The sequence below is a fragment of the Talpa occidentalis genome, unplaced genomic scaffold, assembly GCF_014898055.3.
Source record: "Talpa occidentalis isolate TD23 unplaced genomic scaffold, MPIMG_talOcc4v2.1 talOcc4.11, whole genome shotgun sequence".
Taxonomy (NCBI): domain Eukaryota; kingdom Metazoa; phylum Chordata; class Mammalia; order Eulipotyphla; family Talpidae; genus Talpa; species Talpa occidentalis.
This window is the reverse complement of record NW_023601104.1, coordinates 94,974,903-95,117,152: the sequence shown is the minus strand read 5'-3', so window position 1 is coordinate 95,117,152 and position 142,250 is coordinate 94,974,903. Positions and strand designations below refer to the sequence as shown.

The window sequence follows — 142,250 nt, the reverse complement described above, 5'->3', positions numbered from 1 at the left end:
TACAGACAGGTTGTGGCTCACCCCAAGTCTGAGTTATCCAGGGTCCCTCCCCAAGTCCAGGGCCTCCTCCATAGCCCGGACTGTCCCAGAGCATCCCGACTTCTCTGGGGACTCTGAACAAGCCCCCTTCTGTCCCTCTTTGCTGAAGGCCAAGTTTACAGGGCTCCCCCAACCCCCAACGCACTGGCACCCACAGGCTCCCTTCTCACCCTCCCGCTGCCATCCCCCACCTGCCACGCCCCCAGGGCAGGCTCTAATTCGTGCCCAACTCTTGTCTTCAAAGACGATTCCGTTCCAAATATTTATGGTGAAACACACCGTCTTCTTCCGCGGGGCCTGGGGTTGACGCGCTTTCCCGGGCAAGCGTGGGTTTCACCATCGAATGGCTCTGAGGGCCTCTGCTGGCACGGGCGCTGACCCACCCACCCGCACAGGCTGCTGAGTCCCGGGCACCCTGGGGTGGGGGCGCAGGTGGCCTTTCCTAAGCTGCGGCACCCAGTGTGCTCCTGCCCTAGCTCTGTCCACTGCTCGGGGTGCCAAGGTCACAGTCACCCCGAGAATACTCTGAGGCACAGCCCTGGGGACCCCTCGGTGTGTTTCCAGCTGTGATCTCAATCGGATCACCCTGTTCCTCGAACTGGAAAGTGGGGACAGTCATAGTGACTTCACAGTTGTACAGGCAGTTTGGGAAGGGCCTGGGCCGGGCTAGCACACAGCAAGTATCAAGAACTGTCAGCTCTCGTCTGTTCATCTGCCCTTCCCCTCCTCCGTCTGCTCCCTCTCGTCTCCTGCCTTCTTTTTTCACTGTTAAGCACAGGATCCTGCAAATAAACACATTCACTGCGTGTCCATCACATTCTACCTCAGGCCCCGCCACCGTCTGCACTCCTCAGAGCACCCTCCGGCGGCCCCCTTAGGGCCCTGTTGGAGCGAGGGGGCTAAAGCTCAGGGCAGTCGACCACCTCGAGTCACACAGCCCCACGGGGGCCCACCTGCTCGGGAGCCCAAGCCGTTGACCAGGGCCCCCTGGCCTCCTGTCCCACGGGCAGCCACGGTCACTCCCATGAGGGGTGGCCCAGTGCCCGAAGGATTGATCCTCCTCCTACCTGAGCTGGGAACCTACTTAAATTGCCAGTTGCCGATGAAGGTTGGGGGGACGCTAAAATCAGAACTGTCAGCACATTCCTGCAGTGGGAGAAGCCAGCCCCCGCGGATGACTTAGCTCAGTGGGGCCCCGCCCTGCACCCCACCCACCCGCTCTGCTCCCGAGGTGGCCGGGCCCACGTCTCAGAGGCCCCTGGCAGAGCCTCCAACCCTGAAGATCCTTCAGGCAACGTGGCTGTGCTCCAAGGACTTGACCGAGTATCGCCCACAGCCTCTGCTCGCGGAGACCAGGGTCTGGGGGCTGGGCAGGACGGGGCAGCAGGAGCTGCGCCAGCAGGACGGGGCTGCAGGAGCCGCGCCAGCAGCCCGGGGCATCAGGCAGGCGAATGGAAAGAAAGTTCTCAGGCCCTGGAGGGCAGGGTTGGGACCTCTCCCTTATCGAGATTTCCAGCACCAAGGGGGTGGTGAGCTCCACAGGGGTGCTGTTCAGACAGGGAGCCTGCCCGCCCTTCCCCCCCAAGGACAGAGCTCCAGAGGGGACATAGGACTTGGGACACAGGCGAGATTCAGGCCAGACAGATCTTGCTTCAGGCCGGGCTCCACCCCAGCAGGTGCTCCCAACAGCCTCCGAGAGTCCAGCGCAGGAAGGGTTCCGTGATGGCCGCCCCGCCCACCCAGCCCAGGCTCGGACTCGGGGTACGGAAAGGAGACCATCCACTCATTCAACATTCCACCCCTGGGGCACTGCTGAGGCCTGGAGACGCTGGAGGACCATCACGCCATCCTTTAACCACCGTAAGTGCTGAGCGCTGCTCCCAGCTCACTTGCCCTCAGTCTAAAATTCACTCAACTTTCGACATCATTGAGCAGCTCGTGCCCAGCAGGTCTCCCTCCCCTGCCTAATTATCCACTCATGCATTTATTCATTCATCCCTTCATTCAACAGACATATTAAATACCCAAATGTTTTAGGCAAAAGTACCTCTTAGGCAGGGATCTCCTTATGAATGAATGAATTCCAAGCTAAGGGCAAATTAGAACTATAGTTTTTCCCTACTGTTATCTCAGTTGATGAAACAGCGGTGCACCGAGGTGGGGGAGTGTTAAACTCGTAAATTTGGGCTCGAAGGGGGCTTGTGTCCCCTTTCTGCTGCACTAGGTGCCTCCTGAGCAGCTGCCCTGCATTTCCACAGTCTCTGCCCAAACCAGGGCCCACGTCAGAAGCGCCATCTGACCTGGCAATGGACTTCACAATCTTCTTTTTTGCCTTTATGAAGACACAGAGAAGGCCATCGCCCTCGAAACGAAGAGGCCTCCCCCAAAGCAAGCAAATGGCTGCACCAAGAGGGAGCAAACAAGATCCTCATATCTTAAAAAAAAAATTGAAATCCTTGTAATAATCCCATTCACCACCTGTACCTGAGTCAGCACGCCCAGTTTTCAAGTCAGAATGCTGTGGCCTGAAGGCCCAAGCGTCCAATTCTATAAATACAGACAAAGCTGCAAAGTCAAAGGGCCAGACCATCCCAATCTGTCACCCTTTCCGCCTTGATAAATTATGTACACCCCTTTGCCTGGATGTGCCCTGGGGCTGAGGTCCTGCCGGCTGCAAGTCAGATCCTCACCTGTCAACCGGGCCCCTCTCCTGCCATCCCCCACCCCACCCGCGCAGCCCGCCCCTCCATACCTGCTGTCCCCTTTGGGCAGGCCAGGTGTGCTCCGTGATGGCTTGCCCCACGGGCCCCCCCATCCTGGAGGCAGACAGTCCTGGCGGTGGGAAGCGGCCACCGGGCCTTGACAGACGGCAGGCACGTCCAAACTGGAAGTGAGCCTGTCTGGGGGCGCTGCGTTTTATCTGAGGTGCAGGGCCCCCTTCCCAGCTTCTCTCCTGACCACACCCCGCACCGCCCCACTCCCTCACCCCTCTTCACCTGCCTAGGGTCCTGGGTGCACCCGGCAGCAGATCAAGCAGAAAGGAACCATGCTGCCTCCCATCTTAGAAGACTTTTCTCTGTGATCTTAAGGTGAAATCAGAGGGTGCACGTCTCCAAGTAGCTCCTTCTAATTCCGAAAGATGGCTGCCAGTCACTTACAAAGAGACGAGCATCTCTAATAAATTTAATCCACGTCTGATTACAGAGGAAGAAGATTCTCTCTCGTTCTCTCTCTCGTTTTCTCTCTCTCTCTCTCTCTCTGCCCCCCCCCCGTCTTACAGCGCTACAATACTGCAATAACTGTTCCATCTGATTTTTAAAAAAATAAAACTTGCTAAAGGTCAATGTATCTCCTGGCCACATAGGCAGCAACATTCAAATTTCCCTGGCCCAAGAATAAAAAGACTCTATCATTAAAAATAAAAGCATAAGGACATCTCTGGAGCCCATGGGGGATTTTAGAAAGAGGAGACATTTCGTTATCAATGTGCAATCACGAGATTTTTAAGCAGTATCTCTAATCTGCTCCCCCCTCTCACCCCCACAGCCCATCCCCCCTCCTCCCCTCACATGCACCCCCCCCTCTTTTCACATCAAGGTCTTTTTATCTTCCAATTTTGCATCTAAAGATGAGGTGAATACCATTAGCTCAATTCAAGCTCAAGTGTAGTCAGATGGGTCTGTGATTTCTGAAAAGCACTCGCTAAGGTCACATTAAAATGTATAAGAGCATTTCGATTCCTGAGAAGGGGGTTTATTATCCACCCATGGTGTAAAAAAGGAATGTCAGTGGCCACAGACTTGGGTGAAAACAAAAGAGATACCAGGATTTCAGGCTTTTGTCAGCAAGCTTCTCTGATTTCCTTCCACAGCTCTCCTGCCCGCCCTGCGGAGCGCTGCAGCCTGCAAACTCAGGCCTCCTGCAAGAAGAAAGAAAGAAAAAACAAGTTGGACTGGCTTCCCTGCCAGTTTCTGCGTAACCCTTTCAGCTAGCGTGAACGATGTCACTTGTTTTCAAATTATAAATGCCTGTTTCCTCGAGAGAGAATTTGGTCTCCCTCTTCTCCACGTTTGTTTCGTTTTTGTTTAGTTTTGTTTTGTTTGGGGAGCTGACCTTCCGGTAGCCAGGACCCAGCGTGCAGTTAGTTAGAGCAGCATGGACTCAGGCCTGGCCCTGGAGAGTGACCGCCCTGGGCACCCATGGTCACTCCACGCAGGCATCTTCCCGGAGCACCACCGGGCTGGGCCTGGCTGAGGGACTCGCAGGTGGCCAGGAAGAGGGTGTGCCGTCACGGGTGGCCCGCACTCGAGCTTGGAGAGCAGGGCAGGCGGGCACACTCACTGTTTGTGAGGAGGTAAACAGAGGGTGAGAGATGGGCCTAAAGACAGAGGTCGGGTCTTGGAGGAGTGCATTTGGGATGAGGCCTGAAAGTGGAGACTTCAGGATGCCGGGGGCCGGAAGTGGAGGGTCACCCTGAGATTCTGGCCCAGCAAACATCCAGGCCTGCTCTTTCCTACCCTCCTGCTTCCATGGGCAGTGAGACCAGAGGCCGCCTCTGGGGAGGAAGACCCGAGACAGGCCTGAGAGAATGTTTTGGTGTGTTGGGAATGCCCTGGATTAAGTATACCTCCATTCAAGTGAAGCCCACATCTATGTTGATATTTGTCGAAACTGAATTTATGGTTGTCAGTTCTGCCAGAATAACGTTAAGGACATTGTTTCAACCCTGAAATTCAGCCAGTGGGTGCCTGTTCCCCATGGCATCTGCTTCCCAGGGCCCCTCTCAGGGGGCACATCCTCTCTCGGCACACATTCCGGTGTTGGGCTTCCTCCAGGGCTCCCTGAATCACACAGTCCTCTGAGGACCTTGTCCCTTCTGGTGGAGAACAGGATGGAGAAACCCAGATCTGGACACTGCTGAGCATGCCCACTGCCAGCATGGCCCGGGCCCCTGGGGACACACACAAACATCGGCATCTGCCGTCCCACCTGCCTCCACTCACTGAGGGCCATGAGCTGGGCCATGAGCTGGGCCAGCATGTCCCTTCCCGTCCAGTCTGTCTCAAGCCAGACTTCCAGCCCAGGCTGCTCGCTGCAGGCCCAGCAGCCCACAACTGACCTAGTCATTTCACCCCCATGTGCTGCTGGGGGTCTGGCTCCCACCCGGAGTATTTGAACCTCAGTCCTCGGGCCTCCCTGGTGGCCGAGGGGTTGAGTCTCAGTGCTGTCACCTCTGGGGCCTGAGTTCCATCCCCAGGGGAGCTGACCCACAGGCACAGTAGACCTCTCCTGCCTCGCCCGCTGCTCCCCTCAGCAGTGTGTTTCAGCAGATCTGCCTGTTCTGCTCCCCACCCTGTCTCTGGTGAATCCTCTCACTCCCCACACCTCTAGCCTACACCCATTTTTCTATACAAAAATAAATAAATAAAATCTTAAAAAAATTCCCAGTCCTCTGGGCCAGACAGCCGCCTCAGACACCCCCGTCTCCTGTGGGTTCAGTCACCCACTATACTAGCTCTTATTGATTTCTGTGCTGGCTGTGGCTCTTTGTTCTCAAATCACCTATCAAATTCTGACTGACTAAAGCACAAAAAGAGCATCTATTAGACGGCTGAGTGACTCGTGGGATGGAAAGGGAAGCTTAAGCATCAAAGTTGGGGTGGAATAGGAGCTAGAGAAATTCTAGAGCTCACCAGCCCAGCTCCAGTGGAGAGCCAGCTCCTGCTTCTGCACCCCTTTTTATGTTCCTCTGCTGGGGTGGTGCACCCCGTCCAATGGGCCGGGCAGGAGGAAGCGGCATCCTGAGGGGTCACTGAAGGAAGCAGGGCAGGGTAACAGGGCGGAGTGGGCGTCTGGCCAGCACACAAGTGGGATCACACAGTTCACGGTGGCCTCTGCTCTGCAAGGCCCCCACTCCTCGGTGGTTGTCAGTCTTCTCTGGCGACCATGGGGTGTCTGGGATGCACCCACATTGCCACACGAGAGGACATTTGTTCACTTCTCGTGCAGAATTGTTTTCCAACTTATGTAAAAGACAACCTGTTTGTTCTTCACCTGCAGATGTGGACATGTGTGCTGTTCTGGTTTCCAGATATTATGGATAAAGCTGGCTTGAACATCCATAGACAAGTGTTTGTATTCATTTCCTTCAAGTGATGCCTCAGACTAGAATCCCATGTTACTTGATAAGATTATACTTAACTTTGTAATAAATTTTTGCACTATATTTCCAGAATGATTATACTGTTTCACATTCTCATCAGCAATGTTTGAGAGTTTCACCTGTTCCACAGACCCACCAATATTTGCTACACATACAGCCATTTTCATTTTAGCCATTCTAGAAGGTATAGAGTAGGATCTCACTGCAGTTCTAGTAATTTCTTACAGCCTCGGGGTATTGACCTAATTGGTCATTCAGTTAGCTCTTTGATATAGTAGCTGTGCAAATGTTTGAACCTATTTATTGGGCTGTTTGTCTGATTATTAAGTTGCAAGACTCTAGATATCAGTTCCTTCCCAGATAGAAGCCAAGCAAATGTTTTCTGCCAGTTGAGACATGCTTCCCACTTTTCCCATGGTGTCTTTGGAAGAACAGAAGTCTTTGATTTTTGTCAAGTCCATTTCACCAAGTTTTATTCTATGGTGTGTGTTGTTGGTGTCTAAGCATCCACTGCCTACTCCAAGATTGGAAATATTCAATATATTTTCCTTTTTTTCTTGGAATATTATGGTGCTGTGAAATAGTCAAGCTTTGTTTCATGTGGATATTCAGTGGTTCCAGAGTAGTTTGCTGAAAAGATTATCACATCCCCATGAAGTTACCTTTGTCCCTTTGTTAACCATAAATTATGGGTATGCCCCACTAATCTCTATGCTTACTCTTACACTGACTTGAATATGACAGTTTTGCATCATAAACATTGAAATTATCTAGTACAGATCCTCCAAATTTTCTCTACCTTTTAAAATTTTTGACCACACTAGATTTTTTGTATTTTCACATAAATTTCACCGTTTGCCAATTTCTCCCAAAAACCTACTGACAGATTGATTAGAATTACATTTAATCGGGGCCTCCCCTGGTGGCGCAGGCAGTTGAGCGCAGCACTGTGAGGTTGTCCAAAGCCTCTGCAGCACGGGTTCAATCCTGGCCGGCTGGCAAGAATCCCACATGGTGCAGCAGACCTCTCCCGTCTTGCCCGCTGCTCCCCTCAGCAGTGTATTTCAGTCAGTCTGCCTGTTCTGTTCCCTGCTCTTTCTCTGGTAAATCCTCTCACCTTCCTGTGCATCTGGCCTGTACCCCAGTTCTTATATGCATGAATAAATAAATCTTTAAAAAAATTACATTTAATCTACAAATTCTACTTACTGTATTACAATAAGAAACATATTAGGTCTTTGTCCCCAGTTCCTGACACAGAGCTCCCAAAACCCTTGGAATTTCCTGAATAATAGGAATGAAGGTATTCATAAGAGCCCCTTTTGATCACATCTGAGTTTGTACTAATGAGGGACCTTAGGGTGGGCCCCCTAGATATCCTCAGAAAGGGGCTCGCCACCAGCAGGAATAAGTGACTCAAGGAATGGAACTCCCAGCCCCACCCACTGATCCCCAGAAAGAGGCAGGCAGGCTGGAGAATGATCTCAACAATATCCTGAGGGGTGGGGCAACTGCGCAGGCAAGGGAGCTCCAAGCACCCACCCTACACCCTGCCCTGTGCACCTCTTCCATATGGCTGTTGGTGAGTTGTGTCCTTTCCAATAAATGGGTAAACTTAAGTGTTTTCCTGAGTCCTGTGAACCATTCTAACAGCCTATCAGACCTGAGGAGAGGTCATGGGAACTTCCAAATTTGTAGTTGGCTGGACAGAAATGTGGGTAACAGGATATTCCATTTATAACTGGAGTCTGACCTGAGAACATTCTGGTGGAACCTAGTCTTAAATACATTTTTTAAAGATTTATTTCATGTATTGATGCATACAAGAGCTGGGGTACAGGCCAGAGGTTCAGGGTGGGTGGCAAGAGGTTTCACCAGAGACAGAGTGGAGAGCAGAATGGGCAGATGGACTAAAACACACTGCTGAAGGGAGCAGCAGGCGAGTCAGGAGAGGTCTGCTGCACCATGTGGGTAGCTCCCTGGCTGGGGATCGAACTCATGCTGTAGTAGCTGCTGATAGCTTCATAGCGCTGAGACTTAACCTCTGTGCCACCAGGACCACCCCTGGTCGAAACTTGTCTTTAACCGAGTTTTAAATAATATTTTTAGTATCATTTTCATTAAGTGTATTCCAATTTCATGCCTCCATTTATTTTTGCTGGTATAAAGAAATTCAGTACAGTTTGCATAATCACTTCATATCAAATAACCTCAAAAGATTATTCATCTTATAATATTTTGTATTTAATATTATGAGTATTCCTCTTATGTTATTTTTGTATAATATTATAATATTATGTGCTTAGGATTTTCTAACCACATAATCATGCCATCTACAAATAAAGATGATTTCTTCATTTTTGAACTTAATGCTTTCTATTTCTTTTTCTTGCTTTATTGCATTGGCTAGAACCGCTCGTCAGTGAAAAGAAGTGGTAAGAATATTCAAACTTGCCTTTGCCTGATCTTGGTGGAAAAACATTTAGTCTCTTTTGTTATTAAGGACGGTGTTAACTGTGTCTTTCACAGATGCCTTTTATTATGTTGAGAAAGTTTCTGTCTATTCCTAGTTTTCCATAGTTTTTAATAATCTATGTATGTCAAATGCTGTAAGATAATTTTAAGCATCTGTTGATAATCTTAACTTTCCTGTTTTTTTCTGATAAGGTTGTAAATTGCACCAATTATTTTTTTTTGAATGTCAAAAACAACCTGGTTTATTGATAATAGCTAGTTGATATTTCTACATCAATATATATTGATAAGAATTTTCTCCTCAATATTCTTGAGGTAAGCCTATCTGTAATGTTCTGTATTTGTACCGTCTTTGTATCATCGAATCACATCAGTTAAGAGGTGCTACCTTTCTCTCAATTTTTTTCTGAAAAAGTTAACACAATACTGTGTTTTTTAATCATTAGATGTTTGACAGAATGACAGCAGTTAAGCTATCTTGACATGAATTTCCAATGTCAGCAGGTCTTTAATTACTAATTGAATTTTAATAGATATAAGATTATCGATATTTTCTATTTTTTATTTTGTCTATTTTGATAAATTAGGTCTGTCAAGGAATTTGTTGCTCTAAGCTTTTGAAATTGTTAGCACAAATATTTTCATTCTGTAGTATCCTTTACTATCTGCAGAAACTATAGTCACAGTCCCTATTTTATTCCTGACAGAGTAAACATACAGGTGCCCTCTGTTATTCAGCCAATTGAGATATTTCTCAAACTATCTGAAAAAATTAACTTTTGGTTTCATTGATTTCTCCATTTTTCCCATTTGTTATTTCACTGATTGCTGCTCTTATTTTTTTGTTTCCCTCTTTCTACTTATTTTGGGTTTCAAATGCTCATCTTTTCCAAACTTCTTAAGATGGAACTTGACATCACATTTTAACCTTTCCTTTTTATATTTCCTTTTAGTAAGCATTTAAACAGTTCCTTTTAAAAAGCATGAATATTGCACATTTTGATATGTTTGTTTTTATCTGATGCCTGTGTAAGACACTGTCTAATTTTCTTTATGATTCTTCATTGACCCATGAGTAATTTAGAAGTGTGCTGATTAATTTCCAAATTTGGAGATTTTCCAAATTTATTTTTATAATTGTGTCATCATTTAGTGTCATTGTGGTCAGAGAATATACTCTGCTGATTGCAATCTTCTTAGATTTATTTAGACTTATTTTACGGCCCAGCTTATGGATTATCATAATGAACGAAACATTTTAAAAGAATGTATTCTCCTTTCTCCAAGTTGTGTGGAACATTCTATAAGTGTCAATTAGGTCAAGTAGGTTGATGGTGATGCACAAGGCTTTTTTTGTGTGCTGATTTCTTTTCTGTTCTATCAATTACTGAGAGAACGGTGTTGAAAATCTTCAACTGAAGTTAAGGATTTGTCTGTTTTTTACTTCATGTCTATTTTTTACTGATTTTAGGTTCATACTAATTTAAAACTGTTAGGTCTTCTTGATAAACTGACCATTTATAGTTTGCAAATGCCTCTTCTTATTTTTGGTAATATCCCATTTCTTAAAGTCTGTTTTGCCCGATACTAATATAACCTCATCCTGCTCTCTTGTATTAGTCTTGACATAATAACACCATTTATATCCTTGACTTTGGCCTGTAAATCTCTTCATACTTAAAGTGCTTTTGTGCACAGCATACAGTTAGATGCTGTTTTTTTAATCTACTATACCTGTTATGGAGTGTTTAGTCCATTCACAATTAATATAATTAACAATGTGGCTGGATTTAAGTCCACTATAATGCTATTCCTTTCATATTCGTGCCATCTGTTTTTTGTTCCTTCTCCTCTCTTTTTATGCCATCTTTGGGGTTAATTGAATTTAGTATTCAATTTCATCAACCCAATAGGCTTATTAGATATACCTCTTTGATCCAATTTTATTAATTTCTTTAGAGTTTAGACTAACCTTGTTTAACCTATCACAGTCTACCTTCACAGCTAGATGGTATCATGTAACTTGACATGTAATATAAAAACCTTAAACACGGTTTTCCCACTTTCTTCCCCATATGCTCTATGCTATTGCTATAGTTCACTCCTATATGTTGTGAATCCCATGTATACTGTTGCTATTTTTATAATCAATTGATTTGTCCTAAAAGTAAGGAAAAATCTTTCTATAAATCTATATATTTGACATTTGTGATCCTCTTTATTCTTTTCTGTAAATTTGAGTTTCCACATGCACTTCTATCTCTTTAGCCTGAAAAACTTGGTTTAACATTTATTGTAGTTAGTACAGGTCTGCTGGGGACAAATTTCTCAACATTTATGAGTCTGAAGTGTCTTTATTTCACCTTCATTTTTGCTGGATATAAAATTCTAGGTGGCTTGAGCTTTATGGGTTTTTTTCTTCCTTTCAGTACATTAAAGCTGTCATTATAGTATCATCTAGCTTGCACTGTTTCTGAGAGAATCTAGAGGCCACTTTTTTTCTGTTGTCCTGTATGTGCCATGCCTTTTCCCTTCAGAAGCTTTGAGGATTTTTCTCCTTATCATTGGTTTTGATAAATTTGATTATAATGTATCATGATGTGGTTTTATTGTCTCTTGTTTGGAATTCATGATTATATGGTATCTTTTTTTATGAAATTTGGGCAAAATTTGGCAATCATTCCCAGTAACACTTTTCCTACATTTTATCCCTTCTCTTTCCTCAGATTCCGATTACACAGACTGTAGTCTATTGTGCCTAAGACATTGAAACTGTTCATTTTTCAGCATTTTATTTTCTGTTCTTCATTTTGGATATTTACTATAAAAGTACCTCCAATCTTTTTTCTGTGGTACCTAATTTTTTTAAGCAGATCCAATGATTTTCTGAATTCAAGGATGATACTGTTCAGTTCTAGAAAATCCATTTGCTGTCTCTTTAAATTTCCATTTTTCTTTTCATGTTATACTTATTTCCTTTAAATTCATTAACATATTTATAAATACTCTTAAATAGACCTTGCCAGGCAATTTCATCACCACTGTCATTTCGAATCTGTCTCTATTGATTTTTTCCCTCCAAGTTATGGATCACACTTTTTATTTTCACGTCTAGTAATTTTTTTACTAGATGCTGGGCATTGTCACTGTTACACTGCAGAGTGGCTGGATTTTGTTTTCTTTCACCAAAGAGTGCTGAGTTTTTTCTGACAGGCAGCTAATTTGTTTGCTGATCAGTAGTACCCATTGAACACATTAAAAAGCCTCGTTTAAGTGGGTCTTCAGCTGATTTTGTACTATGGTTCATGTAACCCTACACATGGCCTTCTGGGGTCTCTACTGAATTTCCCAGCATTAAACGAGGTCCCTCCACTTTGACCCATAAGAACATGAATGTTCACAACTCTATGTATGTTTTAATATATACTTTTATTTTTTACTTACTTCACAGTAATTTAAGCATTTTCCTTGCCAGTCTCATAGAGCCTCATTCTGTGCACATATAGATCCATATTTGATCAAAGACTAGTGGGTCTCTTGAAGATTTCTGAAGATCATTTTCTTTAGACCTACCTTTTCTCTGGTACTCTATTCCATAAATTCTAACCATTTCAGTCCCCCTGAAATTCTGATTCTTGTTGCTTTACCCCACCAGCTTTGTTTTTCTTGGCTTGACCCCCCTTTCCTGCATCAAGATCATAAAATTCCTTCAGGAAGAAAGCTGTGGTAATTAAAGATTGTTATTGTTTGTTTCACTTCTTTCAATGATCACAGCCCTGCTCTGCCTGTTGTCAAACATTTTTAAATGATGTTTTATGTGTTTTGTCTAATATTTTAGCTGTTTATTGTAGAAGAGCTAGTACAGTACCAATTAAACCTTCATGGAAAGATCAAATGATGAACCATTTGAGAACCAGCACAAGCAATGATACTAACAGATAATATCCATTAAATAAAATGAAATGCACGAGCCTTACTGTAAATTTTTAAAAATGATAAATAGGGACAAAAGAGCTTTTCCTTAAAGTAGCATGCTAACTAACAGACATAGAAAGAATGATAGAATTAGAAAATCACCACTTGGCAACCATCATAATAATTAACTCAACCAAGAAACACCAGTAGATGATAAAATTTGCAATAAACAAATATCTGATGATGAGCAGATAGTTATATAGTTTCCACGTACCCCCCCAAAAAAATACTTGCTAATTACAAAGGAAGAAAGTGGAGCTTTACAGTGGAGAAACTGGACAGGCATCACCAGTGATAAATGTTTACAAAGCCAATAATGAGATGCTTTAAAATCATATGCCACCTAATAGGAGGTGTGACACACTGCTGGGTGAGTAATAGAGGCCAGGCAGGCAGTTAAGAGGCTATTGTGATAGTCTAGGGGACACATGTTGAAGGCGGGTGTTACAGATTGAATATTTGTGCCCCCCCAAAATATTTATACACTGAAGCCCTAGCTCCTATATTTGGAATCAGAGCCTGTAAGGAAATGATCAAAGTTAAATGAGATGATAAGGGTGGGGCCCAAAATCCATAGGGCTGGAGTTGTAAGGAGTCCTTGCTCCTTGAGAACACAGCGAGGAAGTGACCACCTACAAGCCAGAAACTTCTACCACTGGGAACAGCAGGAGGCGGGTCCTTGGCTTTGGGCTTGAAGACTTCAGAACTGTGAGAAATGAATGGCTCCTGTTCAAGCCATTCAGTCTATGGCACTTTATTATGGTGGCCAAATAGACTAATACAATATGAAAATATCAACAAGGCCCTCATTCCCCCTTTACGCTCTCCATTCCTAATCTCAAGTACTATTCCTTTCTAAGACATTGCTAATCTTTCTGCAATATATATTATAAAATACATATTTATAACTTGGGGTGGCTGAGGATTATGGTCAAATGGGCTGTGGCGAGATGTTCTTCAATCTAATTTCCACATCCTCAGGACTCCATCGCTCAGCACGTTTTGCGGTTAAGTCAGGACCTGATGTCTACCGCTCATCAACAGAGTGAGTGAGGTGATGTAAGGTGAGACTGCACATATGAGGGAAGGGTGTGCTGATGTTGGAGTGACAAGATGGCACCCACTCCTCGTCGTATGCTGGCGTCCCCCCAGTACTGCTTTAGGGAACCTCCTAATCACACTGTCAGCCATCTTGATAGGGCTGTCAATCAAAGCATCCTGCACTCACCTGACCAAAGCAGGACAGCTATGTAATTTATAAGCCCTCTCGTTCAAGCATTATTAAGAATTCCAACATGGGAACAGCATAAAACTATCATCAAATCAATTGTAGGCATCTTCCAAGGACGGGTCTGTAGAGACTGCCCAGGTGTGTGCTCACGCAGCCACCCAACCTAAGCCCATCAGACTCTCTCACCTCTAAATTTAAACCTTGACCACAACAGCATGGGTTTGGGAAAATCCTGGAACTAATTTTCTCTGAAGGGCACAATTGGTTTCGGCTACTTATATCTCCAGGGAATGCTTGTCTTTTCCAAATCTGATTCATTCGCTTCCTTTCAATCCTATCAGCCTCTACATCATTTCCTTCCAATTAAGACTTTGGCTTAATTTAACTCTGGTCAATTTCTGATGGTTACATCCAAGAACCCTAAATGAAAGAGTGATTCCACTTGAGTGTGCTGAACCTCAGTTTTCCATCTGCCCAACAGGAGCAACGCCTGGCTCCTGGGACTCCAGTTAAAATCAGAACTAGATCAAGGAACATGCAACTCCCGAGCCTACTAGGCGCCTTGTAAACAGGTTTTCTTTCGCCACCTCCAGCCCCTACCAGAAGCAATAAGATGCCAGACTCCCTATTATTCAGACGGAAACATTATTATCTCAGACCTAGGTCTAGAAGTCATGTTTTTCAAATCCACTGGGTAAGAACCTTTCTGGGGTGGCCCAAGAAGGGGTCTGACTGGGACCCCACCATGCAGGTGGAAAGGCGGAAGAGCCAAGTGAGTGTAGGAGACCAGCGGTGTGTTGGGTTGCCCAGGATCTGGTTCCCACACCATCAGATTTCTTTGGGGGGCTCGCTCCTCCTTGGTGTTCTTCTGAAAAGACTGCAGCTCACCCTGGTCCTGGGGGAGCAGAGGGTGGACAATGGGGCCTGAGCCCCACCAGTCAAGCCTCCATGAGAGTGATATGAGGATGGAGGGTGGTGTCATGGCAGAGCAACAGCTACAGGAGTGCTCGGGGCCTGGCCTGGCCGCCCCAGCTGTGACACTGTAACTGTGCTTCCCGTGTCTTCAGTTCAGCCCATTCTCAGTCCCCTTCAGGAGCGCCTCTGTCCCCCAACATACCAACACCCGTGACCCTTCCACCAAAGCCCCACTTGCTCAGGCTACAGAGTGCATCTCTATTTCTTGCAAGCAAGACCCTGAAATCACCAAAGGGAGTGCAAATCTATGTTCTCCAGAAGAGCCCAACTTTGGGAGCCAGAATTAGGCCGAGGCTCCATAATAATAAAGGGTAGAAAATGCAGTGGACCCAGGCTTGGCTGCTGAGGGGGGCTAGATCTGGCCCCGAGTAGAGGGAACCCACAGGCCCAATCAGGCTCGCCATGGACCCCACTGGGTGGATAGCATGACCCCCATTTTTCAGAAAAGGGAACTAGACCTCTCAGATGACATGACAGGCCAAACAGGAAAGCAGGGCTTGAACCCAAAACCCTCTAAGTTGTCATTATGACTATTTTTATAGCTGAAGCGCCCATATTTCAAAGGTAGTTCTTTTAGGTTTTTGAACCCACAGCCGAGTGCCAGTGTGCCCTGGCATGAAATCCAGTATCTCAAACTCACTTCTGTGCCAGTCGCTGGGATGTTGTTACATTCGGAAGGTACTGTTTAAACACAGGAGTATCCTGGGCCACCACCCCCTGAATAAGCTCACCTGGTTCTAAGTTCTTAGTCTCATTCTCCAAATAGGGGTGTAGCTGAGTTCCCACCAGGTGTGTTGGAGGGGCTGGCAGTGTCACTTTGCTGCAGGATGCCTTTTATACTGAAGGATAAACAGGTCTGCACTGGGAGCTGAAAGAGATATTTGGATCCACCATAAATGCAACAATTGCTTGAAAACTTAGACCAAGCAATAGATTCTTACACAAGAATCTATTTCAGAAACGCGGACTTTCTCACCAACATGGTCTAGAAGTGCCAGGGCCAGGTGATCAGAAAAAGACCGCTCACTTGAGTCGGTTTTCCTTGTTTGTCTAGATGACCCGCCCCCACCACCCCTGGTACCCCATCTCTACCCTGCACATATAGAAAGTGGGCTTTGGAGCAGCCGCGGGCACAGGAGGAGGCGGATTCCGTTCAGAGTCCTGCGCAGCCAGAGGGGACGAGCACCTGGCCAGGCGGTTGGCGGAAGGGTGTGGTCGCGCCCGACTCCCCTTCCTTCTGCCCTGGCTGCCCTGAGAGACACAAGCAGGAAGACAAAATCAGGGCCTTGCTCCGGGGCCGAGATATGCCCCCCACCTACCCCGAGGAGCGGGTCCTGGTCTCCCCAGAAGGCGCGCTCCTTGGAAGGGGGTCGGGCTCAGAGCACCGCGGGTGCAGAGCTGGGTTCCAGCCGGGCCTCTCCACGGTGTCATTCGAGGGTCCCCTAGCTGCTCCTGTGGGCACCCCGCTTCCGAGGTGGGGGGCAGGTCATCCTGGGCGCAGGAGTGAGGCCGCCCACCCTGCGGCTCCCGCGTCCCGCCCACGCTGGTCCCGGGGCTTCGCACCGCACCACGGTCTGGGGAACCGGCCGGAGTGGGGGGGGCAGGCCGCGGGGAGCACTGCCGACCACGCCGAGGGGTGTCTGGACACCAGGCCGGCCCGCGCGCCAGATTGCAGGGAGCGCCGGCTGCAGGGCCCAGCGCCGCCTTGCGCTGTGTTTGTTTGGTTTGGGGCTTTTGTTGTTTTTTTTGTTTTGGGGGGTTTTCTCTTTTAACAAATTCAAATGTAGCTTCCTCACTTCGCAAAGCCAGCCGATCCCTAGGAGTCAGGGCCTCCGGAGGGGGGCGAAGCAGCCATGCTCCGGGGGGCCTTCTTCGAGCTGCGCAGTCTGGAGTGTCATCCTCGCGTTAGGTGGTCTTGGAAACAGCCCGGAGAGGCTGAGCAGCGCCCTCGGCTCACACAGCTGGCGGGAGGTGAGCCCCAGCTGGGAGCCAGATTACCTTCGCCTCCACCCTGGCCGCCCTCCTCAAAACGCAGTTTGTTTCCAGGCCTCTCTGTGGCTTCCACACCACCTGGTCACTGGGGTGTAGGGCCTGCTTCCCTCCTCGTGCTGATGGAATCACCTTCCCTGTGAACCCCATAACCCGGACGCCGGGTCCTTGCAGGCAGGTCCTGGCTGCTATCTTCATTCCCTGCAACGGGGGTGCAGGGGCTGGTCACCCCACCACTCCAAGGCCCTGTTGTCCTAGGTCCACGGAGACCCTGTAGAGCGGTGGTCCCCGTGCCTAAGCCAGGCGTGCAGAGCTCCACCTGGGGGTGAACCACACCCTATGACATTCGGACGACGACCACAGCACCTCAGCATGTTTCTCAGGACAGACACTGCGGTGGCTGCAGCGTGGGTGTAATACCCGGCGCCTGGCCTGGGCTCCCTGGTCTGTAAAGCGACCGCCAGAACAGCTGCCCTTGGGGATGTGTGAGGCTTATTGTGAAGGAGAGCAGCGGCAGGTCCACCCCCTCACCCCACTGCCCCACCCCTCCCCCAGCTGCATCACCCTCCCATGCTCTGCTGGTCCTCGATACCAGAGTCCCAACGCTTGGTGGCAGATCCCCCAGGGTTAGGTTATAGACGAGGCTACCTTCTCCTCTACCACTGGGCACATAGTAGGTGTTCATGAAACCATGGTTGAAGAACAGAGTGCCCATTCCCTCTCCCTGCCCTCGGTCTCAGTTTCCCCACCTGTCCCAGGGCCCCCTGGCTCTGCAGTCCTGCCCAGCTCAGCGCCCTCTTTGGTCACCTCCTCCCTCCCTGCTGGAGCCCCCATGCCTTGGAGCCAGACCAGGCCTGGAGGAGGTACTTTCTGCCACTCAGCGCTGGGTGCCAGGCAGGGGCCCTCCAGGGCAACCCCCTGGGGAGGAGCGACCTATTAAGATGCGATTATCTCCCCACTGTTAAGTGGCTGCAGGAGAAACTGGGCTTGGAGAGCGGCAAGCAGGCTCCGCTGCTGGGGCACATGATAAACTCTTGCGATCAGCAGCAAGGGAACACACATCACTGTTATTATGTTCTCCGGCGCTCTGGCCCGGCGCAAGCTGCCTCCTTTCTTTAATTTTTTTTTTTTTTCAAGAAGAAAAAAAAGCTCTTTGGGAACTGAAGCAAAATAAAAATGCCAAGAATTAAAAATGCAAATTCATCCAAGATGTTTTCTGCCCAAGACGGCAATGGCCACATGGCTCGATAACATTTTAAATGTTAAAAAATGGGTAATTTTCAGTAAAAATCAAATTTGCCAGAGCCCGAGTTTAAACGAATCCCATATAGTGTTTGGGCAGCCGGCCAATATTCATGAACAACAAGTCCCTTCAGAAGCTTATGTACTATTAAAACGAGGAGAAAACACAAACTTCGCATTTGTGGCGCTGGTCCTAGGAGTCCTGAAGACACCCGCCGGGTGCGGGTCCAGCCGCCTCGGCCTGGGGCAGCGACTTCCCTGCCTGTGCTTGGTTGCGGCCCGTCTACAAAATGGCCCTGAATAAAACCTACCTTTGGACTTTTATTAAAATGAGTGATAATGCTATAAAACCTCAATAAATGTTATTTTAAAAATAAACGTTGAACAAATATCTTGCCCATCAAGTATCTTGCTAAATGGAAACTTCTGAGGACTGACTCTGAGCCTGAATGGCACTCCCCACCCTGCCCCGCACCCCCACACCCAGCTGAAGGCCCGGCTCTTCCGAAACGCTCAGCCTGCGCCTTGGCCTTGGCGGGCAGGAAGCGCTCTTGGGTGCCCACCCACACCAACCCTAGCCCTCGAGTTCAAGGAGGAACAGAGCCCCATCTGCCCAGAGGATCAGGGCTCAGCATGCTCGGAACAAAGGCGTCTTAGTCCCAGAAGTAACATCCTCCCTCACAGTGGCCGCTGCCCTAATGGACGCTGACCCCTGCGCTGGCCCAGCAGCGCCCGTGTAAACGATGGGGCACAGCGCGTGTCAGGGTGCAGCCCTTTTGCTCTGCCCTGGTCAGGAGCCAGCAGGGCGCTCGGCTACTGTCCCCCACCCCGAACACACTCATCCTTTCCCTGCAAAGTCACACTGGCCTGCTCCTCCACCGAGAACCAGCCGTCACATCAACCCCTGGAAAACCAAACCCGCAGACCCTTGGCTTCAAGGTCCCGGAGTGCCCCACCCTACAAGACATGCAGGGTCCCTCGTGTCCCTCCGGTGGCAGGGCAGAGGCGGGGTACAGCTCTTCCCGAAGATCTTTTCCCCCAAATCTCCGACTCCCCCAGCCCCCAGGCCCAGCTTGCACTCTCAATGCGAGTGGAGAGGTTTGCAAGCCCAGATCAATTTCCCTTTGAACATGAGGAGCTCTGAGCCTCGCTGGGGAGAGGGATGTCTGTTCGACCTTGATGCTTCCGTGGAAACTTCCAATTTAGCAACCTGTCACAGTTTTCTGCTGGTTGGTGTGCTTCTCTGGAAAAAAAAAAATGTAGTTGATAAGAATATTTATGACATTAACAGACAGATGATGTGCCATGTTTCCCGAAGCGAGTAAAATAGGATGCTCTGGACATGTGGCTTGAACTGGAGCCCCGAAGATTCCAGCTGGTCTCCGGCTCTGAAGCCCCCCTTCCTGGGGGATCCAAGCAGCAGGTGCCACCTCGCCCTCCCCCAACGCCTGCGTGGACGGAGGCCGCATGGACGGCAGGCACTGCCAGGGCCCCGCCAGGCGGGGAAGACTCCGGTCTAAACAAAACCATGTACAGGTCCCACTGGCACCCTCACTTCACAGAGGGGGGCACTGGTAGTAGTATCACTACTCCTGGAGGCAGACAGACTGGCTCTGAACAAACAGTGTGGGGCCCCAGGGCCTGTGCTACCTGTCCTCGTCCACCTTTTGGCAGGGCCCCAGGACAAGAGGCCCCTGGAAGGAGATCCCTGTTTTATTACCAATGTCTCCAGGCCTGCCAGGCCCGAGAGGTCACCCCCTAGGGAGATGCTGCAGAGGACGGGGGTTGACCGGGGCTGAGCGCTGTGCTGCTCCCTTTGACCCCGCTGAGGGCTCCCCACTCAGCCAGCCTCTAGGGCTCATCTGGGCCAGTCCCCGTGGGGACACAGGGGAGGACAGGTGTGGTACCGGCCTCGAGGAGCCACCACATTCTGGGCCAGCGACGCCCATTGTGGGGAAGGCCCTTACTGCCAGGACTGACGCGGCAAAGGGGAGGTCTGAGTTCCTGGGAGCTCCTGAGAGCTGGGGTTTGCCAGATGGAGAGGATGGAAAGAACCTTCCAGAAGGAAGCAGTGAGTCCAAACCTGTCCACCCACATCCCTTAAACAACAGAGGTAGGCAAACCCCCACATCTAGAGATTTAGCCTACAGTGGGCCCCCACACCCAGGAAGTGCCCCAGCTCCACGCCACACCTGTGCTTGTTTCAATCTGAAAGCAGTGCTTGCAGTGCCTGGGGCTGGGCGTGAGGGCTGGGCTGGGCCGGCAGAGCCCCTTCTTTAGGCTAAGAATGCAGAGGGAGGGAATGCGGAGGAATTACACACACAGCAACAGCTCAGGGACAGGGCGTTCCGCCACAGGGACAGACAAGGAGATGGGCAACGAGGAGGCGGGGGGCAGAGGGGGAGTTGGGGGGGCGGTCAGACAGAGGCTCTGCAAGAGGGTCTGGGAACCAGAGTCTGGGGTGTGGCTGGGAGGAGAAGGAAAGAGGGACACCACCAGCTATCACGCCCAGGAAACCCTGACATCAGGATGGAGTCCCACTGCTTCTCACCCCTGTGCCCTGCCACCTCCCAGCTCTGCCTTCACTGCCAGAGGCCCTTCAGGACCTCCCCCCACTCATGCCCCTGGGCAATATCGGCTCTCACAGTGACGTGTCCCTCAGCCTCCCAGCACTTCTCAGACAGAAGTTTCACATTTCACTCTTGGGGTTTCTCAGTGGAGGTCTCCCCAACATGGTGGTACTGGCTCCTTGGCTGGCTGGTTGACTGGGTGGTTGGCTAGCTGGTTGGGTGGTTGGTTGCTTGGCTGACTAGCTCGCTGGCTGAATGGTCAATTTCTCAATTGGTAAGTTGATTAGTAAGTTGGTTGCATGGGGGGTGTTAGGCTGGTTGGCAAACTGGTTGAACGGTTGCTTGGTTGCTAAGTTTATAGGCTCTCAGTTGGTAAGTTCGTTGGTTTTCTTTGAATCGCGCTCATTTAGCACGGTGCCAAGCACACAGTAAGCCCACAACAAGCACCTGCCAAGTCCTCTCGCATGTAGATGAGCTCCTCTGATTCTTACACATCTCAGTGGGCCAGGCAGGAAGGACATGCACCCTCCACAGCAACATCTGCAGGCTGTGGTGTCGGCCAGTCCAGGCTGGGTTCAAAATCAGCAAGTCCAAGGCAGAGCCAGGCTCTGTGGAGGCCTGACTGTCTCAGGGCCCTGCCTTCTGATAAATGAGAGGAAACCCTCATAGCAACATCAAGGAAAAAAATGAGGGGAAATAGCATGTTTGTTCCTTATTACTAATCGTGTGGCATCTGGGTTTTCTTAGTCTATAGTTTTGGTCTGCTGGTTTTACATAGGCACGTTACCCTCACACCACTCTGCAAACCCAGCCAGCCGGCCCTCTCCCTCGTCCTCACCACACACAGCTGCACCACCAAGGGCAGCGGTGCTGAGCCTGTCCCCGTCGCAGGGGTGAGGACCTAGCCATTGGTCCCTCCTGCCATGAGGCGCATCCTCCACTGGCTGGCCTAGCTGCAGGCCTCCATCTTCCATGTATAGGACATAGAGCGAGGCCCAGATCCACTGACAACGGTCTCCCCAGGGCCTGCAACCTGAAGGCTATGATTGTTACCAGGCAAGTTCCCACAAGAAAGGGAGATGCCCCTCTCCCCCACGGAGGCCTCACTGGCTTTAGAGAACTTCAGTCCCTGCTCCTCCATCAACCAGCCACTGACTCCGTGATCTCTACCGGAATCCGCATGACGGGCCCTGCCCAGCCTCTGTGGACAAAGCCTGGAAGCGGCTTCACACAGAACTAGGAGCAGGGCAGCGTGAGAGCCAGCGCACATGAGGGCAGACCACCACCAGACCCTCTGCCCAGCCCTTGCCGACCAGCCGCCTCCGCCTTGTCCAGGGACACTTCCAGCACAGAGGAAACAGAGAAGCCAAATTAAGTCACTTGGCCAGGATTTCACAGCTGGTGACTGAAGGGTCAGGCTGAAGTTTGTGGCCAAGGCGCCGACCCCAGAGACCCCGACCCAGCCATGTCATCACTGTGTGAGGTGTGAGCCCCGTGGGCGTGGCAGCACCCAGCGTGCTGCTGCTGAGGGTCTGCTCCGGAGGACGCGTCCGGGCCATGTCTCCTTCAGCAGATGAGTCTCCTGGCACACCGCCTCGGAAGCACGATCGACAAATAAAAGGAAAAGAAACCTGAGCTTAGAGAATCAACCTTAAGAACACTGTTTCCCAAAGTGGAAACGATCAACAAAGACCTCAGTGATGTGTGGCCGCTGCTGGCGCTCCTGCCAAGCTCAGCCACCCAGCGAGCCAGGAACGAACAGCGGGCGCCCTGCTCCCTGCTGCGACTTGCCCTCAGCCCCCCCATGCAGGAGAGGAAGCTAATCCCTCACCCTTTCTCCCCAGCACGCGGGCTGGGAATGCCAGGGCTGCTCTAAGAGGGAGAATTTGCTGCCTTCGAGCAGAGCAGAGTCCAAGACAAACAGAAAACACCTACCGCCCATCTCCCGTGGCCGCGAAGAGGAGACAGCCTTCTTCCCATGCTGTGTGCACGCACATGTGTTCCCAGGTGTGTGTGCAAAGGTATGTGTGCATGTGTGCATTGTGTGGTGGGCACATTTGTGAGAGTGGGAGTGCATGTAAGTGTGCATTAGTATATGTGCATGAGTGTGGATATGAGTGTGCATTGGTGTACTGCATAAGTGTGGAAGTGAGTGTGCATTTGTGTACATGCGTGAGTGTGGATGTGAGTGTGATAGGCACTTTTTTGCCAAGGAGTCAGCAAAATTTAAGAAGACACTGTGGGCATCCGCCTAGGAAAGGGAGCGGGGTGTGCAGGCCCCTAGTGCCTGGGTGGGGGAAGGGCAGAGCTGATGTCCTCTGGCCTCAGGCTGCACAAGTTCATGAGTGAAAAAGCGGAAAGAAACAAGGAATATTATAACCATGTTTGAATAAGTGAGTAGCATAAAAGGACCCTTTCAATTGTTATTAAAATGAATGATATAAAGAGCTTTTTTCAATTGTTATTTAAAAAAAACTTGTATTTATTGTCAGTCACTGTCCAAAGCACAGAAAGTTTAAGTAACTTGCCCACAGACACACAGCAAGGGAGATGTGAGTCAATCACATGAAACTATAAAAGTACATAATACATATAAAGCAGGGGGCCTCCCTGGTGGCGCAGGGATTAAAGACAGGACTATGCAGTTGTTGCCAGCCACTGCAGCAGTCCCTCCACCTTTCTGGGCCCCATCCCCCCAGGACTGAAGGGACAGGCCTCAGAGCCTACAGAGACCACAGGTCAACATGAACTACAGGTGGAAGGACAGTCTCTGGCCTTTGGAGTCAGCAGAGGAAATTCTGACCTCAGGAGTGTCCAGTTCCACTGCACGAGGTATTAACTCTGGTGGGGGTGGGGGTCAGTCTCCCAAAAAGGGCCAGAAAGACTCTTCTCAATATGCCCAGAGCAGGCCTCTTCTCCTTGGTATAGCCCTGTGAGCCTCAGGAGTTTATTACCACTACCTAGAGAATATGGATTTTTCTGGGTTGAGAGCACTGAGGGCCCAGGTTAGGAGAAGCTTCTGTCCTTGCCTTAGAAAAAATCTTGTCCTAAACATCTGTTCCCTCTTCCTAAGGGCCTAGAAAAATATAGCTTAGGGGTTTCATCCAGTTACAGGCTTATCCATGAACATATCCTCTCTGTCTAAGAATCTCATCTTTATTCTCGGAGTCAGGACCAGGCCACCTTCTTGTCTGTCATGTCAACTCCCCGGACCTTGATGCCTCAATTCCTTAAACACAGAATAAATATCCCGACTCTGCTCCATTACACTTTAGAATTTGCAACCATATAAATTCTCCATATGAATGTTATTAAATTGATTTGCGTTTTTCTTTGCTAACTCATCTGATGCTGTTTTTGATCCTGGACAAAACCAAGGGGAACCCGGGGACCTCAAACTGGAAAGCAAAAAACTGATGTTGCCCATTCAGAGGATTCGTGCCCAGCCACGCACATAAAAGGAACCAAACTCTACTGTGTGGAAGATTTTTAATTGGTGAAAGGAGCAGAGAGAGGGAAAAGAGAAGTAGGGGAGAGAAGGATTTCAAAATATGAACTCCCCAATGGATCTCTGAAATTAACCAGCCCCTTGTGGGCATACACGAAGTCAAAGAGGTAGGGCCGGGGGCCCAAGCGCAGAGGCACTGCGGGAATCAACCCCAGACACCTCTGGTTAGGAAACAGCTGCAAGAGCCTGAGCAGGGCCCAAGGCGCTGGGAAAGAAGGCGAGAACCCAACTTCAAAATGCACCTCCCAGGCTGAATCCAACAACGGACCAAGATGGCCGCCACCGCCCCTCCCACGGGAGAGCGCAGACTGCGCACGCGCCGTGCCTGACACCCAACATGGCCGCTCGGCTCCGGCTCTCGCCCCAGGAGGCCCTCCCCACGCGCTCAGGCAGTCAGTTCGCAGCATGCCGGGCCCCGGAGTTGTCATTCCGGGCGTCTGAGAGTTGGCGGCTCCGCGACAGGGTGGGGTGCGCGCAAGACATGGGGTGAAGTCCGGCACACACACACACACACACACCACACACACACACACACCACAACACACACACACACACACACACACACACACGTAGGGGTTGTCTGTCCAGCCCGCACTCCCCGTCCTCTGGTAACTTGAGTCCTCGTCCAGCCCCAGAGGAACCCAGAGGGAACAGGCGGAGTTCTCTTGCTCCCCGATGCCTCGGGCAGCGATCTCTTCTACCTTGAGAGGCCCCTGAACAGGACGAATTCCCTCCACCAGGAGAAGCAGGGCCCAGGGACGCTGTGTTACCCCAGGTGGTAGCAACCTCCATCTCACGCCTCCCGCCGTCTCCCCAGAGATGAAGGGGAACAGCCTGGCTGTGACTCAGACTCCCCTCTCATGCCCGTGGCAGGGCAGGGCCCCAGCACCTCTCCTATCCATGGCTCTGTAAACCCATCCCAGGCGGCTCTGAAGACTCGGGCACTCTGGGGGTCCCATGGTGGCCGGGAGACGCCTGGGACATTGTCTTCCCCCCTCCCCTGCCCTCCGTAAGAAATAAAAGTACTTACTCAGAAATAAAAGTCTCGTGAGAAAGTCCAGGCAGGGAGTTACAGCTGGGAGGGGGTGGGGTTTCTTTGGGGGAGCAGGAGGCCTTGAGGATGTGACCCTAAGTATTTCCCTGGCTCCCTGGCTCCTCCCAAAGCAGCTCCTTGCTTGGGGAGCATCTGACTGTGATTGCGGCTCCATTTGCATGAGGAGCTCTTGGGAGGGAAGAAGAGCTTGTCACATTTCTCCCACAAGAGTGTGTTCACGCCAAGAACAAGGGAGATGCCAACCGTGGCCTTTGCCGTCCCCACAAGTGGCAGCTGAGTTGAAGGATCTCTTCCTCCGGACACGCGCCCCGTGTCCCTCTGCACGACTCTCTAGGGCAAGTGGGTCTCGCTGTCACCGGCGCGGCCACCCTGCCCGCCCGCCCATTCATGTCCTGTCTCTGCTGCAGGCTTCCGAGGCCCTGTTTCCAGGATGACAGTCTCCTCTGGGGTGAGAACAGCAGAGCCGGGGCCAACTGTTACAAAACAGGCTTCTTGGAAGGAAGGCAACGGGGGTGGGGAGGAAGACCCACAGTCAAACTAGGACAGCGTTTCCCAAGAGGAGCCCAGCAAGACTGCACATGATCTCAGGCAGGGAAGGGCACGGCTCACGGCTGTCCACCTCCCAGCACCGCCAGAGGCAGCCAGATGTCTACCCCACGTCCGGGCGCCAGGTGCCCTGCCTCTTCCCAGGCCGGCCTCTCCTCGCCCCGGGGGCACACCTGAAATGAGCTCCAGCCCTCGCTGCTCGCCAAGGTCATTCATCATTGCTCAGCCCAGCTCGGACATCAGTGATGAAACAGCACAGCCCGCAGCTGCTCCCGGGCGGCAGCTCCTGGGGGACGTTTCTGGGTGTTGCACAGGAAGTGGCATGGTGGCCCAGTTTGTCCTCAGTGGGGAAGTGTTTCCAGACGGAACTTCCAGCAGGAAATGGAAAGCCTCTTTCCATCAAGGCCAGGCTTTCGACGCAGCAGCCGGGCCAGGTTCCGGTGTGAAGGGGCAGGGAGCTGCAGCAGCACTCAGTCCCTCCCACTCTGGGCCAGGGGAGCCTGGGGGTGCAAACCTGAGCTCCAAGGACAGACCCAGGCCGCTGGGTCAAGGTCAAAACCTCAGAGCCAATCCCCAGAGGCCCCAGAGGTTTCTTCCCAGCCCTTGGGACAGTCGCTCCCCGGCTCTGGCAATGAGGACGGACAGGAGCCCTGGGCAGCAACCTGCTGGCGCTACAGCCCCCAAGTGGCCCCATACACTTAGGCTGGCTTGAGAGTGCTATCCACATGTACCTGGACCCAGTGGGTCCTGTTTGACTCAGGCACAGCGGGCAGCCCCCGGTGGAGAAGCCCAGCAGAGAGCATAGCCTCGGGGCGTGGCCTGGCTGTGCCCGTGCTGCTGCTGCTCACAGAGGTATGCCCGCCGCAGGGCCTTCCCCTCTGCCTCACATGGGCCACGGTGGGACGGCCCATTGAGGACCGCCTTGCCCATGCTGTCTGTACCTGGTCCAGGCAGCCTGGCTTCACTCAGGTGTGGAGTGAAGTCCAGAGATGACTCAAGTTTGGGGCAACGTAGGTTTGGCCCTTTATTGCAAATGCAAGGCAAAGTCCACTCTCTGGAAACACAAAACCTCCATCGTTTCCCACCTCCAGCTCCTCCGTCCTGGGCTGGACTGTGATCGCCCCTTTCTCCCCGGCTGCTCCCACTCTGCCTGCCATCCCTCATCCATCAGCCCTCTACAGGGCCCATGTGGCCCCCTTTGTGTACAAAACCCACCAAGCCTCAAATTTTGAGGAGGAAGAGGCAGGAGCCAAGTGGAGCCTGGAACTTTCAGGCCAGCACCCTAGGCCTGGAGACCATGCATAGCTTCCAGAGGGGCACAGGTCCCACTTGTGCTGTGCCCACCTGCAGCTCTGGAGGGCTTGCTCCAAACGCTCGGTGTCTGGTGGCCCATAAAAGGCTAGATCCGAAGCAAAGGACAAGCAGGAGAAAGTTGGGAGTTGTTCATCCATGAGTCAGCCAGGGGTTCAGCATAACTCTGGAAGGTCTGCATAACTGGGCATACCTGGGCTCTCAAAAACTGACCCTGTGCACTTAGTCTCGGGCAAGGACAGCACACCAGGAAGTGTCAATGGCAGCCCTGCAAGAGGCACAGGGGTGCGCCCAGGAAACGGCGGGCAGCCTGCTGTGATGGAGAGTGAGGAGAGGGGCTGGCAGGCCAAGAAATGGCAGGCTGCTGCTGGACCCCAGAGCCGGAGTGGCCAGCTCAGAGCCTGGCCCTCAATATGGCTTGGCGACAGGACAGTGCGGGCTCGGAGCCAGCTGGAAGCCACGCCAGTGCCCCTGTGGGCAGGGGTGCCCGACCCCATTTGGTTGATGAGAACGCTGAGGCATGGTGGGTGCAGACAGCTAGAGCAGTCCACGTGGGGTCCTGTGGCCACCTCGCAGGGGCCTCCTCTGTCCTCCAGGCACCCCGTCCTAGGGCCTGAGGGAAGCCCCTTGGGAACGCATCACTCTCAAAACCTGCTCATCCAGCAGACTGTCGCCGGCACTCCTCACAGAGGTGGGCTTGCCTGACAGTGGACAGCGGCCTGCCCAGAGAGGAAGCTGGGTCCCTCCCTGACACCGCTGGCCCCTCATCACCAGGGCCCCGAGGGTGGCAGGGATGCCAAGGGCCAGATGCCGTATCTCAGACCAAACCCAGGCCCCAAACCACAAGCCGGAAAATCAGTGCAGAGCCAGACAGATGAAGTCAAAGGTGGAGAGGCAGAAACCCTCTCTGAGCGCAGCCGATTTCCAGCACACAGAGGCTGGAAGCGCTGCTTTTTCCCCTCAGAAAATACAGCCCCATCAGTGACTGCAGAGTAATTACCCATTAGAGCAACAAAATGCCAGTGCCCTGCTCGCCCCATGTGAAACCAGCAAACTTTTATGATTTGGAGGGAGGAATAAATTGCTTTAAGTATGACACGTACAAACAGCAGGCTCAGCCAGAATGCCCTTAAGAACCCATTTTAAATGAACACCTATAGGGTGCTTGAATGGGCTCTGAGGAAAGACCTCCTCCAAGGCATTAAAACCCCTCGGTCTGTGGGCTGCAAAGCTGCCTCTCCAGTCCCCACCCCTCCTTGCCCCGCCGCCCCCACACGGCCCACAGAGCCAGGCCTTGGAGAAGATTTTCCCTCCTTCGTCTCTCCCACCTCGTCTCCAGGCCGGGTCTTCACGGCCCGCCCCCTCCCCCCCCCCCCCCCCCCCCCCGCTGCAGGCTCCCCTTGGGTGCCAGCCTCCTCCTGGCACCCACAATGCAGTTGGCAACAAGAAAATCCAATCACTGTGCTCCCAGGTCAGTCCACCCAGGCCTCCCAACTGCCTTCAAGATCAAGTGCAGGTAGCTGACCCCAGGCTAAGCGTGTGGCTCTGGCCCCGCTGCTCCGGCCTCTGCCCTGAGGTCAGAGAACTGCTGCTTCTCAGTGCCTGCGGATGGTCCACAGGGCCTCGCAGTCATATGGCCTCCTGCCCAAGCTGCCTGTTGCTCCTGCACAGTCCAGCCAGCCAGGACCCAACCAAGTGGGCACTCCAGGCCCCCCGAAGCGCCCCTGCCAGCTCTCACCCCCCATTCCCCTGCAGCCCACCTCCTCGAAAGCAGCCAGAGCAGATGCTAAGGGCAGGTTCTCAAGGTGGGAGGGGAGGGCAGCAGCATCGCCCGGCCTGGGCTGGGCTATGCTCAGGCATGGGCAGATAGGGAAGCTTCCAACTGCTCTGGGCTCCTGGCCTTCTCCCTGCAGCAAAATGAGCTGATGGTTAGTCAGCATCTAAGGCTTATCTCTCTCAGGGAGCCCCATGGTCCTGCGGTGGCCGGTTGTTGGGGCTGGGCCTTTCAGGGGCTGGCTCGTGCACCTGATCAAGCAGGCCTTGGGGCACTTGTCCCACCTTGAATTTCGTCTCCTCCTCCTTCCTCCCACCCCACAACCTCCCCAGTGACGGTCATGCTCTTGAATACCCACTGCTCCCCAAGGCAACGTCAGCGGCTATTATAAATAAAACCACAAGGCTGTAATATAACTTTTATTCATAAAACTCAGAGGTTTGTCATCACAGAACCTCGCGCTCATCCAGGCAAGGGCTCCTGGTTGCCTCGGGTGCCTTTTCGAGATGGTGATTCAGAGACCGTGTTCCCTCCATCCCGAGTTTCTGCCGCCCTGGGCGCTGCTTACAGACGGAGGAAAAGAGCAGGCTCTGTTCCTGAGGGGCCCAGCTTCACCTCCAGCATCCCACCGATGGACCTGGAAGCCAGTCAAGTGGCTGCACCTGCATGTGGGGGCTCCTGGGAAATGCAGTTCTAGCATGCACTGCCTTGCCTGGACGGAAGGCCACAGGGCAGAGAGTGGGTGTGAGTTCTTTGGAGGACCGTGGCCACCTGGCCACCCTGTCTTCCCTGAGCACAAGGCCCATCCAGACCCTCCAACGAGCATAAGGGGCTCCCTGCCCAGGACTTGCTCCCACCTGCGGTCAGCCCTGTGCCCCCAGGAGGCTGAGAAGTCTTACAATGGCCTCCTCCTCGCCACACTGTGCCCTTCCCTCTGCTCTGCCAGGATGGAATCACTGACAGTGAAGAGCAGGACAGCACCCGGCCCCGCCACGCCCTGTCACAGTGGGGCACATCCAGGTTGTGGGCTGGACATTTCCACTCCTTACAAAACCAGAACCTCTGCCTGGAAGCAGACACGCTCGCCACCTCTGCTTGCCATCAGGGAACCAAAGCACAGGTACGGGGGTTCAGTTCAGTATTCAAGTTGCACTGCGTGGTTCTGATGTGCTAGGCAGCGAGGAGGCCCTGCACCCCATATCCCTACTCCAGGGCCCCAATCCCAGGCCCTCTCACCCCAAGACCCTCTGCCACAGGTAAGTAAAATCCATCCTCCCCAACTAGCCGCCACGAGCTGGCTGGGGCCTCTCCCTTTACCTGAAATCCTGCAGGCCCAGGCTGCATCCTGAGGCCACGGGAAGGAGAGGCCTCCCATAGGTGGCCTGGGGAGAGTCAAATCAAATCAAATTCGGGAGGCCTCTTGAGGGGCTGAGGGAGAACTTTACATGAGAGCTTGAAGGACACGCAGGAATAACCCAAGGAAAGGGACGGGACAGGTGTTCTAAAGGGAAGGACAGGAGGAAGGCACATGGAGGGGCGGGCTGGGGGTGACAGGGTCTGAGGAGCCTGGAGCCGGGGGAGACCAGAGCGGGAGGCAGGGAGGCACCCTCAGCCCCAGATCAGGAAGGGCCTAGAGCGGGCTGCCGAGGGTCCCCTTCTCCAGCCGGCCACGGGGCTTTCGCCAGGGCACTGATGTGGTCACAAGCAAGAGAGCGCAGAAGAACAAGCGGGTGCAGCTGGCCCCAGAGCTCCCAGCCCGCCTGGCGCCGATCAAGTCCCAAACCCGGCCCCTCAGGAAGCCAGCCTGGGCTTGCCTGGAACAACCCCAAATCAATAATACATCTTAATCAAATAGTAGCAAATCTTTAATTGAAACCAATCACGGAGTTGCATTCCCCTCCCTTCCAAAGAGCTGTGCTTTTGATTAGGCAGACAGAAGACGGCATAATTTCCCACCCAGGGACTCGGGGTCCTGCCCAGACCCCCCTTCTTCGCCCCGCCGCTGCGGAAGATAAGCCCAGCGGGGAGGAGTGTGGGCTCCCAGACAGGCCCAGGGTCCCGGGCAGGCGGGGGCGCGGCTTTCCCTGTGTGGTCCCCAGAGCGTGGAAGGCTCCCAAGGCGGGGAGCAGCTGGACACCAGGTTGGCCACCGGGAGGCCCAAGGAGAGCCCAGAGCTCAGGGGAGGGATGGAGGAAGAACACCTGCGGGGCCCGGAGGCACGGGGAGAGCCTTGCCACGGGTGTGGGAGGTGGGGAGCCAGGACACCAGGCTCTGGGCCTAAGGTCACTGTCCAGACACTGGCCTGTTGTCCCTCAGCCCTGGCCACCCACTTTGCCGGTTGTCCTGTGAGAATAAGAAGACGTCCAGGCTGCTGCCCTTGGGAAGAGGCAGCGAGGCGGGTGGTGAGAGCCTCAGACCCCCACTCAGACAGCAGCGCCCTGAGCCGGGACACCACAAGGACAGAGACACAACAGCATCCACTAAGGAACAGCGCGTTTGTTCCTTCTGGGTTCTGGGTTGGGGACCTGGGCCCTGTTCCAGTGGGGTGTGGGGCGACTCTCGGCATCTGCAGGGTGTCCAGAACTCAATTCAGCTCTGACACCACTCACCCGGCAGGTCAGAGGCAGGGGTGGGGAGGGTTCAGCGCCCCCCACCGCCCTCTGTGCCAGCAGCCGGTCACAAGCCCAGGCTGTTGGGGGTTTGGACCCCCCAACTCCATCCTCAGGTTTGGTTGACTTGCTGGAAACCTGTTTACTCACTAGATCACCCATTCATTACAAAATAAATTCCCCCAAAAGACAGGAATCAATAGCCAGATGAAAGGATAACACAGGTCCCAACAGAGGGGCTCTGTCCTGCAGAGCTTGGGCCCAGAGGGAACCCCAGTCTAGAAGTTCTCTGCCTGTGGCCCTTCCTTCTGGGTTTCCGTGGAGGCCCCATTCCACAAGTATGATTGATTGACTCACAGGCCATTGCATTCAACCTCAGACTCCCCAGGGGTCTGAGAGCAGGACCAGAAGTTCCCACCCTCTAACCAAGTGGCTGGTTCCCCCAGCAATCAGCCCCCATTGTCAGGTGTCTCCCCAAAAGCCACCTCATCGAAACAAGAAACCCCTCTCGACATTTAGGAAATTCCAAGCTGTGGGGAGCAGGGAGCCGGGAGCAGTGGATAAAGGCAGATACATGTGAGAAATGGATTTCCCTGCGGTGACGAGTAAGGACTGTTCCCTTGGCCTCTCTGTTGACTGAAATATATTGCTCCGCAGCAATGCTGCAGGTCCCATGTCAGCTTTCATGTTTTAAGAATAATAAACTTGTTTCGAGCTTAAAAACCTTTTAATGCGGTGACTCCGTCACGTCTCCACACGGTCGAGTGGGGTGAGCGCCCCGCTGTGGGGTGCCCCTCCACCCCGGGCAGCTGAGCGACTCCCCAGGAGAGAAAGTGAGTGGGGAAAGGCTGGGGGCTCCAGGGTGTGTAGAGCCGGGCAGCGCGAGGCCTCACCCCTGCTGGCCGCTGCCTCCCCACAGGCCCCGGTCTCCTCTCTTCAGGTCCCAGGAGCCGGGCCGCTTTGCCTGTCAGGGGACCACTCACCAACCCAGGGGGTTGTTTAGTTCTGCCCTCTACCCTGTGACCATCCTTCCCTTCTACCTACGTGGTGGCCTCCTTCGAGGAGTCATTGGTTTCCGCCAGGTCGCAGGCCTAGGAGGCTGGCCGCCTTGTTTCAGCTCCTCAAGCCAGGGAAGAAAAGGCTGGAGCTGCAGAGTGCCCACGAGGGCCGGGCACGCTGCCGGGGCCATCTCATCCCGATGGCAGTCCCGAAGCCAGTGCCCCGGGGCCCTCTCAGGGCATGGAGGATGACGCACCTAGGCTGACCTGAATCACATGGCTTGTCGCATCATCGCAGAAGGACTCTTTTCTAAACACCCACCTCCCTCCGTGAAGCCCGAGGAGGCAGCCTTCCCTCCGCAGGCTGGTTCCTGTACAAGCCGCTCCGGGTCCGCGATGCTAATGAGCCTATTTGGGAGCATGGACGAAGGGATGCGTGGTGTTTGCAATTTCTCCCTTTTATCTTTTTATTTTTGTGTATTGCTCAGGTTTTAAAATAATGGATGTGCATCATTCATTGAACCAATAATTATTCTTAGAAGTTCACACACGCTGGGCTTTTCAGTGCATGGGAGACAGTAAGTCAGGGAAGGCCGGCCACGAGGTGTGAGCTATCACTGTGAAATCAGACTCTGGCCCAGCCCTCGGGGCTGCCCTTGTCATTGAAAGGAAGCCCATGGCATCTAGAACATTCCCTCCCACACACACATGACCTAGGCCAGGCCCACTGGGAGAGCCCTATCTGCCTGAGGGAGGGAGGGGTTCTGTGACTCCCAAGGGAAGTCCCGGGATGACCTCAGTCCCCAGGCTAAGGTCAACACCACAAAGAAGAATGTGAAGTTACAGATGGCCACATGGGCAGAGCAGGCATTGATTAGTCATGCCTGCCTCATGGCAACAGGATGCTGGACATTTCATCAGTTTCCTGGTTCTCCAATTCAAGCCACTTAATCAAGACCTTTTTAGGTTAATTCCTTAAGATAATTAAAAGAACCTGGAAAGTTGCAGCGTGCCCTACTCCTCCCCAAGTCTCCATTTTTCCTGCTTTCTTGGGAACATCTGAAATTCAGTTGAGATATTCTTTTTGAAAAAAAATCAGTTTTAGTGAATTATAATTTATACACAGTAAAATTTATCAATTTTAAATGTACCTTAAATTCACCAATTTTAAGTTTGGTACCTTTTGACAGATGACTTCACCACCACTATATTTATGGTGAAACATTTCTATCACCCCAAAAGTTCCCTGATTCCCCTGTAGAGATCAGTCCCCAACCCCCACCCTCTGACCTCCCATTCATTGCCTGCTTTCCCTTGCAGAAACTGTTTTTTCCTAAAATTTTGCATAAAGGAAAACAACACAAATTGATCCTGTGGCTTCTTTCCTTTAGCACCTTCCGGTGATGTCTCAGCGGGCTGGTCCTGCTTTCTGTTCTGATGAGGTCTCATTGCCCCTTCATCAACTCAACTGCCCAGCAGTATCCCAGTGGTTTCCAGGTTTTTGGAGATTTTGTAAACCTAGGGGGAAGACTGCACTTTGATTTCTCTGAGTGAATGCCCGGGAATGCCACTGCCAGTTGGGACAGGCTCTCGGGAGTAAGAACTGCAGGGTGTTTCACAGCGTCCTGCGGTCTTGCCTCCCACCAGCAGCGGCAGAGCCTTCCAGCTGCCCTTCATCCTGGTCAGCACTCGTGTTATCACTTGTGTTTTAGAACATAACACTACATTACTTTAATACCAGCAATTGCAGCTAGCATGCCCTGGAATCTCATTGTGCTTTAATCTGCATTTCCCAACATCAGATGATGTGGGCATCTTTTCAGGTGCCTACTTAAAAGTCATGCATCTTCTTTGGCAGAACATTTGTTCAAATATTTCATCTATCTTTTTTTTCTCTTAATCAGGTTGCTTGTCTTTTTATTACCGAGTTGTAAGACTTCTTTTTATATCTGCCTATCATGCTTTATAAAATATGTGCTTACAAATATTATCTCCCAATCTGCGGCTTGCCTTTTCATTTCTTTAATGGGGGTCTTTTGAAGAGTAAATGTTTCAAATTTGAAATCCACTGACTGTCTTTTTTATTTGTGTATTTTGTGTTTTATGTTTTAATATTTGCCTAATCAAAACAAGGGCACGGAGATTTCGCCTATGTTTTCTTTAGAAGTTGAATAATTTTACTCTTCTTTTTGAACATTTCATGTTGATCCATTTTCAGTTCTTTTTTTTTTTTAAGGTGGGAATTGGGGGTGAGGTTCATTTTTTGGCATATGGATGTTGCCTTAGGATCATAACTCAAAAGACTAGTGAATGATTCTGTTTCTGGACTCTACATTTTACTCCAGTAATCTATAAATCTACCTTTATGCCAATACCAACAATCTTGATTATTATAACTTTACAGTAATTCTTGAAATTAAGTCATGCGAGTTCCTCAATTTTTATTTACATTTTTTGTCTATTCCAAGGACTTTAGTTATTTCTATATAAACTTTAGAAGCAGTTTGTCAATGTCTATTTTAGAAATCTTGCTAGGATTGCAGATGGGATTGCTTTGCATGTATACAGAAATATAGGGAGACTTAATAACGAGGCTTGTGACCCGTGAATACATTACCCCTCTTCCATTGCTTGAATCTTCTTTAATTTCTCTCATCAATGTTTTGCAGTGTTTAGTTTTTTTTGTTTTGTTTATCCCTTAAAATAACTTTTTGATAGGATTATGAATAGGATTGATTTTAGAAGTTAAAGGACAGCTATTCATTGATAATAATAGAAACGCAGTTGATTTTTACATAGTGACCTTAAATTTTACCTATCAACCTAATGTCCTGCAACTTGACTAAACTCATTTATCAGTTTTAGTAAGGTTTGTTTGTTTGTTTGTTTGTTTGTTTGAAAATTGTTTTCACAATTTCCTATGTAGAAGATAATGTCATATGGGAAGACAGCTTCACTTCTTCCTTTCCAACCATGCACTTTTTATGTCTCCTTCTTACCTTATGGCACTTTCCAGGACCTCACGGGTGATGGTGAATGACGGTGGTAAATGTAGACGTTATTGCTGTTTTCCTGGTCCAAGGGGAAACCATTCAGATTTTCACCATTAAATAGGATGTCAGCTATAAGCTTTTACAGGCTTAGAGAATTCTTTTCTATAATTAGTTTGCAAAGAGTTTTTAATGATTACTAGGTTTTAAATTTTGTCAAGTACATAACTTGTCTCCATGGCAGTGATCACATGTTTTCTTTTTCGTTTAAAACCATGAGATTGATATTGATATTTTAATTGATATTTTAAGTCTTAGAATACAACCCACTTGGTTATGATGTGTTATCATTTTATATATTACTAGATTCAGCTTACTAAAATTTTCTTAAGGGTTTTTATCCAAGAGGCATATTAGTCTGTATTCTTTTTTTGTTGTAAAAGCATTGCGTAGCTTGGGAATCATGCTAATTCCATAAAACAACTTGGATTACCCTCACCCCTTCCAAATACAGGTCAAATGGTATAAAATTAATAGTATTACATTTTAAATGAAAAATAAAATATACCTGTAAAGCCAGCTGAATGTGGATATTTTTGGGTTTGTTTTATTTTGTGGAAAGTGTTTAACTTTAATTACTTTAGCTGATAACTTTATCAAGTTATCTGGCCTGTTTCTTCTTGAATGAGCTTTGTATTTTGAGAGGCATGGCAATTCATGTACATTGTAAGATATATTGGTATACAGGTGTTCTTAGTATTATCTTAGTATTTTTAAATTCTGTAGGACATGTAATGATGGCTCCCTTTCATTATTTTTCCCTCTTCATTTCGTATTATTAAAATTTATATTGAGCCAAAATGGGCTTAAAACAAGTAAATTCCAAGTGATTATAATATAGGATCCACATACATCAAAACATGAAGCTGTACTCCTTCTCCGTCATTGACGTTGGCATTTTGTCTCTTCTCTTTTTTGATCTGTCTGGTTAGAGACTTACCAGTTTTACTGGTGTCTCATAGAACTTAACCTCAGCTTTATTCATTTTTGCTACAGTTTTTCTGGTTTCTATTTCAATGCTTTCTGCTGTAGTCTTTATTCTTTATTTCTGATTATTTTGCGTTTAGTTTGCTCTTTTTTTCTAGTTTCTTAATGTGAAAGATTAGAGGACTCATTTGAGAACTTCTTTTCTAATATCAACATTTAAGCACTGCTTAGCTTTATACCACAAATCTCAACATTTGTTTACATTTTCATTCAATTCAAAAATGTTCTTAATTTTCTGTGTGATTTTTTTCTTTCATGTATGAATCATTAAGAAGTGTGATGTTTACTTTCCAAATATTAGGGGGATTTTCCGGATCTTTCTTGTTAGCAACTTTTTGTTATTAACTTTTTATAAGTCTGGTCTTATTGTGGTCAGAATATATTGTGAGACTTTTAACCACTTAAATTTCTCAAGAATTTATACTTATAGCTATTTATTTTTATACTGTAGCATGTCTTTTGTCTTGGCAAATGGTCCTTATGCTGTCAAAAGAAATGTGTACTTAGCTTTTGTGGATTGAAGTGTTCGATAAGAGTCAGTTAGGTCAAGTGAGTGGACTGTGTTGGTTGATAGTTATGTCTTCTACATTCTTATTCATTTTCTGTTTATTTGTTCTATCACGTATCAACACAGGAACACAGAAATCTCCAACTGTAATTGTGGATTTGTCTATTTCTTTTATACTATTTTATCAGTTTTGCTACAATAGAGCTTAAAGTCCTGTTATTAGGTACAAACACATTCAGTATTATTACATCCTCTTCATGAATTACATTGCTTATAGGTATGATGCTGCAGCTTCTCATGGTGCCTTTGATAAGTGATTATCTACTCTTTTGTCTGAGACCCACTTATGTGGAGCAAATGGTCATTATTCTACCCATCCCCATTTTCCAAAGCAATTACTAAGGAAACAAACAAACAAAATTACACCTGAAAGCTGTTCTACCAATATATTTACCAATGTGGCATGAGAAACAATTGAAAAACCACACAGATTCAAGACATCATTGATGATGCACAACAAAGTGTTTCCCCCAAAGTAAGGAAATATCAACTCTTTGCCCACATACTTGATAAAGAGGAATTTTTGCCATATTGGCAGGGATTCATACTTCCTGATAGAATGATAAAAATAAAGTCATAAGTAAATTCTACTGATGACTAAACTTAATTTATGAGAACTATATTTGGTACCTTCTAACAAGTTAATGCTAAATAGACATAAGCCATACATGGCAACAAAAATAAATGGGATGTGCACATTCACAGGCAACTGGACTCGAAGGTGCATTTCTGAACAGTCTGTGAGTGTCCAGGGTTTCCTTAGGTTGCACCAAAGGACTGAGGCCCACACATTGAGAAACATGATTCCATATGAGGATTTTAAGAGGTTAGTGTGCCAGGAAACACTTTGCTTCCCCTGAGAGCTGAATATGATTCTTTCCACATTGATAACAATACTCATTTTACTCCTTTTCTCTTTGACAGCTGGGAAGCTCAGAGCCAAATTTGCAAGTTAAACTTTAGAACCCTGAGCCTTAAGTGCTTCCAGTCTCACTTCTTTACAAATCAGCATTTGCCCCAATCTTATTATTCATATTGTTTCAATTTATTAAACATATTTCTTACCGGCCTCCCCCCTGTTTTTTTTCTTTCTCATGTGTATGTGGAACACGGCACTGGCATGAATAAACAAATGCATGGCGTCTGTGGGTTGCTACAGATATTCCTGACCACAGCTTTGCACTGTTAGTACCTCCGGGCCTCTTCCAAGTGACTACAACTTAGGTCGCAAACTTACAAATCTGACTCTCTTCAGTTAGAGGAGAAACAAAGTCAGCTTCCTGCCAACCTCCCTGGTATAAGAATGCCCAGGGGTTTTGGATCCAGCCAGAGCCCCAGGGCATGAGGTGACGGAGGACTGAGCAGCCACCCTGACCACATCACCTCGCAGCAGCAGGGCGGCTGAGGGGTATTTTGTGCATGCTGCTAGAGCATTTACCAGGGGCTGAAGTCCCGAAACCTGACATTGTCATCCAGCTATGTTTTATTTATGGGGAGTGGTGGCACAGCCAGGGTGTGCTAACAAACAAAGATGATTGCTTCTGAGCCACTCTCTCATCCTGAGGTAATTAACACAAAGTAATGCACCAGTTGGGGGATTCAAAGAGTCCACAACCTTTCCATCGGAAAATGATCTGTAACACCCAGGCCAAAAGGATGGAATCGGGAGAAACAAGGACACATTTTATCTTTGGTTAAAGATGCATCATTAAAAGGCACTGGCATAAATTATACTTCCTTTTTAAAAAATCCATATAACATTAAGAAAACTATGGCATATAAAATGTCAGGGGCAGAGATGTGTGCCTTTGTAGCTGTTAGCAAAGTGGGCCGGGGCTCCTGGTGTAGTTCAAATGGCATAAATTAAAAATATTGACTGCAACCAAAATAGCATTTGCAAGCAGCTCGGTGTTGCAATGTGTTATACAGACCATTTGCTTTTAAAAAAATTAAAATATGAATCAAACTTGGATGACAAAGAAGTTCAACTTCTCGGGAAAAATCAAATACATCATCAAAAGGTCACAATTCGTAGACAAATTGCTGTTAAAATTTATTACTTGTTTGCAAAATGTGCTGTTGATCATTGGTAACTGCTAAATGCTTGGGTGCCCCGACAAAATATATAAATAAATAAAGCACTCTGCATTCATTAAGGGAAAAAAAAAAAAAAAAAAACATGAGAAAGTCCCAAGAATGCTACAACCTGGCTGGAGGAGTCTGGGGAAGGGCAGATGCCTGGCCAGGTGAAGCCGGTGAGGCAAGAGCCTGCAACTCAGCATCAAAAGAGAACTAAGCATCGGCAAAGCTGGCTCATTAAAGCTCCCTGAGAAGATCTGAGATGATCCATCATCTATAATGCACAAAAGTCACAACCTCTAAACATCAACCAGCAAGGTGCCTGGAGCCCAAGGGTTATGCCTGGAGAGACCGTGGAAGTGTCCAGCCATCCTGGGGGCCTGACACTGACCTTGGGGGCGAAGCTTTGGCCCTGCTAGTTTCAGGTGTTTTTCTCTACATGGCTCTGGATGCCATGGGACACCTCTGGCACCCGGCAGAGCACTAGACACTGAGTAGGACATTCTGGAAGGTTTTGGTGGTTGGCTCCCCAACCTTTTCCATCCTTCTCACATTGGACAGCAACCGTAGGTTGGAAAAGTGGGCTGTTGTGCTCCATTCCAACCCTAGGCCCTTCTGGCCAAGGAATTGATGCAAGAACAGCCACGTGGCCCATTTCAGGCCAGTGAGACATGACAGGAAGTTAGCTAGAGAGCCCCAGAAACCCAACAGCAGTCATCTGTCAGGACAAATCACACCAGCTGCTGTAACAAGCATTCACAAAACCAGCAATATCAGGCCATCAAGGCTTATTTCTTGACCTCTGGGGTTCAGGGGGAAAGGCTGGGTGGGCATGGAAGGTGGACTAGAAGGCGGCGAAACGGGACAGGTATGTTGAGCCCAGTTGTGAAAGATCTGAGTGCCATGCTGAAGCTTCAGCAGCTTCTTCTGATGCTAGGTTGATGTTAGGTTAGGGCCATGCCTTCACTTTCTGGCCCAAGAGAAAGGGTTAAGGATGACCTTCACCACTCCCAGGTCTCAGCAGGATCCCTGTGGGTGTCCCTCCTTGTCTCCATAGCAATGGCTCATGTGGAGGCACCAGCTGAGATACTCCATCATCACTACACAGCAGAATTCTCTGCGATGATGGGATGGGCTGTCTGAGTGGGCCAAAGCGAGGGTCACCAGCCACGTGTGGCTATTGAGCACTGGCAATGTGGTCAGTGAACTGAAGAAACAAGTTCTTAATTTTTTATTGATTTTTAGAAAAAGAACTTGAATCTAGGAAGTTTCTGGCAGCTCCTGTGTTGGAACACGCAGTTCTAGACATGTTCCAACAAGATGGAAGGGGCAGAATCCTTGAATTACTTCAGAGACAGCTGCCCACATTCACTCTGTGGGCCATGACATTAGCAAGAAATAAGCCTTGATGACCTGGTATCTCCAGGGTTTTGCGCCTGCTTGTTACAGCAGCTGGTGTGACTTATCCTGACAGATGCCTGCTGCTTACTAAGTGCCGACTACAGCCCACTGAGGAGCCGGCATCCCTATCTTACATAAGCATCTCCGCAGTAGAAGGAGGCAGGTGCTATTAGCACCCACACTTCCAGGTGAGGAAAGTGAGGCACGGAATGGTCACTCATAGAGAAAGAGACTGAATAGGATCCCAAGCCAGGTAGGTCTGGCCTTGAGGGACCCAGCAGGGCTGTTCTCTTAGGTGCCTGGGTGAAGGCAGGCAGCGGCTAGACTGGAGAAGCACCCCCACAGTTTCCAAATCCAGGGGCCTCAGAGAAGGCAGGCCCCAGGGCAAAAGGGGTACCAGCCTCCCTTGTGCATCCTCAAGGCAAGTCCTTGGTTCTCTCATTTTCTGGCAAGAAATTCTTTCCTACATGCTGGTCCTCTTGTGCGAATAAGGGAACAACTGGCCTGCAGGGTCCTCACGCCCCCCAGGTGAGTGTTGCCGCCACAGCACTGCAGGATACTTCCTCCTTCCCATCATGCTAGAAGCCACAGGAGACTGCAGGGTAGGTGCACCCACAGGCGAGAAAGCACCACACACCCTGGTGGGGAAAGCCCAGGACAGGGCGCAGGATGTAACCTAAAGGGCTTGGATAGGAAGGGATGCATGTTCCTGAAGCGGGGTGAGAGTAGGGGGTGGGAGGCAAGCTGTCTGCAGCATCCCCTCCAGGTGAGGGGTGCTTAGTGGCAGATGAGGGGGACTGGGGACAATAGACATCACAAACCTCAACTCCTTGAAGCCTTTCCTCCTGTGTCACCCATCAATTCCCCCAGCCATGTTTGGGGGACAGTTCTCCGCCCAGACTGGCAGAGGAGGACACAGACTCAGAGGGCGGAGGCCTGTCCAGGGTGAGGCTGCAGGAGGGGTGTGGAGGGGAACTAGGAGGCAGAGCTGACATGCACAGACTGGAGGGAGGTGTGGGGCGGCCAGGGGGAGACAGACCCTGGGAAGGAGCTGTCATTAGACTCCCACTTGGCTTCTTGCACGTGGTCCAGAAACCCCCTGCATCAGAGTCTCCTAGGGGTTGAATTTCAAATGCATATTCCAGGTCCTGCCCCAGCCCTACCGCCTCCCCAGGGGCAATGCACTTAGGGTCCAGAGCTGGGGAGGGAGGAGCCCCAGAGAGGCTGAGCCATGCAGGAGCCTGAGGACAGACACAGAAATTGACCAGAGCACAAGTCAGAGACACACGCGGCAGGGGACACTCAGGGACAGAGACAGCACGAGACAGTGGAGCGAGTGAGACGAGACAGGGAGCAGGCAAGAGAGACTGGGAAACAGGGAGCACAATGACAGGAGCCGTGCCCATCTGCCAGGTCTCCCTCCCCCTCCCCGAAAGAGGGCAGGCCAGGCCAGATCAGCACCCCACCTCCGGAGCTGGGCCCCTCCCCACATGCCAGCCACCCCCTGCCCAGCTGCCAGGCGCTCAGGGCTGTGCCAAGTGGGTGTCTCCGTGACTGCGCCAGGCAAGGCTCCCCGGAGGCGCACACATGGCGGGGGGCGGATGGAGCGAGCCTTCGCTCAAGCCCAAGGCAGCAGCGGGCTGGAGGCAGGCTCGGGGCTGCGGGGGGTGGAGGAGGCAGGAAGGGAGGCTGGCACCGCGTGGGTGGGGTCGGGGACGAACCCGAGACCGATGGGGAAGCGAATGGAATAGTGCTGGGCACCTGCCCTGCCCTGGGTGCTCTGTCTGTGCCTCCCAACAGCTCCACGATGTTGATTCTTACAGGTGAAGAAACTGAGGTGGACGGAGACAGGCGCCGGACGTGTGACGAGTAAAAGGCAGAGCAGAGATTCCTACTCAGCCTCAAGTGTGTCCAATTCCAAATTCCACCTCTAAATTACCAAGGCGTCCAAGTTCACAAGTTCATTAGAGGACAAAGAACACTACCCGTTATTTTTTAAACCAGGCAATTTAGCAAGCCAGAGCCATCATTCTGCAGCCACAACCCAGAGGGGTCTCACACGGGGGCAGAGGTGACTGCAGGAGGGCAGAGGAGTCGGGCAGAGGTGCTGGATGTTTCATGGAGTGGAAGGGGTTATCGCCTCACTTAATTCTCTACACTATCTCTAAGAGCATTGAGAAAGTTACCAAAAGATCACATATATAAGAAGGTTGTCCAAATAAAAACAGTGTAGAAGGAGAATTAAAAAAAAATCTTGAGCTACTACAGCTGCTGTGATTGAGCATTAAATTTAACACTGAGCTTCCTGGCAGTTGTGGCAAAAAGTGGAATGCAGCAAGTTACATGATTCAAATAAAGATGAAAAATACTTATCAAGAGAGACATTTATTTCCCAAAGCTAAGTCCAAAAAATTATAGGTAAGGCTTTCAGAGGAAAAAAGTCACCAACAGCTGCCTATCTTGTTACACACACACACACAACCACTCGTGGGACACAGATTTACACGTCGTCTCTCAGCCAACTGAAGTCCCACATAAGCAGCACGAACATGTTCTAAAGGGTGATTTTCATAACCAGAATTCATCCGACTGACCCGGGGCGAGCCCATAAGAAGAGCTCATAATCTGAAATCACAGCTTCTTGAATCCTGAGAATCCTCGGGAAACAGATGCAAAAGAACTTGGAATCATGGGAGGAGCTGAGCAAGATATAAAACCGCTGGGTTCCGCTTTGTGATGCTGAGCCTGGGATAATGTAGAACTTGACAGTCAGAAAGAAGTAGATGGTTTCTTTACTGATGAATGTGGCCTCACTGGTGGGAACCTGAGCCAGGTCCTCTTTATGGAAGGGGATGGATTTTATATCCAGGTAGAGTTGCTCAGAATTTTCCAGGTGGCTTGTTCGCTGGAACCGAGGCAGATACAGATCTTCTAGGTCTTATGATGCAGCTACATCCTAATAAATCCATAGTAAGCTGAAAATACAAGTCAAACCATCGTAAGTAGGGGACCCTCTGCATCCACACACTGTTGGCCCCTCGCACCTTGTAGAGTGTCGGTTGTTTACCGCCATGATTGTGGGACTGGCTGAGAGCAGGGTTCATTCTGAGGCCCATCTCTGAGCTTGTGGGTAGCCGGGTCCACATGCGGCCTCTCCAAGTGCCCAGAGAGAGCAGGAGCCCAGCTCACAATACATAATAGACCTTTTAATGCCATACCCTGAAATGTGCTTGTTTTAAAACGAAACATTCGTCATAAATGTTACTCCAATGTCATTTCAATATAATTCTGATTATATTGTTTTTGTGAGCTTATAAAGACACATAGGAATCAAAAAAAGCGCTGGGAGGAAGTGCGTGAAAAGGATGACCATGGCTGATTCTGGATTGCATTTTAGCAGGACGCTTCCAGCTGCATGTGGAGGGCACCGTCATGCACCGGCGGTAAAGCTGGCATTGGAGAAGGAGAGATGGTGGCTTGAACTCAATCAAAAGAGGTGGAGGTGGTGAGCAGAGGTAAGTTTCAAGATGTGTTCTGGAAATAGAGAAGAGCTCATAGGACATGCTGCTGGGCTGGGTGTGTCTGTTGCTGAGAGAGAGGCATCGAGGCGAGCAGTGAGCAACAGGGTGGCCCTCTACTGACTGAGGGGAAGGCTGGGGGCGATTGAGGGAGGTGAGGTAGGCGGAACGGGGCTCACGACCTCTCTCCTGATGCTTCTCATCTCTAGAGATGCTTCTAGTTAAGCCCGGATAATGCCTGTCTAATGAGGTTGCCATGAAGTTCAGAAATAAGTAACTGCAACTCAGCAGCAAGACGTGGTGGGTCAGTCCAGGCTCTTGGATGATGCTTGTGTAATATTCTGCTTCTCAGATGTCCCAACATGCATTGAATCCTATGTTGTTAGGCACTGCTTGATTTTCACTTTCTGCTATTGCAAATACAACTACAGGGAACATCTTTGGAATCCTTGACTGAATGATAGCTTCTTTAGGATGGTTTTCTAGAAGAGAAATTATTTCAGCAATTGATCCAAAAAGGAGATGGTTTCGATTGTGAGTAAGGCTAACTTATGGAATGTGGAAGCATTGTGTGTCATCTGGGGGGGATTCCATTCAGAGCCTATATGTGCCTTGGACCACCATTAGGTCAAATGTGAGTACCTGTCAAGCAGGTGTTGAGTATTTCCAGTTGCAAAGGAGATGGAAGGAAAGAAGAAGGGAGGGAGTGGTAAATGGATGGATGGATAATGGATGGCTGGCTGGCAGGATGGCTGGGTAGATGGAGGATGGATGGATGGATGGGTGGATGGATGGATGGATGGATGGATGGATGGATGGATGGGTAGATGGATGGATGATGGGTGATTGATGGGTGGATGGATGATGGATGGGTAGATGGATGCACACATGAATGGATGAATGAATAAGTGAAAGCATGGATGTGTCATTTTCATGTTTCAGAGAGAAGTCCTATGTTAGGTGGGTTATATTAGATAACTTTTAAGGATCCCCGCCATCTTTAAGATTCTGCTTCTCCAGGGCTTCACTATGCTTTTCCAATATCCTTGCATTTTCCCATGTCATGCCCTGTGCAAGACATGCCTTTTCTTCCCCATCTGTTCTTATCTTCCCAGTAAGGACCTTTCTTTCAAGGAGCAGCACCCTAATCTTCCCTCACCCCAACTGACTAGCTGCTCCCTCTTCAGGGCTCACCCCTCCTATAGTTTCCTGTCCTAGTGCATTTTTCTCATTGAGAAAGGAACTCCCTGAGGGCAAAGACCAGGCCGGAGAACTCCTTTGCTTTGGGAATTAAATGGACCTGTGAGCTCAATCTGTTTTGGTTTCTTTAGAGCTTCCTGGATGGGTTATAATCAGAATCCTTGAAAATTATTGTGAGGGATTTATGCAGAACTGGCAAATTAGTGACTAAATCTTCATCTACACAGAAGAAAGTCAGAATCTTTACTCCTGGCCCCGCGGTGGTCTCTGAGCATGACTTTCTCAGAGGCGGAGGGAAGAATAGGCTGCAAGCGTGAATGGGGTGCCTCCCCGGATGTTGGCACACTTGGCCCTGGCGATCTGGGGACTGAGTCTAGGGTTTAGTCCCCAACACTAAGATGAGTCTCCCCAAATGAGCACATCCTGTGTATTCTAATCATAAAGCAACAGCATTTGGGGTTTGCTCTTTGTGCAGCTTTCTGGACAGGAAAGAAACACAAAGGCTCAGACGCCTGCTCTTTTAAGCCCGCTGAGACTTGGGGCGCGAGGCCCCAGGAGAAGAGAACTCCCCTCTAGGAGTCTTTTTCCTTAAGGTTTTAGAAGGCAGGGGAGGCCTAGCTGGTTCCCATCTACAGGTCAAATCCCACTTCCTTCACTCCAGCGATTCCACATGGTCCTGGGGCAATGGTGACTGTTGGGGTATGAAGAGGACCTGGTGGGACCGGCCTCCCTAGCCGCTGCCCTCCTCTCTGTGGGAAGACACCACAAAGCACCTGGGCTGGCATGCTTGGTGTTTCATGCTTTGCAGTCTCCTTGAGAAGGTTCTGGTGCTGCCTCACGTGGTGGCCTTCATAGGGACTTGAGTGGAATGTCCTCTGTGCCTTTAAACTCAGGCAACGGAGGCAGCGTGGTCAGGAGCCCATAGGTCCTGCACACCTTGTCATGGGAGCTGGCCGCTGACTCATCGCATCGACAATGCCAAGGGGCCTTTGTGTCTAAGCAGCTGAAGCCCAACAGAACACGGTCACTTCTCCACCTTGTCAGTCACAGGCCCAGCACCAGGGAAAGCCAAGTGAAGGGCCACTTCCTTCTGAGGGGCCTGCTGCGCATTCGAGGTCGCCTCCAAGAAACCCCCTCAAATCTGTTAACATCTAGGCCAGGATGTTATTAAAACCCACTGGTGGTCTGAGAGGTGACTTGTCCAGCGACCTCGAGGATGGGAAGTCTGGGGGACCTGACCAAGGGCATGGAGCCTCTTAGGGCCTGGGGGCAGAGTCTTCCTGACCCGTTCCCAACACCTCAGCTCACCCCACGGTGCTCACTCCGTATTCCGGAAGTGTGGGCCAAATGACACTAGACTCGAGTCTCCTGGTTCCCAGCCAAGCGCTCTTCCTGCTAAACCCCACTCTCACTCGGGGCCGGCTGTGAGGCTCTCCTGACCACTTTCACGGCACGACTGGGCTGGCCCCACCCGCAGAGATGTCCACAGGCGAGGCCAGGGGTGGAGCCTGGGCATCGAAATGACCCGAACTGGGGTTCCCGGAAACACTTCTCCCCGGGGGGGGTAAAGAGAACTGGGGCCTCTCCTGCCGTTACCGCCTCTCCTCCCAGGGCTCGGCATCACGGTTTGGGTCGGAAAATGGAGAAAGACCTTCCATTCCCCCCCCCCCCGGGAAGTCAGCCGTCCGCCCCCACCCTTCAAAGACACAGAAAAGGACAAGGTGTGGAGATCAAGTTAAATGTCCAATTTATTTTTATAACTTGAAACCAGAACAAAGTTGGTTTTGAACAAGCGTACACATGAAATGGCAGACACATGCTGAACTCAACATCGCGACATGAAGGGAAAAAAGAGGCCCCGAATCTTGAGTAAAAGGAACAATAAATATTTTTACTAAGCCATATTGAAATGACCTCCTGTCATCTCAACATTTTATCCATAATAAAAAAAACGTGCCCGTTTCTTAAACAGAGCACAAATACCAAGCAATAATAAATAGTTTCAAACTTGTAGTAAAAGACAAAACCTCCAAGTAAACAACAAAAGCTCATACAATAAGTAATAGAAAAGGTAATAAAAATATTTCGCCTTGCCAGTACAAATGCGAACAACTGAATTCAATGTAACTTGGCTTTGCAGGGCTGAGAGACAGAGAGCACCAAGATGACGGAATCGCCTTTGTGCAAAACCCTCGCCTGACCGTCACTGAGGACCGGGATGAAAGGCTGATTGATGTCCTGACTTTTCACATTTTGCGTAGAGGCCTGCTCCCCGCGACAGACCCCCTCTGAGGGCGAGGGGCAGGTTCCAATTTGGGGCAACTCTTGAATCAAGTTGTGGCAGTGTTGGAACCGGCCGGGGGGTCGGCGGGGTGGCCCGGCCGCCGGGCCTCTCTCGCTGGGTCATCTGCTTCGGGGTTGGCTTATGAAACATGAAAGAGAAGCAAAAAGGCTCTTCCCTGTGTGGAGAGACCAATCTTTGTGCTTGAGGATGGCTTAGTCCTGGCCTTCGGTGACTGTGAGCTGGTGAGCGCTAGCTATAGCTTTGTGGCCCGGGATGCACTTGGACCTCCAGAGGCCCTCGGGGCAGGGGCAGCCCCGGGGTCTTCGGGTCAAGCGGGTTAAGAAACCGAAATCTCAGCGGTATGGCCCACGCCTCCCCCTTTCTTTTTAACTTCGCAAAGGTAAATGGCAAGGGGGGGAAGAGGCGCCCAACAGAAAACCTCCCGAAGAAGGATTTCTGCATTTGGTAGAGAACTGCCCCCAAAGGATGCTTGGTTACACTTCCATAACCTGAAATCATGGTTTCGTATATTTCCTGAAATAAAAAATGGCTTCCTGATATAGGTACATTTTTTAATGTATTATTCCCTCATCCAAAAAACCACCACTTTATCATCTTAAAGCTACTTGGCTTTACAAAAAAAAAAAAAAAAAGAAAGAAAGAAAAGAAGGGGTAGAGGGACAGGGACAGAAAGGAGAAAGGAAAGAAATGAAATCAAAATGAGAGGAACAGAAGGGAACCCACAGAGGCTGGAGGATGGAGGGGAAACGCAGAGAAAGGAGAGAAAGGCACGGAATTCATCCCAGGCCCTAGGCGTCCGGAAACTGACGGCTTGTAGGTTTCGGAGAGAAAAGCAGCAAAGCAGGGAAGAAAGACACCAGGCCCACGAGCCCCGAGGAACACAGATCCTGGCTGGGCTGCGCCCCTTCTTGGCAGCCCCGCAGCAGCCGGGGTGCCTGGGCCTCGCTGTCAGGCCGGGCCCGGCAGGATGCCGCGGCCTGGGGACACTCACAGAACTAAGGCCAGCTCTGGCTGCGCTTCTGGCTGCTTCTACGGGGCCGGGAGAGGTGGGGGCCGCCACGGTGGCCACCGCAGAGGCGGGAGCTGCCCTCCGGGCCTCTCTCCTCTACCCCTGACACCTTACAGACGGCCTCTTGGAGAAAGGGCGGACTGTGAAATGTTACGACATCTTTACAAAAACTGATTTTTCCCACTCAACACGAATAAAGAATTTCCCATCCTGTCTGCTGTGGCCACACCAGGGAGCCTTGATGCAAGGTCCGGGGCATCCAGTGAAGCCCTGGGCCCACAGTCCTTCGTAGAGGCCAATTCGGACAAAAATATATACAACTAAGATGATTTGTGAGCCGAAGCATTTAACTACTTTTGTTTCTTTTTCCTCAAAGGTTGTCAAACAAGCCTTTTCCTCCTGTACAATAGGACTTAACATACAAATTTTTTTTTTTTGCAATATTTTTATCCTGCCAAATTAAAAAAATATATTATGGCAGCCTGTTTGTTTTTGTTTTTTTTTTCTTTTTATTTCCAAATTCACTAACAAAAAGGTACATTAAATCCCTTTAAAAGGACAAGCTTACAGTTAAAAAATTACAAGCTCCAGTAAAAATACAGCAAGTGCCTACATCATATGAACCAACCAATATATCCATTCCAGAGGGAGGTGGGAAGAGAAAAATAAGTACAGGTCAGAAATGTGATTTTTTTTTTTTTTCTGCAAAGCAATAACAATATTAAGCACTTTTTTTCTACATACTTTTTTCTACATGGTGTAGCAATCCCCTTTGAATCCCCAAATACAAGTTTCTATACATTTTTTTTGAAATAAAAATTCAACACCCAAGGCAGAAAAAAATTTACTAAAACTCCGACTTTACAGTTACTGTGACAAGAACAAATTTATAGACCCACCATTTAAATTTTACTGCAACATTTTCAAGGAAAAGAAAAGGGTTTTTTTTTTTTTTCTTGTTTTGTAAAATGCCCAGGCATTCTCGATTATTACAAATACTGGTCCACTTTTACAGTAATCAAGAAATTTTAATATATATAATATATACTAAAACCCCGTCACCAAAAGAAAACAATATACACGCAGCCGCTGTGGCATTTCTTTATAACCTATTAAGCAAACTTTGAAAAAAAAAAAAAATGATCGCTCCAACACACATACACACATTTTTTTTTTTTACCCTTGTATGTATCTGTATGTATCCAATACTGTAAACGTATTTTTAAGACAGAGTGCACTAAATTTAACTTTAGAAAAAAATGAGCTGTTTGTTCCTGAATTGTTTTTTGTTTTGTGTTTCATTCAACGATATCAACTCGCAACTTGTGTCACTTGAGTTTTAATTCAGCAGTGAATCACCTCCATTCCATATCTAAGCAGTATTCGCTCCCCCCAAGGAAAAGGGTCTGAGGGCAACTCAGCTAATGGATGTCCACGGTTGTGCTGGATTTATTTCTTCATTTGATTGGGTCTTATGGCATTTTCATGTCCTCTATCTTCAACCAGGATTTTTAAAAATTTATTTAAAGTAAATGTGGCTTTGTTTGTTTCTAAAGAATGTATTTTTCTTGTTTTACTTTTTTAAAAAGTCTTTTCATTTCAAGAAAAAAAAGGTTTTGCATTTGTCTCAAGAGACTCAAATAGGAAGATCAGTTTTCAAGGCACTCGCATCAAATTGAATGGCAGTAGAAAAACTGTCCAATAAATTATTATTTTATTCTTTATAGTGCCAGTATTGTGCACGCCTCGCTTAGCAACACCGACACTCAATCCCAGGTCCCTTCCAGTTTAACCCACCTCTGGGCCAAAGAGAAGAATAGGCGGCAATTTCTTGTTTAGAAGCCATTTAATTTAAATGCAAACAAAAGCTTTAAAGTGCAGGCCAACAGAATTCAAAGGTCTAATCTTAAGAGTCCAATATTTAGTACCTTCCAACCTAACGGGACAGAAAAAAAGTGGGAAGTAGCGCTGGGCACCTTCAGGTGGGACTCTCCCCTGCTTTAGGAAAAACAAGCTGCTTGTTCCCGAATTGTTTTTTTTTTTTTTCTTTCTTTCTTTTTTTTTTTTTAATCCAACGCTATCAACTGGCAGGAAAATGGGACAGAAATTTGCAAGTTCCCCCACCCCGTTCCCTGCACGCACAATGTCATCAGTGTGCAGTGAGTGAGAACACTGCACTGCCCTCCACTCCCCCTCAGGGCACCTGCTCCTTGAGAAATGACCAGTTATCACTGGTGGCCACAGACGTGGCGTCCCTTGGCGGGCCAGGAGAAGACTGAAAAGCCACCCCTGGTTTTTCCTCCTTTCTGAGTCCCTGCCTGCCACCACCACCACCTGCTCGCAAGTGCCCTCAGCCCATTCTGACTACAGCCAACGACGGGAGGCCCCAGGGCTGCCCCAGGCCAGGGAGCCAGCGGCGGCGGGTCTTGGACCAGGAGGGACTGCCTGGGCCTTGCCCGGTGGGCCCTCAAAAACTCGGGTTTCCCTGGCAGTGCTGAGTTTCTGGGGTGCCTCTCCCCCACCACGAAGTTTTCCCTCGTCTAATGTAAAGGTGGAAATCCACAGAAAGGCCTCTGTTCCTCAGGAAGTCATCAGAGCTACATCTCCATTTCAATTCTGAAACAAAGTGCTACAACTTTAAAGATTGTTATCCGCTGTACACCCCCCCCCAAAAAAAAAAAAAAAAAAAACAAAAACAAAAAAAAACCCGCATGCCACTTTTTATTTCAGGACCAAAAAAAAAAAAGGACTATAAAAGAACTTTAAAGTCATTTAAGTGTTGGCTTCTTCACAAGAAATTACACATGCTTAGCTTAAAATTTCAAAAAAGCAGCGCCCGCCCCCCCAAATTATAATTTAAAAGCTAGGCTGCCTCTCTGCATTGTTTCCCAGCCATCGCTCAGGCTGCTACTGGGTTTAAAAAAAAAAAAAAAAAATGAAGAAGGGATGGATACCCAACAAAATCTTTGAAAGGAATCTCAACAGAAAGAAGAAGAAGAAGAAGAAGTACCTGCACATGCCCCAAAAAATGACAAAATCCAATAAATACAGAAATTATTGCACAGTTAAAAGGCTCCACAATTTCGACTGCCTCGATCAACCCTCGGGTCTCCCTAGGACTTCGCAGACTCGGGCCGGGCGGGAGGCCGCTGCCGCCGCCGGGGGTGCCGGGGAGGGCGCCCGGGGGGGTGCCCGGGGGCGCCCGGGGCTGGGGGGGCGCGGGGGGCGGGGCGCGTCCTCGGGGCCGGCCGCGGTGCCGCTGTCCAGGGGGGCCGCTCGGGGCGCGCGCTTAGCTGCGGTCGGCCTGCTCGATTTTGACGTCGTTAGTCAGCAAGTGCTCCCCGTGCCACTTCTTCATGTGTTTCTCCAGGGTGCTGTAGACGCTGAAGGGCATCTGGCAGATGTCGCAGCGGTACACCTCCTTGCCGATCTGCCCGTGCGTCTTCATGTGGCGCGTGAGCTTGCTGCTCTGCGCACACGCGTAGTTGCACAGCTCGCACTTGTAAGGCCGCTCGCCGGTGTGGCTCCGCCGGTGCACCGTCAGGTTGCTGCAGTTCTTGAACACCTTGCCGCAGTACTCGCACGTGTCGCTGCGCCGGCCCTCCTTGGAGCTCGGCCGGCCGGGCCCGGGGCCGCCCAGGTGCGGCGTGCTGCCCCCGCTGGCCGTGCCGCTGCGCCCCGACAGCCCGCCGTCGAGCAGGTCCCCGGGCGGCGTGGAGAAGCGCAGGCTGCCGTTCTCGGACGAGTGCTCCGACGACGTGGCGAAGGGCGACTGGCGCGCGTCCGTGAAGCCCAGGAACGGGTCCTTCATGAAGTGGCGCGACGCGGCGTAGCCCACGAGCCACTGCGAGTACACGTTCTCCGACGGGATGAGCGCGGCGGGCGGCAGCTCCAGGTCCTTCTCCACCTTGATGCGCTTGGCCGCGCTGTTGAGCCCGGGGCTGGGCAGCGGCGCGGGCTTGCGCGGGAACAGCCCCGGGAAGGGCTCGGCGCCCGGCGCGAAGCCCCCGCCGCGCCCGTTGACCGCGCCCCCGGGGCCCGCGTCCCCGCAGCCGCCCGCGTCCTCGTCGTCGGGCTCGCCGGCGGCCGCGCGCTTGAGGAAGGCGCCGCGCTTCTGCTTGTCGGCCAGCAGCTCGCCGTAGGGCGGCAGCGCGCCCAGCCCCGCGCTCTCCATGACCTTGCCGAGCACCAGCGCCTTCTCGTCGGCCAGCGCCTTGGCCGCGCCGCCCGCGCCCGGCCCGCCCGCGCCCCGGGCACCCCGCCGCCGTTCTCGCGGCTGCGGCTGAGCTCCGAGTCCATGCTGAAGCTCGACTCGGGCCGGCTCTCGTTCTCCAGCAGCAGCTCCTCCTCGTCCTCCTCCTCGTCCTCGTCCTCCTCGTCGGGCTCGGGGCCCAGCGACGGGTCGCTCTCGTGGTGCCGGAACTCGCCGTCGCCCGCCTTGAGGCCCTCGCCCGCCAGCTCGCTGGTGCCCGGCTCGGGGGAGCTGGCGGCCGAGAGCCCGTCGTCGGAGCGGCCGGCCAGCGAGCCCGCCTTGTGCATGTGCGTCTTCATGTGGCGCTTGAGCTTGCTCGCCTGCGAGCACGCGTGGTCGCACAGCTGGCACTTGTAGGGCTTCTCGCCCGTGTGGCTGCGCCGGTGCACGATCAGGTTGCTCTGGAACTTGAAGGTCTTGCCGCAGAACTCGCACGACTTGCTCTTGGCGGGCGGCTGGGGCGGCGGCGTCCCGCCCGGGGGCATGGGCGGCAGCGGGGGCGTGCTCAGGAACGGGGACTTGGGGCTGGGCTGGAAGGGGTTCAGGAGCCGGTGCATAGGGTTGCCGCGGCCCGGCGACACCGGCGGCGGCGTGGAGCTGTTGCCCGCCAGCTCGCGGAGCCGCCGCGAGAAGTCCATGGCGGGGGAGTCGATGGCCATGGGGTTCAGGCGCATGACTCGGTCGAAGGCACTGGGGTGCTGGGCGACGAGCCCCATCTCCTCGGCACTGAGGCGGTGCGGGTCCAGGTGGTGGCGCGGCGGCGGGCTGAAGAGGGGCGGCGTGCCCGGCAGGCGGCCCTCCCCGAAGCCCGGGTGGTCCCGCAGGATGGGGCCCGTCATGCGCAGCAGGTTGAAGGGGTTGCTGTCGCCCAGGAAATTCATGAGCGGCGACTGGGCCACGGCCTCGGGCCCCAGCGGCGGCGGGATGGTGAGCCGCGGCGTGAGCGAGCTGCTGGCCGGGCCGGGCTCCAGGTAGATGCGGAATCCGTGCGTGTTCTGCGCGTGCTGCAGCAGGAACCACGCGCTGTTGAAGGGCTGCTTGCATGTTGTGCAAATGTAGCTGGAAGGCTCATCTTTACCTGGGGAGACACACGGACAGAAAGGCAGACAGAGCGTGAGAGGCGGGCACTGGGCACTCCCGCTGCGCCCCGACCCCGACGCGCTTCCAAGGATCCCGGCTCCGAGGCGCGGCGGGTGCGCCCCTGGGGGGCTGGCCGAGGGCTGGGTGTCCACCTGGCTGGGCGCTGAGGAAGCAGCGCTGGGCCCGGTGGGCCTGCCAAGCCCGGGTCAGCCCCTGGGCCTCAGCAAGGCACTGCTATTGCGCAGGCCTTTGGGGTTCCAATAAGGAAAATGAGTTCTTACTCCCCTTGTCTTGGCAACCAGCGAGATGGAGTCTGCGAGAGGGAAGGAGCCCAACGCAGGAATTATATGAAGGTGCTCGCCGACCGCACACCTTGCAGCCATCCCAGCTGAAACCGTCTAGCCAGGGCCGTGAGCCAAGGCCCTAGAGCATTTAGACCCGGATAATTCTGTGGTTGGGTGGCAGCTACGTGGAGCTCTGTGGGATGGTGAGCCTAGCACATCCCTGCGGCTTCTACCCGCTAGAGCGCCTCCCTCAGTTAAGAGGATCAAAAATGTCTCCAAACATTGCTATATGCCCCTGGGGGGACAAAAAAAACTCCCCCTCCCCAAGAGTCACTGATAAGCCATTCATATGCAATCCAGGCCTCCCTGGCGGCACAAGGGGTTAAGTCTCAGCGCTAACAAGCTATCAGCAGCCACTTCAGCAGGAGTTCCATCCCCAGCCAGGGAGCCACCCGCATGGTGCAGCAGACCTCTCCTGACTCACCCACTGCTCCCCTCAGCAGTGTATTTCAGTGGATCCACCTGTTCTGCTTCCCACCCTATCGCTGGTGAATCCTCTCACCTCCCTGCACCTCTGACCTATACCCCAGCTCATGTATGCAAAAATAAAATAAATCTTTTAAAAAATATATGCAATCCAAGAAGTTTTCAAAATCAGAAGTCAACTGACTGTCCTGCAGTCAGTTCATACCTCTGCACCCTTTGGGATTTCAACTTTAGGAAATTCTAGGGTTTCAGACACCAGCATCCATGCACCAGCTCAAGTTTAAACACGTGGGTAGGAACAAAAGGAATTCCACAGGTGTGGCAGCGGCCCCGGGCTCCCCAGTCCTTACACAGGGTCCTAGTCAAGCTGTGGAATCTACCCCCTTCCCCCACAGAAGGGGGACACCCGCATCTGGGAAGGCCCCCACCAGAATGCTAACTGAATGAAAAAACCTGGTCCTAGCTGACGGGGGAGTCAGCCTGACTGGTGGTGAGTGTTGATTCGTGACAAACTGCCTCTGGGGACATCAGGAGCAAAACAGCGTGGACACAGGCAGCCCAGTGCCAAATGTCACGGTCTTTGTCCCATCCCGGAGCAGTCCCAAAATGGAGGCTGCCGGTTTCATCCAGAACCTGCCTGGTGGCTACCCTCCCAGCTGGGGTGAAGCCCCCCACTTTCTCAGTTGGAGCATCTCCTTCACCTTTCTCTAAACTGGACGCCATTTAAACCAGACAGGAGCGGGCAGACCCCGCCATCATGCCTACCCACACGCCCGTTCACCAGGGGATGCCAAAGGCACAGAAACTCATCCAGACCTGGCACAAGACATCACAATCACAGTCCTCAAAATCCCCTCTCTCGTTTCAGATTTTCCTGGTTCTGGAAGATTTTAACTCCCATAAAGGATGGCCATTGCTAATGCTCAGATGAAGCCCAACTTGCCAATGAACAACCGTACCCCGGGACCGGTAGGCGCGGGTGGAGAAGCCAGGCCTCATGGCCGCAGCTCTCCTGGGAGCGCGGACTCCGGCGATTCTGTTCAAAGTTTGTGTTTTACCCACGGATTATGCTCCTGAAGGGCTGGACCCTGAACAGTAAAAACCAAATGACTCAGTGACCCAGTGTCCTGGCTTGGTGCCCCCAGAGTGGCAGGGTGGAGGCTCCCCAGACCTCCACCACCAGACCACAGGAACCCAGACACCAGGCCCACGTCCCATGGGGGCTGTTCATCCTCCCCTCTGACATCATGCCTGCGTGTCTGGGGTGAAGAGACTAGTGGTAGAGGGACAGAAAGAGAAAAGAACTCTGAAGCTCAGCCCCTTGCTTTTCAAAACAGCTCAAGGTGAACTTCTGGGGCAATTTTCTTTCTCCAGGGTGCCTGGGTAATCGGCTGCTCCCAGGAGGGCTGGGCAGTCCAGACCCCACCCTGGGGTCCCTAGGGAGAATTTTCCCCACCTGGAAAACAGCAGGGAAGCCCGGGCCTCCAGTGTCCCACTGGGGGAGCTCTGAAGCATACAGACACCCCAGGCTTCTCCTCCCACACCCCCAGCTAGGACAGAAAGAGCCAGCTTCCAAGGAGCCACCTTCACCTGTCCTTGCTTATTAGCTGATGCACACAGAGCAGACCCTGGAGCTCAGACAGTCTCACGGGAGAGCTGGCCAGCAGCCACAGCGCTCCCCTCACGTTCTTTTCTTAAGCAGACATAATAAGTCAGTCACAAGAAGATACATAAAAGGCCCTCTCTGACACAGGAGCTAATAAACAAATGCAGCCCCACATCCCACCGGGTCATAGAACTTCAGATTAAAGAACACTTCTGTGCCCTGCACCTCAGTTTCAGACACCCCAAATTGTGGTTTTTTTGGGGTCCCTGTCTGATTCCTCTAAGTCGGACACTCCCTTCCCCCATTTCTTTTTTCATCATCTTTATTTCCTTGGCTATCTCCAGAGCTCTTCCAGGATCTTGTTCTCTCATGGTCACACATTTTCTAGAAAGTTCTATGGCTGTCCAGGAAGGTGGGATCAGAACAGAGTGCAGAACCCCAAGCAGGCCTGATGGTCGGCTGCTCCACACCCAAAATGGCTGATGGAAGGATTTGGTAAAAAATCACAATGGCAGCTGCTGGGGAACGTGTAGCAACTTGTTCTAAAAAGCTAGAAGCTTCCACTTCTTGTTTTTTTTTTAAAAAAAAAAAGGGAGTGGGGGAGACACTTCTGAAACTCTAGCCTGGAGCCACCAGGGAGGAAGCTGCTGTGTGTATTGGCCGTCAGGTGGGGTGGGGTCTGCGTGTCCACCGGCCAGTGTCAGGGCTGCTGGCCATGTGGGGTAGCCCACTCCCCCCATACCCCCAGACTGCTCTGGATGCCAGACTTCCCTCCAGATGGCAAGTCTGGCTGCAGGCTAGGGCCTTCCCGGCGTCTGACAGCTTCCGAGGTTTGTAAGCCTCTCAGCCCTCCAAGGCCCTCCCCAGACAAATATCTTTCCACTCTCCCCAACTTTTTAATAAAATGTTCATTTCCATATCGCCACTTGGTGGTTATCTCTTGCCCAGAGTAGCCTTGAGCACTGGGCCTGCTCGCTTTTAAGAACAGAACAATGTCAGAAAGTCTTTGACTCAGAACAGTTTTCTATTTGAAACTTGCTAAAAATTCTTTGCTCACCACACATGCAGTCACAGGGGACCAGCTGTCAATGCGGCCGGAGACCCTGGGCGGGAGGCGCCTCCTGACTCCCGCCTCCGCAGGGTCACCTACCCAGGTGAGCTGGAGGCTGCAGGAGGCGGCGGGTCTGCCAGCCACCCAGCCAGCAGCCACCTCCCACCAGCGACTCACCCAGTGGCATCAGCCAGGCCTCCAGACCTAGAACGCCAGCTGCGGCTCGGTCTCTGGCTCTGCTTGGCAACTCAGCCCCAGGACCCCATCTCTGCCTGTTGCTTCTTCCTCCCCAGATATTTCTAGAATCAGTTGGCAGAAACCCCCTCTGGGTCTTCTCTGCCCTCCTGGCCCTAAAGGGGGTCCCTGATGGTCTTCTCAAATTTGAAACCCTCCCTGCGACTGCCCAGGTCGGGGTGCCCAGCTGGCGAGCAGCGCAGGGGCTTCCTCTGCCGTGACCGGCGGGTGATGTCAGCCAAGTCACGCCCTTCGAAGCCTCCACCTCCTCATCCATGGAATGACTCTGAAAGGGGCTGGGGGCCTGACTGGACCCCGTATAAATGGCGTATCATGTCAGCGGCCTTGCGTTTTGTATGTTTCATTTATCGTCCATCCCCGACACCCCAGGGACGTCTTCCTGTGTGTGACTCTGCAGGAAGAATTTTAATGCAGCCTGCCTGGTGCAGGGTGGGGCAGAAACTTGCTGACGTTGAGGGCACGTCACTCTTTACTGTGGCATTGGGCAAAGAACCCACAACTGGACTCCTGCAGGGAAATGCTATTTCCCCTCTGCTCTGAGGTCTTGTTTTGAATGAGCATTGAAGTAACTGTTCCTCCCTTTTACGCCGGTACTCGAACACCAATGAAGGCTGCGAATGTTCAGTAAAAAGCCACGCTTTGGACTGGTCGTTCCCAATGAACAGGCCCTTAAAGCACAGCACCTGCTTACCGGGGCTGCCCCCGAGGCCGGGTCCTAGCAGGTGGGCGGGCAGCCCTGCCTGTGGGAGGAGGGATGCAGAGTCATCGGCCTCCTGACTCAGGCAGGGCTGGGGTCCTCCTGCAGCGGCCATCCTCCTCCAAAGCCAGAGGTGGAAACCAGAAAACTGGGGCTTGGCTTTAGTGGTGCGCTGCCGTGCCCTGCAGCCGGCCTGGCAATTTCACCTGCATTCGCTCATCTCCTTGTTCCTGGGCCGCATCTCTGCCGGCACAAGACGAAACTGAAGCAGCAGAGTAGCAGATTCCCCGGCCCGAGAGAGGCAGGCGTGACCCTCCCATCAGCCCCCGCCCCCAGGTGGGTCCCAGCCCTGGCACACAGCACCCCTGAGGGCTGCATCCGCCCTTTGCATCTGCCCAGGCCTGTTTCACAAGGAAAACAGTCCAAAGCTCTCCTGTTGCTCGGGTGTCCTCCAGGGAAGGATGCTGGCTGTCTGCCCTTTGATGGACCCCATCGGGGCCTCCCAGCCACGCCCCGGAGGGGAGGTCTCACAGTGAGTGAGCCGGCTGGGGCAACACGCCACTCAGGATGGTGACAGTCATGAGATGTCACCTGCCAAATCCAGAGACAGGAGCAGGAGGCCGAGGTCCCCTGTCACGGATCTGCCCCTCTCTGGACGCCAGGATGGCGTCACTGCCCAGTCACCCCATCACCCTCCAGAACCTCTGCCCACGATGCTGTCCTCACAGTTCCAAAATGACAATAATTATTGTCACTACCATCCCCTAGGTGTGGAGGCCCCTATTCATTTAAAAACTAAATTTTAGCTTAAAAACTAAAAACTCCCTTTTTGTGATCCCAGAAAGGGAATGTCTATTGGCCACCTCAAGGGACTTGTTCATTTTGAGCTCTGTCGTCTGTGACGTCCCCAACCAGCCTGGCTGTTCTGAACACGTGCTGTCAAATCTCAGCCTCTCCAAGCGGGGAGAGGGAGCAAAGGGAACAGGATCAACAGCAGTGACAATAAACCGTGATTCCACTCTTCCCCAGCAGGCCTGTCCTGTTAAAAGCCTGATCAGCAGAGAAAAGTGGTCAGAGCTGGGGCCCCAGGGGCATGTGCTGGGGGCAGGGCATGTGTGCATGCCCGGGTATCTTACTGTGGTTCCAGCTGCATGCCAAGTAAATGTGGGATTTGCTGCTTTGGCTAGCATTTCAGGAACTTAGTGAAACCATGCTGATTATCTCAAGGAAAAGTACAGATGCCCTTTGGGGGTGCTGGTGTGGTGGGATGATGTGGCACCATGCCCGACCTGTACCTGTCACCTTGGTGACAAAGTGCTGAGTCAGCGTGCCAGGCAGGTCCCAAGTCCCTTCACCAGAGCCTGTGCAGACATTACCAATCCATCCCCACACTGTCCTCCAGGTCTCGGAATCCTCCTCAACCCAGCACTCCAGACAGCAGCGGCCAGATGCAGTGTGCCTCTGCCTCTGTGCTGGGACCCCAGCTCATGGGCCGAGGAAATGGGAGAGTAGGTGACACAGCCCAGAGATGGAGGCAGCAGAGTGCTGGGAGCAGGGGCTGTGCCCACCCTGGTTCTCTGGGAAACAATCCAGAGCTGAGTGTCTTTATGCAGTAAGTCCTCTGCTGCTGGGGACACAGCCTGTGACTTGGGGAGACACAACACTGACCCACTCGACCCACATGCAGGGCACTGCGGGAGAGAGCAAGACCGTGGCTGCCGGGGGTTAGAGCCTGCGTGGGGCAGGCCAGCCTCTCAGCTACATCAGCTGCTTCAGTCTCCTGGTCACCCCACACCAGGGCCATTTACAGGCAATAAAGGAAGCTCAGAGGCCTGAGGTTGCTCAAGGTCAGATTACTGGCCATGACTTGTTAACTGAAAAGTCACCACCTGGGCTGGCATCCAGGCTCTCTGAGGACAGGGATCAAGCTGGCCACCCACTGTGACGGGGGCCTCGCTAACGCACATGGGCTTCTGAACTGCATGCTGCGTTGTCTGCCTGCTCCCCCAAAGTCGGCCCACCCAGCGTCTTCACCACTGGGACACAGGGCATCTGCCCGGGCCTGGGTGAACACCTCCAGCTCAGCCTGCCCCCCGGGCACCACCGCCTCCAACACTTCCAGAGCGGGACTCTGCTCAGCGTTCTCCAATCACCCCACCCGGCCCAGCCCACGCCTCTCAGCCGCCGCTTTCCAGCCACCCAGACGCCAGGTGAGTCCCGACTGAAGCCAGATGCCATCGGCATTGCAACTGCCCACCTCTGGCTGCCCTGCACCCTGGAGGGGGCACCAGGCCCTCAGCTTCAGGACTGGCTGGACACCCTGGCCACTCCTCCCAATCTCCCAGTCCACTCCTTGCACCCATGCACTGCCCACCTCCGAGCCTTGCTGGGGCCCGTCCCCTCACCAAAGACCTGCCTTTCCTTCTCCAAAGAGCTCGCCTCCTTGGCCCCAGCTCAGGATAATCCCTGCGTCCTCCACCACGCTTGGGCAGGGCTGGCACCAAGCTCTTCGCGTATGGCCACTATTGGCCCCTGACTCCAGCCTGTTCAACTCCCCTCCATTGGCCTCCAGGACCTGGGCCAGTCAGGTGAAATCACCACCCTGCTCCCGTGGACATCCATGGCTGGCCAGAGCGGGCAAGCTGCAGGCTTTGTACAGGCAAAGCCATGCGCTGAGAATAAAGGGTACTTCCATGGTTAGAAAGCTTCGCTCAGCCTCAGCCCTCTGGGGACAGTCCGTTTGCCGTGGTCGTGTGCACACATAGGTGAGCCCAGGGTCACCTGGGGCTGGGGCTAGGCCTCCCCCCTCGCCGGAACCTCAAGGGAAAGCCCAATGTTCCCTGGACAATGGGGGCAGGAAAATGCCCCCACATCTTGCTTCAAGCAAAGGGAGACATTCCTAGAAAGTTAATGACCCCAAGAATGCTCACCTTGTCCTGCAAGCTCAGGGCCCGCCTTTCTCACCCCCTTATTTACTCGCTCCTCCGTCCAGTCACCCTGTGCCAGGAGCTGGCCTCAGAAGGCCAACCCAGAGGGATGGGCTGGAATCCCTCTCCTCCAGGAGGCTGCAGGAGGGGCCTGGGGGCATGAAGCTGTGGACATGAAGGATGCTCAGGCTGGGTGATTCGCAGCACTGGGGAGGGGGTGGGCTAGAAGCATTGCTCAGACAAGCATGCCAGCCAGGCACAGACTGATGTGCCAATCGATGCAGGAGGGAAGGCCGGCCGGTGGGAGGCACCGCAAGAGCAGGCCCAGGGGCGGATGCCTGGGCCGCACAGAACAGAAGGGCTTCTGTGGGCTGCAAAAGGGGGCAGACGGGGAGACAGAGATGCAGCTGGAGAGGCCAGTGCCCAGGCGTGGAGGCCCGAGGGCATGTGCACAAACAGTCCTTGTGCCCTCTGCAGGGCCTCTAGGGCTACACTGTCCTCACTCACCGATCAAACACGGATGTGAAGAAGAGGCCCTTGGCTGTTCTTGACCCATCCCGAGGCCGGCAAGGCCTCCCGACAGCGCCCAGTCACACGGCAGTGCCCAAGAACTGCACCCCAGGCCTGAGGGCCTCCCAGCACCCTGGATTCATCTGCTTCTCCATTCTCTCCTCTGCCAGTGCAGGAGACGCCTATTGTGTGCCCAGGGATGCAGGGGGATCACCTGGCCTCAGGGAGCCCACCATCCAGTGCAGGAGGCCAAGGCACTGACTCTGAAGGCCACTGAGGCTATGTGCCTGGAGCAGGGACAGACTGGGGGACAGACCAAGGAGGGACAGACTGACAGCCTGGGAGTCAGGAGGTTTCAAGTTTAGAAATATGGTGCAGAGAAAATGGTGCAGAAAAATGGTGCAGAGAAAGGGCGTGCCTGGTGAGGAAGCTGCAGGCACAAAGGCATGGAGGTGGGACCCTAGGTTCACAGAGGGGAGACGCTACTGGTGGAACTGAAAAGGGGCTCGAGAACCCATCCAAGAAGGCTTGAAAACATGCAAAGAAGCTGAGCTCAACATAGATCAAACTCTACTGCTGTCAGTTCCACCATAGCGAAAACTTTCATATTAAAACAAATAAATAAATAAAGGTTTTCAGGCCCACATTCAAGGCCTGCTCAAGTCAAGAACTGTTTGGTAAAGAAGATCTCTGGGCAGCATGAGGATAGAGATGAAGCCCATGGAGAGGGGAGTTTCGATCAGATCCTCCCTTCCCAAAGAGTGAATGGAAAGGTGGAGAGAAAACACAGTCAGCCTCAAACCCCGCCCGTGAGGACCACTAGCAGGAGAGGGGCCGCAGGCCTGTGAGCCTCCTTCAGGAACAGGCTGGTCCAGATCCTGGGTGGGACAGGAAAGAATTAAAACTGAACTACAGCCACAAGCACCATGCGCCCCAGATACCCACCCCCGCCCCTCTCAATTTCAACTGCTCAACTGCTCTGTGGTCAGGCCAGGTGTGCAGGTTTGGCTTCAGGAAACGCCACAGGCCCCGAAGCGGAGCGACACTGCTGACCGCGGGGGCACCTGGGGCCAGGCGAGGACGGCGCTGCCGGCAGGTGGAAGAGCCGCAGGCAGGCAAGCGGGGCCACTGTGTAGGAAGCACCATGCACCTTCTCAGTGATCCCCAACACCCCTAGCCCATCCTCGTGGGCCTTTCCCAGGGGGTAAAGCTCTCCAGGCAGACGGAAAAGGTCGAAGAAGTAGGGTGCCATGTCATTGCACCCCTTGAAATTTGCTCTTTGTAGATTTCTTGAAAAGGACCTAAACTTCTCCATGGACTTTGGTGGTTTTCTGCCCCCGCCCCATCCTCCAGATACGGGGTTCCCAAAAGGAACCCTGGGGGCAGGAGTCTGGCAGAGAACGTGAAACCATCCTGACGGGACAGCACAGAGTGAACCGAGCAGTTGGCAGACAAGGACAGCAAGACCTGGCTGCCGGCTCCCGGTGCGGGAAGGGCCGTGTGTGCACATGTGTGTGCAGGCGTGTGCATGGCTGACAGGCATCCCGGGATGGGGCGGGCTCAGCTCCTCCCCAGCATCACGCCGGGAGCACCGTCCTCTCCACGCACACGCGGGAAGCCGCCGTATCGGGATTCACGACTCCCTCCACAGGCCGGTCTCCAGCCTCCCTTTCCTTAAACCCACAGAAACGTCCACGTTCCACCCCAAGAAGCAGTGCAGGGCAGTAAATCTCGTGGTAATGGAAGGTGCGCTTAGCTGCGAGGAGATAATTGACGTTATGGAGAGCCTCGACGCCGCGTTATATAGGTTAGCCAATGCAGAGGGGACTCATTACCGACACACGACAAACAAGTCGTAATATATGTATATTGTTCTGAGTGGCGAGACAGCAAAGTGCCCGGGTCCGCGGGGATTGATAAAACACAAGAAAACAGCAGACATGCACTTGTAAATTTGTCTCATTTGTCTCTGAAGTTAAAGGTTATTCCCTTGTTCTGAATTTGTAATAAAAACATGCTAGCCCAAGGTTTGCGGAGAATGTTTGAATATTTAAATTGTATATAATGACAGGCAATTATAGGGTAAAAACTGGACCTTGTGGACGGGGGAGCCGTGTCTGCACCACCGAGTGTTTTCCTGCTGACGACTCATTTATCTTTAATGCACTGCGTGAGACCCGTCTCCCCCAAAGGGCTCCAGGGACCGTCACCAGGTCCACCACCACCCATGCAAGCTGGGGTCTTCTCCTCACAGTGCATCTCCCCAGCCAAGACTGAGACCAGGCCCCCAAGGGAGGCCGCTGACCAGGGCTTCCGCCTTGCAGGAGCCGGCTGGGGCTGGGCGTTGGAGGAGAGTGTGAATTTCCTCTGCCCCTCCCCCACGCGGCACCCTCTTTCCCGCTAGCAGAGCGGGGTGCTGGCAGGGAGCCCCAGCTGCGCTGTGCCGCGCCCAGGGTGGCTCACAGCTCCCCGCCCAGAGCCAGGGTGCCCGCCTGCCCCGTCGCCCGTCTGCCCAGGTTAACCAACTGCAGTGTTAGAGTAACTCCAGCCAGCTTGTCACCAGCACAAAAGTCATCAGCCAGTGAATGTTCTTTTCTGCACCACAATTAAGACGAATCAATACGACGTGCCACAAATGGTATTTTACTCTCAATAAGAACTCGAGCTGAGTTTATTCAGAATATTTTAGCGCTTCCCCGGGGGATTTTGGGCCGACGCAGATGGCAAATAAAGTACTCAGCCTAAGGCTACAGCACATTATGGTAATTCTAATGTCAGATGTACTTTAATATACAGCTCTATTTAATCACCCCATTATTTCACATTTCCATATGAAAAACCTGCGGCACTTCTGCAGCTTCGCCTCTGCCACGGTGCCAGCTTCCTCCAGCCCGCGGCAGTGGCGAGATGGTCAGCCGCGTGCTCGCCAGGCACAGCTCGGCTTCGAAGCTCCCGGTGCCCGGACGCGAGGTGAGCCGCTGGCCCGATGATCGGAGGGTTTGGAGACGTAACAAGCACTGTGGGCTTATGGAAAAGCTGGTACCCATGCCCCACGCAGAGGCACATGGAATGCAGTGTGAGTGCATGCACACACTTGTGTGAGTGCACACACACACACACACACACACACGGTGGGGGTGGGGCACCCATGTCAACAAGCAACAGCACCCAAGGTTACGGCACCACCCTCTCCCAGCCCCGGCAGCTCCAGCACGGTGGCTGGTGGCACAGTGGCTAGATCCAGCCGTGGCACCAGGCTGGGCGGGGTGTAGAGGCCAAGCCAGCTGATTCTCGGAAATGTGCAGGGGCCATGGGGGCTGTGCTGGTGACAAAGGAGATGAAAGCTCAAGGTGGCGTGAAGGGTGGGGGGTAGGGAGCTGCACCCCAAACTGCCTGCACAATCTGGAGTCAGGAGGCCCTGTCAGGTGCACAGGGGACAGCTTGAAGCGGAGAAGCCCAGCACAGGGGAAGCAGCCCCGGCGCCCCGGCTGGCTTGGCCGGCCAACTGGCGAAAGAGCCCTCAGAGCCTGGGTTCGGCTGGGCCAGGATGTCACCCTGGCAGCTGTCGAGTGCACACTTGGCCACACAGCGCTCCCAGGAAGCCCTGCACAAAACCCGCTGACCACCCAATTGCAGATTTCTTGGAGACGGGCAGCGGGAAGATGAAAGGACAGTGAGCACCTGGCCCAGCTCGGTGCCCCAGGGGTGAGTGAGTCAACATTTCAAGTCACAGACCATGTTGTCAAAATGAGGGGCCTGCCTGTCCGTAAGCCAAGTCCTTCGTATGCGTCCTCTCGGTGGGTGGAAACTCTAAGGCTAGGAGGGAGATGGAGAGAGGAGGAGGGGCTGAAGGAGGGAGGAGGGAAGAGGGAGGAGGGAAACCGGGAGGAGCCAGGGCAATAAAACTGAGAAAGTCCAAGCAACACACGGCCAAAACACGGGCCACAATCCCTCAAAACTGTCCACTCACCAGTAAGCTACCAGAAACTGAAACCCAGCTGCAGCAGCGGTGCCTTATAGCTCAGCAAAGGAACTCTGAGAGGAAGGCTGCTTGACTGTTTGATGACTACACACAGACCGTCTGCCTGGCCATTGCAACCAGGACCATCCACCACCCTCTTGTCAACCACACCAGGCTCCCCCTCAAACCAGGGTGCCCCCTCAAACCAGGAGACCCCCCTCAAACCATCCTGCAACTTTGTAAAATATCCTTTGGAGGTAAAATTCAACAGTGGGAATCCAGTCTCAACCCAAAGCTTCCACTTCACCCTATTATTATTGGTTATTTGTAGGCTAAAGATAGATACTAATATTCTCCAGACCTTTCTCTGGCTGGGGTGCTTGCCAGTTTGGAAAAAGAGCCTAGACCAGTGGTTCCCGACTGAGGGCTATTGTGCCCCTCTTGGGGCCTTTGGCAAAGTCTTAGGACATTTTTGATGGCCAGGCCTGGGCAAGGGCGTTTCAGGGATCTGCCAGGCAGCGGCAGGATGCAGCTAAATACCCCACAGAGATTCATGAGATGTCAACCTGGGTGCACAACCCGGAGCTGGACCTGCAGCTTGGGCACTGGCTCCTTTCTTGCAGGGGAACGACTGCAGGAGAAAATTCTGGAAGGGGAGAACAGTGAGAAGGCGGGGAGGAGAGAGGAGAGAAAGCCTGGAAGATGAGAGCAGGAGGAGGGGCCACATCATTTATTTTTGGCAATAAATGAACTTGTGGAATCCCAGTCAATTTCATCATTCTAGAAATCACTTGAATTCCAAAGCAGCCTGGAGCTGTGCATCCAGGACTCCTGGGGAACCCTGTGCCTCGTAAAGGGGGTGCCATCCAAGCAGGCATGTGACATGTGCCACCCAAGCACTTGGGGACGGATGCCCCCCCTCCAGGACTCAGCGGGGCAGCGAGGCAGGGACGTCGGGGCTGCCCTAGATTCGGCTGAGAGCCTGGGACGGCGGCTGCAGATGAAAGCTGAAATATGCTTCCTGAAGTCAGAGAGATAAAAATACGGTTTCTGCTGTGGACGCCACTGTTTCCAGCTACAGCATTTCGGGGGTGGGGGGCTGGGGGGGGATGACCATGCCAGCTTAAGCCATTCATTTCTCAGCCCCAATCCAGAGAGATTACATAAAAAGTACAATTAAGGACCTCTCAGAATCCCGGTGCCTTGGAGAATGTGCTGCCTCCAGAATATTTTTAGAACAATCACTGGAGTGATTCTTCGGGGTTGTAGAAACACTCCAAATCAGAAAGTCAATTTTTCCTCTTTGCAGAAGTGCGCTGGCTCTGCTGGACGGGACGCGTGTGTTTGGCTTGGCGCCTGTCCACCACCGTCTTGGCGGCCAGCCCTCGCAGCGCGCGGTGGACCTGGCGCGCGCTCCCAGTAGCACTGCCACCAGCGGCGCCCGGCCACGCTCCCCTGTGACGGCCTGGGAACGGCAGGACCCAGGGGCCCAGCCCTTTAAATGGGGACCAGAGCGGGCGAAGGTGGCCCAGGCTGCAGCAGCGACGGTGCAACGGGCTGGCGCTGTCAGTAAAGGATGTAGCTCTGGTTAAAAAGCAGAAAATGAAACAATGCCTCCCGTTCTGGGGAGCACAACCTGCTACCTTTCACCTCACTCCCCACCCGCAAGGCACATTCACACGCACAAGTGCAACTGTACATACACATGCACACACACACACACATGCACGCAGGCCTACCCCCACAGTTCTCGGCCCGGCCGCTGCTCGCAGGGGCCAGGTCCCCTCCAAGCCTGCTGCCGTGTGGAGGAGAAAGACATGGGGGCTTCAGAGCCCCCTGGGGCCCACCCTGGGCCCACCAGAGCCAGTTCTCCTGCTAATTCTTGAATGACTGAACGAACCCAGCTTCCTTCTCCACCAGTGGGGATGATACGTGTTTCAAGGATCAAGAGTGTGTGTGTCAAGAACCCCGTGTCTGGTCAGCGCTCAACAGAGGAAGCTATTTATCAGTAAGAACATGAGTGAGTGAATGAATGAATGAGTGAGTGAATGATGGGCTGAGTCGCTGGTGAATGAGTGAATAAAGGGACAAACGACAGATTGGGGCAAGGAGGGACAGGTTGGGGGGGGGCGGGCAGGACCACGCTTGAGCCCAGTCCACTCCATCACCAGACAGTAGCCATGGTCCTACCTACGCCCCCCAGCATTAGGGGAGTCATCACTCAAAACAGGGACTTCCAGGCACAATTTCCGGCCCGCCCGGGCATCACGAATGCAGTTATTCCGGCCCTAGAACTGGCTCGTCACCGCTGTCTCTGCTTCACACGTTCCTCTTTCTTTCTCTCTGTTGTTTACAAAGGTTTCATTATGTTTTCAACTAATCAGAAAGGCCCCGCTAATACACAATTAACATGTGATTATAAAAAAAAAATTAAAATAGCTTCCAGAAGAAGGAAATGTAATTAAGTAGAGAATGCTTTTCAATAAGTGCTTGCTTTACCCCGTCGTCAGAACACAGTCTGCGTTCGTCCACAATGCCTGGGACAGATGCCAAGGGCAGAATGTTAAAAGCAAGTAAAAAAAGGACATTATTTTCTGGGGGAATAATAACCATCAACTTGGCACATACGCTGGAGAACTCAGATTCCGGCTGCAGAGGGGTGACCTCCCCCCAAATCCTCTTGCCATCTTTTCTGTAAAAATGTCGCCCTTCCAAACACACTCAACGAGGAGACCCAGAGCTAAGAAAGCAGGGAAAGCGAGGGAAGAAAGGCCCGTCTGACACACACTTACAGACGCCAGTGGCCAGAAGTCCTGGCCCAGGCCACGCGCAGCTGCGTGCCACCCCCTTGCCATCAAATCTCTGATCGTTTTGGTCAAATTTCAGAAGGGATCGGTCCTCAGAAATGCCAAGCTCAAAATAGGTTTTTAACTTCATGTTCTAGAAGCAAGCCGACAAGTCGAAGGATTTTACTGTTTTCCCCTTTCTGCCGGCCCGCCCGAGTCAATTCCTCACCCATGATCTGCAGTCACCAGACTGGCCCCCCAGCGTGTCCCCAGGAAAGAGGGCACTGTGGTTTCCAAGGGTTCTACTGACCATGACGGCCCCCAAGCAGGTTGCAAATTCAGTGAGTTCCCAAGGAAATGGGGGTCCTGTGAGATACGTGCATGTCCACCCCACCCCCACAAAGCACCGTGTCTTCACCGTAATTTTCCCAAACATGAGCCAAGAGAAGCAAAATCTGGAAGCTCGGGGCTGGCATCAGGGCTGTCACGCCAGGGGTCTGCCCTCCCTCCTCCAGGCTCAGCACAGGCAATGCGACCTCCCGACTGTCCCCAGGCTGTCCCCAGCAGTGGAGGTGGAGGCCAGTGACTGGCCGAAACCCGAGCTGGCCTGAGCTGGCCCAGAAGGCAGACCCAGGCCTGGTGGGACGGTCTGAGGATGAGTGGGGGCTTCTGGACAAACAGTGCATGGTAAAGCAGGGCCTCGTGGCCCCTGGCTCCTGGCCCATGGCCCGTGGCCTGCCCAGGGCCACTCAGACACCCAGGACTGCTTCCTGCGCGGCAAGCAATGGAGGCCACACTCGGTACAATGGTCTTTGTCAAATGGCCTGGAGAAGAAGGCACCGTTTTGATCTGACAAGAACAAAGTGAGGCTCACGGGGACATGGGTGACCCCAGGTCCTGGGGAAGTTAAGGAGCCAAGACCCACGTCTGCACAATTTCACTCAAGAGCTGTAGCCACCCAGGAGCTGGCAGACCGCACCCCCCACCCGCCTTGGCCTTGGCAACCCCAGGAAGTACAGGGTTTCAATGCAGCCCAGGGGCCTGTCACCCACATCATGAACTAAGGGCAGGCGCAGGGGCTGGCCCTGCCCTCAGAGCCAGACGGGAAGACTGAGGCTGAGCACTGAGAACGGACATCTCGAAGTCAAGCGTGGGTGGAGGGGCCAAGCCCTGGCCTGGCCTGGCCTTCTGAGTCCCCCCAAACCCAGCATGGACACCAACACAGCCAGGTCCACTCGACCTCGGTGCTTTGTGGGAGGGGAGCTGTTGGCCCTCCACGGGGGTGGCCCCACACCCTAGTTCCACAGCTGAAGCCAGAAAAAACAGCCAGCAGCAGGCCCCCACCTGCACGTCCAGCCTAGTGTCCAGAGGCACCCACACACAGCCCCCCAATCCACGCCACACCCAGGACGTCTCCCCGGGACACAAAGCACTTGCTGAGTATCTCGCTGTGTCTCCCCAACCCGAAGGCTTGTCCCTGGGACTCCTGCTGGACACACCACGCTGGGGGAGGTGAAGCGACCTGCTTGTACATATTGCTGGGCCCGGGGGCCGACAGGCCCACATGGACATCAAAACCGAAGGCCACTGAGTCTGCTTCACCCCCTCCAGGGAATGCTGGCCTCCGCAGAGTGGGCGCCTCCCCTGTGCACCCCGAGCCCCTTCTCCACGCAGCACCATCTGACATCTGAACTCCACGCAGTTCAACCGACACCTGCTGGACTGAACTGAGCACCCCCCCACCCACCCTGGCAGCCCAGAGGAGCAGCTCGAGCCCTGCAGGCGGCGTCTGCGCAGCGCAGCAAGAACTGACAATTCTTCCCAGATAAATATCTGCAAAGAAGTTGGGAAACAATTAAAACTAGAAGCTAATAAATGATGAAGAAGCCCAGGAGCCAAGTCCTGGCCCACTTCCCAGTCTTCATTCATGCATCAAAAAAAACCCCAGCGGTCCGAGGCTTCGAGAGGGCAGCTGGGCAGTGGGGCTGTCCAGCGTAATATAAATGGGAATTAGATATGATCGAACGTACTCGTCGCATTCCCAACAGCAGACACTATCTCCTGACTCCCCCGCATCTCCCCAGCCAAGCCCCCTTCTCGGGGAACGGTGACAGATGATCTTGTAACCAGGCAACCAGGCAGAGGAGAGGTTCCCAAGTTCCTCCGCAGGAACGCCGCGGCTGTGGGCTGCTTGGGTGGCGACGGGGACGCGGCACCGAGATACCTTCTTCTGTACCCTAAAAAGGGGGGCAGGGCTGCACCAGCTACCCCCCTGGCATGGAGGATGACATGCCTGACCTCCTGCCTGCCCCCGCCCCAAGTCAGCTTTGCAGGGAGGCAGTGCCATGGCCTCCCCGACCAACACCGTGGCCATCAAAGGCTCCGCGAAAGGCCCCCAGGTCCCAGCCTTTCCAGAAAGGAGCCCTCTGCCTGGCACACCCTGTGACCTTCTCCCTCTGCAGCTGCTTTAGCAAATGTGTCGAGGTCCAGGGGACCGAAGCCTGGAGGGTTCAAGGGTCAGCTGCACTTTGGAGAAATGTGTGCTGCTGCCAGAGGGGCCCATGTTCGTGAGGAGGCAGGTGTGGAAAGAGGATCTTGGGGCTCTTGGCAATGAGACAGAAGCTACATTGGGGCACTGTGCCCCATCCTCGGAAGAGTGAAAATGCTCGTGGGGTCGTATCGGACTTCCCTGGTGTTTCTGGGAGGGGGAGTCCATGTAGAGGTGGCCCCGGGTCCCCAGGGACTAGGTGGCTGTTTTGATGACTCTGCTGCTGGTGGGGGGACTCTCTAGGCTCGGAGGTGGAGTGGGAGGAGAAGCCTCTGCCAAGAGCCTACTATGTGCTATGAATGGCCCCAAATTTATGCACATGATTTCACGAATGCTATTTTCACATCTGGGCCCCAGTACAGAATCAGAACCAAAGGCCCGTTGCTCCCCCTCACCAGCTTGTGCCCTTTTTGGGGTTCATGACAGAGCCTCTGCTTGTGGCTGTGTCTTTTGGGGGTGCTACACAGGCTCACCCTTGGGGGCAGTGGGGAGGGGGCGAGGGAAACAGATGACACTCCTGTGCCAGGTCCTCCAGGTGGCCAAGGAAGCCCCCCACTTCTTGCCAGCCAGGCAGTGGGTATGCAAAGCGGGGCGCAGACACTGATTCAGGGCAGGGCTGTCCCTTACTTTCTTTCTAATAACCATGGAGCTCTTGATAAAGAAAATGAGTAAAGTTGGAAAATGGAAAATTGGAAAAGAAATTTTTCTCTTCAGGAGGTGACCCTCCAAGCCGCTCCTGGGGGTCAGAGGGCGAGTGAGGGCCCACGGGGAGGAAATGAATACCCAGTGTGTATGGTGGGGGTGGAGCAACCCCATATCTCATAAGGCTCTCCTGAGAACGCCAGACACACATGCACACACACGCATGCATGCACACGCACTCCCCACCCTCTCCTCCCAGCTGCGGGAATGAGTCCTGCTCAGTCTCCACCTGCACGGAAGTGACCACAGCAGAGACTGGGCCCTCAACTCAGTGGTCGGGTTTTGGGGACCATCCTCAGCAGATATCCCCACTCTGGACCTTGCACCCCCAGGTCCAGAGGAGGAAGGAGGGTTCAGGCCCTGACTCCCAATTTGGAGCCACAAGCAGGGAAGGAAATAATGCCAATAAAAGACGAGGCCCCCATACCCCACGCCCAGGGACACCAAGCTCCCCGCGCTGGGCAAGCATCCCTGACACCATCCCTGCTACGCCGGGAAGCAGGAGGAGGAAACCCCAAGGCTGGCACAGCCCCCACATCGGGGCCCAGCTCGAAACCTTTCTTTCCAATCCATGAAAGTCACCTCGACGTCTGAAGTCAGTGTTACCACATCTTCTGGGAATTCTTGCTTCTGGCAAAAACTTTACAGACACAGACAGAAGAAAATAGAAACCACAAACTTACTCCCATTAAAATCTGGGTGTTTCCTTTGCGCCTTCCCTGTGGACTCCAGAGATGTGTACTCACACGCGCACATGCACACATCCCCTACCACCCGCACACTCACTGTACACAGTAGTTTGGCCTTGTGCTTTTCTCTCTCGATGGGGTACCTTGGGGACTCCATCATTGAGCTGGACCTGGCCACCCCCCACAGCCTGGCATCTACTTCCTCCAAGCCGCCCCCACGGTGGACACACTGCAGGTGTCCCTGCAGGTCCGCTGCCCTGATCAGTCTCCAGGATGGCACCCAGAAGTCCCTCCTGGCCGAGGGCTCGGAGGCTCTTGCTCTGCGTTCCCAGCTGTGCCTTGGACCCCAAACACTGCCCGCTTTCCCCCCCACCCTGATGGGCACTGGAGTGTCTCTGACCCACCCCTGCACGCACTGGTCAGGAGGTTCCCACGTGAGTGACAATCTGGGGGAACCGGCCCCGCTGGGCTCCTGGTCCCCGCAGGCAGCTGGACCATCACCTGGGAACAGCTGGCCCCGCGCCCAAGCTCTCTTGCCAGCGACACACTGGGCACCGCGCTCGGCTCCCCAATGCCAGCGCCCCCCGCAGAATGGCGCCTCGCACGGGGCCATTGTCCACAAACCATTATTTTTTGAAAAACAAACAGAAAGAGTGCATCACCGATACGTTTGCACCATACTCGTCCGCTTCCTGAAAATGCAAGATAATGAATAAAAATGTTCATTACGGAATTATTCACTTTCCTCCCTGATTCACGTCCTGGTAATTACCGTGACCAGCCTAATAAAAACTGCTACAAACCGAAGGTCAACTGGCAGTTAGAAGTGTTCATTTTCATTTCAATGTATTCATCTCTGGCTCCTAATGGCCTCATTTTCTCCCATGCTCCTTAATAAATACCACTGAATTACAGGTTAAATAGCTAAATTAAATTATTGCAATTACAGCGTGCAGAGCCCTGAATCTGGGTTTACCTTTCCCAGTTCAATTAGAGGCGACGTCTCAACAGCCACGGATTCTGACTGCTGTCGATACTCCGGATTGCTGAGAACCTGCGCGGACGCCCAGATATTTGGTGAGAGGGGTTCCCCCACTCTTGTTTCTGAGGGACCGACTGGAGCGCTCTCGACTGACACAACATCACACGATCAAAAGTGGTTTCTGGAAAGCGACCACAAGGCGTAATTGATTCTTTTCGACTGAAAAGGGAAAAGACTTAGCAGGATTCTGGCTTAAGGCTCTGTGTGTGCGCGTGTGAGTGTGCTGTGTGTGCCCAACAAGCGTGCCAACGTGCCTGTGTGTACTGAGTCCCCGAGTATACCCGTGTGTGTGTGTGTGTGTGTCCACATGCGTGTGCACAAAATAAAATCCCATCATCTGCGGGGGAAAAGTACATTTCAATAAATCCAGACTCTCCTTCGTGCCACCGGCCCACAATTATTTTACAGGTCCACATTAAAGAGCTCCCTCATTATTTAAATATATTCGAACGCTTGTTGCTATTGCCTCGCCACAGGATTAATTATCCAACATTCCTCATAAGACAGAGTGTCTTAATAATACGGAGTGCCTGGGAAGGGAAAGAAAGCCCTCGCTGGTTCTGTTTCCCCAAATCCCAAGACAGCAGCATCTATTTCTTGTGGAAGAGCTCCCCCTGACTTCTCCGTCTCTCGCTTCGAAAGGCACCAGATTCCACCACGAGGACAGGGACGCTCTTCTTTTTCCCCCGATCTTATCAGCGCACGGCAGGGTGAACAGTGAACCCCACCAGGCCCACCCGGGTCTAGAAATCCACGATGTAGGGGGGCTGGAGCCGGAGAAGTGGCCGCCCATGGCCGGGGGGCCCACCCCCACCCGGCAGACCCAGGGGGTCACTGCGCTCTGGTGGGCAGGGGAGGGCGCCGGCTGCAATCCTATTTGAAGCTTTGTCATCCCTGCTCCAAGCCCAGAGCTGAGCCCATGCCAGGCACTGAAAGGCGGCACTCACGGCCGAGCCAGGGATGCGGGCGGTGACTGAGAGCTGGGGCACATCAGAGCATGGGGTCTACCCCACACGCTCTGCTCGGGAGCCACATCTGGAAGCCCCCTGACCAAAACAGGATTCCTCTGAGGGCCCAGAAGCTTCATCTGCTCCCCCAAAAGGTGGGGAATTCCCCATCAGGCTCAGGGAAGGCAACCTGTCCGTGACACTGGGACGAGGGGCATCTGTGTCCACTTGGCTCACCTCTCGGCCAGGGTCCTGGACTGCCCTGCTAGTGCCTGCTCCAGGGCCTAGGACCCAGCAGCCAGATCACAAGGCATGGGGCAGGAGGCTGGCAGGAGGCTCCCGAATCAATCCAGAAAGGAATCAGCCCAGCAGCGCCAGAGTGTGGGCCTCCCGAGTGCCTGTGGCCACTCACCTCCTGCATCTTCCCCAGGCCTGGCACAGAGCAGCCCTGGTCAATATTTGCTGACCCAAACTGAATTTGAACCAGCCTCTATGCTTTCCAGGGCTGGCCGGGTGAAGCCAGACCCTCAGCCATGGCCAGCTGCCACGGGCAGCCCTGGGCCCTTTGCCTGCCAGACCACTTTGCTGACCCACAGAAGCAGGCACAACCAGGCCTGGTGGGAGACACCAGGCACTGGGAGGGTCAGAGGGCAGACACCTATCATCCCACACTTCTAGCCCCCAGCATGTTCCTGAGGGCTAGAGCAATGTCTCAGAGCACCCGCCTCCCAAGAGCAGGGCCCAGGGCCTGTGCAAATATTTATCCTGAGAAAAAGGCAACTCCAGCCAGGGCTTTGGATCCCCAGGAGCCACCAGGACTCATCTTAAAGAATGCCTGGAAAACCACATCCAACACCGGGGTGCACGTGGAGAGGCACGCACCCATCTGGAACATGGTATTAGCCTTGAAATGACCTTGAAATGATCGCCAGCATCACCCCATCCCGCTGGGCTCCCTCCAGTCCACAATGACAAAACTGAGACTCAGAGAGATCACACAGCAGGAGCCCCCAATCTCCCCTTCCAAGACTGCCCCTGGGGAAATGGAAGGACCCCACCCCAAGACTGGCCTCTGCGCCCATACGGAACTGCAGTCAGCGAGCTCCTCCACCCTCTTTGCATCTCCACCCTCTTTGCATCTCCACCCTAGGCACCCCAACATCGAGCCATCTCAAGCCACTCCTGGGTCCTGCACTCTCTGCACTGGCCTCCCTTGGGCTTCTCAGGGTCACCCTCCTCCATGCCTGCTGGAGTAAGTCTCAGTCTCCTTTCTGTCCCAGCTCAGGCCCCTTCCGGGGCTCCCGCCGGCTCCTGCAGTCTCTGGTGCATCATGGTGCCAGGGACAGTGCCAGGGTGCGTGCAAAGAAACACACATGTGCACTGTCCCGGGGGGAGCCCTCGGCAGCTTCCCCCAGGTGAGCAGCCCATCACTTATTTCTTCTGAAACCTTTGTATGTGGTGGGTTCATTTCTCAGCCTCCCCGGGAGGAGGAGACTCCCCGTTGCTGTTGACCAGGCCAGTTGGTGTTCGGTGCAGAGAAGGTGCTGGGCAGTACCTGATGCTCAGCTGAAATGGAGCAGAAGAGGAGGACAGGCCGCAGCCCCTCCTGAGCCCCTGGGGCCGCCGTGCCATGTGCCAGACGGGCACCTTATAAACAGTAAGCTTGTTCCTCACAGTCCAGGGCTGGAAGGCCAGGGTCAAGGCAGCTGAGGCTCGTCCCGAGGCAGAAGGGGCCTTAAAAGCTCTCTGGGCACTTTTTATAAGGGCGCTAACCCTCATGACCTACTCATCCCCCCAAAGGCTCCCCAATACCAGCACCTTGGCGGTTAGGATCTACCCTGTGTGTGTGGGGATGAGGGCGCACGACATTGAGACCGTAATACCAGGTGACTGACAACTCAGGACAGAGCTAAGGACACCCAGGCTGGGAGCAACCACAGCTCCTCCCTCCTCCCAGATCCCACCAGCTATGGTGGGGCCCACACCTTTCTAGAGAGTCCTGTGCAGAGAGGAGACGCCACAGCCGGCCATGGGAGCCCTACAGGCCTCACTGGTGCTGACAGTCTGAGTCCTGGCGCACCAGTGGTTCCAGCAGGCCAGCCTGGGGCCAGCACAGCTCCAGCCTGCTGAGCAACCCGGGCAAGACCCTCCCTTCCCCGGGCCTGGGTCTGCGGTCGGGGAGCCAGGCCAGACAGTCCCAGAGCTCTACTGAGAATCCTGGGCCTCGCAGGCCAGGGCTCTGGGGGAGGGTCAGTCGCTGAGAAGCTGTGTCCTGGGAGAATGACCTGGGTCCTGGGCCTGACCTCAGCAGCTCAGCCCATGGCCCCCCTGAGGGTGCCCAGTGCATGCTGGGCCCGTCCTGTCTGCAGCCAGGAAGGCTTTTCAGCCAGCAGCAGGGATGGTATTTGGCCCCCTGGAGGCAGGCCCCCATTATCATATTATCACAACTAACTCCCACGCCCCAAGGGGGAAACTGAGGCTCCGAGGGCTTCCCCAGGCACAGAGCAGGAAGGCAGTGGCCACTGTACTGCTCACCATCCCCCCTCGTCCCCTGCGGACTCCACGGGCAGAAAAGCACCATGCGGAGGTCCCCTGCCTCCGCCCCCCACCCACCCCCTCCTTAGGCCTGCACCTGCGAGTCCCCAGTCTCGGCGCCACCTGCCCGCAAGGCCTTTCAAGAGCAACTCTCCCTGCACCTGGGGCAGCAGAGCTCCACGGCCACAGCTCCGCTTCTCAAAGGGGGCTCCGAGGGGCAGGACAAGGACAAGGCACAAATTGCAGGGTGAGCGTGGACAAAGCTGAAAATGGGTTCTTCGTGTGTTCATTCACTGAACAAGCATTTGTTAAGCACCTACTGTGTGCCACATGCTCTGGGGGTCCTGGCAAGGGCCCCTGCCTTCAAGGGGCTTCTTCTCCCTCCTTCACTCACCCACTCACTCTCGCATTCGCTCTCTCACTCCATTTACAGACCTTCTGTGCCATCTTCGGTGCCAGGCTCTGGGGGGCAGGGGGGTGATGAAGGGACCCCCCACACACACACATCTGAGGCATCATTATAGCTCAGCACAGCAGGAAGCTGCTGCCTCTGCCTCTCAGCCACTAAACCCCTCCTCACACTCCCAGCCTGGCCCTTCTCACCCCCACTTCCGAGGCCCTGACACTGCAGAGAGGTCCCAGGGGCCACGTGGCACCAGTCCTCCCCCAAAGTCACTGCAGATGGGCAGCCTTCCTTATGGCCACTGCCCTGCCCAGAACGTCCAGGATGTGCCCAGCCCCCCAGCGTGGGCCCCACAGGAAGGGAGCTTGGATGGATGCCGACTTGGGCCACAGCTGAAGGGCGACGGACGTTGCTGTCCTGGTGGCTGCTGCAGACAGCACCCACATTGTGCTGCGTGATAGTCCCAGGTGAACTTTGGGGGCCCCGGGGGTCTGGAGTGAAGGCATCTCTCTCCCTTTCGTGGACACAGAACTGAGGCACCAGTGAGCCCCACTGACCTGGACCTGCACTCTGAGCTCTTCCCACCTACGGTAACAGAAGGTTTTTCGCCCAGCAGGGAGGGGTGCAGTTGGGGGGCTTGGCCCCAGGTGTAGGGAAACAGGTGGGGGAGCCAGAACTTGCTGCCTCTGCTCTGGATTTCACTCCAACAGTGCATAGGTCAGTGGGCCCCAGGCCACCCTCCAGGCATCGCTCCACAGCTCTCTCGTGAGGGCCACCAGTGACCCTCACCTGCTTGCCCATAGACTGTCCTGGGTGCCAGGGCCAGTGCCAGCATGAGTCAAGAACCTTCTTCCTGCACCCAAGCGGCACAGAGGCTGCAGCCCAAGCTGTGAAAGGGATGCTCAGACAATGCCCAGCTCCCGGGGCCCTGAAGGTCATCACGAAGGGCAGCCCTTGTCAACAGTGTTAAAAATCAAAAGAAACTCAAGGCCATAGGGGCCAAGAAAATCATGGAGGCCAAAGGAAGCCCACAGGCATGACAGCACGTTCACCTGAGCCAGGGTACCCGGGACAGGACAGGCCCACCCCAGCTGTGGGCAGGTTCAGAGCACAGGCCTCCATTAAGTTACTTTGAAAGGGAGGAGGGGGCCTCCCCGGTGGTGCAGGGGTTAAGTTTCAGCGCTGCCACGCTAGCCTCAGCCACTGCAGTCTGAGTTCGATCCCTGGCCAGGGAGCTACCCACATGGTGCAGCAGACCTCTCCTGTCTCCCCGCTGCTCCCCTCAGCAGTGGATCTCAGTAGATCCGCCTGTTCTGCTCCCCACTCTGTCTCTGGTGAGTCTGCTCACTCCCGCACCTCTGCCCTGCACCCCAGCTCTTGTACACATAAATAAATAAATAAAAATGAATCTTTAAAAAAAAAAAAGAAAGGGAGGAAAGAGGGTTTAAAGCCACCATCCTTCACAGCGGGGTCAGGGGTGGGGAATTCAAATAAAGCAGGGGCCGCAGGAGGACAGAGATGCCTGGAACTGGTAGCAACAGTGCCTCCATCCTTGGCTTCTTCACAGTGCTGTGGCCAGGGTGCCTGACCAGTGAGTTGCAGCCTGGCTCCCGTCCGCTCTGGGCGCCCCTGCCCATTTTGTACAGTTTGCAAAGAGCATGGGTGCCCCCAGAGACTGCCTGCTCCCACCTGTTAGCTGAGTGCAGGGATTCTGGCCACTCCAGGAGAAGACACCGAGTCTGGGCGCCCGGGGCAGGGCCTCCCTGGGCAATGGGAGAAGCTGTTTTCTAGAGAAGAAGAAGAGCAAATGCACCTCTCGACTCCCCTCAGCGCCTCCCCAAACTCTGTGGAGGTCCTGAGCAGAGCTCCCAGAAGCTTCTACTGCACACATCGTCACTGACAGTTACAGGAAACACCAGAGCATCTCATTCTGAACCTCTCTGGAACCATAAAGCAGGACACCATCTCCCCTCAAACCATTTCCTTTGCAGAAGCAAGTAGTGAGCAGAAGGTCTAGGTGAACCCCAAAGGGGCGGCCCGACAGAAGGAGGGGTCTCGCAGGAAGGGGTCTTGCAGGAAGGGGGTTGCTGGGCCAGCACAGTTGCCCCACCTGAAGGCAGAGGCTGGAGGAGACATGCAAGACAGCAGATTCACCCAGGCCAAGGTGAAGGTCAGGCCCCTTGGCCAGGCTCCCTCGCCTACTAGGGACAAAGAGGCAGAATGAGGCCTTGGGGTGTAGAGCAAGAAGACCAGGCCCCCACTTTCATGTTTTCTGCCCCTTTCTCCCAGAGAAATACGGGAAGCTTCAGGCAGACGTCATAGGACCTGCCCTGTGAGATTCACTGTTCAGCATCCTGGAGATCCACAAACTGCAGGCCATGGGCTGGCCCCGCTTTCTATAAATAAAGTTTTACTGAAACAACAGCCACACACATTCGCTAAGTAATGCCACGGATGCTCTTGGCACAACGGCAGAGTAGAGCACTTACAACAGAAATGGTTTGGTCCTCAGGGTCTAAGACACTGTCTGGAACTTCATCTTAGATAACAGCCCTGCCTTATTTAATAAAACCATGGGGGGATGTCTCCAGGTTTGAGGTCGGTGCAAAGGCCTCTCTATCCTGAACCATGAATTCTTTCTTTCACAAGCAAATCAGAACTCACCATGTTCCCTTTTTGCTTAGGCTGCCTGGGAGCTCAGAGCTACATTCTATGCTCTGCTGCAGGACAGGTTGCTGGAACAGCCTTCCCCATCCCTCGATGGCATGGCCCCTATTCTGCTGTGCTCTGTCACTTTGAGAGATGTCATACCCCTTCATTATGAAGCTGTAATAGTATAAATAATAAAGAGAAAAAGACCATGAGGACAGGATGCAATTGTAGCTTACAAGTCCCACGGGATCATAGCCTTAGAGGTGTCACTCTTGGCATTTACTGTTAAAACTCCCTCCCACTGAGTCCTCTGGACTAGGGATTCCTGTAGGCAGCTGGGTGACCTTTGGTTACACCCACTGCTGACCTGCTCCTGGTGGGCAAGAAGGCTCCAGATACCCCTCACTCACCCAGGCCCTCCAAGGCACCAAGGCCTGAACTGGGAGCTGAGACAGCCATGGAAAGCGCCCTGCCTGCCTGGAGGCCTTCCCGGTTCACCAAGGAGACGCATGAGCAGGCGGCCCTGAAGTGCAGACTGGCGGGGGGCTGCCACCTACAGGGGGGCTGCCCGAGAAGTGGCAGAAGAGCGGCTCTAGGAGCAAACGGATCCTGGCTGCCCAGAGGGATGAGGGTCCGGCTGGGCGGAGTCAGCCAGACTTCAGAGCACAGGAGCCCAGGGCCCTGCAGGAGCCAGAGCCAACCGGCACCAGTACTGGACGGTGGGTTCCAGCAGAGCAGCATCCCAAGCTCCTCCTGGGAATAAGCTGCATACGGGCTGGGGGGCTCCAAGCGAGCTATAGTCTCCCCAAGTCTCTCTCTCCTCCTACCAACATCTAGACAGCTGCCTAGGAGGCCTTGAGAAAACGGGCATCAGATCCCGCACAGAGAGCACTCATCCCCATTCGATAAAGGGACGCTGTAGCCGGCAGTCCAACTCGGGGTGGCGCAGAGGGCAGCACAGGGATGACTCCAGAATCCCAGGGTCTTGAATGCCGCCAGGAGGAGTTCGCTTCCCGTGCAGTCCCTGAAAGCCCAGACCTGGGCGAGGCTGAGGGTCTGGGCCATGTCCACCTGAGCTGGCCATCCCTGCCCCCCTGGAGAAAGCCAGGGCATCATCGCAGGCCACCGCCAAGCCCTGGCTGCAGGTGTGGACACGGGACCCGCGGGGGCCGGCATCTCCCGGGCGGCCGTCTGCTAATCACCGCACTATTTACTTGGAGTTTATTAGGCAGTTGCTGCCACTGGCTGTTGGCAGGCTCCACTATTTACACCTACCTTTCTCCAGGTCTCCCGACGTGCTGAGGCAATAAAAGGGCCCTTCCTCCGCGCCGCAGATGGGCGACCAACTGAAGCAGCACCACGGCGGGGCGCCTCACACGGGGCGGGGGGCTCTCAGATCCCTTTGCTCGGGATGGCAGGACTCCGCAGGGCAGCGTGCCCTGCAACCCCCATCCTGGCCAGGGCGGGTGGGGACAGTGCCCTGTTGGAGGCAACCCCGGCCAAGGCACCACAGGCTCACTAGAAGAATCACGTGGATACCACCCGCCCATTCACAGACTCCATCAGGCCCCTGGGGACAGGGAAGCGGGCAGGTGCTCATATCGGGGGCAGAGAGGTGGTCCCTGGCTCAGCCAAGGTCCGGTTTGGAGCGGGCAGCCAGGCATGCAGATGGCAGCCGGGGCAAATCCAGTAAGGACACAGAAGTGGGGCCCCACGAGGAGGGGTGGCGGCTCATCGGGGTGGACACAGAGCGTGGTGACGGGCTCTCTGGAGGAGACAGGAGGGCCGGGGTGCAGCCCCACCGTTCACAGTGGAGCGCCCCTCCAGGCTACCTCGACTTCTCTGAGACTCAGTTCCCCCTCTGTAAGATGGGGGTGGCCAGCCCACCTCAGGGAGCTGCGATGAGGCCTCATGAGGGGAAGGGGGAAGGCCGGAACAGCGGGAGGAGGCCAAGCACCCCGATCACTCCGCCCGCATTCCTACTGGACCCCAAACTCCACTTCTTGTTGATCAAAACAGCCTTCACTGACATCAGAGGGGAATTCTCAGGCGAGCAGAGAGCAGGCCACGGCCCTGGGGTGGAAACCCGCGGAGACCAGGGAGCCACGTGACGGAACAAGCCCAGTCCCTGGCCAGCTCGGGGTCAGTGCCGAACCTTTCCGCCCAGAGCAGGGGCCACCACAGAGCAGTCTGGGCACCTGGGATGTGCAGGGAAGAGAAGTAGGCAGCCTCATCCCTCTCCAGCCAGCGGTCTGAAGGTCCAGAGAACACACGCCCCCAAAGGGCCTCCGCCGCGGCCAGGCCCACCCTACCAGGCAGGGAAGCCGGGGCAGCGGGGCTAGGGCAGGACCCGGAGAGCACTGCTCGAATGTGGCCAGGGCCCCTGGTGAACGGGCCAGGGGACCAGCCCCTCGGCTTCCTTCTAGGTCTGCGACCTCAGGCCGGAGCTTCACCTACATGCACGGCAACAGCAGGACTATGCATGTGTGTCTGCCCAGAGCATCACCCAGCACGGACTGGCCCTCAGCAGGGCAGCCATCAAACTTACCACCTCGACCAAGGCCTCCCAACTAGTGTCCCGCCGTGGGCCCAGGACCAGGAGAGACTGCATGCTGCTCAACTTGAGACTTGTCTTCCAACACTTACTGAGGAGAGTCATGCCACAGTGGAAGTGCAATCTGACCCACTAGGCCCACTGGCTAGTAGTGGCTGCCCCGCCCTCCCACTTGGGCTGTCCCAGAGAATGGTGCTGTGATCGACTTGTGATGTCTGTGCAGGCACAGGAAGGGACAATGGAGGCACACATGCCACACACACACACTGACCCCACCACCTCTCTGGATGCCCCCTTCGGCAAGAAACAAACTGACAGAACATGGATTGTCCAAAACAGGACAGCTGCGAGAGCTGGTCCAAAAGAAAGGTCGGAACCAGGCAGAAGAGCTGCCTGGAATTTCTACCAATCTGTGGCCTTTCTTAGCAACAGTGAAAGCAAGGCCACGGGCTTTCCAGGCCATCTCGACTGCACAGGTGTTTACTGAGGAGGTTTCCTCCAGGGAGAAATAACTGAGAATAGCTCTCTCACTCAACTATCCACCTCCTGGGCTCCAGCCCCTGTGTTCTGGGTCTGGGACAGGCTCCCACAGGAAACCAAACAGCTCAGGCCCCAGGACCAAGACACAGTCTCCTGAGGTCTGTGCCCATGGCATGGCATGGCATGGAAGGCAAGCCACTGGAGGAGAGAGGGCACTGGCCCAGAACAGGGGCTCTAGATGGGCCAGGAAACGCAGCAAAGGGCAGGGATCCCCACCAGGGACAAGATATCTCTGAGCTGACACAGGAAAACCCCACAGCCCCACAGGGAAGCCCACACTGCTCTCTCAGGGGGACAGCACCCCCACGTTGGGGTCTCTATCTAGGACAGGAGGAACCAAGGATGGTGTTCAGTCTTTGCCACCTGCCCCTCAGCTCAGCCACGTGCGGCGCTGCAGACCCGGGGTTCCCGTAGAGACGATGCCTCCCCTTCACCTACAGTGTGACAAGTACAGGAAAATCAATGCTGGCTCCTTGCTGGCCTGTCCCAGGCAGGCCCCATTCCAACCGCCAAGCCAGGGCCTGGTCCCTCCACCTCCCTTCAGTGAGCACAGAAGCCAGGCTCCAAGATGAAGGGGACGTGGAAAAGGGGCAGCGCCAGCCTGGGTGAGCTCCCTGCACACACAGCTCTGCCTCTGACAGCACCTTGGGGCCACCCAAGGTCACACCGTGGTGTCTTCCGGCACTAGACTCCCCGCCCCTGTCCCGCACACCTCCTGCTGCCCCAGGACATCACAGAGCAGCTGGCCACAGGACGCGTCCATTCCGCACATGCATGCACACACATGCACATATGCAGCACGGCACATGTGCCTGCACACATGGGCGCACATACACGTGTGTGCTTGCACACCCACGGATACACACATGTGTATACCTGCTCTTCTGACACTCAAGTCCATGGCCTCACTCCCCATGGACTGACCTCCTTCACGTGAACAGATGAGCTCATTGTGGATCCCAGGGCTCTGACACGCCACCTCCCATGCGAGGTTCTCCTCAGACTCCCCCCGAGCCCCAAGTCCCGGGGCTGGTTCCCAGTTTCTAAGCCTTGCTTATTTTACAGAAAATTTAATGACTGAACTAACCGATCTTTCAGTCCGTCTACATGGGCGGCTTCTTACTCATAAAAAGTTCATAGAAATGAGAGGGAATCTGTCCAACCCCACTCCCCCACTACAGAGCCCCCAAAGATGGGTAATTCCAAACTAAGAAACCGCACTTTGCATCTGATTCCAAACCCAGAACCTTCTCCCATCCCGGATGTCGACGTCCACTCTCGGGCCCCCACCCCATCCCCACCGTCTCTGCAGGCCAGGCGCGGCCGTGCAGTGGGCAGGCTCAAGCACTTGCTGAAAGGAGAAGCCAAAGCAAAACATACCCCCACCCCAAGGCTCTATTTCCACAACTCAAGTGACATGCCCACAGCCAAGAGAGGCACTGGGGTGGTCTGCCAGCCTCCAGCTCACATTTACGAAACACACAAACCTCAGCCCCCCGACCCTTAGAGCTGGGACTTCCCAGAGGAGATTCTTGACACCCACCCCCATATTTGCCCCCTGCAAGCTGCATCTGGGGCTAAAGGTCAGCTCCCCTTGGAACCAGGCCCTGCAGGGCCCATGATGAGAGGTGAAGGGCGACCACAGTCTCATGTGCCTCCTGTCTCCCACCTCCTGGCTGTTTTCCCCCAAAGCAGGAGGCTGAGCCTTTAGATGAGTTTCTGGTCTGCTCCATGCCCACTCTCCTGTCCCCTGCAGCTTCCAGAAAGGAGATGGCAACATCAACCCTGCAGCTCAGCTTCTTTAGGGGACAAAAGCTAACCTATCTGCACCCTCCCCTGAACGGGGAATGCCCCAGGGAGAAGCACCCCTGATTCTGTGCCAGGGCCAAGCACTCTCAACTGCTCCCAGTGCCCAAGAGCCACCGGCAAGGAGCTTTCCAGCTGGACATTAATCATTCGCTGCAATTAGATACCCAAGACCTTGAGAGGGAACCCCGCAGCCCCAGAGAGAGCCCCAGGGCCGCAAGCGGGGCGCACAGCCCAGGCATGCGGAGCTGGCTGGGCAGCAGGCCCTGGGCACTCCCGCTCAGGTGCTGTACGCAGAGCCCCGACTGTAATCGAATCGCAAAGGCCGCGATGCAAAACGCCTGGCGGATTATTCAGCAATAAGGTATAATTGAAAGGATTAACATGAATGCGACGTTTCCCTTCCAAAAATTCGAGGAACGCCAAAACGACTCTCATCTGGGCTGGTATGACTCATGTTTTTAATAGAGGAACTTAATTTTCACTTCTGAGGAATTTGGGCTCAGGGAAGCATTGTCTAAGAAACAGTCAAGTCGCTCCCCCGACAGCCAGGAGTACGACCACCCCAAAAGTGAAAAATAAAGTTCCCCAGGCTGCCCCTCATCTTCCAGAATCCACGGCCAGCCCCGGGGCTGGGCCAGCCTGGCCGGACAGAGCTCAGGGCAGGGGCTCACTCGGTCCGGGGGCCGGGGCAGCCCCCAGCACAAACAGCAGAAGCGTGCAGCGGGGCCAGCACCTCCTGCTGCTCCCCCGGGCCCCACATGACGCAGCGCCCGGCGGAGAGGGACGGCCTCAGCCTTCCCGACCTCGTGGCATCCTCCTCCTGGCAGGGCTGGCGCCCAGGAGACACAGCCCCAGGACACTGGCTCCTCCCTCCGCGAGGACCAGTCCGCACCTGCTGGGGACCCGCGGAACCAAAACGCAGAGGTCAGACCTACCTGTCGCCACTTTCCAGCTGACTACAAGGCAGGGCTGCCCCATTCGGCCGCCTCCCTCGTGAGCCAGCACAGAAGCTCCAGCGACACCTGTGCCTCCCCCGAGCCCCACCCCTGCACAGCCTGGATGCCCACGTCCACCCCTGAGTCCCAGAGAGCCTGCCTCCAGGACTTCTCAGCCCATCTCATGCCACCCCGGATTTTGAACAGGGCCGAGTTTGACATAAAAACTGAACTGGGGTGACCCCCCCCCCCCGACTGGCTCAGACTCTGCATGACGCTATCTGTTGCTTCACCTTCCCAGCCGCATTTACTGACAGGGCCCCTGCAGGTCCCCTGGGCCCACGTGCTTCTCAAAGGGAGGAGCGTGGGTGAGACCTGCCAGTGGGGCATGCCGGGATGGAGGCTGCTCAGGGATGCCAGCACCGCATGCCGGTAGCTGTCACCTGGCGGGTAGTTGAGTGGTACGAGCCAGTCACCAAAGCTTCCGCAGGACCCTATGGTGCCCTGGAAGGGGCCCACCTCCCCAGCACCCCTGCAATAAAGAACAGATATCCGGTCCCCTCCCCAGTCTCAGCGACCCCCGCGACGGCCCAGGGAGAGACGTCCACTTCTAAGTGGCAGGTAATGTCACCCACCATTCATCCGAATGTGTCACTAACATCCCATTAGACTATAATTATTTTTTAATTAAAACTAAGAAAACTGGCATGCCTGTGCCGACTTTATGCATCTGTTATGGGTTAAAATAGCTTTTAAAAAATGTTTCGGAGACCACAGTCTATTGTGGCCGCGGCCCCTGCCAAAGAAAACGCAAGCTTGCTTATTTTCTCCACGGGGCGCAGCAGCGCCTGTGTGCCGGAACAGAATCGGCTGGCCGTGAAAAGAATTCTAAATAAAACACAAACATGGAATTTGGCAACGCCACAGAAGCAAGCTTAAGACTAATTCCAGCATGCGGACGGCTCTCACATAGTAAGCCTGGCTCCAGCATAAATGAAACCAGGCTCTGTAAAATACCAGGCAAGTGAGAGTCTCAACTTAAAGGGACAGAACGCCGGTTCCAGGTACAAAAGCTGATTAAGCCGGCTCGCCCTGGCTCCATAAATCCATAGGTTATTAGCTGTTTGCTTTCAGCCAATCCCTCCTTAAAGAGATGCATGTTAAGCGAGAGAGAAAGAGAGCAACAAATGAAAACCATCACTTTGCACTTGACTTTTAGTGCAGTGGTCTGGAAATACTGTGTTCATTATCTCAATTAGAGGAGAAACACTGAGACCTCAAAGACACACAAGCTGGGGGGGGGCCATCCCACCAGGAGACAGACACGGCCAGGCACCCAGAGGTGCCAGGAGAACGCCGCGTCGCCGGCTGCCTCCACCCAGGGCCACGGGGCTGATAATGACCGTGACGGTGATGATCACAGTTAAGACAATAATAGGAGCAGCACCGTATGTGCCGCCATTCGCCTTCCCACGCGGCGGCCTAAAGTCATGGGAAATGGCTGAGGGCTCTCAGGGCAGACGGCCTCGCTTTCCTCATCTGTGAAACGGGGACCCGATAAGGTCTTCCTCGGAGTCTAGGTAAGGGATGCTGGGGATGAAGCCCACCAGAAATATTTCCCAAAGTGCCCCGTTATCACTGCCCTTCCCACTGAGTGGCTGCCTCCTCATTTTATAGGTGAGGAAACAGGGGTTCCTAAATTTAGGTGAGGTCACTGCCAAGGTCAAAGAGCTGGTAAAGGTCAAAACCGGGATTTGAACATGCGAGCCGGTGGTCTCCAAAGCCTGTGCTCTTAGCACGCCCTCCCGGTGGGTCTCCTGCGGGGCTGGCCATGCTGTCCAGGACTGGGAGCTGCTGGCTCCCCCTAGAAGGTAACGAGAAGGAGAGTTTATCCCCAGGAAAGACTTGGCCTCCACGGCCTCAGTGCTGGAACACGACCACACACGGCATCCAGGGAGGGAGGAAAAATAATCAAAAATCCCTCCACCATAAACACCTGGCTCAGGCAGCCGGGAAGGAGCTGGCGGTGCCGACAGTCGCCCCACATGACCACTCACATGAGTGCACAGGTGAGCACTCACTGTGTGCACATGCACGTGCCCTCACACATGGACACACACACATTCCCTGTGCAGACATGCAGACATGCAAACACATGCTCCCCAACACACTCAAGTATGCACATATACACAAATACACACTCAAACACCCACACAAAAGCACATGCATACACACTTTTGCAAACACACATTCATATGCACACTGCCTATGCACACAGACACACACACTCCCAAGCACTTATGCATACCCATGCACACACGTGAATACTCAAACACACACTCCTATACACACATATGCACTTACACTCACGTATATACACACGCGCATTGTGCATTCCCTTACACGCAGACATGCACACACTCACACTCACACATGTGCAGACACAAGTACACACACTTGCAAGCTTGCAAACACACATATAAACACACAGCGCCTCTTATTACAAGGTCGGTGCCAGGCCCAAGGACCCTGGCAGAGGCAAAGGGAAAAACCAGGGAGAGAATGACGTGAGGCAATGTTTGGCTCCAAGAGAGAAGTCAGGGAATGTTCCCCCTCCAGGCTTGGTCTTTCTCTGCAGGTCTGCTCCATCGTCCTGAGAGAGGGCACCCCGTCTTGTCCAAGGGAAATGCCGACCCTCCTGGCCCCTGGGCGGGGCCGCTGCAGCATTCCCTAATTTAGTGACCACCCGCCCAGGTGTGGCTGGACCCCCTGGGCCACCAGCACCCCAGGCCACAGCCAGGCCACTCAGGGACTAGCCCCTCATCAAGTGCTTGCTCAGGAAATGGGGCCCCGATGGGGCTCCCGGCCCTCCCCGGCCGGCACCCCCGCCCGGCCTCTCGGCCTGGTTGGGTGACATCACGCCTGAGGAGTGGGCCCTTAGCTTCTTCCTGAAAAGATGCGCATCTTGGAAGATACACACTAAAAATACCCCTGGTCTCTCAGAGCCAACTCACAAAAATAATTACATTTTCTTAAAAAAAAAATAGATTACAGGCAAGTATGTGTCCAGCTATTTTTAGTTCCTATTCAGCTGTTAATTTTTTCTCATAATAATCATTGCAGACATTTATGTCAAAGTCACCACCCTCCGGGTTAATCATTGTGTTCTGCCTTGGCACGGGGCGGGGGTGGGGGTCGGGGGTGGAGGTGACCAGCACCCTCCCTAAAACACGGGGGCCTGAGAGCGGCGCACGGTGGGGGGAAGGAGCCCACGGCCGCCCCACTGGGAACGGCCCCGCTGAGCCAGCAGACGGGCCGTGCCAAACCTCAGGAGTTCACAGAGGGGCCGGGGGGGGGGGTGGTCCCTGGTCTTGGGGGGCCCACGGCTGAGCAAAGCATGTGTCGTGGCTGAGATGAACTGTCCACAGGCAAAGGCCTAGACTCTGTGCCTGTGACCTCGCCAGGAGAGAAGGTCACTGCATAGACCACCAAGTCCAGGACCTGCGCCCAGAGGACCCCAGAGTCACCGGAGGGCATAGAGGCCCACGCACGACAGCTGTGCAGAGGAGGAGAGTATGGGCTCCCGGGGGGGTGGGTCGGGGCGCAGAGAAGGGCCCAGAGAAGTGGCCGCGAGCCAGGAGCACCTCCTGCCCAGGAACCTGCAGGGAGCACGGCCCTGCCAGTGCCTGGGGTTTGGACCCGTGGCCTCCGCAACTGCAAGCTAACAAATCTCTGTTGCTTGCAGCCCCCACGCTGGAGCCACTGGCTGCCTCAGCCCTCGGAAAGAGAAAAGTCACAGCAGAGTCCCAAATAAAACTCCTCACGGAGGCCCCAGAAGCCGGGCCTCATGTACAAAGGCCCCGGATTAGGAGCAGCTGACCCAGGAAGTCCCCTACAGTCCGACCCAGGATGCCCCCGAGCTCCAGTGCCCCCAGCCCAGGCGGGGAAGAGTGGCATGATGACACCTGGGGACGGGGCGACCCAAGAGGCTTGGAGAGGGGCGAGGTCCCCAAGACACCCAGCCAGCTTTACCGGCACCCAGGTACTGCGACTTCAAACACAGCTCTGCTGACGGAACCCAAACCAAGGCCCAGAGGACACAGCACAAAAGCCGGTGAGACTTGTCCACTGGCAGAATTTTCTTCTCCAAACTCTCAAATAGCAAAATGACCGCTGAAAACCCGCCAAGCTGGGAGGCAGGGCGGCTGGGCAAGCACCCGAGACCCGGCTGGAGACCCCCAGAGCAGGGTCCTGTGCGATGGCCCACAGCAGCGGCTCCAGGAGCCACCCGGGGACCTGCGGGAGCCGGGCCCTTCCGGGTCACTAATCACATGGTGGGGGCCTGGCTCCTTAACTGTAAAATCCAACAGTCAGGTGAAGATGCGGAGAAAACAGGAACCCTTGAACACTGCTGGTGGGGGTGTAAACTGGTGTATAAGATTCAGCAACTGGGCCTCCCCAGTGGCGCAGCAGTTGAGCGCTGGGTTGCGAAGCTGCCTGCAGCCTCTGCAGCGCCGGTTCGATCCCCAGCCACCGGGTGAGGGTCCCTCATGGCACACTGACTTCTCCTGCCACCCACTGCTCCCCTCAGCAGTGTACTTCGTCAGTCTGCCTGTTCTGTTCCCCGCTCTGGCTCTGGTGAATTCTCTCACCCTCCTGTGCTTCTGATTGTACCCAGTGCTTGTATGAATAAATAAATAAATCTTTAAAGAAAAAAAAAAAAAAAGATTCAGCAACTCTTGTTCTGGGGCCATCCCGACTGGAGCCGGAAGGAGGAGGGGCATCTGGAAGCTCAGGGCATTATTCACAGCAGCCAAAGGCGGGCAGAGCCCAGGCCATCTACTCACCCAACGAGTGCACAGACAAACCACGTGGAATATTACTCTGTCTTAAAAAGGGGGGCGATTCGGACACCTGTGCCAGCAGGGATGAACCTTGAGGACATGACACCCAGTGGAATGAGCCAGTCGCAGAGGTCAAATATTGTAGGGTTCCACTCAGATGAGGAGCCAGGGGTAGAAGGGTGGTGTGGGCTGGGGGCGGAGGAACAGGAAGTTATTGTTTAATGGGACAGTTTCGGGAAGGAGTGATGAGAAAGTTCTGGAGACGACAGTGGCGATGTTTGTATGATGTAAGCACCTGATACCACCAACATGCACAGCCCAAACTGGCTAACATGGTGCAGTTCACCTCAATAAGAGCTCAGTTCCAAGGGCCACAGCCTCTCACCTTTGTGGGAAAGAATCAACAGAAATGACGTGTGTCATACCATGGCGCACAGTGGGTGCTCAAGCTCAGGGTCCTTTTACTATTAAATCAAGAATAAAACAAGGTAACCACTGTGCTTGTTCAAATGCACAGTGGGTGGCCTGAGGCAGAGGGGCCAGTTAAGGGCCAAGCACCAACCCAGAGGGCCACCAGCATCACCTCTTAATAACAAAGGCAATAATTAAAAACGTCCAGTTTTATGAAGAGATTCCAGTGTCTGGGGCTCTGTTGGGCGACTCTGTTTGTGCAGAAACCTCCTTTGAGCAGCCCCGAGCCCTCTCATCCCTTCCCATAAAACATGGGCCACTGACTCCGGAGAGCGTGGCCAGCCTCGAGGCAGCTCCGGGATTCACTCACTCACCCTCACCTCGGCGGTCCCTGCTCATACCGGCTGGGTGGGAGCAGTGGGAGGGCAGTCTGGAGTCAGAAAGGAGAGAAGCAGGCCGAGGGCCCCCGACTCAGGCAGCCTGGGTTCAAGTCCACCTGTGCCACCTATCAGCTGCGCAATTTCACACAGGTCACATCACCTCTCTCTGGCTTTACCATACAAGAGGTTACCTTCCTAAGAGAGCAGACGCTGGCAGGCTGAAGTTCTGGAAAGACACCAGCAGAGACTGACACACAGTGGGGATGCAGAAATGGTGGCCTGACCTCGACACAGTGGTCCCCACCACCAGGTGTATAAAAGACCCCACTGGAAAGAAATCTCAGTCAACGCTTCCCCACCACGCCACAGTCACACGCCACCCCGGGCTCTTGGTTATTACTAAATAAAATCCAAGGAGGGGCTGACGGTTGGTTACTTTCAGGTGCGGCCCCGGTTATGCACCCCACACAGGGGGACCCCCGCCCTTTGCTTTTTGGATGAAATGGGCCAAAAAATGATTATGTTTGCTTCAACTTTATTTCATGGTTTAGACTATGTGGATTGGATGGTGAGGTAGGCACAGCACGCAGCCCCTCCGTCCGGCCTGGCCCTTGGGTTTGAAAAGTCAAGTGCATGTTGCTCCCCCCACCCAAAAAAAATATCAACCAAGGTCCCCTCGACTCTAAGGAGGGTGAAAGTGGGTCTCTCAGGAGGGAAGAGGGCTGGCTCCCGGGTCTGTGCATGGAAGGAGACCAGCCCTACCTCCTCCCTTCTCTCGCAGATGTGGTCGTGACCTCCTCTGGGTCTTCATCGTCTGCCGGTGTCTCCGGGGCCCCCACGGGGTCCCGTATGCCCGGGGCTGAACTACTGAGAAGGGACAGGTGTCCACCTGGTACAAGCAGGGGCATAGGGCTTGCAGACCCTGGGAATCCAGTTTGAGGGCGATAGCAATGCCTTCCCCTCCAGGCCTCTTCTGTAACATCAAAACTCCTCTCTAGGGACTCTGTGTCCCCTGAAGTCACTGATGCCTCCAGGGCCAGCCAGGCAGGAGGCAGTGCATGGGGAGCAGGACTCTGCCCACTGACACCCCTCACTGCCCCACCACTGGAAGCAGCAGCTCCCCACCTTTCCCTCATTTTCCCCATTGGGGAGACTCCAGCAGATCTTGGAGTCCAGTCTGATTTTTTCAAGTAGCAAAAGGCATGTCGGGTAGCATTTCATGTCCACTGTGCACCCCACCTTGGGCTCCTCTTGGGCAAAGAGACCCCTGCCCATCGTTTCTGGAGCCCTGCTAGGTCCGGCCCGGGGTCAGGTCCAGCAGGTCAGTGGAGGGAGGAAGGCCTGGCACTCACCTGGGACCACAGCCCCCTCCAGCAAGCTGGGTCTCTGCTGCCCCTCTCTGGGCAGCCACTGCAGCCTCTCCCCTCAGAGGGGAAGGTCATGAGCACAACTTAGGTCAGCCAGGCCTGCGCCCACATCTCAGCTCTCCAACTCTTGAGCTGTGTGATGCCAGGGGTGACACCGGGTCTTTCTGAGCCCCAGTATCCTCCTGAGAAAAGGGGGGACCTCTTCCTAGGGATGTTAGTAGGATGGGACACTTGTGCAAAGTATGTGACATACCCAGGACAGTGCTGGCACACAGTAGGTTCTTTAGAATACAGCAGCAAGGCACAGGAGCTGTGTTGGCAGAAGGTCTCCCCCCTTCACCACACTAGGAAACTCTCCCAGGCGGCCAAGTCACCCTGAGTCTTGGGGTCCCCAAAGCTTCTCAACAGCTCCCTCTTCCCTTGACCCCTCATTTCCCTCTGCCTCTGCTTCCCCGAGGCCTGGTGATCAGCTTCAGGTGCCCCCAAGACGGTGACACTGCACTGGAGGGGGACTCTCCATTGGGGGATGGTAAGCAGGCACATCGAGTGTCCCCATTTTACAGATGAGAACACCAAGGTGGACAGTGAAGATAGGGCCAGCCCAGGTCACAAATTCACTAGCACCCCTGCATCCTGAGCACATGAACCCCATCTCAGGAGCTCCCCACCGGGCCTGCCGCTCCTCAGCCAAGCACCGTCCATCAGGACACTTAACTTCAAACACGCATTCGTGCACAGGGCCCGAGAAGAGCGGCGCACCTGGCAAGCTGAGCAGCCAGGAATGTCTCAGGCCCAGGAAGGATGGCAGAGGCATGCTCGGGGGCTGGTGGCAAGACCAAGGCTCCAGGAGGCTAACGGCCAGACTCGCGCAAAACCTCTGTCTGCAGCCTGAGCTGACAGCCCTTCACCTGCCTCCTGCCAACGTCATGTCTCCCAGCTCTCACCCAGAGGCCACAGTGGTGCAGGTGGTGGGCAGAGCCCAGGGACACAGCCCGAGGCTGCACTGCCACTCACAGCTCACTGCCTCAGTTTCCCCATCTAGATAACAAAGGGCCTGGAGGGGATGATCTCTCGGGACTCCGCCATCCAGGGAGTCCCCCATCGCAGATCGTCAAGCTCCAGCCTCCGCCACTCGCCCTGCGTGGAGGGCCCCGGCCGCCGTGTCACTTTCGGATTCCCTTTAAAGCCGCGGAATGAGCCGCCGCTCCGGAGCTCTGATGTCGGTGGCCAGTGCTGGGGCTTCACATCCACTAACTGCTTGAAAGCGCTGCATCCAGCGCTGCATTAAAAATTAATTACACATGCTATTTTATTGCCAGTGCATAATGTAATGAGCACCAGCTGTGCTAAACAGCCAAACTCCTTTTTAAGACAGCTATAAAAAAAAAAAAGAAAGAAAGAAAGAAACTGCACTTCCAAATGCCTCTCCTGTCAGAGCAGAAAAACAGCAACATCTTGGACGGATTTGAACAGAATTCTTTGATTTAGCGCAGCCCTCAGAAGGTCTGAAGGGCCGGCCTGGAGAATGAAATGGAATCCGGCGTGGCTGTAGCGGTCTCTGCCCCGCGACGCTGCTGGGACGCTTTTATCTCAGGACAGTCGGACGGGTAGGCACCCCAGTCCCCCACCCCCCGCCAAAGAGCAGTGCTCCCTCTCTCTGGCCCCGCTTCCCGGCGCCGTCCGCCCCGTTGGTGCTGGAGCACGCTCTCCTGGAGTCCACCCAGGTCCTGCCACGCTCTCCACCTCCACAGCATCCACAGCCCGCAGAGCCGACTTCCTCCACCCTGGAAGCCACACAGCTTCTCCGGGGCACTCCCCTGAATGCCGCAGGAGGCTGGTGCTGGAGGCAGGCAGTCCCCAGCAGTCTCTGCCTGGAGGGGAGGGGTCCCAGAGAAACAGGCGCCGCAGGATTGCCGCAGGATTGCCGTGGAGCTGGCAGGCAGGGTCGCGGGTGGGTGTGAATGCTGCCCACAAGCCCCTCGGTGATGGAGACATCGCGAGACAGACGACTCTTTAAATGTTTAATAACTCCCGCGAGGGCCCCACTGAGCCAACCCCTTTCCACGGGGCCCTGCTCAGCCCAGGAGACCCTAGAAAACACTCGACCTTGCCAGAGCCTTCTTAGCTGCCCGGATGAAGTGATTCTGTCCTCACTCGCTCCTTTTCTTCTTCACCCCCGTACTCACCCCCCTCCAGCCTCCATAGGGCTCTCATGCCCTGTGGGGGCACCTCTGCACCCCGCGCACCAGGATCCAGGCGCTGCGTCAGCAGGGGCCCCGCGAGCGAGGCCATTTGGTCCGAATAGCCCTTGGCTGGCCACGGATCCTGCGGTGTTAATCAGACCCAGTCCAGAATGCAACTCCGGCTTGCTTCTTGTTCTGGCATGAAATGTGCAAAGCACAGACCATATCATTAACATAAAACTTCCAGAAATAAGGCCACTTTCCAGACAGACTGTATTAATTGCATCAAGCTTCCACAGCGAGGGTGGTCTAATCCACGGCGTCCCATTGGACAGCTCCAGTTATAAAAACCAACACAAAGTAAGCAGTGGGATATAATTGAAGGAGGAGAAGACGACAGATTCTACTGTTAGACCCTGCTATTTACGTACAGGTATTCTTTTATCTTTATTGTCCCTTTAACCCATGCCAAGAAACCCCAGACTAGTTAAATAACACAGCAAGCACAATTTCAGTAGAAAAGTAAATTGAATTTAACTTTACAAGATTGCCCTGCGATTTCAGCATATACTAATGACTGCAACTGACTCCCTCTATTAAACCCAACACTTCAGCTTCCCCGAGCTGGGATCCTGTGTGTTCTCGCGTGAGACCTTGAACTTCACCAAGCACGTGTATTCATCACCGCGGGTGATGACCATTTGCAGCTTTTAAATATGCAGTGACGTGTCTCCGTTCCTCCCCACCTCCTGATGCGGCGCACGACCTGAGACAGGCCAAGGCTAAGTGCTTTGAAGAATGGACACTGGAGCCCCAGCGAGGATGTAGCCGGTGCCGGACACTAAGAACGTGATGTGTGATCCCCCCAGTTGACAGGGCTCGCTCAGCACCCGGCGTATCCAACCTCACTCAATCCTCAGAGCTACCCTCCCAAGCAGGTGCAAGCAGCGCCCCCCCACCCCAGCATCAGGGACACCGAGGAAGAGGAGGGGGTGCTGACTTCAGGCCACACAGGACACGTCCGCCTTCCCGGGACAATCTGACACTCGGGTGACGACCCGCCAACCGTGAGAGCCTCAACATGAGGAAGGATTTGGGGGACAAAGCCAAAGAGCTGCACATTCTCTCTGAACACCCACCTCAGCCCTGGGAGCCCTAGTTGAGCACCAGCCCAGGGGCCCCGGCAGCTCAGCTGTCAAGATCGATGGGCTCCTTTTCAGGAGTCAATAGGAAGAGCCTCGTCTTTAAATGATACATATATGTGGGTTTGTGTGTGTGTGTGTGTGTGTGTGTGTTATTATTTTACAGCAGGGAAACCGAGACCCAGAGAGGCCCAGACACTCATTCAAAGCCACCAAGGTCACCGGCCAGATGTGGGCCAAGGTCAACGCCGCCAAGCCCACAGCCCGACCCTTTCACCTCCACAGGCACCTCGGAGCAGAAATTCCACATACATACAGGAAAAAAACTTCCATTTCCAGAAACACCGGGACTCACAGCCCCCCATTATTTCAGCAGAGTCAAAAACCAGAGACCCCAGCCTCTGCCCAGATGGTGACCTTCAGGCGGAGGTGGGGTGGCCTGGGAGGTGGGGTTGTTGGGGACGTGACACGCACGCACACAAATACACAGCATTGCGTGGTTTCTGCCCCCCATAAAGTCATGAACCTATAAATAACTGCGAGCCTGTTCCCGGGTACACAATTAACCCGCGTGAAGCACGTTTACACTGGGGTTTTCCGTATTAATTTGAAGAGAGAGGTTCAATGCATCCTGATCCAAAGGAGGGCAGAACAGAGTGAGGGCGGCGGCCCTGCTCCGTCTTTGCTGAGGACAGAGTCCTCCTAACGGGTTACTAGGGATTTAATGACTCCATTCCAACTACTAATTAAACAGGCACTAGAAACACTTTAGCAAACAGTCCAGTGGCAGGGACAGAAACCACAAAGGGACAGAAACCGCCTGAATAGGTTATTTTCTAGTATTGAAATTGATCAGAAAACATGGGGCACCCCCAGTGCAGGCTCATGAATGGGGACCCAACAACAGAGGGAGCTGGACTAGCAGGGGTGTTCAGGCGCTCAACCCCTAGCCCCGACCCCAAGAACAGCAACACCCCACCTCACACCCCACCTGGGCACCCCAGCAAGTTTGGGGGCACCCACAGCCCATAGCATCAAGCAGGGTTCTCGGCCAGATGACCAGCACCAAGGTGGGAAGGCTGCTCCCCAGCTGCCTTCAAAGCATCCTTCAAGTCCTGCTCTGCACCTTGTGCCCACCACCCAAGAGCCGCAGGAGGGCAGGTGCTGCCCGGCCTGACCTACGTGGTTTGCACAGTGCCTCCAACAAGGCGCCCGGGAAAGGCATTTAGTGGAAGAACGAATGAATGAATGCAAGTAAATGAATGAATGAATGTGAGTCCTCAACGTGCCTGGGCCTCATTTTGTCTCTATAAAGTGGGAGTGAAGGAACCTGCTAAGGCTGCCGCGAGGACTAAATTAACTTAGCGGCACAGGCCCTCCCCACCGCAGGCCCGTCTCTGCTGGCCTGGAGCTGAGAGCCCGAGGGAGGACACACAGCTGCAGACCCACAGCGGCGGGGACCTTCCTGAATGTCGGCAGGGGCACATGGCTCAGCAGGAAAGGGGGGCCTGTGGGGAGGCATCCTGAGGATGTACCCCAGTTCTGCACCCACTCACCCCTCCATGCCTTCACTTCCTCATCTGCAAAATGGGGGTGGGCACAGCTGCCGCTCAGCACCGGGCCCTCCAGGCAGAGCCAGAGCCAAGAGAGGGTTAAGCGAAGTCCCAGGCGCCCCTCCGCCAAGGAGCTCATGTTTCTGCACCGCAGAACTTGACCGAGTCCAGTCATAAACACTCAGGCTAATCTGCGCTCGCACGGCCCCCGAACGGCTGCAGGGGCTGCAGCGCTAATTACAGGAAGCCATGAGAGGAGGGCAGCCTCCCAGACAGAGCGGGCACCTCGCGCCAGCCAGCACTGCAGCGCGGGCCCAGGAGCCACCCGGAGCTCCAGCACCCGGGGGCGAGGCGGCCACGGGGGCCAGGCTCCTTGTCAGCAGCCTGACTCCTTCCCGGCCCCGTGATTCCCTCTTCGCACTCACGGCATGTCCAGGTCTTAGGACTCACCACCATCAGGGCAGGGCTCCTGAAGGCGGAGGCCACTCCTAGATGGAGGGCCCAGGGAGCTGGTGACCCAGAGCTGGGTCCAGCCCTGAGGGGCTAGGGGTCCAACCAGGACCGGCCCTTGGAGCAGCTACAGTCGAAAGCAAAAAGAGTTTTTCTCTCATAACCCAAACCAAGAGCCAGTCTCCAGTGCGCTGGTGACAAAGCAGGGACCACTGTGCCTGCCCTGGCCCCTGTGTGGGAGCCAGACCCGGGGTGCTCATACACCTGTCTGCTGACACCCCGCCCCCGTGGCCTCAGGGAGTCCCCCACCAGACCACTCTGAGAGGCAGGGTCTGCAAACCCTCCAGCCCCAAAGTCCAGGGACTCCGGGCCAGAATGGGAGCCTGGGGGCAGGACAGAGGAGGTGGGGTGGGTGCTGCCCCGAGGGGGCAGGGGAGGAGTCTGTAGTCAAGTCAGTCTAGCATGCACATAGCAGGCTCAGTCCCGGGCCCAGCAGGCACACAGTAGGCTCAGCCCCAGGCCCAACAGGCACACAGTAGGCTCACCCCCAGTCCAGGCCCAGCAGGCACACAGTAGGCTCAGCCCCTGGCCCAGCAGGCACATAGTAGGCTCAACCCCAGACCCAACAGGCACACATTAAGCTCAGTCCCAGGCCCATCAGGCACACAGTAGGCTCAGACCCAGTCCAGGCCCAGCAGGCACACAGTAGGCTCAGCCCCAGGCCCAGCAGGCACACAGTAGGCTCAGCCCCAGGCCAGGCCCAGCAGGCACACAGTAGGCTCAGCTCCGGCCACACCCTCCACACCCCAGACATTTCCCTCCCTCCCCTGGCCACAGCTACAAAGCCCATTAGTGACCCTCCTCCTCAGAGCTACCAGGCGGCACCCCAAAGAGAAACTCAGCGTTTGGACTACGACATACACAGACAAGCGGGGAGTCCCCTCCAGCCGTGTCTGGGTAGGGGAGAGCCTGGGGCAATGGGGTGGCAGTGTTGAGGGCAGAGACAATCTCAGATGTTAAGTGTTATCCAATTACGCTTTAACTAAACAGCCCAAAGAGATGAAATTTGGAGGCCGGGAAAATGCATCCTGGGAGCGGGGCTCACACAGGCAGAGGGGAGGGGACCTCCCTACCACGGGCTGGGGGGCGGGCCGCCCGCTCTGGACCGCCTTCACCATTTCCCCCTGTGCCCCCCATGTGTCTTTTGGGGTGGGGGTGGCACGCCCCCTGGGCCCCACCTTGCCCAGCCCACCTGGAGAGGCAGCCGCCAGCTCTGCCCGGGGCGCACCCGCCGTCCCCGGGAGCCCGCCCCCCACCGCGGCGTCTGTTACCTGACAACTGACACTGGCATCCAAAGGGAGCCTCCGTCTGACCCTCACCCTGAGTCCCGTCACCCGAGACAGGGCGCGCGCTGCAGCACGGCAGGGGGAAGCAGGGCGGGAGAGCGCCCAGGGCGCGCAGAGGTGAAGTGATCACGGATGTGTGAGGGTGGGAGGAGGAGGCAGCTATGGGGGCCATCGCTGGCAGCTGGGCAGGCCTGCACGGCCCTGGAGAGAAAACAATAGAAAAGACTGGTCAGTGGGGCCCTGGACTACACAAGGGGCTTGGGGTGCAGAACGGGGCCCGGGGCCGAGGGCTGCAGGCCGCCCTTGGAGGGTGGACACCCGGGGGGCCAGGCTCGGCAGGGCTGGCAAGGGGCACAGGGGCAGGGTGGTGGGCAGGGGGTGCTGCCTGCACAGCTGTGGGGTTGGGCTGTCCTGGGGCCGGACTCCCATCCCTGGGGACCTAAGGCAGAGTGGGGCACAGGGGGACAGTCAGGGCCCCTACTCCCGGCATGGCCCCCCCATGTGGGGACTTGTGGGGCATTCTGGAGCAGGCTCCATTTGAGGATTTTTTTCCCCAAAGTCTGGAACCCCTGGAGGGTGGAGACGTTCCCCACAGCTAGGTTGGGCTGTTGTGCAGGCCCCGGCCCCGCCAGTCCACCTCCAGTGCCCGGGCATGGTTCACCTCTGCTGGCGGGCGGCCAGCCAGTGCCTCTCTCCAGCCCGCAGTCCTCATCGGCAACCGGGCACCGAGCACACGACACCCAAAACCCAAGGCCTTGCAGAAGGCTTTGAAGCCCCCTCCCAGAAAGCCCGACCTAGCCAGGCCCCCGAATGCCGCACCCTGTGACAGCCACGACGCAGAGCCGGGGGCCGCCTCGCCTCCACCCAGCCCTACTGCTCGCGCTGGCTCCCCGGCAAGGCCTGCGTTTGATTTGGCCGTTTATCTTAAATGGCTAAGAGACCACCAGGGCAAAACATTTGTGTGAAGCCCTTGCCAAAACCACAAGTGAAGAAGCCCAAATTCCCTGGGTAAATAATTGAGCGGGGAAGCATCAGAGAGACAAAAAAGAAAACATCAACAAGATGAGGGCAGCTGGGCCCGGGCCGGCTCTGCCAGGGAGGCCACCCGGCCGTCCCCGCCCCGCACAAGTCTGCAGGGGGCCCTGCCCACACCACGGGCCGCCACGTGGGATTCCCCAAGCCTGCCAAAGACCCTACAGGCCCACGGAAGCTGGGGCCTGTCCATCTTGACCTGAGCAGGTGCCCCCACACCCTCTGGGCCCAGATTGAGGGACCCATTGCCCTAGGCAGGAAACTGATAATGGAAGTGCAGGCGCCAGCAGGGCCCAAACCCAGCTGCCTGGCTGCAGGACCAGGCTCTGTGTGCCCCTGCATCCCCCAACATCTGTAATCCAGAATGGGGGTTCGGGACATTCGCAGAGACCTGAAAATGTCTTGCGATGAGGCCAAAGCCAACACCACCACCACTTGGGCCTCCTGGACCAATGGAGACCTCCTACTGGCCCAGAGTCCAGTGCAGCACTGAGCCCAGCCCCAGACGGGATAGCCAGGGGCTCTGTGAGTGCTTTCTCCCATGCTGAGCAGAAGACCATGCCCCATTTGGGTGCAGCCCCCAGGGAAGGTTGGCACCTGACACCTGCCTCCTTTGGGAAGACTGCCCTGGCCAGCCCTGGTTTGAAACCCCTAGCACCGGACACTCCAGCACTGCACACTGCATATCTGACCCTGGTCTCCAACCCTATGCCAGCCCTGCCTGCAGGACGTGGACAACTCAGATAAATCGCCACCGTGACTGGGACCATGACTTTGGGCTGGGTGCCTACCTCAAGGAGCCGGTGTGGTTTATGGCACTCATCAGCAAGTAACACCCACCCCCTTCATAGAGGGGAAACTGAGGCTCAGGGGGACCTGGGACTTGAACACAGCTGCGTCTCCCAAGCCAGGGTATGCCCTGCATCCCCCTGGGGCTGCAGCTGGGCTACAGGAACTGGTGCACTAGGGAGAAGGGGTGTGGGCTGGAGGCTGCAAGAGACCAAGTCCTGACCCTGTGTTTGGGGTGAGGCCACAACACCCTCAGCAGCTCCAGGGCTGAAAAAACCCACAGGAGCCCTCACCCCAAGCACCAGGGCAGCAGGACCTGTGTCTGCAAAGAGCAGGCCCGGCCTAGGAAGACGACAGCCCAGATGACAAAGGCAGAGGCACCCCCAGATCGGGTTGGGAGCTGCCTGGCTTGGAGAAGCTCCTGACACCCCGAAGCCTATCTGCCCAGAGCTGGGAAGTGAAGACAGGGCAGGGGGCCATGGCGAGGGGCTTCCAGGCCCAAGCTGCCTGCAAAGGACCCTGAGGACGCTCTCAGAGGTTCCCCCTGGACTGGGGAGGTTCCCCACCCCTCACCCCAGAGCTGCTCTAATCCGGAACTCAGCCCAAAGGTGGAACCCCAGAAATGGGCTAGTCCAGACGCTGCAGGAGAGGAAAGAAGCCCCATATTGTGGGCCTCCTTGTGCAGAAAGGCCCGGAACAGGCAAGCGCAGAGACAACACTGGATTCCTAGTCATGAGGGGCTGGGGCAGGGAGTGAGGCCAGGGCACGGGGTCCTGGGGGTGACAAGGACAGGGCAGTGGACCTTGTGAAGGCATCACACAGGTGTGCGCCACACGATGGGCAGCTCACGCTGAAGTGACTAAAAGGTGCATCTGAAGGTACGTGACTGACTCGGCTCGTTTTCTTCAGCCAAAGGTGAGGATGGTCTCAGGCCTCAGCCCCCACCCAGGTCACCTCCCAGACGCGCCCTTCCATAAGGACAGGTGTCTGCCAGGGGGCGCAGCCAGGCACCCCCTGCGCGGGAGCAGAGTGTGGGGACCCAGAGGAGCCCCGTGACCAGGGGCTGGAGGTGTCCATCCCCCCTAGGCCGGGGCCAGGGACGGCAGCAGCGCTGTCAGACCCTCGCCGTGACCGGAGGCCGGAGGGCCTGGCCTGGCGTCCAGGAGACACCACCCCAGGCTCCGTCCACCTCGGCTCGGGAACTGCCCTGTGCCCTCCGACCCTCCCGCAGCCCGACCACGTCTGCGAGGACCGAGCTCAGAAAGCCACGTGGCTGCGAAATTAAAAAGCAAAACGCGCTTTCCTCGGGGCCAGGCGGGTTCCCTCCGGAACACACACGTGCTCCAGGTATGCGGCCGCCGGACACCCCGACGCCGCGGCGGCTTCAGGCGCATCCAGGGGGCTTAGGACTAAAGCCCGGGCTGGCGCGCCTCCTCTCTCGGGCGCTGGGGCGCTGGCTCTGGCGGGGAAGCCATCACCCCCGAGCATCCCGGGGAGGCCGCCGCGTCCTCCGAGGCGGCATCGGGGCCTCCTGCGCCGGGAGACGAGGCCGCCGAGGCTGGACACGCGGGCCGCGGCCTCGGGGGTCAGCGCCGCGCGCGCGCACCGCGCACCGCGCGCAAAGGCGCCCGAGCAGAAGTCCGACAGCAAGACCCGGGCGCGCCGGGGCCACCGGGACGCACACGCCCGCGGGGCTGCGGGTCCCCCCGCCCAGGAGGGTCCCCCCGCGGAGGCCCCCCGCCCGGCCCGCACATGCGCGCTGGCCCCGGAGCGCGCAGACACGCGGCGCTGGAGCAGCCCCCGCGCCCCGGGGACGCGCCGCCGGCACCTTCCCCCGCCCCGGCCCCCGCCCCGGCCCCCGCCCCGGCCCGGGCCCCGGCCCCAGCCCCAGGGGCGGGTCGGCTCCCGGCCCGCAGAGGCTGCTGGCAGAGGCCGTGCAGGACGTGTATATTTTTCTCCCGACCGGTGCCTTTCAGTGGATACATTTTGGAAGCCAAGAACTCCTACTGATAGTGCAGAAATGAGTCATAGATTCAGGAGGGAGACAGACAGGGAGCCGCGCGAGTGAGTGAGGGCCACTGGCAAGGAAAGCTGACAATCCCCGCGCCCCCTCCCCCCCATGCCAAGACATTAATTCTCACAAGTCGGAGAAAATTACTATGCATGAATGCAAAAAGCATGATCAGGAGTAATTAACATGGCTTCATATGCAAATTTTATTAATGCAGAAGTACAAAGTCATTATGCAAATGAAACTTACGTCAACTCTCTTGACAAATATTCATCTCTGAGGCTCAAGTTTCTCCCTTTTTATTTATTTATTTAATTTTTCCCTCTCCCCCCACCCCGCTTTCTTTCCTGGGTTGGTTTTTTGTGGGTTTGCTATTTTGCAGGGGGGGCAGGTAGCCGGGTGGCCCGGGCGGCCCACCAGGACCGCTTGACAAGTTTGCAAAGTTGTTTTTCAACCGGAGAAATTTATTCTTGCATTGTCGACTCTTTTTTTGGGTGGGGGGAGGGGGTGGAGAGTTGTTGGCAGGTAGGAGACAGCTCATAGGAGAAGAGGAAAAATAAAAAAATAAAAATAAAAAAACTCTGGGCAGCAGGCAGCCAATCAAAACACCAGGCCTGTAATGAGGGCGATTGATGGCTGTTTGGCTCCCACTGCAGGGTAATGAACTAGAATCCAGTCTGAGGAGGGGGGGAAATATGAATATTCATGAGACTGTGCTCCTGCCTTTGATGATTAAAGAAATTTTTAATATTCAAATAAGCGCTTGCCAAGTGATTAACAAAGAACAAGCACGCAGAAATATGGAAATGTGGCCGGGAAGATTTGAGAGGCGAACAGACTGCAGGAAAGGCAGCCCCAAATTTCATAAACAAGATAGGCAGATAACCCAATTCGCACGCGGGAAAATAAAAACATTTCTTGCGGATCACTTAAATATTTTGCCAGCTACTTTGTCTTAAGGATGATAAAAATGCTATATATTAAGGCGGGGAGGGGGTGGTGGTGCAAGGGGGAGAGAAATCGCACGAAGCCAATGCTTTCCTCAAGTTGAGGAATCATTATCCTGAACCCAGCCCACCTCCCCCCACCCCGTCGACGGGAAATCAGGGCTCTTTCCGGTTTGCTGGAGAGAAGATGGAGGGAAGCCAGCTCAGGCTGGAAAGCCGGGTGCAGCCTGGGCACCGCGGGGCGGAATCCAGCCAGGATCAGCCCGTGCCCGTCACTTTGCTTCTAGGCTGGTCCAGAGGTCCAGAGACTGGCCAGAGGGGTGGAGTGGGGGGGGTAGTGACGTCTGGAGGGGGAGGGGCTGTGTTTCTTGGGGTCCCCCATCTGGAGAGCTCAGGGCATCCTCTGGACTCAGGCCCTGTTCCGAAGGCATGGAGAAGGCGGTTCTAGGAAAAATGCAGGGGGCATCCTGGGGAGCTGAAAAGGCTCAGCCTTCGGCCTGGGCCAGCGGTGGCATCTTCAGGGCCAATGGCTCCGATGAGCTGCCACCGGGGAAAGAGCCACCACCATCCCGCAGGCTCCATTAGCCGTCTGCGAGGCCGCACGCTCATATTTTAGCAGCTCCACCGCGGGCTCACGGTGAAGCACATAATAACAGTATTAGCTGGTAAAATGATCCTGCAGTTAAAATACATCTAATTAGCAGCCGATGACATCCATTTTGGCAATTTCCTATTCGAAAGAAGTGGAGTGCTACCTTAAATGAGACAGGCAGTGGGTACTCACCCCGAAAGACCCAGCATTCCCATCATTTGTCTCTTTCTCCCTCTCCCTTTTTTTTGAGGGGAAGAGGATGGAGAGGGGGGAGTGGCTGAGATGGCAGGAACAGAGGAGGATTCCGAGGGGTCTGCGTTGTTGTTATTATTGTCAGAGTCGCAGGGGGCTTGGGGTGGGGGGAGAAACCGAAAACTAAATTCCTTCACTCCACAGGTATTCTTTCTTGTGCTTGGATTTTATTTACCAAGATCTGGGAACCAGCACAGACAGAAACTTGCTTTTCATTTCATTGTAAACACACAGAATCATACTAACAACTAAACACAGAAAGGGCATCTGAGCCCTGAAGTCACAGTGGAAACCTGGAAGGGCCACCTGGAAGGACACCCAAGGGTGGGTGGGAGGGTGGCAGCGTGGCTCAGCTCACCCACCAGGGTGGCTGGCGGGGACCTAGAAATCCTGCAGAGGAAACTGAGGCTCCCCAAGCCTGCATGCTGCTTCTGGGGTCTCACGCTCCCGGTCATGCAGGGCTGGGCCCTGGGAGGGCATCAGGAGCCTCTGCAATGGGTTGGGGTTGGGGGGTGAAGGTGTGAGTTTTCTTTGAAAGAACAACAAAAAGGGAAAGTGAGTTCTCACAAGGATCAGCACAACCTTGTTGAAAGGCTTCCTTTCGGGGTGATTTAGAGGGGACATGAAAAGGTGGCTCTGACCCACGGTTTTTTCTCAGGCTGAAACAGCAGCCGCTTGGGTAACTGGGAGGGCAGATCCCAGTGGGGAGGAGCCTGCGTGGCCTCCCTCAGCCCCACCTGGGCCAGGCCTCGGGAAGGGTTGGCAGAGGAATGGAGGGCGGTGAACAGTGGGCCTGCAGGAGCCTCCAAGAGCATCCCCACTGCTGCTCCCCATGACGATGCACAGCCTCCCCACCTGCCACCCCACCCCCACGAGACCTCGGGGCATTCTCAGACACCCTCAGACAGCCTCAGGAAGCTGGGCCACCGCTCTCGAGAAGGCACGCAGCGGCCCTTCCGGCACCCTGCGCCAGGCCCCCCTCCCTGCAGGCACCCTGAGATCTGTCACAGTGAATCACCGCTCCGACTATTTTTGCTCCCCAGCACGCTGCACATTTAATGCATCCCAGAAAAGGGAGAGGCCCAGGAACAACCGTGCCCCTGACACCACGACCAAAGCCAGCTTGCCCCCTCCCGCCAGGGCTGGGCGGGGCCGCTCTCTGGCAGCTGGTGTGGAAATCAGAAGCAGGCACGCAGGCACGCAGGCACCCCTTCGCCAGGCCCACCAGCACCTGTTCCAGGGGCTACCAACCCCAATTTCCTCAAGATGCCAGCAGTCAAAACACTCCAGGGCAGCAGGACCCCCCTGGGCACCCTGAGTCTAACACCCCTGAGGTCACATCACAAAACAAAACCTAAGACACCTCCGAAGTCCCCCTGAGGTGGCAGAGGAAATTTCCAGTGCTCTGGAGACAAAGGATGTCTGACCCCTCTGCAGACAACCCTTCAGGGGGCTGGCTACCCCATCCCCGCACACATCTAGGGGGGTAAAACACCTCTTCTGCTGTCTTTCGGGGAAATCCCTGGAGCTCTCTGAATTGTTGAAATGCCAATAACACGCTTGTCCTCAATGAGGCCTATGCACTCGAGGGTGCAGGAAGCCAAACCTGAGTCCTCTGGGTGCCCTCAGCAGGCAGGACCCACCAAATTAGGAGCTCCGATGCCAACGGTGGGCCTGGGGACAGCGGAAGGTGGAACTTCGGGCTTCACTAGTTGAAAACGTGTGCGTGTGCATCCCCACAGCACACGCAGGCACACAATCACGTGCACGCCAACATCGGCCACTTGGGCATGTCGGGTGCCTGCACGTGTCCCCCAAAATCTGCAGAGGCTAAGGACAAACTGGGGTCGACACTCTCTGCCTCACACCAGCAGAAACAGCTGGCCAATCCTGCCAGAGGAATTTCTCTTTTACCCGGTTCAAGTCTTCTGATCAGTGGCTGGGGGGCTTGGGGGGCTGCTTCAATCCTTTCTATCTTAAAACACAATTTTTCCAAGACCCTTCAGGGGTTCTCTTGGGCTGCACCGAGAACAGGGGACGACATACACAGGCTGGGCTTCGAGAAGCGGCCCTGGACTAAGGAGGCAGTGTGGAAAGCCAAGCAAAAAGCTGGAGACAGCATCTGATTCCAAGCATGAGGAACCTGGGACTTGGGACAGGACCCTGAGGCCCTTGCTTGCACAGGACTTAGTGGCCAAAGAGCAGCCTGGCCCAGGATCCCAAACTCCCACTCACCCATCAGTTTAAAGCTGGGGGTGGGCACCCATCGTCAAGCCCAAGTGACATACCCCCGGAGGGAAGTGTGCAGGTGAGCTGCCAGAGCTGGTGCCCACTTGGGCTGACACTGAGGCCACCATCGGTGCCCAGTCAGGCTATGCCTGACATCTGAGAAGCGCCCTGGCCACACTGGACGCTGACACGTGTCAGAAACCTGGTCCTCTCCAGGCCACCGTGAGTCCAGGAAGTTGTGGGTCACAGGTCCCAGGCACCCCACCATCTTGGGCTCCACCGCCATGCACAGAAAGCACATCAGAATCAAGAAGTGGGGGTGGCCTGCGGAGCAAGGACCCCGGAGATTGAACAGAAAAAGAACACAGCATGGCCAATAAACAGAACCTCAGGACCGTGAAATGTCCAGCAAGGTGGGGACTGGGGATCCTCCACTCACCCCAGGAGCAGCCAGGAAAGGGAAGGGTAATCCAGGTGCAGACGGAGCTGTGGATTTGAGGGGTGTGGACTCACCCACCTGTGTTAAGATCAGACCACAAAATTCAACCCGGGCAGCAGGGGGGCCGCCACCACGAGGGCCGGGGGGGGGGGGGGGGGGGGGGGGCTCTAGTTTTAGATGGAAATGCCACTGAGTAGTGGAAGGTTAAAAAAAAAGAAATGGAATCGTCAAAAGGAGACCTCGCTAGGGCTGAACGCCTTCTTGGTTTTGGTTGCATTTGCCCAAGTTACACGCACTTCATCTCGACCGCTGACCACTGCGGTGACTGCCCAGCTCCACCTGGGCTTGACTATCAATTAAGGTTTTATTCCCCTTTTTCATTTCTTTTCACCTGCTACTAATGGACAAGCAGAATACTGAGGCTCAAAGCTTTGTATCACATCTGAGCAGAATCTCTCTAAAGCCTCTTAATGTTTCTGAGTCTGCAGCGTCCCTGCCACGGCACCGAAGGGCCTGTCATTACTTTCAGCAAAGTACTTCCTTGAACTGAGTTTTCGTGCATAGTCGGCACTTATTAGACACGGTGTGAGCCTGCCTCTCAGCCCAGGTCGCAGCTGACGCAAAAGTCCCAAATTCTCTCCCAGGGCAGGGTCTGACAGTCACCTTCTTTTCTGACGCCAGATCCATTTTCATCCCCCTCATGCACCGACGGTGACGTACAGTGTATGCACAACAAAATTTGTAAAAATTAACACTTGGTGGGATTAATTTAATAAACATCGCTAGCCCATTAGCACCAGCAACACCGCTCCTGCCGATCCCACGCAGCCGGCTCCCGAACGCTGCAGCAGAGGCTGGCGTTCGCTGAGGTTTAGACCGCTATTTAATGTAATTAAAGAAATCGGTCGCTCAGTCCTCCGTGGAAGTATCATTTCTATTGCAGAGTATTCCCACTAGAAATTGGGGGAAATCATAGCACGCTGACTTTGATTTTGTTGTATTTTTTTTGCCCCGGCTGTCTTTGAAACGGAGCTGGTGTCCTGGACCTCAGACTGAATTCACGGCAGCAGCCTCGCCCAGATACCCCGATAAGACAAGCCCGGCCTCCTGGCAGGGATGCCCTGTATGCATTTGTCATTTATTTGCTTTTGAAACTGTTAAAAAAATTTTCTTTTGCACTCTGCAGTTCAGGGTGAGCTGCCATTCTGTGCCCGGCCAACAGCAGCCCTGGCCTCGAAGGGCGTTGCAGTTACAACCAGACAACGGCGTCGTGGGTAAGAACGCAGAGGAAGGGAAGCCGCCCCGGCTGCTCATTTATCTAAGGCCACAATGACAGTGGAGCCAGGACCCCAAGCAGCTCTCCACCAGGATCAGGCCTAGAGTCCTCTTCAGAGGAAGAGCGAGACACGCAGAGCTCACGAGACCTCAGAAACCAAACAGACAGGAACCAACCAGAAAAAAGGAAAAGGAAAAAAAAAAAAATCTTTGCATCACATCATCGAAAATGGCAGAGAAATCAAGTCTCGGGGCTGAAGGGAACCTGAGTCAGCTCCCGGCCGGGCCAGCCTCTCCCCTGCCGGCGCTGGCTGCCTTGTGGGCTTGGAGGCCTGAGCGCAAACAAAACGAGACCTCTCCAGACCTGCCAGCGCTGTCCCCGTGCCACGGGGCGACTGCCGGTTTTTCTTCTTCCCTAACTGCATTTTAATGCCCTTATTCTACATCCTAATTTGTTGGGGGAAAGAAAAAAAACATCAGTGTCACTAAAAAAACGTCACTCTGTTTTGCAAAATCCAGCAGCTTCCTTGGCAGCGAGAAAGGCTGGCTGGCACTGTCCCCTCATTTGACAAAACTACTATTTCTGGGCATGTGCTCAAAAACAGGTAGGAAGCAAATGCCGAGAAATAAGGAAGTAAAAACAGCCAACAGATTTTTCACTAGCAAGAACGCCAAGCGTAAACATGATTTATTTAGCTGTGTTTAACGTGTCTGTCCTCCACGCAACAAGGAGCCCACTGGGGTTGGAGGGAGGGTGGGGGAGGAGGGGACAGGAAGGGGGGAGCAGGGACGACATCGGGGACAGGAGAAGAGGCGGCGGCTCTGCTCGAGGACTTCCTGAACCGCTCCGTGCAGACTTTTAGGAGAACAAGAATCTTCTGCCCCAAAATACATGCGTGTGTCAAAAGAAAGCAGCACTAATCTGCTGGCTAATTAGCGAGCTGCCACTAACAAAAGATGGAAGATCCAGTTCAGACAAACAATATTTACATGGGCGTTGCGTGATGTCCTCGCCCACTTCCCTTCCCTTTTTGCAAACCGTGTGGGCTGGGCGCGGGGACAGGCTGGGGACAGGCGCGGAGGGCCCTCAGGTTGGAGGTTCCTCGCTCCAAGCCCAGACGGGGGAGGCAGGGGCCATACCACCGCCTCCCTGCCCGTCCTCGCATGCCCACGTGGAATTGTCTGAGATCTGTATTCAATTAAGGGGCACCAGACAGCTTCTGGCTCCATGCCTGCACCGAGGCAGGCTGCGGGTATCTGCCGTGCCCCCTCCGTGGCGGCTCAGATGCCAGGGAACAAGAGCTCTATCAAGTCCCCCGTGGAGAAGGCAGGGCGCCACCGTTCCCCACCCCCACGCCCAAACTCAAGCCCCAGGTCTTGGCCCTGCCGGGTGAACGCAGCTGCATTTTCTAACCAGCAAAACTACGCCGGCGGTCTGGGCCCTGCCAGGGGTTGCTCCTATTAAAAATCTAATTCAAGGAGCACCAGCACTCGCAGGAGAAGAGAAACCAAGCCTCTTCGAAAGAGATCAACCAGGGAAAAGTAAAATGGAGCCCCAGCCAGCACCAGAGGCCTCCCGGCTCCCCAGGAAGGTAGCGGTTCTGAGTTGCCGGCTGGGTGCTCTGTGGGCAGAAATGCCGAAATGCCAGTTTCTATTTACTCTGAGGAGGTGGCACAGGGAGTGAGCACGTCCTCACCAAGCAAGCATGCAGCTCCTTCCTGGTCTGCACCTCGCAAGACTGTGCGCTTAAAGTCCACCTGCTGTATGCTCTCCTGTCCAAACCAAATCTGCACGCCTTCTGCCTGAGCCTCTCTTTCTGGGGCCAGAAGCCAAGCCTCAGGAAAGACACCTTTCACGGCGTATGCAGGTCAAAGGCAACAGCAACCATTCGGTTAGGATTCTGAACTGTGACAGTCCCCAAAGCAAGCAGGGGCTGGGGGAGGCGCAGCAGTCTTCTAAAATGAATGGGAGTGGGGGAGGGTGTTCCCTGTCGGCATCAGGTTACTGAATTGAAAATTCAAGTCCTCCTCTTCACATTCCCCCCAAGTGCCCTCCTTCTTGCCCCTTGCGTTGAAAATTACATGCTTACAGGAATGGCTGGTTCCTGTCCCTTTTGCAAATGAGTCACCTGCCCCCAGTGCCCCAGCAGACTGGACAAGAGCAGTATACACTCTTAGGGTGTCTTAAAAATCAGCAATGACTTCACTCCTCGGGGATGGCTTCTGTTCCTGCCTGGATGGTGGTAGGAAAGTAAACCATTGGATGCCCCCATTTTATAGAAGAAGAAATTCAGAGATGAGCTGGCTTGCCCTGCCCATCTGGGGGGCCAGCATCTCCGAGGCATACACCCTAGGCTGGCCCCCACCCCCAGCGGCAAATGCAGACCCAAATCTAAACAGGAGCCAGGTGCTGCTGCGGGAAGCCATGCTTCTAGAAAATCCTGTAAGAAAATCCAGATTCCTCAAAGCAATAAAATTGAAGATGCATAAACAGCGCTTCCGAAAGAGGCTTCCCGGGGATCCCTTTGGCTGCAGATTCCACTGGTATTTCAACATGATCCAGCGAACAAAACCCCCCATATTCCCAAAGCAAATCTCCCACACAGGGCTCCTGAGCACATCACCTGTACCCCCACCTCATCCAGGGGCCAGAACAGCACACTGCAAGGCAGTCCCCTGCCATCTGGCTCAGGTAGGTGGGTGCCCTCCAGAAGGGTCCAGAACACCCCTTGGGGGTCCACAGCCTCTCTTCAAATAGGATCCAGAATAATAACCTTCCCCAAGCCTCAGCCTAAACCCAGAGTGAGAAATCACCTGTAATTTTTATCCCTGGAGAGTGCAGGGAACCGAGAGAACAGGGATAGTGGCCTCAGGGAAAGCAGCAGGAGCCCACCCCGGTAAGGGAAACAGTCACCCGTGACACACCTTTGTCTCCAAAAAGCCTAAAGTGTGCACGCAGAGACTGACACGGGCCACACACACACACACACACACACACACACACACACACAGTGTTTCATCTTTCTTTCTGTAAAAGAATTCAGTAACATAAATATTAATCAAACACGAGAATCTGCCTTTCAGTCTTGGGCCATTCTGAGTGCCGGATTGTGATCTTTACCCATATTTACAGATAGTCAAAGGCAGATTCTATCTTGTTGGAACAGTTATAAATGGACGTCTGAGAAATCGACCAGCAAGCCCAGGCAGATAGGAAGCCCTTCCTGCCCAGGTCTGGCGGCAGCCTTCAGTTCCAAGTGTTGAGTTTGTTACCTTTTCCCTCTTTGCACAGGCCTTTCAAAAATAAATAAATTGACAAATGCCTTCAGAGTCCTCCAGCAGAAAAGCTGGCTCTCAAAGTTCAGGTGAGTTAAATCTGAGATTTTTTGAAGATCAAGTCTTACTGAAAATGCCATGAAAGGTATTGTTTCCAAAATCCTTTAGCCTCTGTAAGCACAGAAATTGCCAGATGCTGTGAAGATGTGGGTCAGCCCAAATTATAAATATATATTTACGTGCATGTGTCTCTCCCTATATATAATTACATATATATACGTGTGTGTGTATAAAATTACCTTGACTTGTCACAGCAAATATATTCTGTGTGGTTCAGGCCTATTTCTGAATAATGGAAAATAGAGATGTGGTTCCAACTGTAGCCTAGAAAAGCTGTCACAGTTAAGGTAAACTTTTAATCTTCTATAGGCAAACAGCATACATTTTTATTTCCGGAGTAACAGCTTTGGGAAAATGTTTGAACATTTCCTTAAGAGCTTTGTGGTAAATACACTGGGCATCCAAGCACGGTTTTTCTGGGTCTTTAAAGGCCTGCTGGACCGCTTTAAACAATTGGAGGCCAATTTTTAAGAAACAAAAATAGACAGCTAGCGAAGTGGCCGCTTGCATACAAATTCTCCTGGGGGCGGGGTGACCGCGCGCGCGCGCGCGGTCGGGTGGAGGAAGGACGGACATTAATTCCCTGTCCATCCCCAAGCCCCCAGCCCCCCCTCCGGTGGGGGGTTCCGTTCCCACACAATTGAGAACCCTTCTGTCCTTGAGTGTTTTAAAATCCCAGCCCTAATTCCCTCCAGAAATGCAAGCGCCTTCTCTTCCTTAAGGAAAGGAAAATCACTTTTGGGGCCGGCTGGGTGGACACACCACGCACAAGGGAAGTCTTGGGGGCTCCCGGGTGGGGCCTCACCTGGCTCCCGGGGCCCAGGTGGGCTTCGGAGGGCCCCGCCCCTCCGCGCCTGGGCCTCCGGGTGGGGGTCACCGACAGGCGCTCCAGGGGCCCAGAAATCCCACCCTCGAGTCCGGGGAGGGCTCCAGCCCCGGCGCGCGCCCGAGGCCAGGGAGGGGGCGGCGCTGGGGAACGCGAGGCCCCGCGCGCACAAAGGGGCCGGGGCCGGCGGGCTCCCCGCCCTTGACCTTGGGTCTCCGCCTCCATCCATCTTAGCCGCCGCCCGGCAGGGGCCTGGCCCCCAGCCAGGGGCGCGCCAGCGGGCGGCAGCGGGGCCGGGGGCCGCCGGGGGCCGCCGGGGGCGGAGGGGAAGGGGCTCGGAAGAAGAAGACTCGGGGGCCGCGGGGGCTCCGACGAAGCTGCTCTCCAGCTCCCCAGGTCCTGCGGGAGCCGGGCCGGACGGCTCGGATTCCCTGCCCGCCTCCCGCCCCCTGCGGCACAAGTTGCGAGGCGGCCCGAAGAAAACCCCTCCCCGGGCTCCCCCGGGGCCCCCCGCCCCCCGCCTCCTCGCACCCGGGCCGGAGGGGGAGGGGAGCTGTCACCCGAGGAAGAAAGGAGGGCGCCTTCCCGGCGAGGCCAGCGCGGCGGGGTCAGCTGCGCCCCCGCGCCTGCCCTCGCCGCCCCGCCGGGCAGCTGGCCCATTAAGCCCCCGAATTATGCATGGGCCGAGGGACCCCTCCGCCCGCCCGCCGCCCCGGGAAGGCACAACCCGCGCGCGGGCGGGGCGGGCCGGGAGAGCCGCGGGAGGCGGCGGACTGTCCTGGAGCCGCGCGCCCTGGGCGCAGGGAGGCGAGGCCGCGGGAAGACCGCGAGGCGGGCGGCCCAGCGGGGGCCGGGGGCCCAGGCCATCGGGAGTGGAGCCCACGAGGGGAGGCTGCACCACCCACCTCAGAAAAAAGGCCACTGTGTGGATGTGGCTGGGAAGGGAGGCTGAGGCACCCCACCTTGGCGCCCGGAGAGGCCGGGCCCCTCCCATCTGGACAGTCTGTCCCTGCCCCTCCTGAAGATAAGGGAGTGAGGTGCTGGTAGTGGACACTGCGGTGGGGAACATGGGGGAGCCCCGAGGACACAGGGGGTGCTGGAGATCCCCAGAGAGGCCTAGGGGCGTGTGGCGGGTCACAAAGTCCCTGCACAGGGAAAAGAGAGGCAGGTGGGGCCAGGTGTCCCAGAGCTAGAGAAGACATGCTGTAGCAAAGTTGGGGGGTTTCTATATCCACCCCACCCCCAGCTAGTCTTAGAAGGTGCCAAGGACTTGGCATACCCCCATGGACTGGGGGCCACATAGCCCACCCCACAAGTGTTGATGGGGTGGGGGGGCCTGCACTGCCCCAGGTACGCCTCACTGTGGCCCTTGCTTGCTGCCTCGGACCTGGACTGTTTCTGGAAATGAAAGGACTCTTTCCCTTCTCTCCAAAGCAAAGGCCTGGTCAGGAAAATTACACACTGCTTTTTCCCAGGGAATAAAGTGGCCTCTTCGCAGGGAAAGTTTTACAAGCCAGTGATGTCAATGATGCAGGCAAAGGCCACACTGTTTAGGTTTCTTAATTGGCTGGCTTTGAACCCCTGGTGGGACGGGAAGGAATCCACTCTGGCTCCCTCGGAGAGCTTCATTTTGTGGGGTTTACCGACCTCAACCATTTTACCCAGTTGCTGGGGGCTGGGAAGGGGTCACCAAAGGTTTGTCTGGGGTTCTGAGAGGCTCTAGATCCACGATGCCACACTGAACCCAGGACAGGCAGCCACTGACCCCCAATCCCAAGGAAGGAGCCCTGGAGGCCACTAGGGGACTACTCTCTCCAGAAGACATGCTGTGACCCCCTCACACACACCAAGCTTGGAAACAAAGCGAGTGTCATCTCTGGCACTTCTACGGGGCCCTTTGGTGCCTGAAATAAGGAGAATGGGCTTTCTGGACGCTGCCTCATGGGCCTGAAACCCCAGTCACGCACCATGGCAGACGGGCACAGGGGCTGCAGTGAGGGGCTGCAGTGGGGGCTGACCCAAGCACCTGTCAGCCTATACCTGAATCTGGATTTATCTGCCCACCTGCAAGGCTCTGCCCACACTTGTAACCCGACCCAAAGGCGGTGGACACTGCCAGGACTCGGCCCAATGAACCGAGAGCCATGTCAGGCCCTGCCATGGCTTGGAGGAGGAGGGATCTCCTGCTAGGGGGTGCATGGCCTATCTTGGCTGGGGCCTCCTCTCTCCACCTCCGCAGGGTCTGACTCCTCACCTCCAAAGAAAGCTCATTTTCTTGCTATTTTTCCACCCAAAGAAGCCCAGGGTCCCAGATCCCCTGTTGTCTGAGCAGCAGCAGGCAGCCCACCCTTCAGCCCCACCCCCTCCCACAAGCCCTACCCCTGCCTGCCACAGCCCAGCCTTCCTGAGCCAGTCCCAGCTCCTCCAGATCAAAACCAGCAGACCAGCCTGAGGGTCCTAAGGAAACCCACTTAAAGACAAAATAAAAAGGAAGTGCACCAGGTCTCAGCTTCTCCAGAAAGCCCCTCTCTCTGGCTCCACTCGGGGCCTCCAAGACCCCCTCAAGCCCAACCATCTGGAGCCCTAGCTCAGTCCCATCAGGGCCACACTCCTGCCCCTTAGCCACTGGCCACCTCACCCCGCCTGGGCGACACTGGGCCCAGACCTTGGGAGGGCTGAGGTTTATACATTTCAGGGGCCTTCCGAACAGAAAAGCAAGCCCCAACCCCCCTCTATATCACCAGGGTCAGGGCCAGGTACCCCAGGTACCCTGCCCCTAAATTCCACCAACTTCCAGTGAGGAACCAAACTTATTGGTCTGGAAGATCCTTGCAGCTTGAAGCAGAGAGACCCTGGGTATCACTGTCAGCTACTTTCTTTCTCCAAAGGAAAGTTACTTCCTAGGCTGGCCCAGACCGCAGGTGGGAAGCACAGTCTACCCTTGCCTGAGCCGCCCACCCCCGTGCTTGCCAGGCTCTTGCAGCTGTTGGAAACCACTGGGAGGGCCTCTTCATATCTGGGCCAAGGCCCAGAGAGGGAGAGGACCTGCTCCAGGTCACACAACAAGTCAGCCCCAGGTCTTAGGCCAGGCTCCACCACCCGTGCCCTCCCCTCCTGCATGCAGTAGGCCCCAGCTCAGACCTAACCGAGTTGGGGTCAGCACCTAACAAGACGGGCTCTGCAAGGCAGCATCGACAGCAATGCCCAGGCACATGGCAGACAAGTGGGGGCCCCCAGTGCCGACACTTGGCCCCATCAGCCTCCCTCACCTCTGGGTACCTTCACCACCAAGCCAGGAGTAGCAAGGGCCTCTGGGAGCCACCATCAAAGTCACAGCACTCCAGAGAACATGGCAAAGAGAACCCAGGAAGACCCGAGGCCACCTGGCAGGTCCCCAGCGAGAGAAGCCAGGATGCAGTGCGTGTATGAGGGGCTCAGCCTCTCCCCAGTGCAGCCCCCCAACTCAGTCACATGCTGTACCTCCTTCCTGGGTGGAGGCAGGGGATGGAGCAGAGGTGAACTCTGACCCCAGCGTGCACCTCGCACAGCTGAGAGCACCACCGCCAGGTTTACACCCTGGGCACTCCTCCCAGGCTGTGTGGCCTTGGGCAGGTGACTTAACGTCTCTGTGCCCATTAACTGGCACATTTTTGTGGCTTCAGTAAAAAGATGAACCCCAGGGGTGAGAGCCAGAGTGCCTTCTTTCTAGAGGGTGCAGACACAGAGCCCGCCCCTGGCAGACTCTGGCGCCCTGCTTATGCCTCAGTCAGGCATGAAAACTGGAAAGAAAAACCCAACAACTGTCACATGCCTACTACCAAACTTAAGCCGCCACTAACTATTTACTGTCAAATAAAAACTTACTACTAGCAGCCATGACGAGGCTGAGTGGCTTGGTCTCCACTTGGGAGCTGCACTGTCTTTCTCCTCCCTGATGCCTCTTCCTTTTTTTTCTGAATCGCTGCTGGAACCACCTGTATGAATCCAACAAGGCCCAAACCTAATTCCATAAAACTTTCACCACCACTCAGTGGACAGCAGTTTGCAAGCAGCCAGCGCTCACACTGGTTGGCGGTTTACACAATCCCTTCGGCTGCCATCTCCCAGGAGTCCAGCAGCAGGGTGGGCTGGCCCCCCCAAGAACAGGTGAGGGAGGGGGACTCTGCCAGAGGAAATGGCCTGCCTCAGGCCACCAGCCGTGGCAACAGGTCACCCGTCCTGGCTCAGATCCCTGGGGTCTGGACTCGGACCTGCAGTAACCAGCCACGAAAGCACATACAAGTCCCTTCCCAGGTAAGAACAGGAGGGCTGGCGATGAGGACCCAGGAGACCGGGACCCCTGCAGATTCCGGATTCCATGGGTGGCTCCCGGTTCCTGACAATCGCTGAACCCCCTGGGGAACCTCGGAGCAGAGACCAAGCCTGAAAGATAAGAAAGCGTATCTCCACTGCATAGGCCACCAGACATGGAGGGCGAACACCGGCCTAAGGCCATACAGAGCCGGAACCCCGGTCCCTCTGATTTCATGTTTTATTGCTTTCTTTCCTGCCACTGCCTCTCACCAAGAAAACCTCACCAGGAAGTCCAGGCAACCCTATGGGGATGCCACGGTCTGGGGGTCAAGATCTTTGGGGACCTAGGGGGCCCTCACCATCACCCAAGGTCACGCCTGGGGTTTCAAAGGTGGCCTTGGAGGGTAGTGCCTATCGCCAATGGCTCCCCCAGCAGGGAAGAGTTTGAGTACCTCTCCCCAAAAGCATCCAGGCCCCATGCTAGGTAAGGAAACCAGGCAGACCGGGGGTGACACCTCTTGGCTGCGTCATCTTGGGTAAGTCTCTTAACCTCTCTGAGACCAGCTCAAAATGAGGTCAGAAATAACTGTTACAGAGTGGGGTGAGAGGCTTTGTACTTCAGAGCAGACATCAATTTCAAGGTGAGCTAAGCCAAAACCAACACCTAGCACCCTAGATTACCAGGTAGACCCCTTCTTTCCCACCCCCTGCCAGTCCTGACCAAATCTGGGGTGGGCCCTGCAATGCCCAGCACGCCAATCTGAGCCCAGGGTCCTGTCACTCAGACAGAACGCGCCACTATTCCTCGACGCAGAACTAATAATTAGCTGTCACGAGTTAATAATAAAAAAAATAATAATCCATGCCACAACACACATGGATTTAAACTAATCTTAATTTGGAGGGAAAATAACAACTCACACAAATATATCACATGCAAGCCGTTTAAGACAACCTGCGAGGGGGTTTATCTCCAGGTTCCAGCTCAAGCAAGTTACTTCATTTCTCCCACCGGCCAAGCTAATATTCTTTTTTTCCATATTTATTTTATTTATTCTGGAAAGTCTGAAATGGACATTCTCAAAGCAGCACACAAACCCTCCAGCTGATCAAAAGTCCTTTTCTCCCGCCCATTTCACCAAGCCATGGGTCACTAGGCCCCGACACCAAGCCCCCTCGGAGTCCTGGCTGCTGGCAGATACCCTGCCGGGGCTGGGCAGGCCTGGCACTTCCCGGGGTGCGGGTGAAGATCTGTCCCATGGCGGGGCCCTTGCGGGGAGCTGCCTGCCCCCTCCAAGCCTGGGGGACGCCCCCGCTGCCACCTCCTGCATCCTCCAGAAGCTGACATTTGGGGTTTGGGGGAGGAGGAAAGAGAGGCAAAAGGGCCCCCTCTGGCTGACAGCTAATGGCTACTGCCTGGGGTTCCTGCTTCATTGGGTTACGGAGGGGGTGACCACAGGCCAGACGCAGCCCCCGTGATCGCACCCCCCCACCCCCCATCCCCCACACAGCGGCTGTGAGAGGCAAACCCTAGGGCGGAATCTGGGGGCATGGCTGACAGCTGTCCCAGGGAGGGTCCAGGGTTCCGACTGAGAAAAGCAAGTGCTTCCTCCACCTCCTGGTCCCCCCGCCACGGGACCCCAACTGGGGCTCCACAGCCCTTGTTTCCTTCAACCCCCCATGTATCACAGAGAAGCAGGTGAAGCTCGGTAGGTGAACTGACTTGCTGGGTGGACCTAGAATTCAGTCCTGCCCCCCTGCAGGCCCCTCCCCAGGGCGACCCCCATCACACCTGTCACAGAGGGACATGGTAGGGGGCAGGGAACCACTCAACCTGGTAAGAGCTTCTCACGAGCCCAATTCTCAAAAGCAATGGCAGTCTCTCCACTCCCCAGGAGCCATGCACCTGCTGCTCTACCACGGGGGGTGGGGGGGTTGAGGGGGGGACAGGGCCCCCGCGAGGGACAGGGCAAGGACATATTTGTAGCACCACGTGCGAGGCACATGTCAGTCAAATGGCATCATTGTTCACAGGGACATTGACAGAGGAGGAGACCAAAGCTCAGACGGTCAAGTGCAGCTGCCCCGGCTGCAGCAGAAGGGCGGGCACAGACCCAGGCTGGTGCCCCCACCAGGCAGCTATGGCCTCTGGGATGCAGGCCCCAAGCCCCCAAGGCCCCTTCTCCAGAGGCCCAACCCAAACAACACTCAGACGCTCTCGCTCCCTGCACACCCTGAGTCCCTCGCTGCCTCGCCTCCCCCAGGGCTACAGGCCATCTGTGCTTCGCGAGGGCCCCCAGCTTCTAGCACCCCAACAGAGGCGGAGAACACACCTTGCGATCTTAAGAAGCATGAAAAAGTCCCACGTCAGGGGACATATTTCAGGGACAACACCTGTTCCTACGCCAGCCCCACCTCTGACCAACGCTACCCTCTGGGCCTTGGACATAAGCGCCACCGACTCGTGTGCTCCAGACGCCAGGGACGCATGAAGCGAGGCCTGCCCTCCTCCAGGCCCTCCTGTCCCGGGCTCCCCCACGCTCCCATGCCAGGGGGGTCCGGGTGGGGTTCTGTCACCTGCAGGCCACGTGGGAATGGCCAGCGTGGGGCAGGGCAATGCCAGGTGCATGAATGAATGATACAAAGCTTCAGGAACATCCACTTTCTACACCCCTACTTCTCTATCATTACAAAGGAAAAAGAACAACAACCACTCCTTTTAAATCCATGTCCAGAATGGCATCCCCAGGGAAGGCCAATCTGGGGTCCAGCCCTGGTACCCGGACCGGACCGGCAGTGTCCAAGTCCTTTCTCACATGGGGACGCCCTGGACAGTGGAAGGGCCCAACCTTCTCTGGAGCACCTCCAGAAGCACCTGGCATCAGGGAGGGGGACACGCAGGCTGCAGGTCCAGGTGAGCCTCAGGGCCCCCAGGGGTGCACGCCTCGGACCGCCAAGCCACAGGCGGGGTCCCAGGAACCCACAGCAACCTGCCCGCCAGCTCCCCGCCAGGGCCAGCTCTGGGAACAGCAGCCGGGCACAAGGGCTGGGAAGCAGGACAGGAGAGGCCTGGCGAGGCCAGTGGTGCCCGGGGCAGGCAGCAGCTGTGCGGATTTCCGGAAGCCCGGGCAGAGAAGCGCCTGTGATTCCTAGTTCCCCTCTTAAAATATAAAGACTCAATTATCTTTGAGCAGCTTGCTTTACACATGAATTGACACATTTATTTTACAATAAATAACTGAAAGTTATCTGTGTTTCCTTTACTGTTAATCTACACAGAGAAATAATAAACAGAGCTTGTCTACAAAAATGCAACTACTGCAGTCCTCAGAATTCAATTAAGCTAAAATAATTAATGCTCCCACCATATTAAATTACTTTATACATTTGAGCCACTGAAGTTTTATTCTTTAATCTTTCCTTTTTATTAAATAAAAAGAAAGAAAAGTTAGTGCCCAAGTAGGGGAGGGGAAAAAAGACAAGGAGGCCAGGAAGAACGAGACCGGTGTTAAAATGGAATGGCCGTCTTCGGCTGACACAGCATGGAGACTGTTTTGTGCCTTTGATTAAAATAACATTTTAAATGCTTTGAACAAACATATCTCTTTAGACTTCCAAGGGATTATTTTACATATTTCTTCCAGAACGAAGAAATCCATTCGCCCTGTCGCTGAACAGAAAAGGCCAGGAATATCTTTCGTCACACATAAAATAAATAGACTGTAGGCTGCTGTAGCATTAGAGGCCCCCCAAAAGGAGGGGGTGGGAGGATGAGGACAAAGCTGCCATGGAGATTAACCTTGCCTTTCCTGAAATCACATCGAGGCGCTTTCTTAAGCCAACCTACCCACGAAGATCCTTCGCCTCTCCTTGGGAAACACCTCCAACGTGGAATGCTGGTTTGCAGGGTTTTGGGGGGAAGCTGAGAGCCCTTCCATTGAAACTTAAATAGAGGCAGAAGCCATCCCTGAAAGGCCAGCCCCATTCTGCTGAAAACGATCCCTCCAGTGCAGGGCAAAGAAAAGAAAAGGGCGAGGACCCTGAGGACAGGGAGGCGCCAGCCCTCACACCTGAGCCACCTCACACCTGCGAGGCATCAGAGGTGCTGGGGCTTCCGACGGCGGCCTGGACGCAGGGCACTTGTCTGCAGGCCCATGGACATTATGACGGGTCCCAGGCTGGGGCCCCCCCGCCAGTCTGGCGCCAAGGGGTCCCCCAGACTAGCTTGGTCAAGCACGAGCCCACATCTCTCCATGCGAGAGAGATCTCATTAGTCCCATTTGACAGATGGGCAAAGTGAGGCCGAGTCTGCGGGGCTGACAACACCTGAGTCCCGCTGCGTGCCTGCTTCTTCTGTGACCAGGCAAGTGGAGGCGGAGGCACCCGTTTCCCCAGCAGGCTAGCTCCTTACAGGCTGCAGCGCCACAGCAAATTTCCACTGGCATAGCATTTATGGAGCCGCTGTTCATTTCACCTCACACCAGTCCTGCCATTATTATTCCCTTTTGACACACAGGGAAACCAAGGCATGGACCCAGGAAGCAGCTTGTCCCAAGTCAACCAACAGGACTCGAACTCCAGTCTCGCAGCCAGACAGGCTGCCGCTTCTAGGGAACACAGGCCAACCAGGGCCCACCCTTCCGCGCTCCAAAGAACGAAGCAGAAGCTGTCAGCTCAGTCTGCAGAGAGCGGGCTCCCCAGAGGAGGCTCCGGACCCCAGTCTCGGCCCACGGAGAGGGACTTGAGGCAAACTCAGGTGGTGAGCAGACCTAGCTAGAGAACACACGTCCAGGCCTGGGGCAGAGGGCCCTGCCTGTGGGTGGAAAGCACCAGCTGCCCAGGACACGGGCTGGGTGGGCATGCCACCGGGCACTGCCATCTCCCCGATGGGCACCACACGCACCAAGTCCCCACAAGTCCCATCCCAGACCTACCAGGAGGCTCGGCAACGTCAGACAGGGCCTCTGGGGTCGGGGTCCTCACCCTCCTTTCACAGATGGGACCCTGAGGCTAGAGAGGGAGCTGGGGTCCCTGAGCACCTGCCAGCACGGTCCACACACAGCCTCTCCCACAGCCTCACAGACAGGTTTCCAGAGCTCCATTCACAGAGGGGGAAACTGACCAGTTGGGCCAAGGCGAAGCACAGATTCCAGCCCAAGACGCTCTGCCCCAAGTCAGCGACACCAGGGAGGGCCGAGCGGACTTCCGAGTTTCGCCCTGAACCTGGCGCCAGCAGGTTAGGCCCTGAGACAGCGTTCTGCTGAGTGGAGCAACAGCGGGCCGCACAGGCCTCCTCAGAGCCGCCTGGACACTAGGCCCGGCTGGCAGCCCCTGGCCCTCCCAGCACCATCACCCTCGGATGGAGGGCAGGCCCCGGGCGGTGGCCTCACAGCGGCCGGCGTGAGCAGAGGACCATACCTGCAGTGTTCTCCTGCTTGGGGCAGATGCCTTTCGTGGGCGACAGCAGGTGGTCGTCTTCGTCGGGGGTGACCTGGATCCCGATCTCCACGGGCTCGGACACTTTCCTGAGCTCGGAGCGCGAGGAGGGCGGCGGACTGCCCTTGTCCAGGCCTTTGTCATAGCAGGCACCCAAGCTGCCGCCACACTGCTTCTTCTTGTGCTCTATGAAAACCAGGATGTCCCCCAGGGGGAAGTTCATCTGACACTGTCCACAGGTGAGCAGGTCAGGGTCGGGGCCACCCACCATCAGCCCCAGGCCGCTGGGCTCCTCTATCTCCAGCCCCTCATCTTCCTCGAGGATGGCGGCCTCCACGGGGTCAGCCTCTGCTGGAGAGAGAAAGGACAAGGGGGGCAGAGAAGACAGAGGTGGGCTTAGGCAGTCACAAGCACCCATGGTTCCTTCCAACCCTTCCCCACCAAGAGGGAGGCCCCGCCACTGTGGGGGGCCAGTCACCGAGTCCTGCCCGGGGCGCCCAGAGGCGCAGGTTCACATCCCTGGCGGGTAAACTGAGGCTCAGGGAGCCACGTCGAGGCTCCCTGGGGGTGGCTCCCGCAGGGCGGATTTCTGCTTTCTAGCTTATTTCCTGCCAGTGCCTCCCCAGCCGAGCTGCACACGCATGTCCACGTGCCGGCCTCACAGGAGACACTGTCCTGAGACTCCAGACGGCCTCACGTCTCTCAAACTTTGCCATGTCTGAGAACCAGCTGGGAGCGCTGGGCAGCCTCTCCGCGGCCCACGCTGAGCAACCCGGGAGCCATATCAGGCCACATCAGGCCGCTGCTGCGCTGTGCGAAGACCCCAGCAGGCAGAGGAGCCTGCAGTGGGAGGCAGAGCCAGAGCCAGAGCCAGAGCACTCACCCAGCCCAGGCCGGGCTCTCCTCCCTTCCCTTTCACCTTCCAGTCACAGCCTCGGCTCATGCCCTCCTCCCTCATCCTCCACCTGAGGCCTGGGGCACCACAGGAGAAAACAGAAACCCAGAGGCTAAGGGTCCTGCCCCGCAGAGGGCGTCCTGGGGAGAAGGGAGCCCAAAGGCTGGTAAAGCAACGTGAGGGTGGGCCCAGGAGCAGGCGGGGCAGGCCAGGGTGCGGGGCAGGCCAGGGTGCGGGGCAGGCCAGGGTGCGGGGCTGGGTGGAAAGGGGCAGCCTTCCTGCTACCCCCGCGCTGGTCCCACCGCCCTTCTCTGCAGAGTCCCCCACTGCCCGGTCTGGTGGTTGATTTTATGTTCACTCCAGAAAGAGGAAAGGAAAGAATTCTTTTGAGTCCCCAAGCACCGGCAGCTGACACCGCATTCCGGGGGGCCGCGCGCTTATATTCCTGCAGCAGCCACAGATCGCCCTCACTTGTTTATAGTATTTATTTTGGGGTAAAGGGCACAGGATGCAAATATTTTGAAGCCCATAAATGCCTTAAAAAGCAGGGACCCCCTCAGGAAAGACTGGGAGACCGGGCAGGGGAAGTGTGATGACTAGGGGACTGCACGGTGACGGCGACGTCTTGTTCCCTCGGCCCCAGCAAGCCAGGGTAGAATGTTTGCAGAGCAAAGGTCCGCCCTGGAGAGAGGGCCCGTAGCAGGGCCTTCCCCAGGCGAGGGGCAGCCAAGGACCGGACACCCGAGCAGGCAGGTACATTTTTCAGCTGTGTGGTATTTAGCAAAGGGCTGTGAAAACCACAGAAGAGCCGAGAAGCAACGGAGGAGGAAGCACATTCCGTGGCAGTGAAGTTATTGACGGGCTGGAGCCAAAGAACAGATAATTTAAGGAAAAAATTCTGTGGCAACTTCCATCCGACACACAAATCACTGTCATTTCTGAACACAAGTTCCTCCAGGGCCTGAGTCGTGTGAGAGCCCAGTGTGGACACAGAACAGGTCTGAGGGGTGCCTGTGCAGGGCGGGGTGCCCGCAGGGCTTGCTGGGAAGGGGGTGGGCCGCCCGACATCCATCCGTGCACAAGGGGAGAGGGGGACCCCCACAAGTCAGGAGTAGACGCGCCCCAGCCGTGGCCAAAGACCCTGCAGAGGAGGAAGCCAAGCCTGGCCTCTGCATCCCTCTCACAAAGCAAAATCCTATAAGGTACGGGAAACCGTTCTCACAAAACCAGCCCCAGAAACCATTAATTACACTTTAAAAAGAAATCGAGTTTACTTAAAAAGGAGTTTTGAAGACAATGCTCCATAATTAATTTACCAATTTATTTTATGAAAAGATGCTTTGCTATGGTTAAAATGTAATCACAACCCTCATGCCCAACGGTGTGTGTGTGGGGGGGTGCCTGTGAATGGCTTGTCAGAATGTAAAAGGTAATTATTCGGTGCCTCTTTTCCCTTTAATGATCTAACATTGAGCAATACTGTTTATATTGAAAAGCTCGCACCTTTAATTACCAATTACATATACATAATTCCAGAGCCAAAGGAGAGGGCTGTGAAAACAGTTCTTTAGAAATATAACTATGTATTGTGCACCATTTCTAGAAAAGGAACACTAATAAATAGGAGGAAGATGTCAAAATATTGTTTTGTTGAGAGAGAGAGAGAGAGAGAGAGAGAGAGAGAGAAAGGAAATGAACTGAAAAGTTAAAAAAAAAAAGGGTGGGGGCAAAATGAAATGGAGAATTCAAAGGCCGCAGGGCGAGCTCTGGCAGGAGGGTGGCGGGCCCCGGTGCCAGGGAGGTGCCACCCTGGGCAGGCCTGGCAGCCATTGCCTCTCTGGGTACAAAGCAAACAGCAGCAAACCCACCCAGCTCCCAACAGGACCCCCCCCCCCGCCCAGGGCGGGGGCTGTGTCTGTCCTTCAACATCCTCCTTTTTCCTTCTGCTCTGTCTTTCATTCACTCCCTCGCTGCTCCTGGGCAGGAGTTCCAGGAAGCAAGCTCATCTCCCTCTGCTAGCAGGTCTGGGGCTACATCATTTCAAATTCACTTTCAAACTCAAAAGAAACACAGACTAATTTAAAAATTAGCAAAGGTCACAGATGCCTGTGAGAGGCCCCCACCCTTCCATCTCTGCGGAGGATTCAGGAACAGCACTTTTTTGCCTTTTTTTGTAACATCTGGTATTCTTTCCTTTATTTGGCAACCTCTGCCTTTTCACTTTCCTCCTGCCCTTGTTGTGAGCGCCAGTAATTGAGTTTGAAAGTATCCCAGGCCGTTCACTGGGCTGCAATTCTGAGTTCTGCCTCCAGGCCCTCACAGCCAAGGTCCTGGGCAGCCAGGCCCTCTGGAGCCCCCAGAAAGCCCCCCACCAGGCTCTCCACCTCCCTGACCCAGGCCCCAAGTTGCTGACTCTTGAGGGAGGCAGGGAGGGTGAGAAGCAAACAAAACTCTCCTCCCCTCCCACTGTCAGTGTTGAAAGTAAAACTCCTTAAGATGACTGGGGGTGGGGGGGTTCACCCAACTCCAAAGAGGAGGGTTTCCTCTCCCCACCCCCTGGGTGTGGGGCTCTGGGCTTGGGCTTGGGCCTGCTGCCCATGACACTTCCCAGGAAGGTGGTCACGTCACCCCCAACGTTCAGGCAGCCGAGTCACCCCAAACCCCAAAACTGTCAAATTTTTGGGTCAAAGCGAGCAGGTGGCCCCAGGCAGCTTGCTGAGTCTGAGAGCTCACGCTTGAGGCCCTTGGAGACACCCCCAAAGACGGGCTGTGGTTTCATTTCCGCTGGCAGGCGGATACCGACTGGGGCGTGTGGGGTACGTGTGTGTGTCCCTTCTTAGAACTGTATCGATGATGGAAGAAATAAAAGAAAGCGCCACTTTGCCCAGCTCAGACCAGGGCACCTAGGTACCTGGCCCTCTGGGTACCGAAGGACCGTCCTGGGCCGGTCCTTCGGCCTCAGCCACCCAGAGCCTCCCTGCTGTGCACAGCCGGGGACCAGGCTGGGAGACGCAACCTCAGCTGTAAGAGCAGACAGGTCCCAACTGCCTCCCAGAGACAAGAGAACCCCCAGGAAGGAGCCGCAACACAAAAAAACAAAACAGTCCTTCCTCCACAACCAGGCCCACCCCAGCCTGGACGCGCTCCGCAGGCTCGGGCCTTCAGCACAGACAAAGGTGTGTGTCTCCTCTGAGACCATCTGCTTTCACAAAAGGCTCCCCAAGGGTCCGGTGGCCCTGAACACAGCGCGACTCCCACTCTCATCAGCCGAGGAAAGTGGAGAGCGTGCTGACATGCCTGCTCCTCGGGAGAAAATGAATGGGCGAGCAGGGAACTTGCTCAAATGTCAGCTCTCGGAGGATCGGGTTGGGCCCTGAAATGTTACAGCCTCAAGTGCATGGTCAAATATATATTTACACACACACACACTCACTCACACACACACACAGAGTTCATTTTCTTTTACAACAAAACCACATTTTATGTACAAGCCTGGGCCTCCTCCCAGCTGGTAAACCCATTTAGAAGCAATGAAACCAGGGCTCACAAATAATAATGGACATTGTTGTTAAGTAGCCGGGAAGCACTTGATCTGAAGACAAACTCCCCCGTGCCTCAGCATGCTGGGAAGGAATTTGGGGCAGAAGACAGAAATGAAAAGACCTTGTTAACACTGGGTCAGCCAGGCGGCCGGGTGCCCCCAGCAGCTGCAAAGGCTTAGAGGACCGTACCTGGTCGGTGACCCTCCCCCGCCAGCCTCCAGGGGCCCGGCCGCCTGGGCATCCCCGCACAAGGGTGCCCACGCACCTGCCCTGCGGGAACACCAGCCCCAGGCGGCTGCCTGTGTCCCAGAGCATGCCCGGCACACAGGCCTTGCCCCCCCACCCGCGCCGCCCCCAGCCATCCAAATCTCTGTCTTTAATGGCTAAGCCGGGAAAACAGGCACAGAACTCTTGTTTCAGTGATGAAGGGGGAGGGGAAGGGGAGGGGCGCCAGGCGCTTAAAATCCTGTGCCACCAACGCCCCAGTCGCTGGCAGGACGCACAGGCGCATCTGCAGGAAGGACCTGCATCCATCCGCCCGGGTCTGCAGCCCACAGTAGCTTTGACACCTGCTTCCTACGAAGACCGCGCCTCCTCGCAGCGAGCCGCTTCCCAGCAGGCTTCCCTGGGATCTTCTGCTCTCCTCCCGGGAGCGTCCAGGGAGGGGCTGGGACTCGCCTCCGACACGCGGCGAGGGAGCACGGCACTTTCTGAGCTGCCATCAATTTTTAATTTATTGGATCCAAGAGAAAATAACAACCGTGGGAGGGGGGAGGGAGAGGGGTGGATGGGAAAGGGAAGGAATCAATTCTTGGTGGAGAAAATAATCTATGTCTAGATGACGCTTAAAGGCACGACAAGAGGTTTTATGAAGTTCTCCGAACAGAGGGAATAATGAAGTGCCGGGCAGAGGAGTCGGAGATAAGAGGGAACGTCAGCCAGCCGTGTGCCAGGATGGGATGTCCTCACCGGCCCCGCAGGCGGAGGACGCCTCCAGGTCCCGGCCCCTTACCCACCCAACCCGCAAGGCTGGGGGCCGTGGCTGGGAAGGAGCGTGGGCCGGGACCCAAGTGGATCCCATCCCCGGGGAACCCCCTGCCAGAACCCCTGCCCTCTGCGGGGGGGCTTCAGCAGGGCTCAGCCTCTTCCAGACGTCGCAGCCCAGCTGCCCAAGCCCTGCACCCCAAGTCGGCCGGAGGGATGGGCACACACGGAGCCGCCACCCCACTAGGCCTGCCGGCCCCACGCCAAGCAGCGCAAGCCTCAAAATGAAATTTCAAGATTTCTGACATCTGGCGCAGATGAGAAAAGGCTGCCTGCACACAACCTTGGCTGCGACGCGGGCTCCCCCCGTGGAAACGACCGGAGCCGGGTCACCTTCTGGGCCGTCGGGGAAGGCCTGGGCCCGGCCTGCCCTCCAGGACGGTGGGCGTCCTGAGCCAGGGAGTGCCTCAACCACACACACCCACCAGGAGACTCCAAATGGGCACGTCAAAGGTGTGAGGAGGGCCCTGGCTGCACACCCTGTGGCCCTGTGACCTACACCCGCAGCCTGGCTTCGGGATACATGGACATGTTGGAAACAGCTCCAAAAACACACTAACGTGTGCTCCAGATTTATTCCAGCCTCCCCGCCTTCCCCACCTTCGGGGGGCCAGGCCGCACACATCCGAAAGCAGGAAAAAAAGACCAAATGAGGAGGCCCATGTTCAAGGGCAGGCACAGACCCTGCCTGTCCAGTGGTGGAAAGTCACTCATAAAAAGTCAAGTCCATGGACCGAGAACACAGGGACCTATGCTGGATAAATAGAATACTGCTGTTAAAGGGAGGGGGGAAAAGGCCACCACTCCACAAAGCCTTCCAAACACATCTAGAAGATCCTATAAAACTGCAAATACTTTCGATCTTCGGAGCCACAACAGCGCTCCTGATGCTGTGACAGAAAACCATTTTTGAGACCAAATGAAGAGACCTATCTCCATGGACGCTGTGCCTCCTCCCAGACAGCCCCCACAAAGGAAGGGGACCCTCCACCCGGGGCGTGGGACAGAAGCTGTGGCGGGGCCTGCCCGGGGCTGATGGCAGAGGGGGAGCCCAGCAGCCCCACGTCTCGCTTCCAAGGTAGAATTCAAACACGACCCCGTTTTGTTTTTTTTAAATTCTCAGCAGCCATCCGCTTCTGAGGCACGTGTTAATCCCAGCAACATCAGCGTTCGACTTTCTTGAGTCATATTCTGCGTGTGTTTCGGCGGAGACGCATCAGAACATTTCAGCAGCGTGTTTGCACCGCCGCACTTCAGTGGAAGGGGGTCGTAAAAAAGTTATGGAAAACAGGATCTTTTTTCTTTTGACTTTGAAGTTACTTCATTTTGTGTGGTCTGGGATTTCATTCTAGTAAAATAGCTCGGGCTGGCTAATTCCACACCCCACAGATGATCAGCCTCGGAAGAAGAAAGAACGAACTTCTCGAATTTCAGCAACTCTGCGGAAGACCTGCACATAGATGTCAGAACGCCGGACTAGGTCCCGTGCGGCCAGCACCATTTATCAAACCTCCATCTGGTGTGGCTTTTGCCAGGAAAGCGATGCTGTTACACACGCACACACGCACACACACACACACACTCACTCACTCACTCACACATACACACCACTCCTGCCGAAGACGCAAGAAGCTTGTCCCTCGGCCCTGAGTGTCTCCAAATAGCCGCCAGCTGCACCCGACTGCCTGGGGAAGCCACCGCTCAGGGAGGCGGCGGGAGGGGTGGAGAAGCAGGAGGGAAGGGACTGTGAGCAGACCTCAGGGTCTCAGTAGTAAAGGAAGGAAGATTTGTGGGCGCAGGGAGCCGGGGGAGAGGGACAGAACCCACAGACGTCCAGGCCGATGGTGTGAGCAAATCGGGATTGCCGCGCAGTGACAAAGCCACCCTCAGAGCTGCTGGGTGACACCGTGGCTCTGGTCTCCAGGACCCCTCCCCGTGACAAACACACGCATGTGCTGCCAGCTGAGGCCACCTCCAGAGGATGCTGGTGGCCGGCGGCACAGGGCACTTCTATCCCTCGTCCTCCCAGAGGCCACCCGCCGTGGAAGCACCAAGTCAGGGTCCTCTGCGAGGTGCAGCGGAGGTGGGACCTCCGTGGTCGGCCAAGGGCCCTTGCTGAAGGGCCTGAAGCCACGGGAGACGCAGGGAGGTGCCCCAGGGAGCCTTCTGCACCCTCCCCCACACACAGCTATAATTCCATGCATTGTGCTGTCTGTGGTCTGCGTTTACTTACAGCTTGGGAAACTCCTCCAACTTCCAAGGCAGAAAGGCCTGGGGATTTCTAAAGTGTATTGTATGAATGGCTGTCACAGGCCAGAGGCCACTGCCCAGCCCAGGGTTTGGAGGTGACATGGCCGCTTCGGCCCTGAGACATCAGATCAGCTCGCTGCCCGAACACGCTCACAACCGGCCTGACTCCAACATTAAATGAAGTAGAGAAATCATCAGATAAATTGGCGGCCCCTCTGTCCTGGAGAGTGAAGGCTTTCTCCAGCCGATGACAGCCGAGGCTTTTGTCTGACCTAATTTACTTCTCTTTCAGGTTAGAATAAAGCACTCCTCCCTGGCACAGAGAAACCTCTTCTGCCCATATATTGAGCTCAAGCGTCAGACTCAGGGTTCACTCTGCTGTCTACAGATGCCTTGAACTTGGAAATGAAGACGTTACAGATCCAGAAATTCTGCCATCAACAGCACCCATATTCCCCAGCACTAAATTCCACGGTGCAGGGAGAAATGGTCCTATTAAAAGCCCTCCACGAAGGAGTCTGTTTGGGGTGAGAAGTATCAGCAACGCTGCTTCTAGCAAATGCATACTCCCTCCCGAAAAAGTTTTGCACATTTATTTGAATTGGCATTTTATATCTTTGGGGAATAGTGCTATTTCCCTAGTACAGTGGGAACATTACCTAATAAATGGAATTGAGAACAGAAATTGGAGCTGAAGGGATTTCCATCCACGAGCGGATTTAGGTACAAGACTCCCCACCCCCCCCCCACACACACACACCCCAGCCAGTGATTCCCTGGGTAGGGGGAAAGCCACACAGCCCCCAAGACAAACACCACAGGCTCCGGGACCCCCAACCCATCACCAATGTCTTAAGCGCCCGATGGAATTTTCAGAAAGTCAAACCCTCAGACTAAAGGGGTAAAACACACCCATTCAAAACTAACAATTTTAATTGTTTCAAAAACAAATGCCCTCATCTGCCAAGCGAGGGCTTATAAATCAATGCCCATCACTTGAAAATAGATTTCTCAAACTTATATTCTCATTTTGTCCTGCTCGAATCTCTGCAGGAAAATCAATATTACAACTTCACACTTAAGACATTTTGCAGCAACGTCAGCGGCAGCAGCGGCGGGTGCAGGCGGTGCTCGCGCGGCGGAACCGGGCGCCCATGCCACGGGCAGCGAGCTCCCCCTAGCTGCCTAGCGGCGCCAGGCCAGGCTGGCGGTGCAGGCGACCAGCCTCCCAAAGCCAATTCAACTCAAAGTTTATTTTGGAAAGTATTTTATCACAACAAGCAAGAGAGAATGCAAAGCGATGGAGCAGGGAGATGAAAAATGAAAAAGGGAATGCTGGTGCAAGCCGTGTGCTAAATGGAAGGACAGTGCCAAGAGCTCGGCTCCCAGAAGGCGGCAGGGAGGGCTGTGCTGCGCAGGGAAAAAATGCTCCTGAAAACCCACCGGCTTGCATGCTTCCACCTCACCTGAGACATCATCCCCATCCCTGCGCCCCAATGCCAGGCCCGCCTGCCCTCCGGTCAGCAAGCCCCAGCGGGCCGGTGGCTGGTGAGAGGCAAAGCATCACACCCAAGCCTCTGATCCCGGCCTCCCTCCAACATTAGGCCGGTTTCACCAAAGCAACTGCCTTCACTCGGGCACTTGAGAAATGACTCGTCCTCTGTTATGAAATATTCTGAAGACCAGGCAAAAAAATCACCAAGGCCGCTGCATGGGCAGAGAGCGGCCTCCACCCTCAGAACAGAAATATGCACATGTACATAATAATGCTCGAGAAGGGACTGAATACCCTTTAAAAAATATTAGGGGTTGTTAAAATATGCTCCCGGCTGTTTTTCTCTCAGGTGTGAATTACAAATGAATAAAATCAGCCTGGCATAACACCTTTGATGAACACATTTTTATTCTCCTGTGGAATCAGAGCAGCTGACTTATATCACACTTCTAATGGTATGGGGTTCCCTTCTGTGCAAAGGGAGACAAACTTCACCACCCCCACCAACCACCAAAAAAAGCAAAAAAAAAAAAAAAAAGGAGGAGAAGGAGGGAGGGTGGGGTGGGGGCCCACATCTTAGGAAATTTATCTTTCCAATTTGGAAAGAGATGTGAACAACTGGAGGTAAACTATACCCCGGAGAGTGACGATAATTGTGAGCACAGCCGCCTTGAAAACACACAGCAGCAGCAAGACCTAATGGCAGGGCGAGCCTGGGATGAACACGCTCTCACTTCCGAGTCCAATCTCGGGTCCCTGGTTGTTTTGCAAAATCAGAAATCATACGGATGATCGCCGATCTTCCAAGGAAACCTGTTGATGTGTTGCTGAAAAAACCACCTTCGCTGGGGCCGTGTCTCTGGCCACGGACATCTTATTTGCTTCCGGAAGTCTCAGACTCCTCCTTGGACTGGCGATCCTGTCCCTCTATTCTGAGCTAGCCTGCTCCCCCGGGCTCCTGGCCCTTGCTTCTGCCTGGCCAGTCCCCTCTTCAGTACTGTCACTGTGTTGTTTTGTGTTTTATTAATCGCTCTGTCTGTCCTCTGGTTTGAAAAGCCATATCCATCTGGGTCAAACATTTTGAGACAAACCAGAAGCCTAGGTTTTCATCCCCAGCTGCCTCCCACATCTTCTGCACCTCCTCAGTCCCCTTCGGGCTGGCCCTGCCTGTAAATTTAACTAGCTTATTATGGCGCCCTTTCTCCACTGCCCCCCAAGATTCTCCACGCTATTTGTGTGCTCTTCGTGGTCCCCAGACCATCAGTTATCCTAAGTTGCATCATCCTGACAGAACCTGAGGCTGCTCCCCAGGCCGGCCGGCTGCCACCCAGCTGAAGATGCGCCGGCATGAGGTGATTTCTCTCACATTTAAAATCTAAAATGTGGGCCTGGGGGGGGCAGCTGTGACAGCACCCAGCCGGCTCACCAGGGCTCCCGAGCACCCTGCACCCACGACCCCAGTGTCATTGTGGAAGGCACCGCCACAGGCCACGCAGCCTAAACTGCATCCAATTCTTGCCTTCCCTGCCTGCACTCCACCTCCTGGGTGACACAGGACAGACAGCAACGCCAGCTGCTTTTTGATAATAAATCGCCTTGTCTGAAAACTGGTCAGACCGCTCTCCCCGCTCAGAGCCAAGGACGTGCCCTGGGCTGCTGGGCCCTGGAGGGCAGGCGGGATAGCCTCTGCCCCCTGGTCTCCTCGGCGCCTCTCCCCGGCTCTCTCCTCCTCTACCTCTCTCTCTCCGCTCCGGCCGCTGCTCAGCGTCATCCAGCTTCCCCAGCCCTGATCGAGACCGACAGAGAGATGAACAAATGAAGGATGCAAGGACACACGGCACCAGGCACCCCTGGCCCCCCACGCCCAGCTGCCACCAGAGCTTCCGGCCAGGGCTGTGTCCTGCTGTCCCAGGAATGCCAGAAGAGAAGCGAGCAAAATAAATGCAAACCTACCTGCCTCTTCCCCCTTACACACAACTGCAAACACTCCTGCCTCCTTTTGCTGCTGCCAGCTTGGCAATGCACCCCGACAACTCCCCCTTCTCCCCATCCCCCCAACTTCCCCCTCCTCAAAAACAACCCTTGCAAAATTTTACACAGGCTCTGCGGGGCAAATTGTCTCCTGGAGAATGAGATGTGCGCCAACACAGACGGTGGAACAGCCACTCCACCATCCAAGGGGGGGGGGGGCTCCGACAGCAGGATCAGCGGCCTCTGCAGTTAGCAAAGGGCGAAATGTCAAGGGCTGAAAAGGACCTTGATGAAACCAGGCTCAAATCTGGCCGCTCCACATTTTGTTTTAAATGCAACCAGTGAGTCTTCTCTGATGTTACCGTGGTGGGGGGCGGGTGGGGGGAGACAAAAAGGAGAAGTCTTCTTACCTCCCTCCAAAAAAGACATTCCTCTCCCAAGGCGAACCCCACTTTAATATCTACTTCCCTGCCCCCCCCCAAAATAATAATAAATCCACAAATTCTTACTAATGTCTCTGCTGTAACAAAGGAGAGGTGGCAGCAGCAAAGGCTCCGAGCAGATGGCTCCTGAGCTCGGTTTTCAGGGGAGGGGAGAGCCCCTTTATATATTTATTTATTTATTTAAATTTTTTAAAATATAACATAAATATGCGGCTCTCGGCCGCCGCGTAGCCAGTCCCCGGCCGCCGCGGGCGCGCAGCCCGCTCCAGCTCCGGCTCCAGCTCCGCGCGGGCGGTGCGGCCGCGGCCGGCCGAGGCGCTCGGAGACCCGCGGAGACGCGACCTGCCCGCGGTCTCGGCGGCACCCGGAGGATGTTTTATTTCGACTGCAATTAAAAAAAAAAAAAAAAAAGGCAGCGGCGGCCCGGGCACGGCGAGGCGGAGGCCGGCGGCGGCGGGCAGAGGCGAGAGGCTCGCGCGCGGCGAAGCGGCGGCCCCGGCCGGGGAGGCGCCTTCCGCGCGGCCGAGGGGCGCCGGGCGAGGTCCCCGCGAGCCCCGCACCTGGCCGGCCCGCGCCCCGCGGCCCGCGCGGAGCCCCCCGGGCGCTGGGGCCGCCGCGCCCCGGAGCCCCGCGCGCCTCCGCCCGCCCCGCCGCCCGCGGGGAGCCCGCGCGGCGCAGCCCGGAGCCCCGGAGCTCGGCGGCCGGGCCGGGAGGACGCGGAGGCCGGGCCGGGCAGCCGGCGCGGGGCGCGCAGGCAGGTCTCGCCCGGCGCTTTCCTCGCCTTTTTCAAAAAACTCTCTTGCCGCGCGCCCCTCGCCGCGCGCCCGGCTGACAGCCCCTGCTCCCGCGCGGGGACCTGGCTCCAGCCCCGACCCCCGCCGCCCCCGTCCTCGGAGCGGGGGAGACGGCGCGACCCTCCCCGGGGACGGGCGGGGCGCGGAGGGGGCTGCCCCGGGTGCCCGGCCGGCGGGGAGAGCCGGGGGAGAGCGCGGCGGCCCGAGGCCGGGGCCGGCGTGGCGCGCGCCCTGCCCGGCCGGGCGCGGCGAGCGGGACCCGGCGGGGCCGCCGCCCCTCGCCGCGGGCCTCCCCCGGCCCCGCGCGCGCCCCGCTCGCCTCCGCCCGCGCCGTCAGCGCGGACCCACGCGCTCGCCAACTTTTCCCCACTTCCCGCTCCCCTCCCCCTCCGCTCCCCCGGCCCCCTCCCCCGCCCCTCCAAACCCCGCCACCAGCGCCGCCGCCGCCACACACGCCGCTCGGAGGGGCGAGCGTCCGGCGGCTCCGCGCGCTCACACGCCGCCGCCCGCGCGCCCCTCCCGGCCGGGGCCCGCGCCGCCGGCCCCCGACCCCGGGCGCGCCCGCCGGCCGAGCGCGCGGACCGCCCTGCCCGGCCCGGGCGCGGGGAAACTTTCCCGGCGCGCCCGCCCCCCGCCCGCCGCCCGCCGCCCGCCGCCCGCCGGTGCCAGGCCGCGGGCCGCCCCGGCGCCCGGCCCCGCTGCGCCCGGCTCGGCGCCCCGGCCCCGGCCCCGGAGCCCGTCCTCGGCCCGCGCGCGCCGCGGACACTTACGGGTGATGAGCTCCCTCTGGGACAAGTGCTGCGGGTTGCCCTGTTTGCGGCGGGACATTGCCCCGGCATCTATTCTGGCATCGCCCGGAGAGCTGCTCGGATGGGGGGCGCCGGGGGAGGGGGTGCAGCCGCCGCCGCGCCGCTGCCGCGCCTGCTGCTCTGCCCCGGCTGGCGCGGAGCTGGGTGTTTTTTTTCCCCCTTCCTCTCTTGCCCGCTCTTCCTCCTCCTCTTCTTCTTTATTTTGGTGTTTCTTCTAGGCTGCTTTTTGTTTTGTTTGCAAAAAGAAAAGCAAGAGAAAGAGAAAAGCCTCTCGAGCTAAAATCGGAGAAAGAGGCAAAAAAAATCTGCTGCTGCTGCTGCTGCTGGCCGCCGACTGGCTGGTTTCTTTAAAAATATATTCTTTTGAAGGAAAAAAAGCGCTTGCACTTCTTCGGGCTGCTCGGCCTCCTGGACTTCCCAATGTCTTCTTGAACTTACACTGGATTTTGCACCGGCTCCTGACACTTTCTTTCGGGGTCTGGTAAGGTGGAGCGCGCACTTCGATCAGGAGAGGGGGGTGGGCAGGAAAAAATGCAAACAAATAAAAAAAGAAAAAGGAAAAAAAAAGCAAAGAAAACTTGGGGACTAGTCTCGTACCCCCTTCACCCCGCCCCCTCAAAAAACCCAAAGCAATGGAAAACTGCCCCGGTTCGGTTGTTTCTGGGTTTTCTGCGGGCTGCCTGCTTTTTCCTCGGAGACTGACCCTGCCGAGGCTCTGGGGGGACTCCAGGAGCGGCTGCTTCCCAGTTCACCTGGCAGGCTGGCGCCGGCCGCAGGGCAGCCGGGTCCCCGCGAGCGCTCCCCAGCGCTCCCCTGGCGCCGCGGGCCCGGGGGGAGCTGGGCCGAGGGGCGGCTCGCCCAGTGCGCCTGGGTCGGTGCGGACGCGGACGGGAGCTATAGATTGCAACGTGAAGATGGCGGAGTCCGGGTTCTCTGGGAGCTCTCGGTCTCTCTATGGCTGGGGCTGCCTCTGTACAATGGGATAAAATTCAAGTTCAAGTGCGGACGTGACGTTTAATCTGCACTAGAGACAAAAAGACCCAGAGAGTCGGAGCACTGGGGGCGACTAGCGGTGGCTTTTTAACATTGTACCCTGGAAGAGAACAAGAAAGCACACACAGAGAGACACCCTCGCGCGCGCGCGCGCACACACTCACTCACACACACACACACACACACACACTCGCCCGTGCGCACACCCGCAGTCCGGCCGGACACACGTGCAAGCAGCGTTTTTGTGCGCTCCGGTTCCCAAGCGCTGGCCGCGCCGGGGAGGGGAGGTGGGGGGAGAGGAGGTGGGCAGGGTATTTTTAAATAAAAGAAAATGCTCTCCATCCCTCCTCCCCTCCTGGGAGCAGGACCCCTGGAGAGGTGGGGGAGGGAAGTAAGTTGAACCAGGCAAGTCCCCACCCACCCACTGGAGAGCTCTGGGGGTGTGGGGGGCGCGCAGGGGCCTGTGGAAAGGGGTTGGGGTCCGCGTGGGTCTAGGCAAAGGCCAATTAATTCAGCTCCCTGGAAAAGTAGCCTGGTTGCTTTTATTTTTGTTTTATGGGGGCCAGGAGGGATTGGAGTTAAACTTCCAAAAAGTGTCTCCATGTAAATCCTGATATTACAAACTCCGGGAAAGCCAAGCAGAAAACATTTGACATACTAAGAGAAGTGAGAATTAGCAACAGTTCGGGTGGAAGGGGAACGGGAGACCTTGTTTGAGTCCCATCCCGGTGCACCCCAATCTGTGGCTCCTTCCAGCTCGCCCCCCCTGAGCGCCTCAGGATCAGACACGGCCCACCCCCTTACTCCAGGGCCCCCCGGAGGCTGAGGGTAGGGACCAGGCCAGCGCCACGTGGGAGAGGCTCCCTGACCAGCGGTCGGCGTGGTCAGCTCTCTGGAGACACACGTGTGGGTGACCCTGTCAGGTCCCCCAGTTCCTGCCCTCCCCCGGCAATGACTGCACCCTGGAAGTAGCGCCTGCCACCCCCACACCCCTCAGGGCTCCTCCGCCCTGGGCAGGACTTGAAACGGCTCGTCAGACAGGGAAGGACACAGCTGCCTTGTCAGCGGGCGAGGACGGAGGAGTTGTGGGGACCTGTCCGTGGCCCCGGGACAAGGCCAGGCCGAGGTTCGCGTGGACAGCCCCCCACTTCCCTTGCCTTCGCCAAACTGGCCTGTTTTTGATGACCTGGTCCCCGGGATGGGCGCGCCACGCCACGGACCCTCTTCCTTCTCGAGGTTTCTCTGGTCTGGGTCGGAGGCGGCCAGGGCGGGTCGGGGCCTGGCTGCGGGCCGGGCTTCGCCGCTGCGCCCGGCTGCGCCCAACCCACCCCGCCCCCAGGCCCGGCTCTGGCGGCTGCGCCCAGCAGTGGCTGAGCCGAGCCGCCTCCGGGCGCGCCGCCTCCCTAGGAGCCTTTTCCTTGGGGGGCACACGGGGCTTTTGTTCGCCCCCAAGGTCTTGGGTGGGGCGATGGCACCAACAACTTAACAGTGCTCTGCGCCCAGGAGCTAGCAGAGAAAGAGCTCCGGGCCCACCTGACCCCCCCCCCAAATAACAATAAAATGCGCCCCAGCATGCCGTCTTGCGGACTGTGGGCTGCAGGGTCGGTCTCGCCGGGGGAGACCCAGGAGGGCGGGGGGCGGGAGTTGGCACCTTCCCGTCCCCACCGGACGGCGCGCAACTGCCCACTCCCCGCCTACACCCCACCTCCACGTGGTCCAAAGTCTGGAAGCGCCGCCTCCCTCTCTCCAGCCTTCCCGCCCCACCGCGAAAATCCTTCCAGGAAAGTGGTCTAAATTAAAAAAAAAAAAAAACCCACACGCACCTTTAATAAACTTAAGAAAACCAAAAACACGTCGTTCTAACTGGCCGGGCCTCTGAGGTTGGCAGGACAGCGCGCCCTCTTCCGAGCGCTGTGCCAGGAGAAGCCCAGAGAGGGTCAGCGTCTCGCCCAAGGTCACACAGCGCGCGGGCGGGTCTGCGCTCGCATCGCCACCGGCGCCCGCCGCCCGGCGCCGCCTGCGCTCTGGCCCCCAAATCCCGACGCTGGACCCTCCCGGGATTGGCGGCCACGATGGGGGTCAAGGCCTGCCGCGGGGCGGGGCGGGGGGACTGAGCCGCCCCCTTCCAGAAAGGCGGCCCCCTCGGAGCGCTCCGCACACCGGGGCCCCAGCTGCAGCTGCCAAGCCGCGAGCGCAGGGCGGCGGGGTCTGAAAGGGGCACCCCGCCACCCCGCCCCACCCCGGCAGGAAGTCGCGGGCAGCGGGCGGGGGGCCGCCGCTGACCCGGGGCGCACTTCCTCATTGGCCCCGCGCTGCCCCGACGGCGGGAAGAGGGGCGCGCGGGCGCGCGGGCGCAGGGCCGGACACGCCGCCGCCCGCCGGCGCGCTCCACCTCGCGGCGGCCGGGGAGAGGCCGCCCTGCCCTGCCCAGCCCTGCGCTGGCCCCTGCGCCCTCCTGCTCCTCCTCCTCCACCTCCCGCCGGGCGCAGGCCGCGAGCGATCCCAGCTGCCGCTCCAGTCTCCTCTTTTTCCCTCTGCCCGTCTGGCACGGGCATCATTAGCGCTGAAAGCTGTTAATGTCTGGTCTCACAGCTCCCCCTTTAGTCTTGCTGCGCTCCCTGTCTCGCGTTCCAAGCCGGATCAATAGCTGCCTCTCCGCGGCCTTGACCTCGCCCTGGACCGGTCGGGTGGGGCGGCGGGCCCACGCTGGTCTCCACTCTCTCCAGGCCCAGACAACGGGCTGCGGTGGGTGGGGGGGCCGAGTTTGGGTCATGGCCCTGTCCCCATCCCTTCCTCAGGACCCCTGAATGACATGGTACCCAGTACCCTAATGAGGTCACTGCACACGCCCCCCTCCATGGGCTTGATCCGCCAAGCCTTTGCTCAGAATTGAAGTGACTCTAGTCCCCCAAAGATGGGAGGTGCTCCCCAAAAAGGTGTATAGGGTTGATGCTTAACATGCTAAACTCTAAAAGGGACAATGATGGTGCTGAAACCTTGGTTGGGTGCTTTAGACTCCTGTCACCAGCACTCGCTGCAGACCTACTGTGTGCTGCATCCAGGACTGGAGCTTTATGCAGCTGGAATCAGATGGAACAAATGCCACATTTCTGCACATCCTTCAGGGGGAAAAAGCAGATGTCAAAAGGTTTTTTTGAACTTACAAATATTTCTCTGTTCCTCTTTGTCTAGCTTCCCAGACCTCCCCAGCAGATCCCCATCTTCTGGCTGTAAATTTCTTTATAGAGGAATAGTTCGGAAAGTATATCAGCTCATCAAATCAGAGGCATTTGCACTAACCTTGTGTGGGGCTCTGATTCCCTGTGTGCTGCATGAGACACACTCAGGGGAGCAGGAGGAGGGCTGACTAAACAGACACATGACCCTCTCCCCCTCTTTAAGATACCTTGCACCTCTCTCAGTGCTTGGCTCTTAGCAGATGGGGCGCTCTATTTGAGATTCTGCAATGTTATCTTTGCCCTCTGAACTGTTATATTTTATATCTTTGCAAAAATCTGGAAAGAATGGAGATAAGTAGAGTGAGTAGAAATGGCAACGCCCATTGTTTCTGCAGAAAGAAAATCATTTCATTTGTAGGTGTTGCTTTAACATGGATCCAAAATGTAGTCAAATAACTTTGCGGCAAAGTTATTTGCTACAAAACTCAACAACACCTCTTATCAGACTACTTGGGCTTCATTTCTGGTGCCTACAGGAAAAAAAAAATCTGTGCGAAGAGAAAGTGAATCTTTTCATATTCACAGGCGAAGGGCAAATTCCAAGGCAATTTGTGTGTGCTAATTTCTAGTCCTCAGGATCTGTAAAAGCTGTTGACTGAAGATGAGGATAAATAAAATGCACCAATCTGACCTGTGGATGAGCTTAGCTTTCAAGTAAACCCAAGGAAGTTCTACACAATTGCATGCATGCACATATTAATAAGGCTCCCACCTCCTTCCACACAGATCTAGAATCTCTAGTCAAATCCAGAAGCATAAGAGACAAATAAGGCCTTTTGGGCTTACTGACATGTCCTCCAGAATTATTGTATATCATTTCTGAAAATTACATCAACTTTCTAAGTCTCACGAGCACTCAATAAAGACTTTGCTGGATTTGGAGGCGGGCTGCAGGGTCGCCTGAGAGCAAAAGCAGGAGCCGAAAACTTGCCTTCCAGAGTGGCTGGGTCGATTCTTTCCAAGGCCTGAACTCAGCAGCACTGCTTTTGCTGAAAGTGCCTTCAATTGCACCTGGTTTGTTTCTACAAGGTGGACTTGGACTTGACAGACTCGTGGATTTCCTACTCTTGCTCCTAACTACAGGGGCATAGTAGACTCCAGGGTGGACAAGAGGTACCATAGCCTGCTGCCTTGATAGCTGCAGCCTGCAAGGGGTTAAACCAAATCCGCTGTTCCTGATTCATGTATTATTTTCCCTAAAAATTACTTACCCAGCTCTCCGTATATGAAAGAGACTCACACCCACATTGAATGTTCCTAGCTCTGTCCCTGTCATCAGAAATGATATTGAATGGCTCAGTACTAGGGGATCTGGAACTATTTCTACAGCTTTCTCACCTCATTTGGAATTTTCTTGCCTTACTAATTTTAATTCTTTAGTTGAGTCATCAATTCAAATTTGGTAGGGACTGGCAACACCCAGTCATGGACTTGGGAGAAATATTGTTCATGGAGATGATCAGATTCCATCAAATCCCACCCCTAGACCCACGTAGACAGAGATCAGAGTGGCTGTGTGTGCGTGCGTGCGTGTGTGTGTGTGTGTGCGTGTGTGTGTGTGTGTGTGTGTGCTGTACAGAAAGGGTTTCTCTGCTGCTTTCCCTCTTGTCACTGACTCTCCAAATTGTGTAACTGAAAGTGCAAAATGCACACATACAGCCCAGCTTGATTCAGGTCTAGTGCCATCCAATCTAACCTATTTAGAGCATAGACAAGGGAGAGAATGAGAATCAAATGCTCAGATGGGGAGAGCTG

At 55.0% G+C, this 142,250-nt stretch overlaps 1 protein-coding gene and 1 long non-coding RNA gene across 3 annotated transcripts; one reads left to right on the top strand and one right to left on the bottom strand.

Annotated features, from left to right (window-relative positions):
* Positions 1-43,293: 43,293 nt before the first annotated feature.
* LOC119239407 (uncharacterized) lies at positions 43,294-55,783 on the top strand. 2 transcript variants are annotated; one of them, XR_005123849.2, is made up of 3 exons: positions 43,294-43,542; positions 43,942-44,059; positions 55,547-55,783. It is a non-coding gene; the product is annotated as an uncharacterized LOC119239407 (long non-coding RNA). The 2 variants fall into 2 exon arrangements; XR_005123848.1 differs by lacking the exon at positions 55,547-55,783 and adding an exon at positions 47,403-47,703.
* BCL11B (BCL11 transcription factor B) lies at positions 51,866-136,313 on the bottom strand. The gene is given in 4 exon segments (XM_037503931.1): positions 51,866-52,819; positions 52,822-53,906; positions 123,003-123,371; positions 136,225-136,313. Coding segments are annotated over 4 exon segments (2,466 nt in total). The 5' UTR covers positions 136,283-136,313.
* Positions 136,314-142,250: the final 5,937 nt, after the last annotated feature.